Raw genomic sequence first — 139,561 nt, forward strand, 5'->3', positions numbered from 1 at the left:
TGAACAAAAGTAGGTACAGAAACAACTGCTGTGTCACTCAAATAGCAAAAAATATGGTAACTACTGCCCTGAGATCGTCTTTAAACCTTAAACCAAAAATATCCCCTGAAGTCTTCTTAAAACCAAACAACTGTTTAGCTTAACTAGTGAAAAAGGTCTGCCCCGAGCATTATGCTCTTTTAAGAACTGTCTACATCAGATCAAATTGACAACGGCAACTGAAAAATTAGATGGGAACCTCAGGGGGCAGTGAATTTATGTTAATGAGGGAGGAACAACTCAGGAAAGGGGGGTGAGAATGGCTGCACAACTCGAAGAATGTAATCCATGTCCCTAAATTGTACATGTAGAAGTTGTTGAACTGTTGTGTTTGGGTGTGTACATTCTCAACAACAAGAAAACAAAATTCAGAAGAAAAAAATACTGGAAACTGTCTAAATGTCCCCCAGGAGATGACGGGTTCCAGAAATTACTAAATAATTCATATTATTACAGTAGCTGAAGAGGCTGCTAAAGTGAGAGCTAAGGAGGCTGCAGAGAGCGATATGGAAACTTCAGACAGACAACCCTCAAGTCATATACTTTAATTTACAATTTTCACCAATAAAAAGGTTGAATTACAAAAAAGGAAGTTCTCTATACAAAGGAAGAATTTTTTTCATTCACGAAGAGACTCCGCTGCCGCATCTTGTCCTGCCGTGTCAAAACTCAAAGAGCTGGCTTAGCTAAACGACTCCAAAAACAAAGGGCGATCCAGACAAGATCAATAAAATCATCAGCTTCCTAGGCGTGCTGACCAGGAAGAATTTAACCAACATTTCGCCTTAAACCGAAAACTCTGAAGAATGCTTGTAAAGCTTTCGAAGCTACTGCTCTCGGCTGATAAGAGGGTGCACGAGAGGCGCCGGCTCCCTTACCGTTAGAACCCCCTTACACAGACCCAGGTTTCCACCCTGTACAGCGGGTGCACGTACAACATCGGAGGAAGAATGGCTTATAAAATTTTACAAGGAAATTGTATTGTGGCCACGAGACAACTACAGAACGTAAGAGAGTTAACGCTCAGAGGCTCCCCGCCTACCATCTTATACAAATTAAACGTGGAGCGGAGGTACCCACAAACTTTATTAAAAACAAGGAGCCCTTGAAACCCCCGCTTCCTAGCACAACACATACCACTATTTAAGAGTGGGAACAAGAATGGTCACACTGTTAAAGCATGTTCCCTGAAAAGAAACTTATCAAAATTGTTCAAAGCCTTCTCAGCTGACTCAAAGTATGGCAACTGCTAAGCACTCTCCCTAACAGTCTGCTTACAGAATGAATGCATTTAAAACAAAAACAAAAACATGGAAAACACTGTCGCCTTCAAAAAACTTTATTTGGTGATGAGCCTAGCTCTGATGGAAAAAGCCCACTTATGAAAAAGGAGCTGTGGGGTTTTAAGCTGGTCTGATACACGGAACTTGTACATTCATGACTCAAAAAAAACCTCAAATCCAAATGATTCCAAAGCCATCGCAACCCCAAGTTATTTGTAGTTCACTCCACTATGCTTCTGTTAGCTTTATAATCACCTAGGTACAGAGGAGCTGCACCCTCCTCACAGTTAACTGATGCGCTTGGCAAAAAAAAAAAAAAAAAAAGGCCATTTAAATAGGGCAGGAGGTTCTCCCTCTACTCCATGAACGCATGTCCAGAATGAGAAGGAAACAGAATCAGTGCCCAGGTGCCTCTCGGAGAGAGCATCCCCTGTGGCAAGTGTGATCTGGAGCCTCCCAACACAACACAACACCTCTGGGCATGCACCAAACCGGTGTGCCCTACATCTGTACACGGCCACCACGACTTTAAACCAACCCTGCTTAAGATGCAACTCCACAGTAGTTCTGATTACTTAAGTTATGAAAAACAGGCCTAGCAACAAACCCCATACCTCTTCAATTCAAATCTGTGTCCCTGACTGACACAGTAGTACGTTATAAAAATATCTGACGATTTGGCAAACAGTCGCATCTGATGTCAGGTCGCAATTCCAAAAGCTGAGGAAGTTCTTCATCCGCTGCTCCGGTCTCCTCCCCTATTGTTGCAGTTTTGCCACCAAAGGGGGGAAAAATGGTGTGAACAAGTTCTCTGTGACCAAGCCTTGGCAAAAGTCAATAAATAAGAGAGCGGGTCAAAGGCAGAGCCATTTTATGCGCAACCTCTTCTAGTTGCAAATTTGGGGGCTGGGAAACACAGGAGGGAGGTGTGTGTACAAAGACGAGTTAAGAGTCCCTTGGGCAAGGGTTTGGTTATTCAACCCCAGAGGCCCAGCTCGGAGCCTCAGATGAGGGCCTGCTCAAACCCATTATTCAGACCAGAAGGGAAGAAGAGAAGACACCAAAAAACAGTTTTGAAATTCACATGGTTGATATTTGTTCTTCATAGCAGTAAGGGCTTGAACGAGAATCACGGAACTGGAGAAACACTTATATTTTTCTTCAGAATTTAAAAAATTTTGTCTTGTACTGAAAGACTACATTCACTGTGGGTCAGGTCCAACAGCGTTAGCTCGAACTGGTTTGTGAAGCACACCCAGCAGTGGGAGGAAGCCGCATCTGAGCGGAGCGGCTGGTGGGCAGGCCGAGGCCGCTCTTCACTGGTCTCCAAGCCGAAAGCCCTGGCCCCAATTGTGTCTCCCGCCACCGCCGTTCTGATCAGCAGCTCGCCTCATGCTAGCAGGGGGCACGCCAAATCCTGAGACCCCTCCTCTCCTGCTGGGCAGCCATCGGTACCTAGGGCAGAGAGAGGAGCAAACAAATCAAGGGAGAGAGGAGAACAAAGTCACTCCCACAGTCGGCTTACCATGCAGCATGTTTCCCTTTCCTGGTGTTCCCATGCATCTGTCACGCCGAGTTACATTAGTCTGTGACCAATCGAAGACAGGGGACAACGGCTTACTTAACTCTGCCTTTGCAGCGCTTAGCGCAATGCCCTGACCACAGAAGGTGGTCTATACTTTCAACTGCGCGACTAAACGTTGGCCGTTTGAACCACCCAGCAGTACTGTGGAGGACAGGCCCAGCAATTTAATTCTGTTACGATTACAGCCAAGAAAATCGTGTGGGGCAGTTCTAAAGTGACAGAGTCAGGCTTCAAGCCCAGGCTGACTGGCTCCAGAGCTTGTAGCCTACACTACCTGTCCCATGATTCCGCTGGTCACACAACAGTTAGTGACCAGAGTCCTCGTTTGTTTACGCCAGTTCAGATACCAAAAAAGACAATGAGCCTCTCTTAAACAAAAATAACTGTGGAGAAGAAAAGACGATCTATCTACTTTTCTAAATGGACTGTGGATACTGACACACCTCTTAGAATTCTACACCTCACATCTTCCCTTTTAAACAAATACAGCTTAGTCATTAAATCAAAAGGCACTGCCAAGCGCTTGTATCTCAGTATCCATGATTGGTTCTAGTATAATCCTCTTACAAAACATATAATAAAATAGAACATTTTAAAAAGGCAACGCTAGGGCCGTCCTGCTTTGCTATTTACTGTGAGACAATATGGAAACCATCTCCATTTCTTAAACAGATAGTGAAATTAAATGCAAGCAATTAGTGTAAGAAGACACCCAATTACACATAATCAACAAAAATTTATGGTAATTTCAAAGCAGTTACTGCTTTTGCGAGGAGCTACATTTTGTCATCTGATCTTTATGCAAATTTTAACAGAAGGGCCACCACCAACAGAGAAAGCTCAAGAGGTAGGCAGGCTCCAGGGCGCTGATTTTGCCACTAGAACCTTGTATCTGATTGAGAAATATCTCCAAGCCGTTAGTCAGCAAATATGGCCATTTAAAATAAAATTACTGCTGGCTGCCCCCCAAAGCACCACGCTTTTTTTTTAATTGCTGCATCTGCCATCTGACTTGATAAACCTACATCAGAAATCCAAGCCTGCTGTTACTGTGTCCTTTGATAATTAGAAAGCAGATTGGTCATTTGTTTTTCCAGCCTGAGGCAACTCAAGGCTCAGGAGAGAAAAAAGTTTCTTCTACGCTCTCAAAGAAAAAAGTACACAATACACCTCTGTTTACATTATTTCACAATTCAAAAAAAGTCTTTCAAAACTGACCCCCGCAGCCTATAAAAGATGGACAGGCGGGGGGGTGGTGGTCTTGGGGGTCTCCTGGGCTTCACTGCCTCACTGACTCCTTAGAGCAATGACAGAACCGCAAACATTCACAAGAGCAAGATGTGAACACGATTTTGTTTTTTAAGCTTTTAAATGCAAGCTATGACTGCATATCCCCGATACAAGGTTCGGTGTGATTGTCAGGCAGGCTGTGACACCCAGATGGTGCTTTCCCTGGTCCCTTTCACAGCCTCTGCTTCCTGACAGAGCGGTCAGACCACTCACATGCCTGTCAGATTTCCTCCCCACCCCCGACTTTAGGAATATGGCTTCGGGCTTCTACTTCCTGAGCCTCCACTACTGTGTGCTCAACACTGTCCTCACCTCATACAGTCCTGTGAGGCAGGTGTCCCCATCCCCCCAGCTTACAGACTTGTAAATTAAGGCACAGAGGTTTATTAAGCAACTTTCTCAATATCAAACCTGGTGAGAGAAATGGGATGCAAACCCAAGTCTGTCTCGAAATCGAAGCTGTGCCCTTGGCCTCCTTACTTTGCTGTTGCTGTTAGGTGCTATCAAGTCGGTTCCGACCCATGGTAACCCCATGTACAACAGAACAAAACACTGCGGGTCCTGTGCCATCCTCGTGATTGTTGTTATGCTTGACCCCATCGTTGCAGCCACTGTGTCAATCCATCTCATCCAGGGTCGTCTTCTTTTTCGCTGACCCCCTGCATTACTAGGCATGATGTCCTTCTCCAGGGACTGATCCCTCCTGATAACATGTCCTAAGTACATGAGACGAAGTCTCACCATCCTTACTTCCAAGGAATACTCTGGCTGTACTTCTTCCTTTTTTTTTTTAACTTCTTCCAAGACAGATTTGTTCATTCTTTTGGCAGTGCAGGGTATATTCAATATTTACTTCAGCGAGCCCCAAAGCAGGAAAGAATGGAGACGTACTTCCAGGGGGTCCTAGCTACACAAGCGTCAAGTCTCTCATTTTGACTTTGAAAACACCTGTGAGATGTTCTCTTCTATAAGGTGCTCTGGTGGCACAGTGGTTAAAGTGCTCAACTGCTAACTGAAAGGCTGGTGGTTTGAACCCACCAACAGTGGAGAAAGATGTAGCAGTCTGCTTCCATAAAGATTTACAGCCTTGGAAACACTATGGGGCAGTGCTACTCTGTCCTATAGTGTCACTATGAGTTGGAATCAACTCAATGGCAGTGGCTGGGGTTTTATTCTATAATGTTTAACATAAAAGTGTTTAACACTGCTAGCCAATTAACTAACTCATCCCTCCTATCCCCCAACCTCCCCAGCCAAAAGCTGTGGGTGAAACTGATGCTCGAGGAGAATGGACCCCATTATCCTGTTCCCCTGTCCACCCCGGCCCACTGCTGTGCACCTGAAGCCATGTCAGCTGTCCCAGCATCCACAGGACAGTGGACACTTACTGTGATGCCTAGATTCGCTCGTCAGGGGCCCCTGGCTAACAGGGCTCCAGGAAGAAGCCTGAGCCATGCCTTTGATCCCTGGCTTCCCTGTGACTGTGTGACCAGAGTAAGTCACTTGCCAGCTCACATTTCTCCATTAGACAAGGAGATGAAACCTAGTCCTGGTGGAGCTTTAGTAAGAACATATCAGAACGCAGGTAGTAAAATGATTTTCAAATGAGAGAAAAAATAACTGCTTACAAAAACTGAGGTGTGGACAGAAAATTCCTTCCTCCCAAGTCCATTGGGTATCTGAACATTAAGAAGAAATAAAGATGTCCAACAAGATTTCCAATTAGCTCATTGATTACCCTGCAAACAGAGAAGCAAATTAGTTTAAAGACATTCACACAATAAACTGAGACGCAGCAGGTTTGAACGAATGGCAAGGGAAGAAACCCTTCACTGCAGCCAGTGATAGTCTCTGGGAGTCTGTGACAGCTCTAGAATGAGCTCTTTTGTGGGGTGAGTGGCAAATACGTTCTAAGGGAGTCGGGAAAGCAGTCCTGCTCAACCAATGAGGCCCATGCTCCTCAAGGCCAGCAGCTCCTCTGACATCTTTTTCAAGCCCCAGCCATGTCCAAAATATTGTTTTTGCTACTTCCTGCCTCAAGAGTTGGGGAAGCTGCAAAGCAAGCTCATGAAAGCTTTTAGTTATCGATACTGTATTTGAAAACATAGACAAATATGAAGGCTAGCAAGAGAGAAGCATGGAAGTAAAGAAAAGGAGGACAATCAATGCTAGGCCTCGCCCCTGGAGCCATTAGGCACTTCTCTCCTGGCTCTTGTATCCTTGGCTGTAAGACGCCACAGAGACCACTCAGGAAACTGACCTTACCCTGCAATCCTACAATCAACACTGACTGTCTTCAGTTTTCCCGTGGCTTACATGTAGGCCACCTCAAGGTTTTATACACCCACTTTTGCTACTAAGTATTCTTCTTTGTCTTTGCTAGCAACATGATTCCTGTTAGGGATAAATCAACCAACTACTCTCAGACTCTGCCTTTCTGGGCAGGAGCGCAATTCTATCAAGCTCAGAGCTTGGTACACGCTAAACAGGGTTTGTTTGCACAATTCATTCATCTCTTCCTATTGATATGCAGTAGAGGTTAGGACCACCCAGAGTAAATACATCAGACATATGAACAACTAGTACTATTAAAAGAGTAAAAATATTTTATAGGATAACAATGGGAGCTCTTAGGATAGATGCATCTCAGTATCCTCCCTTCAAAATTCTGACCGGATGCGTTACAAGTTTTCCCAATTCTAGACTACAAGACTGGAAATTTGTCCCTGCTTTGCCAAAACTTTTGTTCGACCAAACAACTTACAAAACTCCGCCTCATCTGAGACTCTGCATTTCTGTGACAGGTGAACAGTTTCCAAGGCATTTTGGAAATGCCGTAAAAATACAAGACACAATAAATTTTAGCCAGAGTCCTTTGGGGTGTCAGCTCAGACAAGAACTAGGTCTATGTTTGCTTAATCTGGACAGTGAGTACAGGAATAAATATTTATTCAGAAACACACATACAGAAGCATACTGTGTCTAACAATAAACTAACAAAATAACCATTCAATGCTAAATGTGCTTAAAACCCTGCAATTTAATCAATTATATCAAGTTGAAATTATGTCATAAGTATATGGTTCCAATGGATTGATGCTGAGGTTCTTTAAAGCTTTATAAAGATTAAAGAATATAAAGATTCATGAAAGTTTTCCAAAGAACAGTTTTCAATTAAATAAATCTAATACTACTTACGAGCCTCCGATGATATAGTTGAATCCAAGGATAACCCAGGGTAGATAACAGGCCTAGGAAAGAATACACACAAACATCAAGAGCCACAACTAAAGAAGATACAGCTGCTAGAGGATGGAATGGGTAAATTTATACTGACAGTGGCTTTATATAAACTCTTTGGAAGTTCACTGCAAAATTTCTCAGATCGATTTAGCAACATTCCCATTGTGCTTAAAATTTTCTATCTCAAATTATACCTATTTGTACAACCGTAACTGGAGGGACAGTGTGCCACGCCCAGAGTTCAGAAGCAATACATACCCTGTTGGGTTAATATTAACAAAGAACTTCAGAAAAAGAAATGTCCAATGAAAGAATCACATTAAGACTTCAATGAGTAAACTGGTACAAATGAGCTAAACATAACCCATCTCCTCAGGTTCTTCTTGTACACATATCACAAGATTACTTTGAGTTTTTATCTCATTACACATTAATATTTCAAACTTATACTCTCCCAAATCCGACAGATCTCCAGGTGAATTCAACATTTGAGCCCCTTACCAGATTCAAGACATCATATCAAGAACTAACAGTCATAAGGAACATCACAAATGAGTACAGAGCGGGTTACACATAAATAACAGTAAGGCAAAATGTGTTAAATACTAGGAGGGGAACATAATGTATTATAAAAACCCAAAGGCAAGACTCATTCCAGGCAGGAGCCTCAGGAACTATGGTCCATCCCAAGTCAAATTCAGAACCGGCAAGATTTAGATGAAGAAGAGAATCAAAAAAAATATTACAGGTGAAAAGTGTGAAGAAGGTTCAAGGGGAAAGTGTTTTGGAGCAAAAAATTATTTTAGCTAAAGTGTAAAGTACGTAACAGGGAGTACAATTACAGATTTCAAAAGGGAGTTTCACTTAAATATCTTCCCTCCCCTCTCTCTCTAACTTAGGGGCATAAGCTGGGGTGGCCTGAGGTACAGAGAGAGTGGAGAAGCAACAGTCAGCAAATGACGCAGGGTTGGCTCAAGAAATACAGCTGGGACTGCAAAAGAGAGAAAAATGCTGGCCTAAGGTACACTGCTCTGCAGCGACCTCTTCTGGACAAGTCAGAAAGTGCATCTCTGGGCTGAGGAGAGGGATTTTTGTACTGACAAAGGGAAATTCTTCCAACTAGGGTAAAATACCTTAAATCGTGTTCCAAACCAAAATGACACAATCATGTCTCTGTTCAGCTGGGCCCAGACATAAAGTACTGACATTATCAGAGGAATCATCAGCAACTGCAAAAGAAGTCAAGATGTAAAGACAAGTCTCCAGAGGCACTTAACAAGATGCCATAGCATCGCGACTCTATTGTCCTCTTTACCCCTCCTCTCCAAAAGGCTTCTCACATAGCTATCCGAAAAGCAAAAGGAAATTCAGCTCATGGGAATTATATCTGATCCTACAGTTTAACTGATTACAAAATGACTGCTACAGAATTCTGTAATAAAATAAACACCATGTTATTACAAATGGATTCAGAAATATCAGGGGCAAGCTCTTACTTGAAAACAGTAGGCGACAAAGCTTTATTTATACTCTAATCTCAATTTTTAAAAAATACCCGCCCAAACACACATATAAAAAATACTGGATAAATCATTCTCAATATTCAAACACAATAAAGAAGCCAGCAATGAGAAAGAAGCCAGCAATAGTTTAAATAACTCACGCAAGATCTTCAAAGGCTTAGATGACTTTCTCATGTAAGCTCTTCAAAACAGAACAGCTATAATTCTTTCAAAACACCATAGTATACAGCTAATGCAATTTAAACGTCTGGCAGAGGCCCCTCATATTAAATTTGAAACCTCTAAAAGGGCAAATAGATAGTTTCAAGGGACACTTACCTGCATATCCATTGCTAGACCAGTAATCTTGGTTTGTAAAGTTAAAGATCAAATACAAACAAAGCATTCTGCACCTAGTCAAGACTGAGCTGATTATCTCCCACCACCCCCCACTGAAGTTATTTTCATTCTGGTGTTCTGAACTTATCTCCAGTTCAGATTGTTTAAGACTCCCCAGAACACAGTGGTATACAGTAATTGTCACTATGGACATTCCATTAGGCTGTATGACGAGGAAATGGGAGAAAGGAACCCCTTAGGCTCACTGTGGTCCCCTTCCTTGCCACTGCGTTTTAGCATCTCTCTTTCAAGCAGAGGATGGAGACGCCTGTGGCCTCTGAAACAAATCATGACTCTGCTCACATACAGGGCTCCACAGCATGACTCAAGTCCAAACCAATTTTTTTTTCCTCTGTTAAAGGCGGGGAGAGGGCATCCAACTTGCCAAATTTTCTGGCTCTTGGCCAGGTTTAGAGGGAAGCTGAGCCCAAAGGCAATGTAGGGCTCACCTACTCTGCTCAGCACTTGAGCCATCAGTCCCTTCTGCCGCTCTCACCATCTGCAGGAGTCACAGCTAGAAGGCTGCTGACAATTGTGGTGATGCAAAGCAGAGACTTACTGTGTCCTTTTACAGAGGGACTGAATTACCATTGAGGACCCCAAGACAAGGACAGCAGTGAAATCAGAAAAAGGATGCCAGTTGTACATTAATTTTCCGATGAGGACCACATATTTCAAAAGCTGTCTCATGGCACGAACCCTCTTTGTGCTGCAGTCAACAAGCTGTCACACATGAGAACACAGAGAACTCGAAACAAGAAAAGGGAACAGTAATAAAACTCAACCAAATGTGGAAAAATCCCACAAAGGCAATGAAAGAGAATGTATCACTCAAAGGCTATTTGATCTACTACATAGCCTTTAAGAACTTGGATCATTCTCCATTATTAACTATTGTAAGCAAAGATGCAAATGCTGTAATTTGAAATGCTTTATAGAATACTATTTCCCCAAACCTGAAAAAATCTGGTTTACTTCTGGCCCAAAATAACAGACTGAAGGATACCACGATGCAAATCCAGTTAAAGAGGAGCATGAATAAATAGTCAGCTGGCCTCCCATCAAAAGCTCCTGGAAACAAAAATAAGCCAAATGTCACAGTTCAAAATTTCAGAACAAAGTAACTTCTATGTAGAGAAACACTTCAAAAAAATTCTACAGAAAGCCAAACTAAGAATATTTTTAATCACTTCTCCCAAGTAAAAGAAAAGTTAATTCTCCTAAATATCTAAACCACGTCCTCAATAAAGCCCTAAAGTCACTGAGTAAGGTCCACTATGTTCTCCTAACTAAATTCCAGTAAGTAACATGCTAAATCAGAAGCAAAGTGAGGACGGTCAGCTCCACAGCTACCGAGACCCCCATCCCAAAGACCATGAGGCCCCGATGAGGCACTCAGCCTGCTGCCCTTTCCTTCGTAGCTCTCATTGTGACCTGGTGATACACTTGTAATGTCTTAGTCAATCACCATATCCTCCTGTCAGGGCAAGAACCATACCAGTTCTGCTTACTCTTGTACCTTCCCCAACGTGGTTATGCATGGGTGGTACTTAATAACAACATAATTATTATTATTAGACACATAAACACAACTACTTAGTCCCTTACTGGGCTCACAGACACTAAGAAGGCTCCGTCTCTGTCTTCCAGGAGCTTATATTCTATAATTATATTCTAGCAAGGGAAAATGACTGGGGGTGGACAGTAAGAGGATATCCCCATGCCCCCCCTTTTTTTTTTAACATTTTATTATGCTTTAGGTGAAAGTTTACATAGCTGATTAGTTTTCTAATCGATGTCCATGGCTTCTAACTCTTAGTCCTCATACTGCATCTGTGAGGTAGAATGGAAAGACTTATGACCTCCTTTTTACAGGCGGGGAAATAAAGTTACATAACCAAGGCCACCTGGCTTGCTGGAAGCAGAGTCAAGTTTAATGGCTAGTCTAGTGCTCTTGTCACTACACCACGTACCAGGCTCGACCTTATTAAATAGGCAGATAATCAACAATAGCCCAGCTTTCCCTCCTAAGTCCTGATGGCTCCAGTTGGAAGACAGTAAGAGAGGCCAAACAGGGGAAGAGAAATGACTGTAAGGCCAGTCTAGCTCAAAAAGCTACCTGTCCTCCCCTCTATGTTCCATTCATGATATGCTAGTCAATAAAAAAAAAAAAAAATCCTAAGAAGTATCAGAACAGCAGAAAGAAACCTAACTAAAAGAAAATAGTTTTAGCAAAAGTCTCTCCTACTTTGATTTATTTTTCCCTTATTACCTCAAAGGCACACTTCAGCCATGGTGTCAAGGCTGCTTAATTCCAGAGGATCACTATGATGAATCAGAGCTGAAAGTCTAACAAAATTTCTGAATTTTAATCACAGTTGTGCCTCTTTTGATGTGGTTTGCCTTGTGATTTTTTTAAAGACTCTTTAGAATCAGACTACTTAAAATACTGTAGTCAAACAGACTACAGCACTATATTCTTTGGCAAGTTTGCAACTGGGAATTTATAAAGTCACTGGTTTCAAATGGCAGTCTTCAAGTTCAAATCAGAAACCTCATATACAAGCCAGCACTACTATATACTTAACAATTTGGCCAAGAAGGGAAATACGTTGGCGGCAAACATTTTAAAATGTCAAAATATTATACTGAGGCTGTTGGTAGAAAGAGGCCTGGGAATCAGTAAACCCAGGTTCCAGTCCTAGCTGTGCAAACTAAACAGCTTTGCGGCCTTTGGGACATGTCACGTCTCCATACCATTGTTTCCTGGTCTGTGAAATAAAAGGGTTAAGTTGATCTCAAAAGTTCCTCTCTACCTGAACGCCGGTAGCAACACTACTCCACTACTCTAATAGTCCAAAAGTGGAAACAAGCCAAGTGTCCATCAATTGATGAGTGGATAAACCATATTGCATAATTCCATTTATACGAAATATCCAGATTAGGCAAATCTACAGAGGCAGAAAGTAGATTTGTGGTTGCCTAAGGCTGGAAGACAGGAAACGTGGAAGGACTGTTGATGGGTATGGGGTTTCTTTATGAGGTGATGAAAATGTCCTTGAATTGATTGTGGTAAGGGCTATGCAACTCTGTAAATATACCAAACCACTGAATGGTATACATTAAATGGGAGAACTGGATAGTATGTGAATTTTATTTCAATAAAGCCGTTTAAAGAAATGCCTCTCAGCTCTACCATTTCAAAATGCTCTGTGGAGAGCCATTTGCTCTTGGGGGGAAGGGAATCCGAATGGTCTCCTTATATGCATACAGAACAACTGCTCCGAATAAACCTTATGTTCCAATTTCTTTGAGTTTTGATTATTTTTTTTAACAGTTTTTGGCACCAGAAGCGAGACCCAAAGAAGATCACCAAATGCCCACTTTTGGTGAGGGATCAAATTTGGTACCACACCTGGGAACTTGGTGAACCTCTCCTGGGTTCAAGTTTTACTCCTTTTTTGACTGGAACACCGTCTCTGAGAATGGTGCTCAGAAAATTAGGTCTGACCAGACACTTTAAGCAACTATGATTGACTTTATGGAGCCAACGCTTACAAAACTCTCCCAGGACATCTAGCTTGGTACCTGACTTACAAGGTTCCCAGCCTTACAGGTGAGTGAGAAAGGTCACTGACTTCCTGGAAGGCCCAGAAACCTCACGATATTTTGGAGCCTCGAGAAAAGGGGAACGCCCCTAAACCTGTAGATGCTATAGGTGAGATCTGGTGGCTAATTCTTGGCTTGGCTTCCTGGGCTCAAGAGGCTTTTTTCCCATTTACTCTGAAGTTCCTTAGGAAAACGTCTAGCGGAACAGTTTTAAATGGCTCAGTTAGAAATTACGATTCTTGCTGCACCTGTGTAAATAATACTCGCCAGCCACATTCTAGATCAAGAGAAACTTTGCTTTGAGATCGTCTTTTGATTGGAAGGAAGGTGACTGCAGAGAAAAATCTGATGTTTCAGTAGGATATTACGGCAACCCCTCATGAGCTGTGAAATTCTGGGCTTTGTTAATTGTCTCTGAGAAACCAGACAACTAATGAGTTTTCTACTTGCAGACTGGACTTGTCATATGGTTTAGGTTTTTCTTTGTGTATCTGTACATAAATCTGTACCCAGAAAGAAAACTGGAAGTATGGGATTAAGACTGAAGGCCATCAAACAACTGATTAAACTGCTATCAAATCAGGATCCAATGACAAAGGAAGCATTAACTGGCCGTTCTGTAACAATCAGGAAACCTGTACGTGCTGAAATGGGTTTAAACTGTGTGCGTGCGTGCGTGCGTGCGTGCGTGCGTGCGTGCGTGTTTTAAGGCTACAAGTGAGGTTAGACAAGATGGCTCTGTTAATAAACCAGGTGATGCTACAGCCTCTCTCTGAAATAGCACAGGTAAAGGTAATTACATTATAAAATAGATTCCCAAATCCACTGTGGCTGAATCGACATTATAGCGACTCTTTTTTTATAGCACAGTGAAACTGCCCCATAGGGTTTCCGAGGCTGTAATCTTTACGGAAACAGACTGCTGCATCTGCCTCCTGTGGAGCGGCGGGTGGATTCAAACCACCAACCTTTCAGTTAGCAGCCGGGTGTTTCAACCACCGCACCACCAGGCCTTAAGACAGATTAGCTCTTGATTATTTACCTGCTTCCCAAGGAGGAGTCTGTACTTCGGGAAAAACAAAGCGCTGTGTTTATTAATGACACCTCAGTGGAAGTGTGCTGAGACAGAGTTTTAGCAGAAGTTCATGCTAGAGACACAATGCAGGCTGCAGGTGCTCCTCTTGCACTTCTTGTAATTTGTTTTCATATGGTTAGGAAATCTGGGTTCTTGTGCCAGACAAGCCTTTCAAGCCATTAGCTTATGCATTCTCCTCATTTTGATTCCTTATATTATTTTCAAGCTACTAAGCTGCTTGGCTTCTGGGGTCTCAAAAGATTGTGAGCCACCATCAAAGGTACAACAAATAGCCTCCAACCGACTGAAGGAACAACAAAGAAGCTAAGGAAACAACCAAAATAATGTATGTTTCACTAAAAGTCACCCCATAAAGCAGTACCTACCAGACCCAAAGAAACCTAGATGGTGTCTGGCCAACACTTAATTGATCAAAGATTCTAATTGAATCATGTTTAAGAGTGGAGAGATGTCAAAGAGAAAAAATTAATAACAGACATCTTACTTTGACTTTAAAGTTATTTTAAGGTTATAATAATCTGATATCAGTTGATCTCAGTAAAGGGGTGGGGCAGGGTTCAATCAATCATGTTAAGACTAGCCAATGCTTGATCTTCTGTTCTTCTCCCTCCTCTTTTCTTTATAAGCCTCATTGCAGCTAGCCTACTTCAAGCCATTTGCTTGTTTTTGGAATCAGAATGCCTGCCTATATGAATATAGAATAACTGCTCTGAATAAAACTTTACGTTAAAAAAAAATTCTCTGTGGATGGGAAGTAGGGAATGAGGGGGCACCTTTAAGAATCAGACCAAATGAAAGAGAGCATCCTACAGATAGATGTACCTTAACGGTTATGCAGGTAGGATGATAAGATTACAAGTTAGCTGTACTACCTAATATGTAAGTAGAGATGGGTAAATGGGTTCAAGGACCTTAAGTAAACAAGAGAAGACAATTTACAAGCAAAAAGTGGTCATAGAATTACTATAATTTAGGTCTTTATATTTCAGAGGCAAATAAATACTGAAATACTTATGGACAGAATCACGTCTGGCATTTGTTTCAAATAATCTGGGGTAGGGAGACAGACAGGAATACGGAGAAAATAAAACTGGCCATGAGACAACTGTTGAAGGTGTATGCGGTTAACAAGTTAGGGTTCATACTGGTATAAGTTCACACTTCTACAAGACAGGTGAACCTTGAAAACATCATGCTATGTGAAAGACACCAGTCACAAAAGGCTATTTACATGAAATGTCTGGAATAGGAAAATCCAGAGACAGAAAATAGATTAGTGGTTGCCAGGGACTGGGGGGAGAGGGTGTGGCTGCTCAATGGGTACGGGGTTTCTTTGGGGGATGATGACTACGTTCTGGAATCAGAGAGTGGTGGTGGTTACCCAGCACTGTGGATGTACTTAGTACTGCTGAAATGTACGCTCTAGAACTGTTAAAATGGTAAATTTTTACGTTATGTGGATTTTATCTCAATAAAACAAAAGGGAAAAAGTGTGTTCTTAACCTTTATTTTTGTATATGTTTGAAAACATTCCACAATAAAAATTTTAAAAACTGGTTGTGGGTCATCCATGCTTAACCTAGCATTTACTACCGATATTAAAATTATTATTCCAACAACTTAATCCTCCATTAGATTATACCAGAGGGGTAGAATGCCAAGTGAGACAGTATTATAATAATCCGGCCCAACAGGGACAAGAGAAAATGAAAGCCGTATATTCTGGTAGATTTAAGGAGTCAAACCCCTGACATGGTGGCAAGAGTACTGGTTGTCAGCTTTACCTCAGCCAAGCCACTTCACCTCCCAGAATCTTCTGTTCTTCCACTGTAAAACTGGGGGAATGGGCTACGTTCGTTCCGACAGTAACATCTCAATGACTTTTTTCTTCTTAAAAAGCACCTAGTAGCAAATGCCAATTTAAGGGAAAATTCTATTTGACACCAAACGTCCATCCTGCTACTCCCCTGCGGCTTCGAGCCTGATGCACGGTTCTCACACCTACGGGCGCTGACTTCAGGTTCGAGGTCCTTCAGAATTCTCCATCCTGAGCTAACGGCCCGCAAGCAGGTTTATAATGTCTCTCGAGTCAGCCAACCTTTTCAAAATCATTTAGGCTTAACAGTTGAATTATTTTCACATTTTAATATAGCAATATCAATTGATTGCTTCTTAGTGTAAGCAACTTACAAAAGCATATAAGGTGTTGGAAATAAATTATAATTCAGTAAAAAACGTTAAAGATTTTTAGAGCTTATCTGTAACCCTGTATAGGGTAGCCATATCTGGTAAGCCGCCATATTATTATATCACGGCAATATATTTTAAACTTCAGTGTTTCATTACAGAGACTAAGTATAGGCTTTTTAATTCCGTAAAGTAGTGTTTTTGGGTTTTGATCAAGGAGATTTATACAGTGTAACTCAGTTAAAGGGCAAGGATTTCTCTGGGACAGAAATGAGTGAGACTTCTAATTGAGGGCACACTGCTCAGGCACTAAGAAGATGGAAAAGATTTGTAAACCTCCAATTTAGTTTTTCACCTATAAAATGAGACACTGCTACTTATACCTCATGAGCATGGTGTGAGGATTAAAAATCCAATAGTCTCAGGGTCTAGTACCGTTGTGGCACAGTTACTACTTACTCAGCACTCACTATCATTAAGCCATTTCTATGTATAATCTAACTGCCCTCAAAATTCCTCCAAGTAAGTAAACACACAGATTAGTAAATTAAATAGAAACAATATTTAAAACAACTACAGACGACATACCTGTTTCGAGTCGTGTAGAATACTGATATAAGAAATATAAGTTGACCAAATAAAGAAATCCAGTTCCCGGACCCACAGGGAAGTAAAAGGTGGCAGTGATTGGCCTCCAGATCTGTCCCGATCAAAATAAACAATTATTAGTTTCTCTAAGGTTGGTTCTTTTTTTTTCTTTTAGCTAAAAAAAAAAAAAAAAAACATCACTTACAAAGCATTCTCCCCAAAAATGAGAGCTACTAAATACACACTACTAACATAATTCAAGGCAACTGAGGAAAACTGCATATCAGTTAAACCACACCAATTTATAACCTATGGAATTAGGTGACATAAAATAATCAGTAACTGTTTTTAAACAAATTGAAAAAAATCGATACTATACAAATATATCACTCTTCACTGAGCTGAGGCATACAGTTAAAAGCTTACATCAAAAATGAATTACATAGACTTAATTTCAACAGTGCAGTAATACCTCTATTTACTAAGAGAATACCTTGAAATGACAAACCTTGTCAAAAAAAAAATCATATTCAAAAGGTAGAAGTTAAACGGGAACGTGGTAGTCAAACAAATGTGGTAAACAGGCAATACACGTACATGATTTAAAAACATGCCTTCCCCCTCCAACAAAAAAAAGAATTCCACAAGGGTCTACAGTGAGAAGACTTGCTCCTTACCCTCCATCTCCCAGTTCTCTTCCCAGCAAAAACTGACCAGTTATTTGTACCTCCTTCCAGAATTAATAGTATGTGTACTCCCTCCCTCTTCATCTACCTCATACTGCACTGTTCTATACCTTGTTTCATTCCTGTGACAAAACAGTTTCATTGGCTTTCATAGTATTCTTTCTGAGTGGACCTCCAAACTTCATTCAAACTGTTAAAACAGTGCTGCAACGAATATTCTTGTATAACCTCTCTACGTGTATATATAGGATAAATTCTTATCCGTCAAACTACTAGATCAATAGACACATGCATTTAACTTTGGCAGATAATTGTCAAATGCCTCCAAAAATGCTTTACCAACTTACAAAAACAAACAAACAAACAAAAAAAAACCCAGTGCCGTCGAGTCAACTCCGACTCATAGTGACCCTATAGGACAGAGTAGCACTGCCCCATAGAGTTTCCAAGGAGCACCTGGCGGATTCAAACCGTCGAGCCTTTGGCTAGCAGCTGTAAGCACTTAACCACTACACCAGCAGGGTTTCCTACCAACTTATACCTCCTCCTAAAAGTAGGTTAATGCATGTCTTCTTTCCATACCCTCATCACTTCATGTATTCTGTATTCACCAATTTGAAAATACATTTTGATTTACATTCTGAAAAAAGTAGAGCATCTTCTCATGTTTACATACTAACATTTCTTTCATTTTTCTGCTAGATTTATAGGCCTTTATTAAGAAAATTTCCCCTTCTCACCGTTGCAAATATTTTCTGGACAAACTTATGCTTTTCTGATATTTGTGTCATGCTTTTGGTGCTCAAAAGTTTAATTTACTGTAGGCAAATGTATCCACCATGTATCATGCTTAAGAGATGATAAAAGTGCTCAGTTTTACAGTAGCACTTTCAGTTCATCTAAGGAGTGAGGAAGAGATACAATTTGTTTTTCAAGAGGGTTCCTGGGCTCCCCCAACCTCCTGTACTGAACAATCTATCTTCTCCCTTGATTTGAAAAGCCACTTGTGTCATGTATTTATGCACTTACATATTAAGGCCGACGTTTAGATTGTTCTGCTTGGAATTGATTCCTATACCAATATCAAGCTATTTTAATATCTGGCAAAGTTATATAGTTAAATATCTGGTAAAGTTATATACTTTAATATCTGGTAAAGTTATATAGTTAAATAATCCTCCCATTTTTCTTCCACAAGTGTTACATGGTCTTGGCTAGTGTCAGATAACTTTATTTTTCTAAATGAATTAGGACCAACATTTTTATGATATCAATATGGTATTGATGTAATTCCTAGGCAAGAAGAAATCTTTTTAAGGCTTTTATAGTTTTCTATAGAGCTACTGCTTTCTATCTCTTCTTATACCCAACAACCAAGATGAATTATCTTACTGCTATTAAGATTTGAAAATTGAGCTCTTTGGCCTTTCCAATTGCACAATTGTATCTGTAAATAAAATTCTGTACCTTATTTCATTCATGTCTAATTCTCTGGCTAGTGCCTCCTGAACAACATTAAATAACAGCAGGTAAAGTAGATGGCCTTCCAAACTTCTGGAAATGTCAGCATGATGCTGGCTTCTGGACTGAGTGCTACTGCATTCTACCATGTACTACCAAGCACAACAGACACAGCCCTGGCAGAGTTCACAGTCGTGAGAAAGGCTGTTAAAAGCAGCAAAGAGTAAGCACATGGGAGGGAAATGTGGTCTTAGAAAAATGAGGCCAAAAGGCCCCAAGACTTGCAAAAGCACAATAAATGAAACAAGTACTGCTAATAACTTGGGTGTGGCTGGAATGAAGGACATCAGTGGTAGGGTCCCGGCCAGATACAGATCTGGTGAGTTACATTCACCAAATACAAGATGGTAAACCTCGGAGCTTAACTCCCTGTGGAGGAAAATGTACTCTGCATACTCCACAAGTGACCTCCCAAGAGCCCTGTATTAAACCAGTAAAACAAAACCTGTTAAATATCATTTTGGTTTATTCACAACTTTATCATGGAAACAGTAAAGTCTAACGCAAAGAGCACTGGAGATCACTGGAGAAGACCTGAATTTCCGTCTTAGTTTACAAATTACCATCTCTGAGTCTCAATTTCCATCTGAAAAAGGGGAATGACATAAACTACTACCTGCCCTACTCTTTGGTTAATGGTAGAATGAATGAACAAAATTAGTGAATCCTTACTGGATGTGCTACTCTACTTATTTACATGCATTAGCTCAAAACCGTTGCCATCTGGTGGATTCCGACTCATAGTGACCCTAGAGCAGAACTGCCCCATACGGTTTCCAAGGAGTGGCTGGTAGATTTGAACTGCCGACTTTTTGGGTAGTAGCCACACGCCAACAGGGCTCCATATTAACTCAGGAGGTAGATTTTATAGATGAGAAAACAGTGCTTAGAAAGACTAAGTGATAGCTAGTATTAGTGTTAGAACTAGAATTTTGTCCCAGACGGTCTGACTCCATCCAGAGTTTGGGCTACAAAATCCCTGTTTTTACAATGTCTCTCACAAGTGACATGGTTATTATAAGTTATAATCACAATTAATAAAAATTTTCAGTACTACTATGTGTGTATAATCCTGAAATGAACCGAGAATAAGCCTGCAAATTCATTCTCCCTGCTTATGAAAAGCACTGGGAATAAAGAACAGAACTGAGCCGTTGCCTTGGCTCTTAAATGGCTGTGGGGCCTTGGAACAGTCTGGACGTCTGAGTCTGCTTCCTCGTCCACCCAGTGACACTTATCCTGCAGTGACTCTTACCCTTTCTTACCTCATGGGAGTTGTATAAGGCTGGAATTAAAGTGAATTATAGAGGTGCTTTGTTTAAAAAAAAGTATACACATGGGTGTATTATCATTACTACAATCTTTTACACGATGCACACTGACCTAGTTTTTACAAATTCACACTGTAAACTACTCCCATATTCCTGTAAATTACTCAAGGCCTGATTTTGGACAAGAAACCTCATGTTTTTTCCTGACTACATTTTCACTAGCACTGATGACACGACATTATTTTTAGCCACTCTGTGCACCTGTTCTTTGGAAATCAGCATCTGTCAAATACCTCATTGCTTTTCCCCTCTCATTAAGCTAACCTTTGAGTAATACTTGCTTTCACTGGTCTAAAAGACTTAGTATTATTTCTGTACTACTTGAAAATTATAATTTAAAAACACCAGGAAACACCTCATCTCTTCAGAAGGATATGTGCAATTCATTTCTGAAATCCCCATTGAGGGCACCCAACTAAGTCCTCTCTCTTTTGTCCAGTTGATAATTAAATGGTTAGGATAAGGAAATTGGCTTTATTTTCAGCACTCGGGCTGACAGGTAGGTTCTCAATCCTGGAAAGGCATCTGGATGCCTTAGGAGGTACCTAGGACTTGCCCATAGAGGACTGGGTGCCACATGTTTGCAGAGCATCTCAATTTAACCCCAAAGTGGCAACCATAATCCTCCCAGTTTTTTCACGATGAAAACTGGGCTCTAATTAGAGATTATGTCATCTGCCAGAGGTCCTCATTAACAAGGAGCAAATAGCCTACGTGTTTGGGTAGGTCTATTTACCAGCATATACGTAAAAAAAAAAAAAAACCCTAAGACGTTGTCCTTTAGTTACCAATGCAAAAAGTTCAGCTGAGAGAGTGGGCTGCAGCAATCCTTTAACTAGAAAGTCTCCCAAACTATCTGCTACTGAAATAATCACAAACTCCCCCAAGAGTTTAAGGTGGGGTTTTTAAAGTATGAAAAACAAAGATTTTTCTGAAACAATTAAGGGTCTAGACTTAGGAAGTCTACATCAAATCAACAAGCAAGTAAGAAAGGTGAACATCTGTTAGCAAACTGTGAGTTGTCTTTGGCTTTGGTTTTTTTGTTTCAAGACACATTAGACAAGAAAGAAACGGCCCCTACCATTCATTTAAACAAACAGCACTTGACTGAGGACTTTAAAAGAGCAATTCCACTCCTTGGTATATACTCAACGGGAATCCATACATATGCTCATCAAGAAGTACATATGTTCACCAAGACATGTACTAGAATGTTCACGGCAGCATTATTCAGAATAGCACCAAACTGGAATCTACCCAAAAGGCCCATCAACAGAATGGATAAGTAAAGCATGCTGTATTCACTCACACTGTGGAATAACAAGGATGAGCAACCTACAACCACATGCAAACATACTGCTGAGAAAAAGAGGGTAGATACAAAAAAGTACATACTGTACAATTCCATTTACGCAAAGTACAAAAAGGGGCAAAAACCATCTACATTATCAGGTGAGGACAGTAGTTACCCTGAGAGGGGGAAGTGATCAGAGGAGCAGGAGGAAGCTTTTGGTGGTGCGGTGATGTGTCTTGATCTGGATGCTGGTTATAGAAGTGAGCTGAGCTTCTGAAAATTCAACAAGCTTTAAATTTGTAATATATACATTTCCTGTTTATATACTGTAACTCAATACAAAGTTCGAAACCAAAGCCACGAACTCATGAGCAGCCTCATCTACAGACCACAGCAGAATTGTCTAATGTGGACAGGACCGCTAAGGAAAGATTTCAAAGCTGTTTATACCAAAGTACCAACCACTGAAGTTCTAAATCCAAATCTCAAGGCTACTTCCACGCTCAGCCTCTTCCTGTTATGTGTGTATACCGTCCGTCTTCCTCAACACACTCTTACATCTGCTAAGGTAGCTGTCATCAGGTTAAATGTGGTAATACACGCAAAAGTTTGGCAAATGTAGGCACCTGGCTGATTAACACATTTGGCTGGTGCCATTTCTTATTACTCCTGGAAATAAATTAGGAAACTTGGGTATTCACATCTTTCCATTTCTAGTTGCGATGCTTTCTGGGGGACAAAAAGTAAAATAAGATTACTACTCTAGCAGTAACATTTTTCCATTTCAATTGCAAATTAGAATTTTACTGTCCATGGAGGGAAAGCACTAACGGTAGGAATTGTTGGTTGATTTAAAAAAAAAAAAAAAAAACACTCTATTTGAATAGTCTGTATACCAGGCTACTTACTGGTCACTTTACAAACGTTTTTCTATGTCTTCAATATAATAGAGGCATGAGGCAGATAACGTATTTACTCAATTTGAAAGTACACATTTTTGTGTTTCTAAAAGTAAGATGTGTCTTATAGCCAATGCGCTCATTTAATGTAATTTCTGCCTTCCTTTCCCCTGAAGAGCTGTATTAAACTCATGGAGCATCATATGAATCAATGGAATCTTACAACAGAATTAATATGGTATTTTATCCCCATTTTTCAGGTGAAAAAATTGAGGCTCGGAAAGGATAAATAACTTGCCTTAGGGCACACAAGGAGCCCTGGTGGCGCAGTGGTTAAAGTGCTTGGCTGCTAACCAAAAGGTCAGCAGTTTGAACCCACCAGCCGCTCCAAAGGAGAAAGATGTGGCAGTCTGCTTCCCTAAAGATTTACAGCCTTATAACAGATACATGAGGAAATGCTCACGATCATTAGCCATTAGAGAAATGCAAATCTAAACTGCAATGAGATACCATCTCACCCCAACAAGGCTAGCGTTAATTCAAAAAAACACAAAACAATAAATGTTGGCGAGGTTGTGGAGAGGCTGGAACACTTATACACTGCTGGTGGGAAAGTATAGTGGTACAACCACTTTGGAAATCGATTTGGCACCTCCTTAAAAAAGCTAGAAATAGAACTACCACACGATCCAGCAATCCCACTCCCTGGAATATATCCTAGAGAAATAAGAGCCCTCACATGAATACATATATGCACACCCATGTTCACTGCTGCACTGTCCACAATAGCAAAAAGATGGAAATAACCTATACATCGATCAACAAACAGATAAATTATGGTATAGTCACACAATGGAATACTGCACAATGATGAACAACAACGATGAATCCATGAAACACCTCATAACATGGATGAATTAGGAAGGCATTATGCTGAGTGAAATTAGTCAGTCACAAAAGAACAAATATTATATGAGACCACTATTGTAAGAACTCAAGAAAAGGTTTAAACAACAAAAGAAAACATTCTTTGATGGTCATGAGGGTGGGGAGGGAGGGAGAAGGGCATTCACTAACTAGATAGTAGACAAGAATCACCTTAGGTGAAGGGAAGGACAACACATCATACAGGGGAAGTCAGCAGCACTGGGCTAAATCCAAAGCTAAGAAATTTCCTCAATACAACAAAACACTTAGAGGGACGAGTAGCTGGGGCAGGGGTCTGCAGACTATGGTTTTGGGGGACATTTAGGTCAAATGGCATAACAAAGTTTATTAAGAAAATGTTCTGCATCTCACTTTGGTGAGTGGTGTCTAGCGTCTTAAAAGCTAGCAAGCAGCCATCTAAGATGCATCAATTGGTCCCAATGTACCTGGAGCAATGGAGAATGAAGAAAGCCAAAGACACAAGGAAAATATTAGCCCAAGAGACAAAAGAGGCTACATAAATCAGAGACTCCATGAGCCTGAGACCAGAAGAACTAGATGGTATCTGTCTACCACCAAGGATTACCCTGACAGGGAATACAACAGATAGTCCCTGAAAGAAGAGAAAACTGAGGTGCAGAACTCAAATTCTACTAAAAAGACTAGACTTAATGATCTGACTGAGACTGAAGAACCCCAGAAGACAAGGCCCCCAGACTCTCTGTTAACCCAGAACAAAAACCATTTCTGAAGCCAACTCTTCAAAGAATAGACAGGAGTATAAGACACAAAATGATACTCATAACGAGTGTGCTTCTTAGTTCAAGTAGATACATGAGACTAAATGAGAAGCTCCTGTCTGGAGGTGAGATGTGAAGGCAGAAAGAGATAGGAGCTGGGCAAATGGAGACGGGAAATCCAGGGTGGAAAGGAGGAATGTGCAATCACATTATAGGAATAGCAACCAGGCCTACGTAACAATGTGTGTATAAATTTTTGTATGAGAAACTAACTTCAGCAGTAAACTTTCACCTAAAGCACGATAAGAAAAAGAAAAAGAAAAGATTCACAGCCTTAGAAACTCTATGGGGCAGTTCTACTCTGTCCTACAGGGTCACTATGAATAGGAATCAACTCAACAGCAGTGGGTTTTTGGTTTTTAAGGGCACATAACTAGCTGGAGGCTCAGCCAGGCCTTGAGATCATGGCTCAATTACCTGAAAACTCACAGCCTGTCTAACAGAAAAGGAAAAGTAATTTCCTATGACTGATTTGGAAGAAATCATCTTCAAAACTGTTCTACCGTACACTTAGCTATGTGGTTTGGTATATATTATGCAAATGCGTTAAACAAGATAGCCTAGAACTAGCCTCGTCTCACTGAAATAGAAACTGAAACTGCAGCTGTCTATAAAGTAGGGTAACATCTACCTAGGATGTTTGTGAGAGCTGAATGAGGTAAGACACGGAGAAGCACAATCCAGATGTACAGGGCGACGTTATTTTGTTCAAAGAAATGAAGAAATATTGCCAGGTAGGCAATAACCTGGGAGACATAACTTCAGAAGATAGTAAGTAGCAGGAAACTGCCGCCTTTCTACTAGTTCATCAGGGACCACTATGAAGACATTTCATCACTGTGAACTACTTAACTGATGGGTTTAAGTCTGAGGGATTAGGAAGAGAGAAAAAGAAATTCTGGACAGTGGTGTAGTGAGTCTTAACATACGCCTAGATGTTCTGGCTTATCCAAACTAAGGAAAGCACATTTTAAACTCTGGAGTTCCAAACCAGTAAGTGACTCACAGGGAAGCTATAAATAAGGTGGAAAAATTACATCTGTCACTTCTAACACAAATCTACAATTCTAAATCAACCCAACCATCACAAATTTTTTTTTTTTTTTTAAGTGCAAGAAGGTCTATAAAGATTCCAAGGTCTTTATTAAAGATTCAGCTTCTAAAGAAAAAATAAGCCTCTGGCAGAAATGCTGCTAAAGCCCAACACAGCTTGTCTTTGCCTGTCAGCCTCTCTCAGATACAGTCTTTCCTCAACTGCTTCATTAGCAAAGAGTCCCTTCAGGTGGATCCGAAAGCTAAACGTGTCTGGCATAGGTAAGGGGCCAGAGGAGCAAGAGGAAGACACACGGTATATCAGGGCTTTGAACCCGGTTCGGTTCATTCTGGATAGAACCCCACTGATAATTTGCATTTCTAACAGGTTCCCAGGCTGCTGGTTAGGAACTAACTCCGAGAACCACTAGTACAGCAGAGGTTCCGAAAATTTGTTACAGATAAGAATCACCTAGGGAATCTTAGTATCGATTTTGATTCAGTATATCAGGGATGGAAATGCAAATTCTCAGCAGGGGTTCAAACTGGAAACCCTGGTAAAAGACAGTGTCTTTTCGTACCTAGGCAGTCAGTGCACTGCTCCTGCCTCCTGCCAGCAGCTTCAGTCTCAAGATAACAAGGCCAGAAGAAACAGTGCAAGGAGGGCAGAAAAATCCCGGCGAGGTGACATGAATGATGACTCTTTCTAAAGATAATGAGTCAGTTGACCCCCTTTGACACTACACATCTGCCCCCTATCAGAAAGGCTTTCTTCTGTTACTTATTTTAGTAAATGGACTACACAAGTGAGCAAGATTTTGCAAGGAGGGTCAAACAGCCAAGTTTTGACCAGGTCCTTCTCACAAAACAATTTATCATTGCTCCCCGTGACACACATTACCCAACATGTCACCAGGCGCAAAGTACAAAACTTTCACTCAGTCAACAAGTATTTACTAAAGCAAATCACAGGAGAAAATTCTGCAGTGCGATTCTGGCTGCCACCCAGAATCACGTTCTTATATCCAAGCGCCTACAAGCACCTCAGAGACCAAAGTTTCCTAGTGGTTACTAGGGGTGGGAGGGTGGGGTGGAGGTGGGAGCCACTGCTTACGGGGCACCAAGTTTCTGTTAAGGATGATGGAATAATCTGGGAACAAACAGTGGTGATGGTTCTGTCTACTCTAATTTCCTATGACTGATTTGGAAGAAATCATCTTCAAAAATGTCCTACTGCACACTTAGCTATGTGGTTTGGTAGCTACTACGCAAAGGAGTTAAACAAGATAGCCTAGAACCATCTCTGACGTACCGAAATAGAAACTGAAAGAGCAGCTGTCTATAAAACAGGGTAACACAACATGATGAATGTAATCCATGTCACTGAATTGAACATGGAAAAAAGGTTGAATTGGCGAATGTTTTGTTATATTATTTTTACTACAATAAAACGAACACAACTACATCTCAGAGTTAACACACCTAAAACCTAACTCTTTGTTCACACCTCTCCCCAAACCTAAGGGTCTCTAAACATTCCCAATCTCAGGAAATGGCTACACCATTCACTCAGCTACTTCTGTATAAACACTTAATGACATCTGCGAATCCTGTTTCCTTCACCCTTTTACCCTTCATATCCAATCCAGCGAGCAATCTTGTCCACTCCAACTCCCAAATCTATCCACTTCTCTGGTCCAAACCACCATCTCTCTTGCCTACTAACCTAATTCATCTCTGATTCCATTACCTAGCTGTCCCCCTCACATACAAACCATGGTGGGCTACTATCCCCACTTTCACCCTGTCCCCCTACACACCACATCCATCCCACAGAGTACTCAAGGTCTTGTCAGTCCTTTCTTCAAAAGGCTGCAAAGGCTTCCCAGTGTCCTGAAAATAAAGTTCTAAACCCTTAACACAGCCTCCACCACCCGTGTGTCAGTTTGTGGTACTGTGGTGGCTTGTATGCTGCTATGACACTGGAAGTTAGGCCACCAGTATTTCAAGTACCAGCAGGGTCACCCATGATGGCATGTTTCAGTAGAGCTTCCAGACTGAGACAGACTAGGAAGAGAGGCCTGGTGATCTACTTTTGAATATTAATCAATGAAAACCCTATGGATCACAACAGAATATTGCCAATATAGTGCTGGAAGATGGGCGCTGGAAGGCCCTCAAAATACACAGTGGCCGTAACAATGGACTCGAGCATACCAACCATCATGAAGATGATGCAGGACTCAGTATCCTTTCATTCTCTTGTACTTGAGGTGGAGCCGGCTCCATGGCAACCGACGATAACAACAACAAGGCCGCAAAGCTCCACATGATCTGGCCCCAGACTAACTTTCTGTCTTCACTTCACTGCATTCACCTCTGACTATCTCCCTGTCCTTATCTCCCACTCCTCATTTCTACAGTATCTGCACTGGCTACAGTCTTTCTGTTCATTGTTCCTGCCCCTAAGCCTTTCACAGGCTTCTTCCTGCAAGGTTGTCCCCAGAGCCAAATTTTTCCAAGGCTGCCTCATGTCATTCAAGTTTCAGTTTAAATATCTTCTCTAAGGCCTTTCTGGACCACCCTATTAAATATTACACCCTTTAAGTCACCCCCTATCACATGCCTCACTCTTATTTTCTTCACGGGAGCTGGGACCTTTCCTATCCTAGTCACTATTGTATCCCCAGTGGCCAGCACATAGCAGATGACCAATTATTTCCATGCATTCAACCAGTAGCACCTGCTATGTGCCAGGCACTATTTTAGGTGACAAAGACAGTGGTAAACAAGACAAAGATCTGGCTCGCATGGAGCCTTCTTCTCTTAGGGAAAGCACACCGATAAATACCAATGGTAATATATAGCAAGAAAAATTAAGAGTAAGGTAGATATAGTGAAGGAGGGGTGCTATTTTCTGTAGGACAATCAGAGAAGGCATCACCCATAAGTAACATTTGGAAAGAGACCAGAAGTAAGAAGGTAAATGAGTAAACCATGGTTACCTTTCTTTAGGCAGAGAAACATGTGCAAAGGCCCTGAGGAGGGATGGAGTTGGAGTTGGTGCTGAAGGACCAGCAAGGATGTCATTGTAGAAACTGATGTACAAGGTAGAGAGTAGTGGTAGATGAGGTCAGAGAGGCAGTGGGGGGCCTTACAGGCCACTGAAAGGACCTGGATTTCACTCAGAGTTGAGAAGACACTGGAGGGTTCTGAGCAGAGGCTTGGCAGGACTCGATTTATATTTTTAAAGGCTCACTCTAGCAATTTGGAGAAACAATTGAAAGGAACAAAGCTGGAAGATGATAATGGTTTACAATGCAAAGTGAGAAGAGATTGTATTCTGGATATATGTCCAAGGCAGTCAACAGGATTTCCTGACAGACTGTGGAGTAGAAGGGAAAGAAAAATCAGGGGTGATCCCAAAACTGCTATTAGCTTGAGCTCCCGTAATAATGGAGTTGCTATTTACTTCTAGGGTGACGGGAGTGGGGATTCAGTTTTGGACATGTTAAGTTTGAGATGCCTATCAGACACCCAAGTGGTGATTTCAAACAGACGGTTGGAATGTACAAGTCTAGAAATCAGGAGATAGATCTGGGCTGAAGATACTTGTATTGGTATCCAGCAGTCTTCAGTTTACAGACAGCAGCTAAAGATAAGGCTGAACAAGATCACCTAGGGAGAGCGTGTAGAAAAGAGGTCCTATAACTGATCTTTGGGGCACATCACAACATTTAAAGGTTAGGAAGATGAGGAATCAGAAAAAAAGACTTTAAAATAATAGCCAGTAAAGAGAGGGAAGCCAACAGAGTGTTACCCACAGGCCAAATAATCAGGGCTTCGAACTGGTTAGCTCTGATCGATCCCTTGCTGAGAATTTGCATTTCCACCCCAGAGATACTGAATGAGAATCCATATTTCTTAACAAGATCCCCAGGTGATTCTTATGCACAACTTCCTGGGAACTTGTTAGAAATGCAAATTTTCAGCAGGGGTTCAAACCAGAAGCACCGGTTCAAAGCCCTGCAAATTAATTAATTAATGTCAGATCCTGGTACCTGACCTGCCACTAATTAAAATTTAAACCATAGGACCCAGTGAATATAGATAACGCTCAGGCAATGAGCATTCCTTTGCCAAGTAATCACCTTGGACTCCTTCCTTCATATTCAAAGTAACAACAGTACAGTATCTTCCATTTCTGGGGCAATTTACTCTTTACTCATTCCTTCATGCATTTACCTACTACAGACCAGATACTAGGTTAGTGCCTAGGGGAAAACCGCAAGTAAATAAACTCATTCTCTGCACCTCTGACCTTAAATCCCTCCTACAGGAGAGAAAAAACAAACAAACCTCCATTAACGTCAAAAGAGCGCAGCGCAATGTTCGCTAAATTATTTGACACTCACACGTCACCCACATGGTGGCAGAGGGAGGTCAGAGGGCACCTGCTTCAAGTGGACCCAGGCTGCTAGCCACGGCTCTTAAAGGTTCCAACAACGTCCTATACACTGACAAACATAACTTACTGACTTAACTTGTCACTGCCTCATTCACTGAGCACAGAGGACGGAAACCACAACTTTAATATAAGGGTGAGATCGGCCCCTTCTCACCTGGGCAAAGCTCACGTCGCCAGCTACTCAGGCCCTGGCTGCCGACCCCTATGCCTCCCGACCCCGACCCCCGAGACCCTCCCTAACCCTCTGGAGCCCTACGCACTACATATCCCACTAAGCACCGCGCTCACGCAACACGCCGGCCAACGCTCCGCCAACGTGGGGCCGCCTGGGACGTGTAGTCTTCACTGCCCACCGTCCGGCCGGTCAGTACCTGGAAGCGATAGAGGAAAGCTTCGGGCCAGAGGAAGAGGTAGGCCGGGCTGATGAGGCCGAGTTTGCCGATTAAGGGCACCGCGACGGTGGCGGCGAACCAGTAGCGTGTGATGGCCGGGATGCTCCTGAACCAGTCCCCGATGTCCGACATCTTCGCTTCTCAGGTCGCCAGGATGAGCACAATCGCCCAACTCCCGGCCTCGGCTTCCTCACGACTCGGCCGGCTCCGCGAGTGGAAGGTGTCGAGGCGGAAGCCACCGAAGCCGCCGTGCAGAAGGCGGGGACCGGCGGACGTGGCGCCACCGAATTCGGACGAGCGAGGGAGCGTTCTCAGGCGACACTTCCTCTTCCGGGGGCCGCGGACGACGTGACGAGAAGTCCTACCGCTTAAAGGGCAAGCGCCGCTTTTTCAGACGTGGCCAGGCTCGGCGGTCCTGGGAGCGGGCCGAAGGGGGCGGGCCGAAGGGGGAGGGGCGGGGCCTCGACGCGACTGGTGGGAAACAGTGGTTGCCAGAAGCAACGGCAAATGCTCCAGCCAATGGCGAAGCCCAGTGTCCCTGACAGTTTTCTCGCCTGAGAGTGGAGTCTACTTGGTAGTGATTTAAACGGGAAGGAGTAAAAGGAAGTAGTTTGTCCCTCATTTGTTCACTCTTCAAAAAATATTTGCTGAGGACCTATTAAGTGCCAGGCAAGGTTCTAGACACTGGGATACTGCGGCTATCAGAGCTGTCCTGGTACCTTCTCTCCTGAAGCTTACATTCCAACGGGGATGGACAGATAATAAACAATAATCGAAAAAAGATAATTTCAGAGAGTAATGAGAAAAATAAAATAGGATGATGAGGTAGAGTGACGGGGTGGAGTTGGTGTGGGAAAGATTGCTACTTTAAGGTGAGAATGGTCAGGGCGAACTTCCCTGAGGAGGTGACATTTAGGCTTAGCCAGTCAGGTGAAGATCCTGGCAAAGAGTTTTCCATGCAGATAAAACAGCCAGTCCAGCTAACTTGGAATATTGGGAGAACTGAAAGCAGTAATAATCTTGGCAATTAATCTAGTTTCATCAGGCAAGATTTAAATTAAAACCCAGTGCCATCGAGTCGAATTACAAGCAGATGAATGTCCACCTCATGCTTTAAAAAAACAATCAGTAAAAAGATATTAAAAGGAACTTTTCCTGTTGTTTTCAGATTTGGGGCTTACAGGTGAGAATTCATAAGGCCATCCAATAAAGACTACCAGGAACACGCCTGTAGTCAACAAAGTTAGATTTATTAACTCTCTGCAGCAGAGGAGACACTATACCAAAGGAACCTGGGACGTCTCACCAAAGGACAGTAGGGTTATTATGAGAAAGGGTGGAGTTTAGTGAAATGAAGCAGTGTTTTGATAGGCTCAAAGCAAAGTAGGGCTGTGTGTAAAGGTTTAACATCAGGCTTAGGCCTGAGTTGAGAAGCAGAGGCCAGGTCCTCTTTCCTTGGAAACCTCAAAGTTAAGATAAACTTGGAATGTTGGGTCTGAAAACCCCTTATCTAAAGCTTTTCACCTGAATTGAAAATCCTGTGTCAAAGTGACCCAGCATGGCACAGATCCTCAAGGAAAGAGTGCAGGATGTTCCATTCACACAAATGTAATTTCAAACAGCAAAGTTTCTGACAATCTATTATTTTAGAGAACGTCTCTGAGCACCATGTCCTTCATGTTAGTTAACCAAAGAGGTTTTTACAGAATTAAAAAAAAAGCCCAAACCCCTTGCCATCAAGTCTATTCCAACTCATAGCGACCCTCCAGGACAGAGTAGAACTGCCCCATAGAGTTTCCAAGGAGCACCTGGTGGATTTGAACTGCCAACCTTTTGGTTTGCAGGATGAAAAGGCACTAAATACAATTGAATGAGCATATACAGCATTTAGGGACCTACTGAACATCAAGTATATTGAATATATGATGAAACCCCTCACTCATACATAGATGGTGGGAATGTAAATTGGTACAGCCTTACAGAAGGACAATTTTGGTATAAAAGAAAAACTAGAAGGATGTATAAATAACATAATACTTGGAGATATTTTCTGAGGCTCCTTCTCTGTACCCCACCCTACTCCCACCATTTTCTTGTACCCACTCCTTGTTGTACCCAGAGTACAATAAGGTAAAACAAGGATTATCTAACATAGGTTAATGGCAAAGAAGATTTCTCGGATAAACTCGTAAGTACATGTGCACGGGAAAAAGGCAAAAACAACACACACATCAAATGTCTAGCAGTATTTATTTATAGGTGGTGTGGTTATAAGTGGATTTTTATTTGAATGAGTCTTCCAGAATTCAGCTGCAGGCTTTATAAATACTAAAGTTTAAATCATGACTGCTTACTAGCAATGTGATGTTGGAAAATTAGCCTTTCTGTTCCTTAGTTTCTTCATCTGTAAAATGAGGGAGGGAACTGAAAGGTTGGCAGTTCAAACCCACCAACCACTCCATGAGAGAAAGATGTAGCAGCCTGCTTCCACAAAGATTTACAGTCTTGGAAACCCTATGGGGCAGTTTTACTCTGTCCAAAGGATTGCTAGGAGCCCTGGCGGCGCAGTTGCTAAGAGTTCAGCTGCTAACTAAAAGGGTCACCATGAGTTGGAATTGACTCGACAGCAGTGGGTTTTGTTTGGGCTTTTGTTGTCTGCTTTAATTTTTTTTGTACTATGTATATATGTACTATCCATCACTTGTCTGTCAATTTGTCATACCATGGTAGCTTGTGTGTTGCTATGTGCTGGAAACTGTGCCACCAGTATTTCGAATAGGAGCAAGGTCACCCACAGTGGACAGGTTTCAGTGGAGTTTCTACAGTAAGACTAAGAAGAAAGGACTGGCAATCTACGTCCAAATATTAGCCAACAAAAATCTTGTGGATCAGAACATAATATTGTCTGACTGGACTCAAACATACCAGTGATCATGAAGATGGCACAGGACCGGGCAACATTTCATTATGTTATATGTAAGGTTGCCATGAGTTGGAGCCAACTTGACAGCAACTAACAACAACAACATATGTACTATGTACATTAATTAAAAATTAATTTTAAAGATATGTAAAAAGGAAGTTTGTTCAGAAAGAGGGAGTTCAGTGTCAGAAACTTCAGAAAGATTGAAAAGGAGAAAAGATGATCTTGATCATGTTCTCCTGCTGTAATTAAAATGTATTTCCTGTTGTTTCCCTGAAAAACAGGGTTTAAAATGAATTGGAGGGATCCCAACAGTCAAAAGAACAATATGGTCCCGTGCTGACGCTTGGCAGGGTGGCTGCTGAGTGATGCTGACAGAGAGCCGATGACTCAAGCATCATTCTGTCACTATAGTCAGAGGAACACTGTCCTAATGGGATGCCTGCCATGGAAGGGCATCTTTCTTCAAGAAGTTCAAAGCACACTGCAAATATGTAATGAAGTCTCACGCTAGCTACTAGGCAAGTTCATTAGCCCCATCTTGCAGATGAAGCTATGGCAAGAATAATAACTCATCGCTGTCAAACCCGCCAGAACTAGTGTTGTATTTTTAGCCACAAGCCTGGGAAATTTTTCAAATTTTGACTCACTGGGCTAGGAGAGAGGGGTGTGTACTAAACAGCATATAAAGTATTTTCCATTTGTTACTTTTACTACATGTGCGCTCATGCATGCATGTACTAGATAAAGATACCCTTCTATATAGTAAGGAATCAGTCTGGATTCCAGTCCTTCCTCTGACGGTTGCTAGTTATGGAACCATGGACAAGTCTCTTTCTCTCAGTTGATCATCCAAATGGAAAAATAGTATCACCTGCCCCTCTTACATGAAGGTTGTTTGTTTGTTTTAATTGAGCATCTACTATTTACCAAGCTCTCAGGAGCCCTGGAAATGCTGGTGGTGTAGTGGTTAAGTGCTACAGCTGCTAACTAAAAGGTCGGCAATTCGAATCCACCAGGTGCTCCTTGGAAACTCTATGGGGCAGTTCTACTCAGTCCTGTAGGGTCACTATGAGTCGGAATCGACTCAATGGCAACAAGTTTGGTTTTTTTGGTTTGAAGGAGCCCTGGTGGTGGTGTTGAAAGGATTGACTGCTAACTGAAAAGTCAACTGTTTGAAATGACTGGTGGCTCCGCGGGAGAAAGATGAGGAAGTCTTCTTCCACAGAGATTTACAGCCTTGGAAACCCTATGGGGCTACTGAGTCGGAACCGACTCGATGGCAATGGGTTTGGTTTTTTGGGTGGTTGTGCTTTACATGCATCATCTTGCTTCACTCTCACGCTATTTACACCACAGAATCGCCAAAAGCTACAAATGAGGGCTTGTTTTTTGTTTTTGTTTTTCCAGAGAGCCAGTTGTTAAACATTGATCAGCATACCACTAGTAAGAAGAAATATGGAAGAATAATAAGCTTCCCTTTCTTTTCCGTTGCTGTCCAGTCAGTTCCACTCACAGCAACCCTCTAGGACAGGATAAAATTGTCCCACAGGGCTTCCAAGGCTATAATCTTTACAGAAGCAAGCCCTGGGGCATAGTGGTCAAAGCACTTGACTGATAACCAAAAGGCCGGAAGTAGGAACCCACCAGCTGCTCCACAGAAGAAAGAGGTGCCAGTCTGCTTCCGTAAAGATCAACAGCCTTGAAAACACTATGGGGCAGTTCTTCTCTGTCCTGTAGGGTCACTGAGTTGAATCGACTCGACGGTGGGTTCGGTTTAATCTTTATGGAAGCAGACTGCCACAGCGTTCTCCCATGGAGTGGCTGTTGGGTTTGAACCACCGACCTTTTGGATAGCAGCTCAGTGCTTAACCACTGTACCACCAGGGCTCCTTTAAGCCTCCGTCATCATGCACCTTGTTGGCATCAAGCTGATTCTGACTCATAGCGATCCTATAGGACAGAGTAGAACTGCCCCATGGAGTTTCCAAGGAGCCCCTGGTAGATTCGAACAGCTGACCTTTTGGTTAGCTGCCATAGCACTTAACTACTGCACCACTGTAGAGTGGCTTAAATAATAGTAACAATCAAACCCCAAAAACCAAACCCAGTGCCGTCAAGTCGATTCCGACTCCTAGTGACCTGACCCTATAGGACAGAGTAGAACTGCCCCACAGAGTTTCCAAGGAGCGCCTGGCGAATTCAAATTGCCTTCCCTTTGGTTAGCAGCCATAGCACTAAACTACTACGCCACCAGGGTTTCCTAACAGCTAACATTTATTGAGCACTTCTATGTGGTTGATGCTATTCTAAACTCCTCACAACTCTTCCAAGGCAGCTGCCGTTATTATCCTGATTTTACGGACAAAGAAATAATGGCACAAAAATGTTAAATACTTTGCCCAAGGTTATAGTACTGGTAAGAGGTAGAGCCAATGAACCTAGGCATTCTGGGTCCCCTGCCTTTAAATTATACTGCCCATATTTTCCAAACCACTAGTCAGGGTCCAAGATCTAATAAGTGCAAGCATATTTATGGGGTGAACAGGCAAAACATATGAATATGGGGCTATATGTTCACCATGCCCATAAATTCGAGGTTTCAATTTGATGCAAAATTCAGGTAGGACTTCTATAGGGTTTAAAAGCAAAAGCAAGCAAGACTAAAGAATCAACTGTGTAGTAATCCAGTGAAAGGCAGCTAACATATATCTGGTGCTAACATATACCTGGTTCAGATGTCCCATCAGTGTTGGTTCCATTACTCTGCCCCATCCCACAACAAGTGCACACCTATTTTTTTATATAAGAATTTTCTAAAGAGTTAAGCAGATGGCCCCAGCTTCCAAGTGCTGCTTCACTAACAAAAGAAAACACTCTTCTAAGGTCTATAGGTTAAATAGATAATCCCATTGTACCTACCCTATCTTATCTTTCTCTTTCCTCACGTGGAAAACTCCCTGAAGCATTTTTCAAAGCACCCTATGTAACCAAAACAAAATGCTCGGGAAAGATGGTGTTTTACTGCCACGTAGGAAACGGGAGGGACTAAGAAGCCGGTTGAGATGAGATGAAATTTAGCTGAGAAGGGGTCTGGTAGGCACTGTTTTTGCTGGTCATCTGTGGCCTCTCTCCACACACTGCCCAGATCGGCACCAGAAGGATGCTGCGCTGCTCTAGAATAATGGACAATTAAGCTTAGCTCAGTTTGTCTTCCTCCCTTAAAGCAATTAGAGGCATTTGACCAGCATCCTGTCATGCTTGATTGATAGCCTGTCCTCTGAGCACATAAATGCTATCCCATACCCAAACTCACTGCCATCAAGTCAATTCCAGCTCAGTGACCCTATAGGACGGAGTAAAACTGCTGCATAGGCTTTCCAAGGCTGTATGTAAATCTTTAATGAAGCTGTCTTACGCTGTATTCTCTAGAGAAGCAAAACGAGCAAAGCGTATAAATATATGTAGAGAGAGATTTATATTAAGGAAATGGCTCATGCAGTTGTAGAGGCTGGAGTGTCCCAAGTCCGTGAGCCAGACTGGAGGCTCCTCCTGATTCACGTAGCTGCAGAGGCTGCTGAACCCAAGATCTGCAAGTCAGACAGTAGCGTTCAGGCTGACAGGCTTCGAGGACTGACAAATCCCAAGATCCACAGGCAAGATAGCAGATAAGCTGCTAGCTCAAGTCCCAAGAACTGGAGGTCAGACGAACAGGAGCCAGCTGCAGGATCCAGAGCGAGCAAAAGCCAACAAGCCTTGCCAGAAAGTCCACCTACATTGGATGCAGGCCACACCCTGAAGGAAGCTCCTTTTCAACTGATTGGCTACTCGCAGTAGATCCCATCATGGAGGTGATAACATTATATCAAGTCTTATCATGGAAGCGATCACATCATTATACCACTGCCAAACTACATCCTAAGTGCCAAACCACTGAGAATCATGGCCCAGCCAAGTTGACTCACAACCTTAACTATCACAGAAGCAGACCGCCACATCTTTCTCCCAGGGAGCAGCTGGTGGATTCGAACTGAAGACCTTTGGTTAGCGGCCAAGCCTTAACCACTGTACCACCAGGGTTCCTTAAATGCTATTCCAAAAAACCAAATCCGTTGCTGTCAAGATGATTCCAACTCATAGCAACCCTATAGCCAAAAAAATAAAATCAAACCCTTTGCCTTTGAGTCGATTCCAACTCACAGCAACCTGAAAGACCAGAGTAGACTCGCCCCATAGGGTTTCTAAGGAGCAGCTGGTGGATTCGAACTGCTGACCTTTGGGTTAGCAGCCAATCTCTTAATCACTGTGCCAGCAGGGCTCCGGCGACCCTATAGTAAAAAAAAATAAAATAAAATAATTAGGAGTCTATAAATCAGGAATAATTATTCAGTTCTGTGGAAGATATTCTCAACATCCCATGACCCCACAGCCCCTAGCCCAGGGAGGTCTTTGAAATAGGCCATCTTTACAGGATACAATTTTGAAGGTTTTAGCATCTAAATAGAATCTGCTCAACCTGGCTTATACTGTAGGGCCACTATGAGTTGAAATTGACTTGACGGCAAGGGGTTTGGTTTGGTTTTAGAATAATACAATTAGATATGAATTGCTTTGGCATAATATTTGCAAATAATTTTTTAAAATCTTCCCACAATAGGAAAATTATAAATATTGTAATTATAAAATTATGTTACTTCCGTAAAATGGAACCTCATGTATTCGTGGCTGAGCAGAGGTGGTTCTAGCCCGCCCTTGTTTATTAGGAGAGTTTTACTTGATACCATTGCCACTGAGTCAATGCTGACTCATGGCGACCCCATGTGTGTCAGAGTAGAAGTACACTCCACACGGTTTTCAATGGCTGATGTTTTAGGAATCCATTGCCACTGAGTCAATGCTGACTCATGGCGACCCCATGTGTGTCAGAGTAGAACTACACTCCACACGGTTTTCAATGGCTGATGTTTTAGGAATACGTTGCCAGGATTTTCTTCCAAGACACCTCTGGGAGGACTCAAACCTGTGATCTTTTGGTTAGCATCTTAACTGTTTGCAGCACCCAGGGACTCCTTGGACTTGATTAAAAAAAAAAAAAATCCTTTGCCATCGAGTCTATTCTGAGTCATGGTCACCCCATGTGTTTTAGAGTAGAACTGCTCCATAGGGTTTCTTAGCTGTAATCTTTATGGAAGCAAATCACCAGGCCTTTCTTCCATGGGCCCACTGGGTGAGTATAAACCGCCAACCTTTTAGGTTAGTAGGTGAACACAAACCATCTGTGCCACGTGTGGTTGTTCTTAGGTGCCGCTGAGTCAGTTCCAACTCAAAGCAACCCTATGCGCAACAGAACGAAACACTGCCCAGTCCTGCACAATTCTCAAAATTGTTGTTACGCTTGAGCCAATTGTTGCAGCTATGTCAATCCATCCCATTGAGGGCCTTCCTCTTTTTCACTGAACCTCTACTTTTTTTTTTTTTTCTACTTTACCAAGCATGATGTCCTTCCCAGGGTCTGATCCCTTCTGAAACACGTCCAAAGTAAATGCTATGGCGTCTTGCCATCCTTGCTTCCAGGGAGCATTCTGGTTGTACTTCTTCCAAGACGGATTTGTTTTTTCTTGTGGCAATCCATGGTATATTCATTATTCTTCTCCAGTTCTTCTTTGGTCTTTTTTATTCACTATCCGGCTTTTGCATGCATAGGAGTTAACTGAAAACACCATGGCTTGGTCGGGTACACCTTAGTCCTTAAAGTGAAATCTTTGCTTTTTAACACTTTAAAGAGGTCTTTTGCAGTAGATTTGCCCAATGCAATGTGTCTTTTGATTTCTTGACTGCTGCTTCCATGGGCATTGATAGTGGATCCAAGTAAAATGAAATCCTTGACTTCAGTATTTTCTCCATTTATCATGATGTTGCTTATTGGTCCAGTTGTGAGGATTTTTGTTTTATGTTAAGGAATAATCCATTCTGAAGACTGTAGTCTTTGTTCTTCATCAGTAAGTGCTTCAAGCCCTCTTTACTTTCACGGAGCAAGATTGTGTCATCTGCATATCGCATGGTGTTAATGAGTTTTCCTCCAATCCTGATACCCCATTCTTCTTCATATGGTGCAGCTTCCTGGATTATTTGCTTAGCATACAGATTGAAAAAGTATGGTGAAAGGATACAACCCTGACATACACCTTTCCTGATTTAAAACCATGCAGTATCCCCTTGTTCTGTTCAAATGACTGCCTCTTGATCTATGTACAGGTTCCGCACAAGCACACTTAAGTGTTCTGGAATTCTCATTCTCCACAATGTTAGCCATAATTTGTAATGATCCACACAGTTGAATGCCTTTGCATAGTCAATAAAACACAGGTAAATATCTTTCTGGTATTCTCTGCTTTTAGCCAAGGTCTACCTAACATCAGCAAGATATCCTTGGTTCCACATCCTCTTTTCTGAATCTGGCTTGAATTTTTGGCAGTTCTCTGGTGACAGACTGCTGCAACCACTTTTGAATGATCTTCGGCAAAATTTTACCTGCAGGTGATATTACTGATATGATAATTTCCGTATCCTGTTGGATCACCTTTCTTTGCAGTGGGCACAAATATGGATCTTTTCCAGTCGATTGGCCAGGTAGCTGTCTTTGAATTTCTTGGCATAGACAAGTGAGCACTTCCAACATTGCATCTGTTTGTTGAAACATCTCTATTGGTACTCTGTCAATTCCTAGAGCCTTGTTTTTCGCCAGTCCCTTCAGTGCAGCTTGGACTTCTTCCTTCGGTACCATCAGTTCTTGATCATATGCTACCTCCTGAAATGGTTGAACATCAACCAATTCTTTTTGGTACAGTGGCTCTGTGTATTCCTTCCATCTTCTTTTGATTATTCCCATGTCATTTAGTATTTTCTCCATAGAATCTTTCAATATTGAAAGGCTTGAATTTTCTCTTCAGTTCTTTCTGCTTGAGAAATGCCAAGTGTGTTCTTCCGTTTTGGTTTCCTAAGTCTAGATCTTTGCACATTGCATTATATAAGTTTACTTTGTCTTCTCCAGTCGCCCTTTGAAATCTTCTGTTCAGCTCTTTTTTTTTTTTAATATGACTATATGTATTTGTTGTCCTTAGAAAATTTTATTTTTGACTGGATTCAGACTTAGAGGTAGAAGCTCTCAGAGAGGACAGCCTCCGTCTCTTAGCGATCTGCTCCTGTCGTTTTTCTTTGGCCTTCTTCATTCTCTTGGCCAGAAGCTTGGAATATTCCACGGCCGCCTCCTTATTTTTCTTAGTGCGCTGCTTCTTCAGAGCGATATGCCGTCGCTTCTGTTGCAGGACACGTGCAGTAACAAGACGCTGAATCTTGGGTGCTTTGGTCCTGGGTTTCTTGCCTTCTTTGTTCAAGGGCTTTCTCACGACATACTGGCGGACATCGTCTTCTTTGGAGAGATTGAAAAGTCTGCGAATTCTGCTAGCTCTTTTGGGCCCCAGGCGACGGGGCACAGTAGTATCAGTCAACTCCGGAATATCCTTCTCCCCTTTTTTTACAATAACCAAGTTGAGAACACTCAGATTGGCATCCACAATGCAACCCCGGACAGATTTGCGCTTTCTTTCTCCAGTTCTCCTTGGTCTGTAACAGGAATGCCCCTTACTCAGCAGCGGGCGGACGCGGCCGTGAGTCAAGACACCCTGCTTCATGCGAAAACCTTGCTTGTCGTTCCCACCACTGATTCGGACAACATATCCCTTCCATTCATCACCCAGAGAGTCAGCAGCAACTTCTGTGGCCATTCCCTTCTCATAAAATGTACGAAGTTTGCGTTCATCGTCCACTTCAATGAGCTTCTGGCAGCCAGTGTCTGGGAAGGAGATGTTCAGCTTCATGGTGAAGCAGCCGATCGCTTCCGCGGCGCCAGGAAAAGCTGTTCAGCTCTTTTACTTCATCATTTCTTCCTTTCGCTTTAGCTACTTTAAAGTTCAAGAGCAAGTTTCAGAGTCTCTTCTAACATTCATTTTGGTCTTTTCTCTGTTTCCTGTCTTTTTAATGACCTCTTGTTTCTTCATATATGATGTCCTTGATGTCATTCCACAACTTGTCTGGTCTTCTGTCATTCGTATTTAATGAGTCAAATCTGTTCTTGCAATGGTCTCTAAATTAAGGTGGAACATACTGAAGGTCATACTTTGGCTCTTGTGGACTTGTTCCAATTTTCTGCAGTTTCAAACTGAACTTGCATATGAGCAGTTGATGGTCTGTTCCACAGTCATCCCCTGGCCTTGTTCTGACTGATGATATTGAGCTTTTCCATTGTCTTCTTCCACAAATGTAGTCAATTTGGTTCCTGTGTACTCTATCTGGTGAGGTCCACATGTATAGTCTCCATTTATGTTGATGAAAAAAGGTATTTGCAATGAAGAAGTCATTGGTCTTAAGCAAAATTTTAGCATGCAGTCTCCGGCATTGTTTCTATCCCCAAAGTCGTGTTTTCCAACTGTTTCCTCTTCTTTGTTTCCAACTTTTGCATTTCAATCACCAGTAATTATCAATGCATCTTGATTGCAAGTTTGATCAATTTCAGACTGCAGAAGTTGGTAAAAATCTTCAATTTCCTCATCTTTGGCATTAGTGGTTGGTGCATAAATTTGAATAATAGTCATATTAATTGGTCTTCCTTGTAGGCGTATGGATATTATCCTATCACTGACAGCATTGTACTTCAGGATGGATCTTGAAATGTTCTTTTTGATAATGAATGCAATGCCATTCTTCTTCAGTTTGTCATTCCTGGCATAGGAAACCATATGATTATCTGATTCAAAATGGCTATTTCAGTCCATTTCAGCTCACTAATGCTTAGGATATTGATATTTACGTGTTCCATTTCATTTTTGATGACTTCCGATTTTCCTAGAATCATACTTCATACATTCCACGTTCTGATTATTAGTGGATGTTTGAAGCTGTTTCTTCTCATTTTGAGTCATGCCACATCAGCAGATGAAGGCCCCAAAAGCTTGACTCCATCCACGTCATTAAGGTCGACTATTTTGAGGAGGCAGCTCTTCCCCAGTTGTATTTTGAGTGTCTTACAACCTAAGGGGCTCATCTTCTGGCACTATATCAGACAATGTTCCACAGCTTTTTATAAGGTTTTCACTGGCTAATTTTTTCAGAAGTAGACCTTCCTAGTCTGTCTTAGTCTGAAAGTGCAGCTGAAACCTGACCACCATGGGTGACCCTGCTGGTACTTGAGATAGTGGGATACATTCCAGCATCACAGCAATACGCAAGCCACCAAGGTACGACAGACTGACAGATGTGTGAGGCTGTATCACCTAGATCTCAATAATTCCTGGCCATGTGGAAAGTTGCAGGCACTGCCCGTTCTGTCATCCAATAGGGAGCCTCAGTCTCTGGTATCCTCCTTCCTTTATTCTCCAGGAGGCTTTTTAGAAGCCCTCATCCATGCCAGCAGTTGTCTCACTGTACACGGGAAGGATCTTACTGCCTGTCAAGATGAACACCACTTTCCCCCTTCTCTTCCAATACTTTACTATTTCATCCGTAGGTGCCAGAATCCTTTTGATTATACATGAAACACTGCCCTTGGTTGCTTTCTTGTATATTTTATGAGAACACCTAGGCAGGAATATTTAAGCAGCTCAGAGCACGTCTCTTTGATTTTCTTTTTTAATACTGATGTTTAAAAGGATAGAGGGGAAGGTGTACTATGTCTTGGTTCACCTGTAACGGCTTCTGCCTCCTCCCTCCTCCTCCTAAGGCTGAGTAGCTGAGTCGTCTAGGAATGGAAAACGTGCCTGGGTTTGCATGCAGTATGATGCATATTTCTGTTTTACTGATGAAACAGAACTGTTGCCTTTGTAATGCCAGCTTCCCTACACGGTATGTCAATAAATCCTTGTCATCTAACTGTTGCCTCTTCAAATTCCTTCCACTGTCACTGACTTGGTCAACCCCTTGTCACCATTTGTCTCAATTAGAACAGCTTCCACCCTCTTTCTGCCACAAGCCTCGAACTGTTTAAAGCAATCTTCCCACTACAGTCAAAGGGATGTATCTAAAAACCAGGGTAAGTTTCCCTAGAGCCCTTCAGGATAAGATCCAAACTCCTTAGAATGGTGGCAGACCAGGTCTTTTTATAGTCTGACTTTTGTATATTTCTTAGTTTTATTTCCTACCATTCACCTATGTAGTAGTAACAATAATTTAATTATATTGTCATCATACTACTTTCATATTATATATTATTATAATGTATTGTTTTATTATTTTATAATAATTATCATCATTGTCACCATTATTGAGGGCTTTTTAGGAGTGAAACATTTTACATGAATAACGACTTCTTGTACATCAAGAGCTTTAACTTCACTGAGCTCTTCCATTTTCTGGAAGGCACCATGCTTCACAAATCCCCTTGCCTTTCTACAGAGGCTATTTTCTCCCCTAACTTCTCTTCCACCTTGTTAACTCCTATACATCCTTCCAGACTCAGCTCTTGTATCACCACCTCCTGAAACTTCCCTAACTCTTTTTCTTTCAGTTTCATCTACTTTAGAAATAAACGACAATGCTTTAGCTCAAGTAAAGGCAGGAAACCAGTTGAATTTCTGTGAGGGGCAGATTAATCAGTAAACATGGTATGTACCACCTTGCTTTGAGCAAGGTATGAACTGGCTTAATTTTATTTACTTACTAATTTGTGGTGAACAATTTCACATGGCTTTTACCACATTTTTGACCTGGTGGGGACGGGTGAAATTGTATACTGCAGATTGGTGGTAAGGTACAATTGGGCCTGTGTGTACCTTGCCAATCATGTGAGCAGAAGTGGGCCAGAGTGCTGAGTAGGCAAGACTATCCCTGTCTATAATCCTACCATATCCTCTCCCAGCTCCGCCTCCTTTGTGCTTTTTTTTTTAAATTTTTCTCAATATTGAGAGCATCTCTGTTTATCAACACTTCCTTTAATGTATGAATAAGCCCTTTTTTACAAAGAGGATGGAGCAGAATCTTCTTATACAGGTTCCCAGAGATTTGAAATCCAGGCTGATGGTAAATTCTTTTCTGGTCTAGGCAATCAATCTTTTGAAAGAATTACATAATCCCACACCAATCTGGGGCATTAATTAGGCAGAAAAGCAAAGGAAAGGCAGAGTGAGATAATGGAGCCAGACAGGTCTACATTTGAATCTTAGCTTAATAGTTATAAGAGCTTGGGTGAGTTACTTGAGCACTCCAAGCCTTAGTTTCCTCATCTGTAAAACAGGCATGAAATGACTGTCTTATTCAGGACAGGCTACTTCGTGCTATGGTAATACCTACCTCCAAAGCTCATTCTTTCTTCTGTGTGCAGTACTGTTCTGGTTATGCAACTCCTAGTAACGGGGAAAAGACCCAAAGATGGAGAAGTCGAAGTTGACCTACATAATAAGGAGGAGACAGGTGAGAACCCTGGTGCCTCCTGGACTCCAAGGGAGGTTCTAGAAGAGAAAAAGAGGAAGAGTCCTGAGGGTTGTGAAGGTGTATTTTAGAGAATGAGAAAGAGGGATGGTATGGGATTTGTTAATGCTGTTCACTAAATATATTGGGACCTCCCCTCTCCCAGGCACATAGTAGGTGTTGTAGATTGTATACTCCCATTCTCCACTCCTACCTGGATCCACTCCCTCCTTGGAAGTTTGCAGTGCTCTCTCGCCATGGGCAGAGTGAAATTCTCTGTCCCTGGGTTCAGCTGCATGATTCGCTTTGGCCAACAGGATGAGAAAGTTATGGTGTGCCAACTCCCAGCCTCGAGGGATTGTGTGTTTGCTTGCTCACTTGCACCACTGCCATTGTCATGAGAACATGCCCTGGCTAGCCTGCGGGAGGATGAAGGACACGTGAAAAGACTTGAGTTGCACCAGTTGCCCTGGGGCAGGCCAGCTTTGATCAGCTGATGGCCAGCCAACCCCCAAACACGTCAGGGAGCCCAGCAAAGATCAGTGGAGCTGCCTGGCCGATCTCAGATGCATGAGCAATAAATGCATATCCCTGAATGCCATGGGGGTTTGTTGTTTTTGCTGGTTTGTTAGTTGTAGCATTATTGCAACCATGAAAACAACCAAACCAAACCAAATCCATTGCCATCGAGTCAATTCCAACTCATAGTGACACTATAAGACAGAGTAGAACTGCCCCCTGATAGAGTTTCCAAGGAGCGCCTGGTGGATTCCAACTGCCGACCTTTTGGTTAGCAGACGTAGCTCTAAACCACCACATCACCAGGGTTTCCATTACAACCATAGATACCTGATTTAGTAGGATTGCTACTTACCGTGTGACCCAGCAATTGCACTCTATTTTCATTTTCTGTGGCTGCTGTAACAAATTACCACACAGTTAGTGGGTTAAAAGCAAGTTATTCTCTTACAGTTCTGGAGGCCAGAAGTCTGAAATCAATTTCACTGGGTTGAAATCAAGGTGTTGGCTTGGCCATACTTCCTCCAGAGACTCTAGGGAAGAATCTGTTCCTCATCTTTCCCAGCTTCTGGTGGCCACCAACATTCCAGGATTGCATCAGTCCAATCTCTGCCTCTGGGGTTGCATTGCCTTCTCCTTTCCAGTCTGTGTCAAATCTCCTTCTGCCTTTCTCTTATAAGGACGCTGGTATTTAGTGTCCACCCAGACAATTCAGGATCATCTCCCCATCTGAAGATCCTTAGCTTAATCACATCTGCAAAATCTTTGCCATATGAGGGAACATGTACAAGTTTCAGAGCTGAGGACCGGATATCTTTCAGGGCCTTCTTCAGTCTACTGTACACTCTAAGGTATTTACCCAAGAAAAACAACCCAAATGTCCGTTACCAAATAAATGGATAAACAAATTGTGATATAATGATTCATGGATACTACTCAGCAATGGAAAAGAATGTGTTATTGATACACCCTATGACATAAATGGATCTCCAAATAATTCTGCTGTTGGTGGGAATGTAAAATGGTACAACCACTTTGGAAGTCGACTTGACGCTTCCTTTAAAAACTAGAAATAAAATTACCATACGATCCAGCAATCCCACTCCATGGAATATATAGCCTAGAGAAATAAGAGCCTTTACACGAACAGATATATGCACACCCATGTTCCCTGCAGCACTGTTTACAATAGCAAAAAGATGGAAGCAACCAAGGTGCCCATCAGCAGATGAATGGATAAATAAATTATAGTATATTCACACAATAGAATACTATGCATCGATAAAGAACAATGATGAATCCGTGAAACATTTCATAACATGGAGGAATCTGGAAGGCATTATGCTGAGTGAAATTAGTCAGTTGCAAAAGGACAAATATTGTATAAGATCACTATTATAAGAACTGGAGAAATAGTTTAAACAGAGAAGAAAATATTCTTTGATGGTTACGAGAAGGAGGAGGTGGGGGGGGGCCTTCACTAATTAAATAGTAGATAAGAATTATTCTAGGTGAAGGGAAAGACAACACAATACAGGCGAGGTCAGCACAACTGGACTAAACCAAAAGCAAAGAAGTTTCCTGAAGAAACTGAACGCTTCAAAGGCCAGTGTAGCAGGGCGGGGGTTTGGGGACCATGGTTCCAGGGTACATCTAAGTCAATTGGCATAATAAAATCTATTAACAAAACATTCTGCATCCCACTTTGGAGAGTGGCTTCTGGGGTCTTAAATGCTAGCAAGCGGCCATCTAAGATGCATCAATGGGTCTCAACCCACCTGGAGCAAAGGAGAATGAAGAACACCAAAGACACAAGGTAATTATGAGCCCAAGAGACAGAAAGGGCCACATAGACCAGAGACTACATCATCCTGAGACCAGAAGAACTAGATGGTGCCTGGCTACAACAAACAACTGCCCTGACAGGGAACACAACAGAGAACCCCTGAGGGAGCAGGAGAGCAGTGGGATGCAGACCCCAAATTCTCATAGAAAGGCCAGACTTAATGGTCTGACTGAGACTGGAAGGACCCCAGAGGTCATGGTTCCCAGACCTTCTATTAGCCCAAGACAGGAACCATACCCAAAGCCAACTCTTCAGACAGGGATTTGACTGGACTATGGGATAGAAAATGATACTGGTGAAGAGTGAGCTTCTTGGATCAAGTAGACACATGAGACTATGTTGGCATCTCCTGTCTGGAGGGGAGATGAGCAAGCAGAGGGGGTCAGAAGCTGGCTGAATGGACAGGAAAATATAGAGTGGAGGGAAGGAGTGTGCTGCCTCATTAATGGGAGAGCCATTAGGAGTATATAGAAAGGTGTATATAAATTTTTGTATGAGAGACTGACTCAATTTGTAAACTTTCACTTAAAGCCCAATAAAAATTAAAAAAACAAAAGAAAGATAAGAAAAAAAAGAGAACAAAGCAATAATAATAATAATAATTCTGCTGAATGAAAGAAGCCAGACTGTGATGGTTAATACTGCGTGTCAACTTGGCTGGACCATGATTGTCAGTTTCTATGTGATCACTCCCATGATCGGATCTGCTGTGAGTAGCCAATCAGTTGAAAGGGAGCTTCCTTGGACGTGTGATCTGCATCTGAATATAAGCAGATGTTCTGGCTTTTTGCTTGTTTGGATCTTACAGCTGGCTTCTGGTCGTCTGACCTCCAGTTCTTGGGACTTGAGCTAGCAGCTTACCTGCTGAACTTGGGATTTGTCAATATTCACAGCCTGTGAGCAAGAGCCCTGCTCTCCGACCTGCTGATCTTGGGTTCATCAGTCCCTATAGCTATGTGAATCAGGAGAAGCCTGTATCCTGATCCACAGACTTGGGATATTCCAGACTCTACAGCCTCATGAGCCATTTCTTTGACATATACGTTTGTGTGTGTGTGTGTGTGTGTGTGTGTGTGTGTATACATGCAGTTTACTGGTTTAGCTTCTCTAGAGAACCCAGTCTAAGACACAGCCAGAAAAGAATGCATGTTTATGAATCCATTAATACAAATTTGTAGAAAATTTTAACTAATCTAAGGGATGGAAAACAGACCAGTGGTTGCCTATAGGCAGAGTGGGGTGGAGTAGAAAACCCAAAAAACCCAGTGCCTTCGAGTCAGTGGGGTACAGCGGACTATAAAAAGCATGACAAAACTTTTGGGGGTGATGGATATGTTTACTTTCTTGATTTTCTTTGGTGTAAACTTATGTCCAAAATTATGAATTGTGTACTGTAAATGTGTGCAGTTTTTTTTAATGCCAATCTCACTTCAATAAAGCTGCTTTTAAAAAATGAAAAATATAGTATGTACCTATTATTGACCAAGAAATGATCGGGAAGGAACTGGAGCACAAGGACCTACCAGTCTGAGTTATCAAAATTTGGAGATAACATGAATAGAAGGTTGGCAGCCGCTCTTCAGTTGTCAGCCTGACATTGAGCTCTGGCCTAAGTAAATCCAGAGATAAGGAGCAGATCACCACACACCTTTCTCCCCTGGAGCCACATCAGTGTTCACAAAATTTTTGAGAGTTTTGCTTTTCTGTTAGAGAACTTGAGATTTTCAAATACCATGGCTTTTTAAAAGTCATTTTTCTGTCATTGAAAAAACATGGAGACCAGGAATGGAAAGACTAGGGTTCTAATCTTGGCTCTCGTACTAACTCAATTTTCTCATCTGTAAAGTGACAATAATGTTAGTACCCACAAAGAACCTGGGTGGAGCAAGCATAGGCTGCCAACCTAAAGGTTGGTGGTTGGAACCCACCCTGAAGCTCTGTGGAAGAAAGGCCTGATGAACTGCTTTTGTAAAGATTCCAAAGCAAAACCAAACTCATAGTCCAAAACTCATTGCCATCAAGTTGATTCCAATTCTTAGTGACCATGTAGGAAAGAGTAGAACTGTCCCATAGCGTTTCCAAGACTGTAATTTTTGCAGAAGCAGACTGCCACATCTTTCTCCCATGGAGCAGTTGGTGGGTTCAAACCACCAACCTTTCAGTTAGCAGCCAAGCACTTAACCTCTGCACCACCAGGGTTCCTTTACAGCCAAGAAAACCCTATGGAGCAGTTCTACTGTCACGAGGTCCCTACATTGTAGGTGTCGAAAACCTAAATTATTTACAGAAACACCAAAAATTAGTGTAACTGAATATATTTATTGTGAGTAGATTTGATTCAAGTCAGGCAGCATCATGGGAACATGTCAAGAAGGTGCTCAAAAGAGGGAACAGTGAAAGTGAGTTATATAGGTCATTGTTATGTTAATTACTCAAGACAAAGCATGAAAGGACATACCATTCATCCTAAAACACCCTGTAGTCAGACCCCAGAGTTCCTGCTTCTAGAAGCAGCTGCTGCACATAATTTTCCAAAAAGAACTGATTGCCTAAGGCAAAATGCTCTTCGCTAAGCTACTTGATAAGCTATTGTTTGACCTGAAGGTGACTCCAGAGAACCAGTTCCTTCAAAATTCAAAAGGACACCTAAGGGTGGATGGCCTGGGTGGGTCACTCTAATTCCATAAACCATAAATCTGGATCTCAGGATAATCAAAACAATTTTGTCATAGGTTTGCTACCATAATTAAATGAGGTAATATGTGTAAAGCACTTAAAAGAGTAATACATAACAAGCACTGTAGAAGTGCTAAATACGCTTTTACAAAAAGGACTCTCTGACGTCAGTGTAACTGGTGGTGATGACATTATTTCCTTTCTGGATCAGAACTGGTGAACTGGACACCGTACTCTCATGTGTGGCTTTACTTTCACAATATGTTCTGTGAAATAGGACATTATGTGATTTGGACGTTGTGAGAGCACCATATTATTTTCTTATGGCAACTTTGAGATAGCAAAAGTGTTTCTTACCAAGGGACAGGGAAGGCCCTGGAGATCTCCTCACTGCTGTCCAGTCCTGGGTTAGTGGCTGTGTCCTGGGGGAGCAAGGGTACGGCAAGGCGCACTGAGCTAGTGGAGTCTGGGGACTGGGCCTTTAGGCAAGTCTTTGGGGCACTGAGGAAGGCAGTGAACCCTTTGGAGGCCCAGACAGCCCTGCAAGTCCAGTTCACTGAGGATGAGGTCTAGGGGCACAGCGCAACCCTAATATAGGTTCCCCAAGCCCAAGGGGCAAAGGTGGTGGCTCCCTCCTGGCTACATCTACTGTATGTCCCATTCTCCAATCCGGATTTCTGAACCTGTGGGACCACAAACTTCTATGTTGTTAGACGTTGCCCAAACAGACGTTATGCAGTATATGACTGTATTACTGAAGCTTCTTACAGGTTCCTGAATTAAAAAATCATCATGACAATCGTAAAACAAATCAAGAAGTTCTATGAAATGAATGCTTCAGTTCTCATGCATTTGGCTCCTTGCTGATCTTTTTTTCTCCTGTTAAAACAAAAGTTCTATTAAGCTAATAGTAGAAATCGATGGAAGTTTATTGAATATAAACGTCCCTTTGAAGACTAAGTTGTGCGTGACCCGAGCCACAGTATTTTCAATCACCTCATATGCATGCAAAAAGCTGGACAATGAATAAGGAAGACCAAAGAAATTGATGCCTTTGAATTATGGTGTTGGCGAAGACTATTAAATATACCATGGACTGCCAGAAGAACCAACAAGTATGGCTTGGAAGAAGTACAGCCAGAGTACTCCTTGGAAGCAAGGATGGCAAGACTTGGTCTCATGTACTTTGGACATATTACCAGGAGGGACCAGTCCCTGGAGAAGGACATCATGCTTGGTAAAGTAGATGGTCATTGAAAAAGAGGAAGGAAGACCCTCGGTGAGATGGATTGACATAGTGGCTGCAACAATGGGCTCAAGCGTACAATGATTGTGAGTATGTTGCAGGACCAGGTAGTTTCATTCTGTTGTACATGGGGGTCACTACGAGTCGGAACTGACTCAACGGCACCTAACGATAAAAGAAATTGATGGAAGTTTATTGAATACATGATTTGCAAATTGGGGTAACATTTCGACGAGGGAGTCAAAAATGCTCTGAAGATGAAAGGAACTTCCAAAATTCTTACACCACATCTTATTGTAATTGCCAGGGAAACAGGGCCAGAAGAGTGTTGATGTAACAATTTACCCTAAAATACAGCTTCTAGTCTGATTTTGGAGTTTCTGTACATAGATAATTCCTCAAAAGAGCCCAGTTTTTACTGTTTTATCTAGACCGTTGTTTGACTTAAAGGTGCTTCTTAAGAGACCGTGTTCCTCAAGACTGACGTTCCAAAAGGACACCAAGGGGGCCTAGGTAGGTTACTCCAAATCCACGGACCCCAGAAATCTAGATTCTAGAGTCGGAATCGACTCGACAGCACTGGGTTGGGTTTTTTTTAAGAGAATTAAAACTGTTTCTTACACTAGATGGACACAGGGACCTTAGGAGAAAATCACTTTCATTGCCTCAGTTGGGAGCCTGAGATCCCGCAGGGATCCCAGGGTGCAGCACTCAGACGCATGTTCCTAGCCCCACTCTCCGCTCGCAGAAAACTACGATTCCCAGCAGGCCTTGGGTACCGGGGAACGACTCGGAAAAGGGGCGGAGTTGGACGATTCCATAGTCTAGAGAGGGAGGGGGTGCCTGGGCGGAGTTAGGGAACCTCAGCTTCCGATTGGTTGTAAGTAGACAGGCCAGTGCCTGCGCGCGGTTGGTACGATCCGCGGACACTAGCTGTGGGGCGGGCACTCAAATTTCCCGGGCCCGGAGCGCGGGGCGTCCCGGGAAGGTCAGGACGGTTACCCAGCCTCCCGTGGCGGCCGCAGCGGATCCTGAGTCCGCTGTCGCGCGTGGGCTTAGATATGCAGAGCACAGACCTGGGCAACAAGGAGAGCGGCAAGATATGGCACCGCAAGCCAAACCCTGCTGCTCGGGACGGGTAAAGGCCGCGGCGGAAGGGCCCGGGCTGTGGATCGGGAAGGTGCTGGGGTGCAGTCCTGGGCACACGGTGTCCCTGTCCTCACCGAGCGCACCTTCGGGTGTTACGGTAGCTGTGTTGGAAATGGAAATAAAACCCATTTACACCTAATTCCCTTTAGACCATTCTTGTATCACAAACTCTCACTAAGACAACTTGAAGTTAGGATATCAAGTTGAAATTTTTCTTAATAATGGTAGCTTGTGATTTACAAAACTACTTTTCGGTAATTACATCATTAATTTGTGCAGATGTGTGTGTTTAATAAAGCAGTTGAACTGCTCGGTCTAATATGTCCTCTCTCTCATCACGCCGTTTTTCCTCAATCACAACTTGTTTCTATGTGAGTTTATTTGCAGAATGTCTGTCTTCCCACTAAACTGTAAGCACTATGAGGGCAAAGACCATGTCACATTATTCCTAGCTCCTGGCTTGCTAAGTGACTGACACATAGTTCTGAACTGGTTTTCGGAAATGATTGTAAAGATCGATCCGGGGGGAGGGGTGGGAGGGAGAGCAGCAGTAGGAGAGGAAAGAATGAGTAGGCAAAAAATCTTCAAAATTAATATAAAGGCCGAATTTTTCATAATATCCAGTAATGCTCCACATAGAATTTAATGCGTGTTGTTTTGTTTTTGACAGAATTATAGTGAACATCATTCACAGCACTTCTGATTATCTTCCAAAAGTTTCGCGGTTTTTGAATGTGGCTTTTGATAGCTCAGGTGATTGCTTAATTGCTGGGGACCATCAAGGAAATATCTATGTTTTTGACTTGTATACAAACAGGTAAGCAGATACTTCTGATATTTACCTTATTTAGCAATTTACTGATTGTTTTAGGACCTGTATTCATTTTTTACTCAGGAATATTTATTCTAACCGTATCAAGAGTTTAACTACTAACCAAAAGGTCTGCAGTTCGAATCCACCAGCTTGGAAACCCAACGGGGCAGATCTGCTCTGTCCTGTAGGGTTGCTATGAGTCCGAATTCACTCAGCCCCAACGGGTTTGGCTTGGTATTTTGGTATGTTCCATGTACTGTGCTACCTTGCAGGATGCTGTCCTAAGTGCCGAAGGAAGAAAGTGATAGATAGCATGGTTAGATTTCTTGCCAAATTAGAATGCTGGTTTTAGCAGTATCTCTTGTAGCTTGTTTTTCTGTAAATTTAAAAATTCATTACGGCTGATGTATCAGTTAATTTCTAGTAGTTCATTAGGCAAATTAGAAAGAACACAATGTCCTTTGCATTATTGTTTCAGTGAATTAGGTCTAATGATTAAAAAGAATACATCCTTACTCTTCTTCCTCTTCTCTTCCCTTACTAAACAATTTAGTCCAAAGCAATTAGATGGGACCAGTCAAGGTAGATATCCAAGCAGTGGGGGTGGGTAGGAGGGAGAATTATATTAGCCCAGCAAGGGAGTAAGAAGGTGTATGTGGGGGGGAGGGGCAGTGATGGAGAATCCGTTTATTACAGAGGGCTTTGATCACATATGTAAATGCATTGAGGATAATAGAGGCCAGGTTACTCACTATTGGAAAAGAGAATTATAAATGTGGAAAAGTAGAAAACAAAATGAACTCTGTAGTATTAGATTGGAATATATCAGTGTGCACTCATGGTTTTGAACATACAGATAGATAAATAGACCTAGAAATAAATAAAGGTGTGTGTGTATATGTGAATATATGCACATATGGTCCTTATGATCAGTGGAGAAAAGATTCAAGGTGTCAAGGATTTCATTTTACTTGAGTCCACAGTCAGCACCCATGGAAGCAGCAATCAAGAAATCAGATGATGTATTGCATTGAGCAAATCTGCTGGAAAAGACTTCTTTTAAAGTATTAAAAAGCAAAGATATCACTTTAAGGACTAGGATGCGCCTGACCCAAGCCATGGTATGTTTAATTGTCTCATATGCATGCGAAAGCTGGATAATGAATAAGGAAGACCAAAGAAGAATTGACCCCTTTAAATTATGGTGTTGGTGAAGAATACTGAATATACCATGGACTGACAGAAGAATGAACAAATCTGCCTTGGAAGAAGTACAGCCAGAGTGTTCCTTGGCAACACAGATGGTGAGACGTTGTCTCACATACTTTGGATATATTATCCAGAGGGACCAGTCCCTGGAGAAGGGCATCGTGCTTGGTAAAGTAGAGAGTCATTGAAAAAAGAGGAAGACTGTCAACAAGATGGATTGATACAGTGACTGCAACAATGGGGCTCAAGCGTCACAACAATCGTGAGGATGGCACAGGACCAGGCATTGTTTTGTTCTGTTGTACATAGGGTCGCTATGAGTCAAAACTGGCTCAATGGCACCTAACGACAACATGCTCCTTGGCTTTGTCCACTGAATGGGCCTAGGACCAACAACACCCAATAAAATGAGTACACCTAGTGTCCAGTCCTTGGTTTCTAATTACCACTCTCCACTAAAACTAACCAGGGATCCTTGGCGAAATGGCCAGTTTCAGGACTAGGACACTGGAGTATCTTGTAGAAAGAAAAAAGGAATTATTCAAAGAATGATGGGAATTTTCAGAAGGACATAGACACAGCTTGAAGGAACTCCCTGTGGCCAAATCAGACAGTTTGAATATCAAAAATAATAATAATAATAGTAATGGTTAATAACACATTGAATAAAATAGAAATCCTTGAGTTCATGCTGCAATAAACAAATAATTTGTTTATTTGCATAGTCACAAAGTACCTCCCCATGAAATACTTATTAATTACAGAGGGGGAAAGAGTGATTTTGCAGTATGGGAGCCTGGTAGATGCCAGTGGAATGAAATGAAGAACATAGCCAGTAATGGTCCAAATCAAAACTTTGTGCCATCCTTAGAGGATGCAATGAAAAGAACATTGCATGACGTCTGTAATATTCTGCTAAAGACATATAACTGAATCTAATCGGATAGAAACATCAGACAAAGTTAAATTTAAAGCATTCTGTAACAAAACTGGCCTATAATCTTCAAAAGCATCCAGGCATGGAAGCTGAGAAAAGACTGAAGAGGTATTATTTCAGCTGAGGGAGATTAAAGAAACATGACAAGTAAAAGGCATAAATATGGACTGATCTTTTTGCTGTAAAGACTTTATTGGGACAACTGGCAAAATTTGAATGGGGCCTGAGGATTAGATGGTAGTAATATATCAGTGGAGCCCTGGCGGTGCAGGGGTTAAGAGCTCAGCTGCTAACTAAAGGGTCAGCAGTTAGAATCCACCAGCCGCTCCTTGGAGCAGCTCTACTCTATCCTGTAGGGTTGCTATGAGTCGGAATTGACTGTACAGCAACAGGTTTTTGAGTTTAATATATCAGTAGGAACCCTGGTGGTGCATTGGTTAAGTGCTTGGCTGCTAACTGAAAGGTCCACATTTCGAACCCACCAGCCACTCCTCAGGAGAAAGACGTGGCAGTCTGCTTGCATAAAGATTACAGACTCAGAAACCACCGGGAACCATTCTACTCTGTCCTGTGGGGCGGCTATGAGTCTGGATCGACTGGATAGCAATCTATATATGTGTATTTTAATATATCAGTGTTATTTCCTGACTTTGGTGGTTGTACTGTGATTATGTAGAAGAATTTCCTTGCTTGTAGGAAACACGTGATCTTGGCGACTTACTCTGCTAGTTCAGGAAAAGAAGAGGTGATCCTTCATACATGCTTCATTTTTCTGTGATTTATCAAGCAGACATGTGTTAGCCATTGTTTCTGCTCTTTGCCAAAAAGGTGATGCACAGAATTCTCCCACTCTTTTACTCATGCCTGACCTACCTTGCCATTTCCCAATCTTAAATCAGTACAACTATCTCTTCTTTGGTCCTATTACTGGACTAAGTAAAAGTATTTGTTGATCGACCCGTTTACGTAAGAGTGAACTTCAACATCCGTGATGCTTAGCAATTCACTTGCTTACCTATTGCTATTTAAAATTCAACTATACTTACTTCTTTCCTGCCTTATTCATGAAATTAGATGATCGCAGTTTTTCTGGTGCTAATCCCTATAACTGGGTCTTTAATCCTGTCTTCTTCTGTGGCCTTCCTGGGGACTTTGCGCCACGAGTTTTCCTCTCTTTCATTTTGCTCACTGCCCCTTTTCTCTGTCTATAAACATACACAGCTAGTAAATGGCAGACCTCAGACTTGACATCAGGTCTGTCTGATTCTGAAGCTCTCTACACTGGGTTCCCTCAAAGTGTCATGGTCTCTTTTCAGTTCTCATCTTTCTAAAGCACTAAATGTTCTTGTCTTCCCCTCTCCCCTGAAATTTCTTTCTTTAGACTTCGTGTTAAGACTATTTCCTGGTTTTTCTACCTTTCTGATCATTTTTCCCCTGGTGTTTTTGCTGATTCTTCCAGTGTCTATCCCTTTAATGTTTTACTACCCAGTCCTTGGTCCTTGGCCTGCGTCCTTCCATATTCCAGGTATTCTCTTTGACTATGTCATCACCACCATGCCTCAGGCTTTAGCTGCCATGTTAACACTGCCATGTGTGAAAATTCAGATTTACTTCTATCCACCAGCCCCGCCCTGGGAGAAAAGAGCTGGCCATTTGTTCCCATAAAGATTTCTACCTAGGAATCCCCGTGGGGCAGTTCTACTCTGTCATATGGGATCACTATGAGTTGGAACACAACAACAACAAACCAAAGAGAAAGATACTTCTAGATTGGGCTGTCCAATATGGTAGCCATTAGCCATAGGTGGCTGTTGAATCCTTGAATGTGTCTAGTCCAAATCAAGATATGCCGTTAAGTGTAAAATACTCGTGGACTTTGAAGACTTAGTATTAGAAAAGAATGTAAAATGTATCAATAGTTTTTATATTGATTACATGTTGAAATGATAATATTTTAGGTACTTTGTTTAAATAAAATATATGATTTTAAAAATAATCTGTAAAACATTAAGTAAAATATATTTAAATGAATCAAATATATTGTTAAAATTTGTTTTACATCTTTTTACTTTTTAAATGTGGCATCTAGAAAACTAAATGATATATGTGACTTACTTTATATTTCTTTGGACGGTGCTGCTCTAAATATTTTTCGAGGGCCTTAAACTCAACATGTTTAATATCAGACTTATTATTTTTTATCCCCAAACTTGCTTCTCCTTTGTCCAAACTCAAAAGCTTAATTTTGTATAAATTAAGCTCTAGCTATGTGCCAAGTACTCTGCTAAACACGTTACGTATATTATTTCATTTAATTATCAAAACAACCTGATATCAGCTTTTATCTTCATTTTATACACGAGGGATTCCAGCTTCCTCTGTCTTCACCCCACGCTTAATGCACCACCAAGTCCCTAAAATTCTATGATGACTTGAAGAATTTCTGATACTAATACAGTCATCTTTCGATAGGTTTAACATTGTTCAGCGAACAGCGCAAGCTTGCACAGCTCTGGCCTTTAACCTTCGTAGGAGGTCTGAATTCCTTGTGGCATTAGCTGATTATTCTATTAAATGTTTTGATACAGGTAAGAAGTCCTTCTATTTGTCTTTTTGAAACAGTGAAATACTGAGGTACAAAAATAAAATACAGATACTTTTTTTTAAATAACCTATGTACTTTACACCACATTGTATTTTTAAATAGGATATTAGAGTTCTGTAGACTGAACCTCTTACACTTATTAAAAGAGCGATCTCAACTTTGTTTTTTAATTCTTAATCCTTGTGTTTTAAAATTTAGAAAGAGGGATAAATAATAATAGTGATAGCTAGCACTTAAAAAAAAAAAAAAGCACTTATATGGTGTTTATTCTTTGCCAGGTACTGTTCTTTGTCTTTATACCTATTAATTCATTTTAATCATCATAATAACCCAAGGAGATGGATGCTATTATTATCTCCATCTTGCAGGTGAGGAAACTGAGGCACAGAGGTAACTTGAGGTCGTCCCACAGCTTGTAAGTGGGAAATCCTAAGCCAGGATTCCGGCTTAGGTGGTCTGGCAGCAGGGTCTCTGCTCTGAATTTTGATTCTAAGATGCTACGTCTTTATACTCACCTCTGATGGTTCTGGAAACCCTGGTGGCATAGTGGTTAAGTGCCACGGCTGCAAACCAAAGGGTCGGCAGTTCAGATCCACCAGGTGCTCCTTGGAAACTCTATGGGGCAGTTCTACTCTTTCCTATAGGGTTGCTATGAGTCGGAATCAACTTGGCGGCACTGGGTTTGGTTTTTTTGTTTTTTGGTTCTGATGCTTCCCTTGGATTCCACCCATTCTCCACTCTGTATCACATTCCTTTCCCCATTTTGATTCCCCATCCCAGCAAAGCCTCTTCCTTAGAAGCCGCTTCAGCCTTCATAACTCCTTATCTCCTCAGCTACTACTCTCTCTCTTTCCTTCACTACCAAACCCCACTTTCTTACTGCTTCTGTCCATGTATTCCGATTCTGGCTCCCCCGCCCATGTTATGGGGACTTACATCTTGAAGGACATTGATAACTTCTGATTGAATCCTCTGTACTTGTCACCCTCCTTCTCAGTAGCGTTAGATACTTTTGATTACTCTAAGTCTTTACTTAGTTTTCATACTGTTACCTCTCCTGTTCTCCTACCTGGAAAACTCTGGTGGTGTAGTGGTTAAGGGTTTGTCTGCTAACCAAAGGGTCAGCAGTTTGAATCCACCAGGCGCTCCTTGGAAACCCTTTGTTTTGTACTCTGTTCTGTAGGGTCGCTATGAGTCGGGCTCGACTTAATGGCAACGGGTTTGGTCTTTTTTTTTTGGTTCTCCTGCCTTTCTAATTGTTTCTTAGTAGTCTCTCCCCCAGATTGTTTTAGTGGTTTCTAGACTTGGGTTTTGATCCAAATAAAAAAAAAGTAGAGGAACCCACATAAGCTATCAACTTTTAATTTTTCTCATTGACATTGGAAGGAATGATATAATTTTATTTCATAAATAAGGGGTTTTTTAAAACATGAAATTTGGAGGAGCATAATGCTAGATTAAAAGACAGTACTTTAAATTTAGCCTTATGAAAAACTCATTTTGTTGTCCTTATTTTTCACATTTCACTAAGACCAATGAAAAATGGATCCTGGACTAACACCGGACTTTAGACGGCGGTTTAGGAGTCACTATTCTCTCCCTAAAGCGATTATCTCTTCTTCTGTCCTCAGATTTGACCTACTTTGTATCTTAATGTTTTCCAGATTTCTATCTTGGCTCCTGACTGTTCTCTTCCCTTCCGTCTTTCCGGGGGGGGAAAAAATTCTGATCATAAAAATAATACATATCAACTGTAGCAAGCTTGGAAATATACAGAAAAGTGTAAAGAGAGAATGAAAGTCATTTGTATTTTACTACCCAATGATAAGGAGTCCTGGCAGCACAGTGGTAAAGAGCCACGGCTGCCAACCCAAAGGTTGGCAGTTCAAGTCCACCAGCCGCTCCTGGAAAACTCTATGGAACAGTTCTACCCTGTCCTGTGGGTAGCTCTGAGTCAGAATTGACTTGATGGCAATGGGTTTTTTTGGTTTTCTCAATGATGATTATCATGAACAATTTTTTTAATTGTGTAAATATATGTGTAACAAAACATTTGCCATTTAAACGGTTTTCATATGTACACTTCAGTGACATTAATTATGTCCATCATGTCCAACTATCACCCTTAACGATGGCCAAATTTATCATGAATCATTTTTGTTGTTTTTTTCCTACCAGACTGTTTTCGCTGCTTGTGCACACACACATATCTCAGAATCAATTTTTAAAAATGCATTATCTTTTCACACTGCTAAATCAGGGCTTCCTCATGTATATCACCATGCACTTATTTAACTAAACTAGAACCACCGGGGGTCCTGGTGGTGCAGTGATTAAGAGCTTAGTTGCTAACCAAAGGTCAGCAGTTTGAATCCACCAGCTGCTCCCTGGAAACCCTACGGGGCAGTTCTGCTCTGTCCTGTAGGGTTGCTATGAGTCAGAATCTATGGCATCGGGTTTGGTTTGGTTTTGGTTTAGAACCATTGGAATTTTAACTCCTTTGTCTCAACACACCCATAAGTCCTTTGATTTTCTCCTTAATTTTCTTGAATTTATTCCTTTCTTCATTGCAACTTTCTTAGTTTAAGGGCTCCTTATCTCTTGCCTGTACAGCAAAATACAAATTATTCTTTTTATCTAGTCTCTTCCATACTTCCAGTACATCCACCATATATCCTCCAGTGTGCTCTTTCTAAAATACAGCCCAGAACTGGTATTTTCTATATAAAACTAATACCTGCAAGAGAGCCCAAACTCCTGAGCATCGTATTTGAAGCATTTCTTAATCAAACTCTTTATCGACCTCATCTGCTGATACCTCCATGATATACTTCTTACTAACATGTTCTGTAATACACTGTTATCAACTAGCCACAGCCTTCCATTTTTGTAGATGTTGATGGAGGTGTCTCATGTAATACGTAGCCATCAGTTGACTCAGTTCACAGATAATATATAGTAACCTTATTTTTTCCCACAGTTACCAAGGAGCTAGTTAGCTGGATGAGAGGACATGAGTCGTCAGTATTTGCAATCTCCGTGCATGCATCTGGGAGGTATGCCATCACTACTTCTTCTGATACCGCACAGCTCTGGGACTTGGATACCTTTCAGAGAAAAAGAAAGCTGAATATTCGCCAATCAGTGGGTATACAAAAGGTCAGTGAGGAGGGACATCTTGGCCTGTTGTGATCCTCAGGCAGTTCTGTGACTCAAAATCAACTGCTCAACACACAACAGCGACAACATAGCCTAAGTTACTAGCAAACATTCTTTTAAAGACCAGATAGTGAATATTTTAGGCATTGTAGGCCAAGAGGCAAAATAGAAGCTGCTATGGTTGTACTTTTGTAACCATTTAAGATATAACCATTTAAAAAATGTAAAATCTGTTCTTAGCTCTTATACAAAAACTGGCAGTGAGCCAGATGTTTGCCACTCCTGGCTTTTATTGTAAGAAACAGAAAATAAATAACCTAATCTTAAAGTAAAACTTTGATTCTTATAAAATTTTAGTGTAGTTTGCTAAACCTATAATTTGATTCCAGTTTCTGATTCTGTATTTTAAGTCGATCTTCTATGACTCTTTTTTTTTTTTTTTGATAACTCATGAAAATAGTAGTAGTACGTACATCAGGGTTAGTTTCAGGACTGAATGAGATAATCTGTGCAAAACACTTCTTATAATGCTGTTGTATGTTCAGTGCTTAGTGAAAGTAGCTGCAGCAGCTGCTGTTTGTATTGTTGTTGTTATTATGTACATTATTACGGGATTACCTCACTCAGTGCAGTTAGACATGTTCTTAAAAAGCTGAAAGGTAAATAAATTTATTATCTTTCTTTTGAACTACATTATATAGGTACACAACCTCTTATTGGTAATTAAAAAATCCAGAAGTAATTCCAAAACCCGAAAGTGTTTTAATAATATTTGGTGGAAAAATGTGATCTGATCTGAACTCATTTGGCAGCCGTACCTGAACTATGGACATGAGGCTGAAATATTAATATGTTTTAGTGTGGGGTGTTGCCCAGGTCCATTGGAGGTTCTACATAATAGTACACCGTATGCATTGTATTACCTTTCTATTACCGGAAATAATTCAGAATTCTGAAGCACATTTGGCCCTGAGGGTTTCAGATAAGGAACTGTGGACTTTTGATTTCACAGTGTTTCAAAGACCCTTCCACTCCTAGCTCTTTTCACTAATTTTTGTGCATAGCAATAGCAGTAATTAATACTAATAGTAATATGTACCAATTGTCAAGTATACCTTCTATTTCTATGTGCTTACCACTTTCTATAATTACTATTAAGTAATTATACATGGTATAGTAATTCTAAATAATTCTAAATGGTAGATATCCACATTTGTAAACTGAAGCCCAGAATCATTAAGTAACTTGCCAGTTTCACATAGCTTATAAATTGTAGAGTTTAAGTTTACATCCAAGCCTGTCTTAGTCAAAAGCCATTCCATTATACCATCCTGGAGTACTGTTATACTCAGGTGCACCAGTCACTTCTTCAAGTCAGTAAATTCCGATTCTTCCGTTGATTCTTGGAGATAAGATATTCAGCTCTTCAGTTAGTAAGTTTGGGATAAATAATTCTGAGGGTTTTAATGACGGTGTTCAGTATGTATCTGAAAAGGCTTTGTGATGAATATTAGAAAGTATTTCATAGGATTGTTTTACTGAACTTAATTCAAATGATCTCTATACGAAATTATTGCTGAGCTGTACATTTGACGGTAACGAGCTAATATTACTATGCTTAGCTCTAAATTTTTGAAAAGCTAATGTATGACTGAAAAATGAATTAGGGAGCTTAACGCATATTCTATAAGGAAAAACGGGAGCCCCAGCATTGACGCCAGCCCCCACAAAAGTACATCTTGTTAATGCTTTTGATGTTTTTCCTAAGCTCTTTATATTTGTCAGGAGATGACACTATCTAAATAATAATGATATGATTCATTAGGAACAATTTTATAATCATTAAGATCTAGCAATTAAAATCACAGATATAGTAATGAATAATCATGTAGGCAATAATCTATCACAGTTCTTTCCCTAAAATAGCAGTCGATGCTCATTAACTTTTAAGGGTTTGCTTCTCCCCTTAGGAATAAACTTTATTACTTTTCTAGAAAAATGACAGCTAATTATAATAAAAATTTTTCTTAAGTCACTTTTTTTTGTCATCAGCTTAGAAACAATGTTGTAATGCATTCATTATAAATTTTAATGTATTCATTGCAAATTGTTTCTATAAGGTCTTGGTGTTATGAATCTTTCTAACTTCACAAATCTATTAACCAAAGCCCTACTGGAGATTATCTTTGGCAAAGTGAGCCAAGGACAAAAGCAAGGAACATTTGATGTGGTTGCCAGCAATTTTTGTGTCTTAATTATCATCGAATTCTGAATAGATTGTTTAATTAGCCGGTATATTCCATAGTCCATTATATATATGTATGTCTTACACAGATGACACATACAATTATATCTGAGGCAATTGAAGATCTTATGAGAAAATATTAGTCAATTTTGATTACAATTTTGTATCTTAAAAAACAAGCAGTATTTAGCAAGCAGCCATCTAAGATGCATCACTTGGTCTCAACCCACCTGGATCAAAGGAGAACAAAGAACACCAAGGACACAAGGCAATTTCGAGCCCAAGGGACAGAAAGGGCCACATGAACCAGTGACTACATCATCCTGAGACCAGAAGAACTAGATGGTGCCCCGCTACAACTGATGATTGCCCTGACAGGGAACACAACAGAGAACCCCTGAGGGAGCAGGAGAGCAGTGGGATGCAGACCCCAAATTCTCATAAGACTAGACTTAATGGTCTGACTGAGACTAGAAGGACCCCAATGGTCATGGCCCCCAGACCTTCTGTTGGCCCAGGACAGGAACCATTCCCGAAGCCAACTCTTCAGACATGGATTAGACTAGACAATGGGTTAGAAAGGGATGCTGGTGAGGAGTGAGCTTCTTGGATCAGGTGGACACTTGAGACTATGTTGGCATCTCCTGCATGGAGGGGAGATGAGAGGGGTTGGAAGCTGGCGAAATGGACATGAAAAGAGAGAGTAGAGGGAGAGAGCAGGCTGCCTCATGAGGGGGAGAGTAATTGGGAGTGTGTAGCAAGGTGTATATGGGTTTTTGTGTGAAAGACTGACTTGATTTGTAAACTTTCACTTAAAGCACAATAAAAATTATTAAAAAAAAAAAAGGAAGCAGTATTTAGGGCTTATGCAAGAGAAAAATGAAAACTAGGAGAATAAAATGTTATTTTCTGCTTTGCTATCAATTTAAATCTCAGTTGTCCATTGAATAAATTCAGTTTGTAATTAAATATGATCATATATTTTCAACTTTTTACTGTTATAAATAATGTTTAACATTTATACCTTTATCTTAAGTATCTTTTTATTTATTTGTGCTTTAGGTGAAAGTTTACAGATTTTTTTTTTACAGCTCAAGTTAATTTCTTATACAAAAATTTATACACATACTGTTTTATGACATTAGTTGCAGTCCTCACAATGTGACAGCACACTCCCCTTTCCACCACAGGTTCCCTCTGTCCATTTGACCCGTTCTGTCCCTTCCTGCCTTCTCATCCTGCTTTTGGACAGGAGCTGCCCATTTAGCCTCATGTATCTGATTGAACTAAGAAACACATTCCTCGTGTGTATTTTTTGTTTTATTTTTTATTTTATTTTGTTTTATTAAAAGAAAAAAAAAAAAAAAACCTGTTGCCATTGAGTCAATCCTGACTCATAGCGACCCTGTAGGACAGAGTAGAACTGCCCCATAGGGTTTCCAGGGAGCCCCTAGTGGATTTGAAATGCCAACCTTTTGGTTAGCAGCCAAACTCTTAACCACTATGCCACCAGAGTTTCCTTTTGTTTTATAGTCCTATATAATCTTTGAAGAGTGGGTTTCGGGAATGGCTTCAGTTTTGGGTTAACGGTATGTCTCAGGGCCATAGTTTTGGAGGTCCCTCCAGTCTGTATCAGACCAGTAAGTCTGGTCTTTTTACTTTGGGCCTTTGTCAAATATCAGCCATTCATAGGTGGATGAATTTATGTCTGGGTTCTCAGTTCTGTTCCATTGGTGTATGTATCTGTTGTTGTACCAGTACCAGGCTGTTTTGACTACTGTGGCAGTATAAAACCAAAAACCAAACCTTCTGCCATCGAGTCAATTCTGACTCACAGCGACCCTGTAGGACAGAGTAGAGCTGTCTCAGAATTTCTAAGGAGCACCTGGTAGATTCAAACTGCTGAGCTTTTGGTTAACAAGCCAACTCTTAACCAGCACGCCACCAAGGTCTTCCCATGGCAGTATAATAGATTTTAAAATCAGGTAGTGTGAGGCCTCCCACTTTGTTCTTCTTCTTCGGTAATGCTTTATTTATCTGGGGCCTCTTCCCTTTCCATATGAAGTTGATGATTTATTTCTCCATCTATTTAAAAAATGCTGTTGGAATTTGGATTGGAATTGCATTGTATCTGTAGATCACTTTGGGTAGAATTGACATTTCCACCGTGTTGAGTCTTCCTATCCGTGAGCATGGTGTGTTTTTCCACTTAGTTAGGTCTCTTTTGGTTTCTTGCAGTAGTGTCTTGTAGTTTTCTTTGTATAGGTCTTTTATGTCTCTGGGTAGATTTATTCCCAAGTACTTTATCTTCTTGGGGGCTATTGTAAACGGTGCACTTTGTTGATTACTTCCAAAGAATTAACTCTTAGTAGTAGATTGGCTAAGGCAGAAGAGATACACATTTTTAGGACTTTTGAGATATGTTGTACATTCTCTAACCAATTTTTACTCCTAGCAACAGTGTATGGTAGTACCATGTCCCCATACTTCCATCAGCATCTAGTATTTTTAACATTTATCCATATTCGGCATTTACTATAGTTCTTATATTAGTATATTAATATAATTGATAAATACTGTATTATGCATTTGTATATGTATAGTCTGTATGTATACACTTTATGTGTGTGCATTATTTTTTTGAACAAATTAGATATACATAAAATGTTATCTTATAACTTTCATTTGAGTCTTTTATTATAAGGTTAAATCTTTTTAAAATTGTTACTTAGTATTTTATAAATTACCTTATTATAGTCACCTATTTTTTATTTAAAGAGATTTACTATTTGTTTTCAGTTTAAGTAGTTCATGAATAATCAGTATCTTGTCATACATTGCAAATGGATTTTTTCTCTAGTTTAAGAAATGATCATTTTAAAAAAGAAAAATTGACTACTTGTATAATTTTAAGTTTAAACCCACCAACTGCTCTGTGGGAGAAGATGAGGCTGTCTGCTGCCATAAAGATTACAGTCTTGGAAACCCTGTGAGGCAGTTCTACTCTGTCCTTTAGGGTCTCTGTGAGTCAGAATTGACTCAGTGGCACACAACAACATACAATCCTTATGTGAATAGTAACTTTTTTTTTTTCTCCTTCTTTAGGTTTTCTTTCTACCATTAAGTAATACCATCCTCAGCTGTTTTAAAGATAATTCCATCTTTGCCTGGGAATGTGATACTCTCTTTTGCAAATATCAATTGCCAGCTCCACCTGAAAGCTCTAGTGTGTTATACAAAGTGTTTGCTGTGACCAGGTAACGTGCATTTTAAAACACTGAGAATTTTTAAGGACTTTAACTTCTGTTAAAATTTTACCAATTTTCATTCATTATCTTATTGTCGGAAACCCTGGTGGCGTAGTGGTTAGGTGCTACGGCTGCTAACCAAGAGATTGGCAGTTCAAATCTGCCAGGCACTCCTTGGAAACTCTATAAGGCAGTTCTACTCTGTCCTATAGGGTCGCTATGAGTCGGGATTGACTCGATGGCAGTGGGTTTGGGTTTTTTTTGGTTGGTGTCTTATTGTCATGTGAGAAAAAGCTTCCTTCAAATTTAGATGTGGTCTGCAGAACCTTTTTTTTGTTTTTCAATTTTATTGTGGATGAACACACAAATAGAACAATGTGTGTGTGTTTGTCCATTGTCATTGCTATCACCCTAGTCCAAACTCTCTTTTGGTCTATTGTAATAGCCTTCTCTTTGGTTTCTTTTTTTTTTGAATTGCACTTTAGATGAAGATTTACAAAACACACTAGTTTCTCACTAAACAGTACACATCTTGTTTTCTGACATTGGTTAACAACCCCACGACATGTCAACATTCTCCCTTCTTGTCCTTGGGTTCCCCATTATCAGCTTTCCTGTCCCCTCCTGCCTTCTAGTCCTTGCCCCTGGCCTGTTGTACCCCTTTAGTTTCATTTTGTTTTACAGGCCTGTCTAATCTTTGGCTGAAGGGTGAATTCAGGAGTGACTTCATTACTGAGCTAAACGAGTGTTTGGGGACCATACTCTCAGGGTTTGCCCAGTCTCTGTCAGGCCAGTAAGTCTGGTCTTTTTTTGTGAGTTAGAGTTTCGTTCTACAGTTTTCTCCAGCTCTGTCCAGAACCCTCTATTGTGATCCCTGTCAGAGCAGTCAGTGGTGCTCGCCAGGCACCATTTAGTTGCACTGGACTCAGTCCGATGGAGGCCATCGTAGATGTGGTCCATTAGTCCTTTGGACTAATCTTTCTCTTGTATCTTTAGTTTTCTTCATTTTTCCTTCCTCCTGAAGGGGTGAGAACGTGGAGTATCTTAGATGCCCGCTCACTGGCTTTTAAGCCCCCAGACGCTACTCACCAAAGTAGAGTGTAGAACATTTTCATTATAAACTATGTTATGCCAGTTGAGTTAGATGTTCCCAGAAACTATGGACCCCACAGCCCTCAGCCCAGCAATTTGGTCCCTCAGGGTGGTTTCCTGTCCTTAATCTCATTTCCTAAAGTCAGTCTCTACACAGCAGATAGAGCGGTCTTCTTATATCATTTAGTTAGAGCATGTCACTCCCTTATTTGAAACCCTTCAAAGGCTTTCCTTTGCACTTAGAATAAAATCCAGACTCCCAACCACATCCTGTGAGGCCCTCTTACTGCTTTTGTACTGTCTAGTCAGGGCATTGACCAGCATGGAATCCTTCGGACCATCCCAGGACTGGCGCATTCATGTCATTCAGAGCACAGATCTTCCTCCTTTCCCAGCTTTCTAACATCACCACCTTCTATAATTGTTTATAGAACTCATTTCCAGCTGAGATCAAGTTCACCTTTGTTTGCCTTCCTCTAGAATGAAATTGCACAGGAGCAAGATCTTAACCCGTCTTTTTCATTACTGTGTCCCTGGTATCTGGAATGATATGATACCTGGCTAATAGTAGATACTTTACAATACCTTGTTGAATAAATGAGCAGCAACCTTGCAAGTCAATACAACTTTATTCATTTAGCTATTCTTTTTGCACCTTGCAAACATGATTTAGCTTTCTTTGAGCAGGAAAAGAAGTTTGGGCTTTTTTGGTTTTTTCATGTAGCAAATACAGTGCCAATTCAGTAGAGCTGTGTGCGAAATATAGAAGGTTGAGATGCTTTGAAACATAAATGTTACTCAGGAAACCCCCAATTAAGTAATCAAACAGAAATGTTTGTTAACCTGGTGCCTTAGTGCAGTAGGTGAAAAGTATACACTGTAAACCTGACCTGTCCAGTATGGTAGCCACAAGCCACATGTGACTATTTAAATTAAAGTTAATAAAAATCAAATAAATTAAAAATTAATCTTAGTAGCACCAACCACATTTCGAGTATTCAGTAATCACATGTGGCTCATGGCTACCTTTTTGGACAGCATAGAGATATAAACATCTCCATCAGCACAGAAAGTTCTATTGGACAGCACTGCTAATAAATAGTGCAACTAGTCTTATTTCCCACCTTTTTGTTATCTAGAGATGGTCGAATCCTAGCTGCTGGCGGCAAATCAAATCATCTTCATTTGTGGTGCTTGGAAGCTAAACAACTGTTTAGAATCATCCAGATGCCTGCTAAAGTCCGAGCCATTCGCCATCTAGAATTTCTTCCTGATAGTTTTGATGCTGGTTCTCATCAGGTTAGTGATGTAAATGTAGGAATTTGTACCTTTTGATAAGGATCACATCCATTTCTAGACTTCCCTAGCTCATATTTATTTAACTTATACCCTGGCTTTTACAAGGATTTGAAATTACTTATAATAGCTTATTTTCATGAAGAGTCTGGAATTGAAAAAATGTCAAAATATTTTGTTGTGTTTATTACTGACAGTTTACCCTTTTATAAAATCAGTATACCTTAAATCTATGTCATACTTTATGTTATTTTTCTTTTGAGCCTGAGAAGAACTTTTTGGAGATAGGCAGAGCAGTTATCCTCCCCATTTTACAAATTATAACACTGAAGCTTAAAAACATGAAGTGATTCGTCAACATCCCTGTTAATTGTAAGGAATCAAGGTGGAACAGGAACTAAAGTTTTCTCACTTTTTTATATTGTGCTTTTACTACCATTCCTATGAAAAATTATTTATTTGTATCTTAGCTTATAAAAAAGGAGCCCCGGTGGAGCAGTGGTTAAGCACTTGGCTGCTAACTGAAAGGTTGGCGGTTTGATCCCACCAGCTGCTCCATGGGAGGAAGATGTGGCAGTCTGCTTGCATAAAGATTACAGCCTTGAAAACCCTGTGGTTCTACTCTGTCCTATAGGATCTCAATGGGTCAGAATTGACTTGAAGGCGACAGGTTTGGTGGTGTGTTTTTTTTTTTTTTGGTTTAGTTTGCAAAGTACTTCCTTTTCCGAACACCCCCCCAGCCTCCTTCCTCAATTCTTTTTTTTTTTCTTTCTGAGTCAAGTACAGTCAAATCTTAACTTTCTTATTTTAAATTGTTGTTGTTGTTAGGTGCCGTCAAGTCGGCTCCAACTCATGTGACCCCATGTACAACAGAATGAAACGTTGCCTGGTCCCGCACCATCCTCACAGTCGTTGCTGTGTTTTAGCCCATTGATGCAGCCACTGTGTCAATCCATCTCATTGAAGGTCTTCATCTTTTTTTAAATTGACTCTCATGGATCTCAACTTTAACAAAGTATCATATATGTGTTATGTATATTTGTATAATTTTGTTCTGTATCATATCTATTTAAAGTTTTTTGAACAGGTAACATTCAAAAACAAAATGTATATATATATATATTTGAAAACGAAAAATATATCTATATAAAAACATAGTGAAAAGCCACTCCTGTCTCCATTTGCCCAGTTACCTCCCCCATAACCACTTATTATATGTGGTTTTATACAGCTTTGCACCTTACTTTCTTCACTTAATTTCTCTTGAAGATTCTTCCATATCAGTATAGAACTCTGTTGCTTTCTACAGTTGCTTGATGTTTTGTAGTTTTTTTTTAAACCAGCCCTCTGTTATCGAGCACTTAACCTGGTTTTAGTCCTCTTCTGGTACGATCTGTGAGGATAGTATCCCAGAACTGAAGGAGTGGCATAAGCATAGTTGTGTGTGCCAGTAATTCTGAGAGATTTTGCCAAATTGCCCGTCAGAAGGATCGCACCAACTGCAAATGAGAGAGTTTGTTCCCTACAGCCTCACCAAAAGAAAAACTTGCTTTACAGACGTTCCCCTCCAAACAAGTGACATGAGTGTCTTAAGCAGTCACATAGTGGCACTGCTTACCAGCCACCAGTGCTAGAAAAAGAACCTTTGTGTAGAGACAGCAAAGGGTTTTATTTGCTTAAACTTTGTTTTAATTTTTCAAATTATATGAGTTAAAACATAAAAAGTTTTCCCTTAAAATACCCGCTTCCCCTTTTGCCCCTCCACTATCTTTGTGGCTTCCAAACTTTCTCTCTCCACTCCCCAAATGTTAGTTCCTGAAAACATGCCCAGTGGGGAACCTCACCAGCGGTCACTAACTTCTGTGGGTGTCAGGCTGATGAAGCTGGGTGGATGGTAAAGGAACACAAACCCTCCACCCTCCTTGTCATGACCACCATTAGGAGCTGTCTAATCACATGCGTCCCCTCTGTAGAAGGTCAGTGGAGATGTGGCCTGCCTAAAGCAGGGAAGATTTTTAGGTCACCTTTCCATACTCCCACAGGGTGGGCTCCTTAATAAAACCCATTGCTGTCAAGTTAATTCCGACTCATAGGACAGAGTAGAACTACCCCATAGAGCTTCCAGGTAGTGACTGGTGGATTCAAACTGCCAACCTTTTGGTTAGCAGCCGTAGTTCTTAACCACTGCGCCACCAAGGCTGGGCTCCTGGTTTATTGACATGTGGTGTCAAGTCGATTCTGACTCATAGCGACCCCATGTGACAGAGTAGAACTTCCCCATAGGGTTTTCTTGGCTGTAAGTTTAAATTTTTTTTTTTTTTTAAGTTTTAGGGAAGCAGATTGCCAAGTGTTTCTCCCACAGAGCTGCTGGGTGAGTTAGAGCCACCAATCTTTCAGTTTTAGAGCCAGGCTTATCTAGGCCCGAGCAAGGCAAATCTACAAGAGCCATAATGTTTTAAAATATAGCTCTATGAGAATCCTCTGACTTCCTCCCTCAAAAAAAAAACAAACAAACAAAAAGCAAAACGTATATGTATATGTGTATATGTATGTGTTTGTGTATAGTTTGACTTACAGACATTTACCTTTCACATTTGTTTTTATATATTGTTTCTACTCGTAGGTTCTTGGAGTGCTAAGTCAAGATGGTATTATGAGGTTTATCAATATACAGACTTGTAAACTTCTCTTTGAAATTGGGAGCCTTGACGAGGGAATTAGCTCATCAGTAATTAGCCCACATGGACGATACGTTGCATCAATTATGGAAAATGGAAGTCTGAACATATATTCAGTTCAGGCTCTAACCCAAGAAATAAATAAGGTATGTTATCAAGTAAATAGCATCAATTCTAAAAAACACTCAAATATTGTATCATCAATAATAAAATCTTTGTTTCTGTTACTTGCTTGGAACTTTTCTGGATGGATTTTTTTTTTTTTTTTTTTTTTGCTCTTATTCCAAGATCCACATCTCCAGGCTTGATTTCTCACCTTTGATTACATAGCTGCCATCCTAAAGGACGCCTCTGTTTGGTGTCCTTATCCCTTTAATGATTTCCTCCCCAAAAGAGGCTTCAACCATGGTTTCTTCATTTCTGTCACACATTGTCCGTCCAAGTAGTAGTCTAGAAACCTCGACGCTCCGGGACTGGTTCTCTTCCTTTATTCCCTAAATCAGCCCTGTAGTTTATTAAATTTGAAATATCTATCTGTGTGCTGTCTGTTCTCCACCCCCATGTTTGCCACCCTTGGATTGGCTGTCAATAACTACTCTGGATAACAGTAATTTAAACAAAATCTCCAGACTCTGAGCCTTCTGCCTGCCCCGGCCCATCAATTCATCTTCTAGTTGATATTTTTTCTAAAATAATGCTGCTTCAGTGGCTTCCTTCCTTTTGCGTTAAGTCCAGATTCCTCTACATGGCTCTGAAAGTCCCCTCTGATCTTGTCTGCTCTACCCATCCACCTCATGTCCCCACACTTGTAACCTCCCTCACTGTCATCTGTAGATGCCGTCGTTCTCATTTCTATATCCGTTAGCCACATGCTTCATTTCACCAAAAATGCACTCACCGCTCCTCTTCTATGGTTATCTGAAGCTCCGCCAGCTCGTTGCCAAGTCTGGTCGTCAGTATGCAGCCTTCCCAGTCTGGGACTGTACCATGGTAACACTGGGAGGAGGGACTTGGTCCTCACCTGGTCTAACCTCAGCCTAATCACAGCTACGCATTAGCAGGCCCAGGTGTTCTGATTCTTAATACAGTTTGTTGTTGTTGTTATATGCCACCTCCTTTTTGTCCTTTTAATCATTTTTATTATTTTACAAGTAATACATTTCATGCAGACAAACAGAAATCACTCACAGTCTCACCATTCTCAGATGGTTTTGAAATACATATTTTCCCAGTCTTTTTTCTATGTGTGTAAACATGTGTTTGTATCCATTTATATGTATACGTGCATGTTGTTGTTAGGTGCCACTGAGTCTGTTCCGACTCATAGCTTCCTTATGCATAACAGAAGGAAATGTTGCCCAGTCCTGCGCTAGCCTCATAGTCATTGATGTGTTTCAACCCACTGCTGCAGTAAAATCAGAAAAGGTGTCAGTCTCATTGAGGGTCTTGCGCTTTTTTGTGACTCTCTACTTTACCAAACATGATAGCCTTCTTCAGGCATTGGCCCCTTCTGATAACATGTCCAAAGGTAAGTCTTGCCACCCTTGCTTCTAAGGAACGTTCCGGCTGTACTTCTAAGACAGATTTATTCATTCTTCTGGCAGTCTGTGGTATATTCGATATTCTTTGCCAACACCATAATTTGAAGGCATCAATTCTTATTCCCTCTTCTTTATTCATCGTCCAGTTTTCTCATGCATATGAGGCAATTGAAAATACTATGTCTTGGGTCAGGCACACCTTAGTCCTTAAAATGACATCTTTGCTTTTTAACACTTTAAAGCGGTCTTTTGCTGTAGATTTGCCCAGTGCAATACTTGTTTGATTTCCTGACTGCAGCTTCCATGGGCATTGATTGTGAATACAAGTAAAATGAAATCCTTGACAACTTCACTCTTTTCTCCATTTATCATAATGTTGCTTATTGGTCCAGTTGTGAGAATTTTTGTTTCCTCTGTTTTGAGGTATAATCCATACTGAAGGCTGTAGTCTTTGATTTTCATCAGCAAGTGCTTTAAGTCCTCTTCACTTTCAGCAAGCAATACGGTGTCATCTGCATATCACAGGGTGTTAATGAGTCTTCCTCCAGTCCTGATGCCATGTTTTTCATATAGTCCAACTCTCGGATTATTTGCTGAGCATACAGATTGAATAAGTATGGTGAAAGGATACAACCCTCATGCATACCTTTTCTGATTTTAAACCACACAGTATCCCCTTGGAAACCCTGGTGGTGTAGTGGTTAAGTACTATGGCTGCTAACCAAGAGGTTGGCAGTTCGAATCCACCAGGCCCTCCTTAGAAACTCTATGGGGCAGTTCTACTCTCTGTCCTGTAGGGTCTCTATGAGTCGGAATCGACTTAACGGTAGTGGGTTTGGTTTTTTTTTTTTTTTTTAGTATCCCCTTGTTCTGTTTGAAAGACTGCCTCTTGGTCTATGTATAGTTTCTGCATTAATACAATTAAGTGTTCTGGATCTCTCATTCTTCGCAATGTTATCCATAATTTATTATGATCCACACAGTCAGATGCCTTTGCATAGTCAATAAAACACAGGTAAACTTCTTTCTGGTATTCTCTGCTTTCAGCCAAGATCCATCTGACATCAGCAATGATATCCCTCCTTCAGAATTTTCTTTAAACATATGGGACTATACTCTTACAAATTTTTTAAAAAAATTTAATACTATATTGCTATTTGCTCTGACTGAGAGAGTTTTCGCTCTGACTCAGAGAGTTTTCAGTCTGACTAAACTAGTCCATTTTACAGAACTAGCTAAACCTCATTAATAGAGGGGAGAAGGATCTGAGAAAAGCTAAGGTAAAGTGAGTCATTGACTTCCTCTCTGCTGTTATTCATTAAGCAATTAAGATCATATTGTCGTATTGACCAGAAAAGCTCACAAGTAGTCTCTTTTTTTGGACACATTACCAGCACTACTGGTATTTTTATTACTGTTCTAGGCCACCCAGGTGACCAGGTTCATATACCCTGAAACTAAACCTACCTGTGTCCCATTCCTTCCAAGTCCTGTTTCTTGCCACCGGATAATTTCTAGCATTATGCTGATAGAAAGTAAAGGAATTCTTGTGTGTTGGCGTTTTAACGTTACGAAGGTATGGCAAATCAGGTCATATCTCAGGTTCTAACTTTTGGGAGACTGTCCCACCCTTTGTGGTAGAGCATGGTGCTCAAGCAGGAAAGATGTGGCATTAGAATAGAATTTTTTTTTTTTTTAGAGTTTTAGCCATGTAGGTATATTGATACATGTAAGCTGGGCTCACAAAAAATGTTTCTGTTGTTATAACTAGCTACAGGGATATTTTTATAGATGGTCATTTTGATGTCACCCCCCTCTGACAGTGTCACCCAATGCAGTCCACAGCCCCCCGCACCTCTCTAGTGACACCACTGGAGATTGGTAAGAGCCTCCGGAGGTCTTTCCAAGAGTTGCTCCTGCAGAATGGGAAGTCAGGAGAGATTAGGTTGGTAGGGCTGGCTAGAGTAGAAATGTTAATAAAAATTTACAAGAATGGGTTGAGGTTGGAGAGAAGACAGTTCAAGGCTATTAAAGATGGATAATATTCAGAAGTCTGGCCACTTAATTCCATCTCATAAATGAAGAATTGAAGACTTGAATCACAGAATAAGCAATCATTGTAGTTTAATGGTATTTAGAACTCAGAAAGCCTGAGTTACCTTATCCATTGTTTTCCTTTGAACAAGGATCTTATGATTTCAAAGAGTATTATTCATGGAGAAAATGTTTTAGTGTATTATTTTACCTTAAGTAAATTCAAGTTGAATTTTTATTTTCTGTTTGAGAGGCCCCATAAAGATGAGGATTTGGATTCTAATCTTGCTCTCTGAACTGCCTCCTTAGATATTGATACAATAGTGGGTTCACGGAGCCAAATCTATGCAGACTGAAAAACCTTAACCAAGGACAGCAAGGCAGGAATTCCATGCTTTGAAGTGGAGAAGTCATTTGATAGTTTCTTCCCTCTGGGAGAAATTTCACCTGACCCTGAAGAATATTAGGGTGCTTCCCTCAGCTTCTAGGGGGCAGATGCTGCCTTCTCCACTGCAGATTATCTACATATTTCTAAGATTATCATACAAGTGTGAAAAATGATCTGGTTTTCTATGATTTAAGGCCAGCTTTAAAGGACTAATTAAATTCTGTTTATTGCTGTTATTTAATCATGCTTCTTTATTATGTTCTCCAAAAGTAATTTGGCAGAAATTTGCCTAAATTTTTTAGTCAACAAGGAAGCATTCTTAGCCATTTTGCTTACACTTTTTGCCTGAAGAATAACAGTATGTATTAAGACATGTTACTAAGTTAAGGCAAAGTTTTAAAAAATCTTACACTAACAGGCCTGTTTTCCCATGACATCCACTGGAGGTTTTTTTGTTTTTTCCTTTTAGCCACCTCCTCCCTTAGTGAAAGTGATTGAAGATTTACCCAAGAGCAAACTGAACTCCAGTGATCTTAAGATGAAAGTAACGTCAGGAAGGGTACGGCGGCCAACAAAATCAAGGGAGAGCAAAACACAAACAAGGATATTAAAACAAGACCTGACTGGTAATTTTGAAAATAAAGAGGTAAGAATATATTACAATTACATTTTTGTTTATCACGGCTCTGCTGTAGACAAGTCTCATTGGTTTGTATGCCATCATCACCCTTCCCCCTCTTGGGTAATTCATTCAAGAAAAAATCTTTCTTGATTTACACTTTCATTTTGTGGAAATACATTCTCCAGTAGCTCTTGAGAAAAGGTGCAGGAGGTACAAGGTAACATTGTTTAAACTTCGCAGGTCTAAAGATGTCCTTAGTATACTATCCACCTTACTTTAATGATAGTTTGGGTGTAAAATTCTAGATTAGAGATAATTTTCTATCAGAATTTTAAAGGTCTTTCTCCATTATTGTTTTCAGTGTGGCTGTTGAGAAGTTAGACATTATTTTTATTCCTTTGCTTCTGAGATCTTCTCTTTGTCTGCAGTCATCTGGAGCTTCACAATGATGTGCTTTGGTGTGAGCCTGTTTTCATTTACTGAGCTAAGCAACTCATGTCTTTCAGTTCTCAGGAATTTTTCTTGAATTATTTCATTGATTTCCTCCCCTCCTTAATCTTTCTATGCTGCTTCCTGGGAGATTTTCTTAGTTTAATTCATTTCTGCTCTCATGTTTATCAATTTCAAGACCTTTTTAATTTTTGAATGTTCCTTTTTTATGACACCCTATTCTTGTTTCATGGTATCTTGCTGAGGATATTGATGATGTTTTCTTTGTTCAGCAAAGTCTGTATTCTCTAAGTTGCTTTTTTTAGTTTGTTTTAGAAGCTTTCCTCAAATGCCTGGTAATTTTTATTCTGTCCAATAATGATTAAGAGTAAAGGACTATTCTTGGATCAGATGGACACTTGAGACTATGTTGGCATCTCCTGCCTGGAGGGGAGATGAGAGGGTGGAGGGGGTTAGAAGCTGGCGAAAAGGACACGAAAAGAGAGAGTGGAGGGAGAGAGCAGGCTGTCTCATTAGGGGGAGAGTAATTGGGAGTGTGTAGCAAGGTGTATATGGGTTTTTGTGCGAGAGACTGACTCAATTTGTAAACTTTCACTTAAAGCACAATGAAAATTATTTAAAAAAAAAGTAAAGGACTAAAAGGTGATTAGAAGCTCTGAAAACATGAGTGGGCCAGTTGGCATTGAGCTTCACTTGGACTGTTTTGAGTTTGTTGGGAAACCCTCCTTATCAGTGTCTTAGGTCTTTCTTCTTGGGCTACTGAACCCCACCCCAGGAAGAGTCCTGTTCTATCTGGAGAGTAATTGGCATAACTGCCAAGATTCTCAGGGCCATGTGGGAACAATGGAGGGAGGGTAGAGGATGGTGCTATCTCAGCCACACCAGCTAAGAGTGGTTTTTACATTTTTAAATGGTTACATAAAAATCTACATGATGTCCCTGATTTTGCCTCTTGGCCTATAAAACCTGAGATACTTAGTATATGGTCCTTTATAGAAAAAGTCTAGGTAAGTAATGTATCATGAAACTTTGTAGGCTATATATGCACACTGGGGGAATGTGTGTGTGTGTGTGTGTGTGTGTGTGTGTGTGTTTGAGTTTCAGGGAGTGAGCATGTGTAGGTCCCATGATGTAAAATACTTCTTGCATTCAAAAGTTGGAACACCGCTGTCATTTTTTTCAGTTTTGTGGTTATGTTACTTATTGATACTGTCTTCCTGTTTATAGAATGAATTGTCAGATGGATTAAACAAAAAGCGCCTACAAATCTTATTGAAGGGCTACGGTGAATATCCAACGAAATATAGGTAAAAATTTTTAGCTCTTACACGTTAAATCAATTTCACCAAAAAATTTTTTCTGGCTAAAATTGCATTTTAATTTCAGAATGTTCATTTGGCGTTCTCTGCTACAACTGCCTGAAAATCATACTGCGTTTAGTAGCCTGGTAGATAAGGGCGTTCATGTGGCCTTTCTCAACCTGCAGAAGAAATACCCTATCAAAAGTAGAAAACTACTCAGAGTATTACAGAGGTATGTTCAGCATATTGCAGCAATTTGTATGAAATCTGTAACTAATGATTGCAGTGTTCTGAAATCCACTGGAGCCCTGGTATTTGGTCATCTTTGATCATCCATGCTGTATGTTGGTTTGTTTAATTAAAAAAAAAAACACTTGTGTATATATTACATTTGAATATTAGCCTCTTTTATGTTCTAGAAAATAGGAATCTTTCAGACAAGCTAGAGGAACAGAGAGGCCTAGTAGAAAGAGCTTTGAATTTGAAGTAAAGGACCTCCAAAAATTTTGAATCCTCATTCTCCCACTTAATAAATGTGATATAGGACATGTCACCTAACTTTTCGCAGCCTTAATTTCTTCATCTAAAAATGGAAGTAATAACATCAACATCATAATAGTATTGGGGAAGTAAGAATTAGAATCTTTTTTAGAATGCTTATACCAGCATCTGATACCTAGTAAGCACCGGATAAATATTAATAATGATAATAATAACTAACACTTTACAGTACTTTCATGTGTCAGGTATTATTTCTGTTTTTCAGATTTAAAAACTAAGGCATAAAGAAGTCAGATAAGGGGTCAAGTGCAGGTCCCAGAATCTGAGACTTTTTTTTTTTAAGTAAAGTTTTTATTATGAAAAATTTCAAGCATAAATAAAAGTAGAGAGAATAATATTAATGAATAGCCTCATACCCATCACCCAGCTTCAACAATTACCAACTCATGGCCAATCTTGTTTTGTCAACATCCCCTCTCACTCCGTACCCCCAGCCCCATCCCATTCCAGCCTGAACACACTTCCTCCACTAAACATTTTCTTACGTACCTCTGAAGGATAAGGACTATTTTTTTTTTCCCTTAACACATTACCATTATCACACCAAAAGAAGAATTAACAATAATTCTTTAATGTCATATATCCAATCAGCATTCCTATTAACCCTGGTTGTCTTATCATTTTTTTTATGATAAACTAGCTTCAATCAGGGTCCAACAAGGTGCACACATAACATCTGGTTGATGTGTCTTATAAATCTCTTAATCCAAAGCAGCCATCCCTTTAAGTGAGCACTGTTTTTGTCAAGGAAAAATTTGGCTATTGAAATTACAAATGCACGTATCCTTTGACTCAGCAGTTCTACTCCTAGAAATTTATTCAAACATATAGAATGATGTAAATCCAATGGCATTAAGTGCAGTATTTATAAAAGATTGGAAACAACTTCAGTGTCCGCAGTGGGGGCCAAGTTAAATAAAGACGTGTCTATAGAGAGCTGTCTTATTCTTCTGTAAAGTATCATGAGAAAGTTCTATGGATGCTGATATGAGCTATTTCCAAGATACAATTAATTGAAAAATGCAAGGTGCAGTACAGTGTTTATAATATACCGCTATCTGTGAGGTTTCTAAAAAGGGCTTATACTTTTCGCAGTGGTTGCCTCTAGAGAGGTGAGCTAGATGATAGGAGTAGGAGGGAAAATTCAGCAAATATACCTTCTGTGTTGAATGTTTCATCATGTGAATGTATTATTTATTCAAATAAATTTTAATAATGAATTGTTTTCTGGTCTCTATTTTCTTATTCTGTTCACAGAACGCTATCTGCATTAGCTCACTGGTCTGCCATCTTTAGTGACACGCCGTATCTTCCACTCTTGGCATTTCCGTTTGTAAAATTATTCCAGAACAATCAACTCATCTGCTTTGAAGTTGTTGCTACTCTCATAAGTACGTAAAAAATTATTAAATGATGAACACAGGAGTAGATCCCTAGATGTTTGCCTTTGGTACCTTTGCAACTTTTAACAAATGACATTGTAATTGTTTTCATAAATTTTTTACCAATAATTGAAGATCTTTTGAAAAATACAGGAAAACGTACAAAAAAAATTCTCCAATGTTTTTTCCCCAGAGATAATCTTTGATAATATACTGATGACTTTCTTGTGAGCATTTCCCCCAAATTATTAAATACAATTTAATATATAAAAACATAATTTATTGCCTTTATAATATAGTATTTCATCTGTTGAGTGTACCTTAATTTATCTACTTCCCTATTGTAGGACTTTTAGATGTTTGTTTCTTTGTTTTCCTAATTGTTCTACCTTTTTAAAACATTTTTTTTAAATCATTATAATCCTATTGCCTTTATCTAATATGTTACATACGTTTCCTTTATTTTTGTAAACTTCGTAAACACTTTATTGACTGTGTAATATTCCATAGTGTGTATGCACTAGTTTCATCTGTTGTTGGACATTAGATTGTTTCTAATGATTACCTATTAAAAGAAACAATGTTATAAGCACCTTCGTATATAAATATTTATAATTTATTTGGATAGATTCTCAGAATTGGAATTGTTAGGTCATAAAATATGAGTATTCTAATTAATTCCCCAGAAGGGCTATCATAAGATATGAGTATTCTAATTAATTCCCCAGAAGGGCTACACTAGTGTGCTCGGCCAGCAGCTCGGCCAGCAGCACTGATTAGACTCTTAACTGTTTTAAAAGAAAAAGAAACAGATTAACTTAGAGAGTCACCCAAAACTCTATTTTTTATTTGCAGTAAAATCTCATTATATAGCTGAAGTATGATTATACACTAAGAAATTTATTTTTCTCTTCTAAGCAAACATCCCTGAAATCTAAATTTAAGGGCTCATTGTTCCCTTGACAACGGTCAACCTGAATAGCTTTGGCTTTCTACCAAAGGTTCAAACTAGCTTTGTTCAGTAAACATTTACTGAGCTTCAACTTCCCACTGCTTGGGATAAGCCATGTTTCTGGCTTTCTTGTGTTGTTTATAGTCTAGTTGGGACCTAAAAGAAATTTTGGAGGAAAACAGTTACTTCTTTGTATACATTGGGACATATTTATAGAAGTTATTTTCAGATACTTTTTAGAGTCTCTTACAACCGGAAGGAATTCTTAACTTTGGGTTTAGTAAAGGATCTCCACACAATTACTATTTGTCTTTATTCTGCAATCAGTCAATTCTGTCTCTAAATCCTCTACCCATACTTTTGTTATGGTGACACTGAATCAGAATAAAAATACTTAAGAGAAGGTAAATGGTTACTCTCTAAGGTGGGGTTTTCCTCTTGACTAACGGAAAACAATGTTCTATTGATGAAGATTAAATTAGAATAAAAGGTTTTTGAGTATGTGTGGAACTTTTTTTAATTCTTAGAACTAGCAATGTCATACTAGTAAGACATAATAAGGGTCACTCAGTGTTACCGAACCAAATTTTCCTTTTAAAGAGTAGCCATTTAAAGAAGTTGAAATGTTACTTTCAACGTTTAGCGTTTGCAAGCTTTTATGTATGATTTAATTATTAACTTGCATTAAAATACTCACTAATAAATGAAATGGCACAATGATTAAGCAATCAGCCACTAACCAAAAGGTCGGCAGTTCGAATCCACCAGTCGCTCCTTGGAAACCCTGTGGGGCAGTTCTAATCTGTCCTATAGGGTCACTATAAGTCAAAATTAACTTGACAACAACAGGTTAATAAATGAAATCATGGATTTCTAGGTTTGAAAGGACCTTATAAACTGTATGTAATCCAGTATTCTGCTAAAAGCCTTCTTTGCTGACTTAACAAAAGAAAATTAATGTCAAAGGATGAAGCCAATTTTAGCATCAGAGGATGAAGCCACCATTCAATATTTGAAACCAAAAAGCTGAATTTATTAATTACTCAAGTAAGGGAACGCGGTGGTGGTTAGACACAGGCTCACTGCGCATCACACACCGATGGTCTTCTGTCGGGTTTTGAGGAGAAGTGGTTTTGGATGTTGGACTGGCTACAGAGTGCAAGTGAGTTGAAGCCTATTCATGGAATGATCCTACTTTCTAATTTTCAGAGAATGTCACAGCCACTGATTGGTTGGTTTTCAAAGCCAAGTTTACTGAAACCAGTCGTCATTGACAGATTTAAAACCATTCTGGTGGTTACTTGTTAGTGTCTATAAAGCAGTCTTTTCTTAGTAATGGGACTTTTTTATTCTCATTATATTTCATAGGTCCCTTATATTTAAGGGATATACCTGTTTATTTTTATGTATTGCTGTCAATATGTAACTTTTTTCCAAATGTTTCTAATTTTGAATTAGGTATGAATTTTTAGTATAGATTGGCATGTGTCATGGATTGAATTCTGTCCCCCAAAAATATGTGTCAACTTGGTTAGGCCATGATTCCTGGTATTGTGTGATTGTCCCCCATTTTGCGATGGTAATTTTCCTATGTGTTGTAAGTCCTAATCTCTGCCTGTGGTTAATGAGGCCAGATTAGGTTATGTTAAAGAGGATCAGGTCACATCCCTGATCCAATGTAAAGAGAGTTTCTGTGGAGTGTGGCCCGCACTACCTTTTATCTTACAAGAGATAAAAGGGAAGGGAAGCGAACAGAGAGTTGGTGTCCCTGCACCTGAAAAGCTCCTGGGGGGGTGGTGGTGGTGGTGGTGGTGGTGGTGGGATTGATGACAAGGACCTTCTTCCAGAGCCCACAAAGAAAGAAAGCCTTCCCTTGGAACTGGCACCCTGAATTTGGACTCGTAGCCTACTAGACTGTAAGAGAATGAATTTCTGTTTGTTAAAACCATCCACTTATGGTATTTCTGTAAGAGCAGCACTGGATACCTGAGACAGAATTTTAACATTGATCACATTTAATGAAGGCTAAATAGGAACCTTTTTAAAAGGAATTATTTTGTTAACCAGGAAAATCTAAATGGATGTAACGCAGGAGCCAGGAAGAACTAGAATACCCCAGTGACCAGGATCAGTATACTTTTGCAGGTCTCTTCTTTTTTAGTAAACACTCTCTTGTTGACTGCTATGAGGAAGTTTGCAAAATTTCTGCACACCTAAGATAACTTTTTTTTTAAGATAACTATGTTAACGTGATGGATTTTTAAAAATCTATTGTCTTAGAATTTAAAAAGTTATCATGTGTGATTTACTTTATTCATGAGCATGTTGAAGACATAAAGAGTAGGTACATTTAAGAATGTGAAGTCCTTTGATAATACAGAAAGCTATTTAAAGATAAATTTTCCATTTTTTTCTTCATAGTCAATTGGTGTCAACACTGGTTTGAATATTTTCCTAATCCTCCTATCAATATTCTTAGTATGATAGAAAATGTTTTGGCTTTTCATGACAAAGAGCTGCTACAGCACTTCGTGGACCATGATATAACTTCCCAGGTATGAAGTGGAAGGTTTTTATAGTATCTAGTTTATTTTGGAAGCTATCATTGGTTCTGGTATAAGTAAAACAGTATTTTCTTGAAAATGTATAGTAGAGAGCATACTACGTTTTATATTTTTAACAGTATTACATTCATTTTCTTCATTAAACTGCTTTCCTGAACATCTATAAGTAGTGAAAGGTCCAAATTAAGGTAGTTCTCTTCATAATTATGTTTTTAATAGCTTAGAAAGCCTGGTGGTGTAGTGATTCAGTGCTGTGGGTATTAACCACAAGATTGGCAGTTCGAATCCACCAGCTGCTCCTTGGAAACTCTATGGGGCAGTTCTACTCTGTCCTGTAGGGTTGCTATGAGTCAGAATCAACTCAGTGGCAACAGGTTAATAGCTTAAAAAAACTTAGGAGAATGTTTTAGCAATGACTCTATTATAACTTTCCCTAGAAAGCTATTACAATTTTTTTATAATTTTATTTATTTTGTTGTTGTTGAGAATATATGCAGCAAAACATGTGCCAGTTCAGCAGTTTCTAAATGTACAATTTAGTGATATTGATTACATTCTTCGAGATTTGCAACCATTCTCATCCTCTTTTTCTGAGTTGTTCCTCCTCCATTAACATAAACCCACTGCCCCGAGGTTCCTGTCTTAACCTTTTGAGTTGCTGTTGTCAATTTGATCCCATATAGATAGTTCTTAAAAGAGCACAGTACTCAAGGCAGACCTTTTTTTATCATTTAAGCTAAATTATTTTTTGGTTTTAAGAAGACTTCAGAGGGTATTTTTGGTTTAAGGTTTAAAGATTATCTCAGGGCAATAGTTTTAGGGTTTATCTACTTCCACCCTCTAGAAAGTCTGGAGTCCATGAGAATTTGAAATTCTATTCTGTATTTTCCTCCTTTTGATCAAGATTCTTCTATGGAATCTTTGATCAAAACGTTCAGTAATGGTAGCCAGGCACCACCCAATTCTTCTGGTCTCACGGCAAAGGAGGCATTTGTTCCCGGAGACAATTGGCCACACATTCCCTATCCTCCTCCTGTTCCTAACTCTCCTTCCTCTGTTGCTCCAGGTGAATAGAGACCAGTTGTGCCTTGGATGGCTACTTGCAAGCTTTTAAGGCCCCAGGCACACACAAAGAACAACGAGGTAGAACAGAAGCACAAAACACGTTAGTAGGCCAGTTAACTGGGCCATGAAACGGTGACCCTAAACCTCCAAACCAAGAAACCAAATCCCGTGACATGTTTGTTTTACATAAGCAGCCTCAGCAGCTACTCTTTGTTGTTGTTGCTATTGTTGTTCGAAATATACCTATCACACAATTTGGCCAGTTCAGCTTTTTACAAGTGTACAACTTACTGACAGCAATTACAGTAATCAGCTGTGCAGCACTAAATGCAATTTCCCATCACCATTAACCCCCATTTCCTCCTCCGCCCGCAGTAACCACTAATAAACTTTGATCTCTATACATTTGCCTTTTCTTGTGTTTTTATATAAGTGAAGTCATATAATATTTGTCCTTTTATGTAGTAAACTTTAAAATTTATTTTAGCTATATGCATGGCCACTTCTTGAAACCGTGTTCTCAGAAGTACTGACAAGAGAGGAGTGGCTGAAATTATTCGATAATGTCTTTTCCAACCATCCTTCATTCCTCCTGATGGCTGTTGTCGCCTACAACATATGTTCCAGAGCGCCTTTGCTCAACTGTAATCTCAAAGATGATTTCGAGGTAAACATCCTTGTTCTTAAGTGGAGTTTCTCAAATTTCAGTTATTTCAATGGATGAAAAAGCCATTTATTTACTGAGTACCTATTGTATGCCAGCCACTGGTGCTAGGTGCTAGGAATATGGTAGAGAATGAAGTAGACCAGGTTCCTGCCCAGACATAGTTTATAGAGAGTTAAACAGGCAATTATAGCAGTCTCCTTTGTTCTTACAGCTTCAGAAAAGGATTGTGATAATATTGCAGTTTTGTGCTAAACCCTTTATAAAGGACGTTGAACAGTTGGGTAGTTGTTTGTTCTGCGCGATCTTATTAGTGACCCCTGTGGTCTGTCATAGTCTGGATGCGTGGTGCCACGCAAAATGGTAGCTGAGAGTTTTGACGCTTGGCAAGAAGGTGACTGAAAGAGAGCGTTAGAGGTGATTTCAGAAAGGAGAGGCTTTTTTGGTAGAATGGATGAATTGATTGATTTTTTTAAATGATATTGTAGTTCCCATCAAACTGAAATTTTTTACTTCATGATCACATGATAATATATATTTTATAATTCTGATGTGCCAGCACAACGAGATAATGTGGAAATATTTCAGATACATTTAAAGAGTCAAGCTAATTTATCTTCTAATTTATTTATTTTAGATTTTGGAAAAAAAAAACAAGCCGAAGTTATTCTACTGTTGGAACATTTGTGTCTCTACTGTAAAGGAAGATTTCATTTTGACAGTTAAAACTTTAAAAGCTTGACTCCAAAAGTTAACAATACGATTTTGAAGTTTTATTATATTTTGAAAAATATAAAATTGAATCTTCATTTTTAAAGTTGGGTTAAGAAAAGCTTCAGTGAATTTGCAAAAAAAAAAAAAAATTCCCTCTTAAGCACAAATTGACGTTTATATTTTTTTTTAACTTTTGTTTTTATTCTACCACATAATTGTTACAAACCCTGACTTAAACATATAATTTTTTACAGTATTTTTTTCACCATCGGAACAACCTGGATATAACTGTTGTCATTCGAGAAGTTTACCACCTAGCAGATACCACTCCTGCTGATATTCACCCAGAGAGCATGCTTGACGTTTTTGTCGCGCTGACAAAAGGGCAGTATCCAGTATTTAATCAATATCCCAAGTTTATTGTGGATTATCAGACACAGGAACGAGAAAGAATAAGGAATGATGAATTGGATTACCTAAGAGAGAGGTAATAATGGAATAGTTGTTCTTTGTTTGATGGAAACAGAATATGACAAAGGTTTTTTTTATGAATAATACAGTTAAATTATTAAGTGTTGATGTAAAATCAGAGTTTGGAGACTAGAAATACCTTTAAAAATATTTAATGTTTGCATATAGAAGTAAACTCAATTATACATTAATCAGATATACATTTCATACTTTAGTTCTTTGACTTACATTTCTTAGGGTTTTGGGAATAATAAATTATATTATTTACTTAAGGCAGACAGTTGAAGATATGCAAGCTGAAGTAGACCAGCAAAAAGCTGAAGATGAAGCTTGGTACCAAAAGCAAGAACTGCTTCGTAAAGCTGAAGAAACAAGAAGAGAAATTCTCTTTCGAGAAGAAGAGAAGATGCTGGAACAAAGACAGAGGTATGTTTTATCACTTTAAAAAAAACCTGGATATATGAGTTAGTTCAATGATTTCTTTTTCTTTCGCTTTTTAAAATGATAGGAACAATTACAGGAACAACACTAAATGCAGCATTATCCTGCTATAGTAGTTCCATTAAGCAAATATTTAAGTTAATAAAAAAGAAATCTACGTATACCACTTTTCCAAAAATTGGGACGGAGTAAATGTAGTTAACTCTAATGCCACACTAAATATGATAGAACTTTGCACTGGTTATTCAGAAGTAACACAGGATCTTAAGGCACTTTGAAGGACATTATTAGAAACATTTGTTATTCATGGTGGGTAGAAATAGGTCATAATCGAGTACTAGATAAATCACCTTTAATAAACATAGTTTTTTAAAATTGTTTTAAACTCTATTTGTGTGACTTGATAATCGGCAATAAAATGATTGTCTCTTATATCATGCAATTTATACTTTGGAGAACTGGGAAGAGTACTAAATGCTAATTGAAAAATAGGTTAATGAGGTAAGAATTTTAAATTAATTAAAATTATGGGACGAATATTGAGACTAAGCTAACTGTTGAAAAACTGTCACTTCTATAGCTGTTTATTGAGTCTTAATCTTGAATAGGAGTTTATGAAACAGATGTCTAGTGTGGATTAAAGAGACTCACTGAACTAAGCCACTGGCCTCAAATTCTAGATGAGTAAGTTTGCATCATCCTTGGTAACACTGGGGCATTTTTTACACCATTCCTTCAAATAAAAGGTGTCAGTTGTATTGAAATAATCCAAGTAGCAGGCCTGTAGACCAGCTTTCGAGTGCGAATAGGATAGCCAGTTGCCAGTGGACCATTTGTCATCTTCATGAACACAGACTTGTTTGTAACTGAACATCTTTCTTTTATATATTATAAGTACAGCTGTGTTACAGAGGCACCAGGTAGATTGGAAAAGTGGATCAAACTAGATGGCTAGCAGCTATTGTTGTGAAACTTAATTTTTTCCAACTTAAATCTATATTGGGAAATGCTTTATTTATTCCTCTTGATTTATTTTGTATTTGAAGACTAGCTGCTGTGAAGAGGGAGCTGAAAAGAAAAGAGATACACTTACAAGATGCTGCCAGAAGGCGTTTTCAGAAGCAACAGCAAGACCAACGTGAAATGGAACTAAGAAGACTGGATGATGAAATTGAAAGAAAGGTTTGTTATTTTTGTCTTAGTACTTATACTTTATTTCCATTTACTCTCATATAAATGTAAAGAACACCTTCAAATTAAATATTATTCCTAGAGTTCACAGTGAATACTCAGTAGCCCCTTTAATTTTATTTGCTTTTCCCCTTAGATAGCTATGCGTACTCTCTTTTGTATTTCATTAATGGTTAAGTAATTTAGAAATGCCAGGAAAAATTAGTCAAGTTGACTAGTATCCTTGATGACTGTGATGGTTAAGGTTGTGTGTCAACTTGGCTATATTCTCAATGGTTCGGCACTTAAGTAATGACGTAGTTTGGCAGTTATGTAATGATGTAGTTTGGCAGTTGTGTAATGATATAATCATCCTCTATGATGTGATCAGCCAGTCAGTTGTAAGGAGTTTCCTTGAGGGTCTGGCCTGCATCCAGTATATGTGGACATTCTGGCTAAGCTCTCTTTCTTGCTGTATATCCTGCATCCGGCTTGTCATCATCTGATCTCCTGTTTCTTGGAACTTGAGCCAGCAGCCTGCTGTATTGCCTGTCTATCTTGGCATTAGTCAGCCTCCACAGCCTGTGAGCCAGCAGCCTGCCATCGTACCTGTTAACCTTGGATTCATCAGCCTTTGCAGCTACATGAGTCAGGAGAAGCTTCTCTCTTTCCGTATATATGTATATATATATGCTTCACTGGCTTTGCTTCTCTAGAGAACTCAGCCTAAGATAGTGACTATGTCCTTAGAAATATCAGCAAGTATCAGTTAACCATTAAGTTAATTGTGAAGTGGAAATGTTCTTTTGTAATATAAAATTCACGCACAGGCAGTGTAAAAACATTTCCAAAGCAAAATACATGAAGTAAAAAAACGACCTTCTACACTCTTCCCTCAGTTTATTCCTAGAGATAAAGTGTTAAAAATGGCTAAATAAATAGGCTTTCAGCTGTTTTTCTATAAAGGAATAATTAGATTCCTATTTTCTTATATTTATACAAGAATGGGATTATTCTTTACACATTCTATTTTTGCAACCTGCTTTTTTTAATGGTACATATTGCATATTTTTTCATGTCAGTATACATGGATCTATTTCTATTTTTATGGCTGCACTGTTCCATTGTATGTATCTGCCATGGTTTATTTAATGAATCTTTTTTATTGGAACACAGTCACACACATTTGTTTACATATTGTTTATGGCTGCTTTTGTACTACAATGATAGAGATAAGTAGTTATGACAGAAAGGATGACCCACAAAGCTTAAAATATTTGCAATCTGGCCTTTTTCAAAGAAAGTTCACCAACCTCTGATTTGTCTGAAAATTAAAGGTAAGGAATGAGTTAGGGACCAGGCTTGCTTCTTTCCAAAAGGTAAGTCAGTTGTCCCAACACAATTTATTGGATATTGACAAAGCCATTTGCCAACTGATTATTATTAAATATTAAATTCCTTTATATTCTTGATCTCCTCCTTTGTTCTATTCCTATGCCAGTACCACACTGTTTTAATGACAGTGTCTTTGTAATATTTTCTAGCTAGTAGGCCTAATTTCTACTTATTAGTCTTTCTTTTCAGAGTTTTCCTTAGTATTCTACAATATTTACTTTTCCAAATAGATTTTGAGAATTTATCATTCTCTGAATCCTCTCCTCCCCACAACTTATTCAGATTGCCTTGAATTTATGAATTAATTCAGGGCAACATTGGCAAATGGAAATAGTCTGTTTCAGGGAACAGACCAAAACCAGATCAAAAACTAAGTTTTGATAAAATACTAAATTTTTTTTTCAGTCTTTTAATGTATTTTTAATTCATCTGTATTAGAAATATCTTCTTTTTATAGCATGAGATAATACTCCCTATTTTGTTTAAAACCAGCTAATTTTAAATTGGTTTTTAAAATCTGTAATTCTATTTAATTATCTCATCTAGTGAATGATATTTCATTATTCTAAAAAGATGTATGTTCTTCCCTAAAATTAATGCAGGCTCAGAACTCTGGCTTCTTTATTTGAAACCCCTTTGATTTAGGGGAAGGCAATTTTTTGGTCAAAGATTCCTGCAGAGTCCTTTCAGTGGCATGATCTGCCCTGTGCCTGCCCTTCCAGCCCCGTGTTCTTCCATCTCCTTGTTCTGATATTGTCTGTCCTTCCATCTCCCCATCCTGATATTGTCTAGGACCCCACCAAACTGCAGAAGCTCCTTGACTCAGAGCTTAGGCTCCAGCATGAAAGCGACACACAGAAGTGATTGTGGACATCTGTTAGCAGCAAGCAGAGTTGATCTGTTTTTCCCTCAACAGCTCCTTTTATTGAAATTCCAGAAAAGCATTTTGGGCTGTGCCAAACCTCTCCTCCACCTCTTGCTATTATTACTACTCTTCCTTCATAAACTCAAGCATGACCGCCTTGGAGCTCTTTCTCCCTGTATTCTTGTTTTTATCTATTTCACGTACTGTACATATTTGATAGCAAGTCATTTGTCTTTATCTGCACTACCTAACACCACACCTTATGAATACAGGTAGGAATGTGGTCAGTAATTGTTTGCTGGATAAATGAACAAGGTTAGATGGCTGATCAGTTACAGTGTGTTTGTTTTTTCTTAATTTTGAAACAAATATCATGTACTTAATTCTTACTAAAAAACTGGGTCTTAAATGCTAGCAAGCAGCCATCTAAGATGCTTCAATTGGTCTCAACCCACCTGGATCAAAGGAGAATGAAGAACACAAGGCAATTACGAGCCCAAGAGACCAAAAGGGCCACATGAACCAAAGACTACATCATCCTGAGACCAGAAGAACTAGATGGTGCCTGGCTATAGCCAGTGACTGCCCTGACAGGGAACACAACAGAGAACCCCTGAGGGAGCAGGAGAGCAGTGGGATGCAGACCCCAAATTCTCATAAGACCAGACTTAATGGTCTGACTGAGACTAGAAGGACCCCAATGGTCATGACCCCCAGACCTTCTGTTGGCCCAGGACAGGAACCATTCCCAAAGCCAACTCTTCAGACATGGATTGGATTGGACAATGGGTTGGAGAGGGATGCTGGTGAGGAGTGAGCTTGTTGGATCAGGTGGACACTTGAGACTATGTTGGCATCTCGTGCCTGGAGGGGAGATGAGAGGGTGAAGGGGGTTAGAAGCTGGTGAAATGGACACGAAAAGAGAGAGTGGAGGGAGAGAGCGGGCTGTCTCATGAGGGGGAGAGTAATTGGGAGTGTGTAGCAAGGTGTATATGGGTTTTTGTGTGAGAGACTGACTTGATTTGTAAACTTTCACTTAAAGCACAATAAAAATTGTTTTGAAAAAAATGGGTACTTTAGTCAGACAGGTATTTAAGACAGTTCTTAAGATTCTGTAGTTGAGAGAGTGTCTTATCAATACCCTCTAATATATAGGAATGAAAGGTGAACTCTAAGTAAGCCCCAAGCAGAGCACACACAGGTTGGATAGTCCACAATAACTGTAAACCTAGCAAAAATTGACACTGTTCAGGTTTTTCTAACTTGTACCATTGGTTGCTATAATATGGTAAGGTCTACCATCTGTTCTCACGGTCTGCACAGATGAGCGTATGGTTAGTTGTGCTTGGTTTTTTTTTTTTTTTCAAAATTAAGTGTAACTTTAACTCAGATTATTCCTAGGTTCCACATGTCAATATATTGTTAGTACACGCCAGTGTTAATGTGTTGTCAATTGTTCTGGTTTCAGAAACCCAATTCTTCTTATTTTTAATACTGTAATACTTTCAGTGCATTGTTCAAATTATAAGAGTACTAAATCTCTTCAGCAGAAATTATTTTGCAAATTCTCCTCCGTATTCACAGTTTGTTGCTTGGCCATAGGTCTGTATGAGAGATCAAGAAATGGCTACCACAGCCCAAGACCTAGAAATGAGAAACCTGGAACTCGAATCACAAAAGAGACTTTTTGAGAAGGTATAAATCAGCTACTTCCAACATGAGAAAAGCATGGATTGTACGAAGCCTTTTTAGACTGTAATTACTCATGGTTTTTGTATGTTCGGTTTGTTTTTTAAGCAGAATATAGCATCATCCAGGGCTGTAAGGTAGTCAGAATGTTTGAATACATGGAGTTGGTTGTAATCCTTTAATTCATGTTTCTGTCGGCAACATAGGCTAGTGTCTGATACGCCAGATGTAATAGTGACCGCAAAACTCTCCCAGTAATTCACAGAGGTCTCGTACTGTAAAACAGGCCGTAGCTGTAAAATACTTTGAATTTGAAACTTCGGAAATCAAATCAACAAATATTTGCCTAGTACCTACAGTTTAGTTTACAAGACACTGGAAAAGGAGCTTTGTTAGTGTAAATATTTATTATTTGGGAAAAGCATTATTTACTTTAAAAAGTATCAGAGTAGCAAAAGAATATTTAAATTTATTCATTTTTGCTGCTCATTTACGCTTATAAATTAATGTTGAAACTGTAAGCTTGCATTTCCTTCAACCCTCTTAAACTTAGACCCTTTTTGAAATTAATGATAACTTGAAATTCATAACAGGTAACATACATATGAATGCCTAGTGGTGCGGTGGTTAAGTGCGGCCGCTAACCGAAAGGTGGGCAGTTCAAACTCACCAGCTGCTCTGCGGGGAGAAAGATGTGGCAGTCTGCTTCCATAAAGGTCACAGCCTCGGAAACCTTGTGGGGCAGTTCTACTCTGTCCTGTAGGGTCGCTGTGAGTCTGAATCAACTTTGTGGCAATGGGTTTAGTTTGGGTTAACATTAAATAACATTAAATTAAGATTTAAAACATAGTGTATCCATTCACGTCTACAATTCTTTTAAAATTTTCACACTGAATTTCTTTTAGAACTCAGCCAGGAATTTACAGTTTGGTTAAGTCTCCTTTGATTTTGAATTAGACCAAGCTAAAGTTTACTTTTTACCATCTTTGTTGGGAGGAGGCAAGAGACAGGGGGCATAATTTTAGACTTAACAAAAAATTTGCAAGGAGAATACCAAGGATTTCCAAATATTTTTCTCTCAGATTCTTCAGTTGTTTACATTTTGCTGCATTTGTTTTATCCTTCTCTCTGTCTTTCTATCTGTACACATATACACACACATTTCTTTTCTGAACTGTTTAATTGCAGACATGATCCTCCTTTATCTCCAAACACTTCAGTGTGTATTTCTGAAAAGCAAGGAATCCTCTTAAAACACCACTGTACAGTTGTCAAAATCAGGAAATCAACGTTGACGTAATATTATCTGATGTAGAAGCCTTATCCAGATTTTACCAATTGTTCCAATAATGTCCTTCAGAGCAAAAGAAAATCTCAGACCATTTTCTCACTTGTTATGTCTCTTTAGTCTCCACTAAACTGGAATTGTTCCTGAGTCTTTGTATTTCATGACTGGTAATTTTGAAGCGTGTAGGCCAGATATTTTTGTAGAATGTCCTCAGTTAGCATTTGTCTCTTGTTTCTTCACGATAAAATTCAAGTTATGACTGTTTGCAGGAGCACCACAGAAGTGAGCCTGAGTTTCTCTCCACATATCATGTCGGGAGGCAAATGTGGATTACCCCCCTTTTGCTGTCTTTTAAAGAGAATGTTTGTTTAAGCCAACTTATAGGGTTAGAGAAGGGATAACCTACTCAGGAGAGCTACTGTACAAAATCCTGAACTTTATCTGGTCAGTTAGATGCCAGTCTGCCACTGCTGCCTCTTTCCAGTTGGCTTTAGTGATGAACACTTTACCTGACAAACTTTGCTTACATGAGGCTGATGAAATATGCCTATTTCTAAACAACTTATGTCCTAGAAAACACACAGTGTTGTGATTACCTCCATTAGAAATATGAGTATATAATTTGAGTAAACTTATTCTTAAAAAAAAAAACTAAACGAATAAGCAAAAACTGATCTGTGCTCTAGATCCCATCCCTTTTTCACCTTCTAGGACCTTGTTTCATCAAGTCCATTTTCTCTCTCTCCCTCTTCCTCTCACACGTCTTCTCCTTGGAGTAATACCAGCCTTGCCAAGGTTGCTACAAGGATTAAATGAGATAATTTATATATGTCCATGTTGGGGGTCCCTAAGACCACCTGTGGGTTGAATGATTGGCTAAAAGGACCCACAGAACTCAGCAAAGCTGTTACACTGATGTTTACAGTTTGACACTGAACGGAGACAGATGAAAATCAGCAGAGGTAAAAGCCACATAGAGAGACGAGGCGCACACTTCCAGCTCTCCTCTTCCGAGGGAGTCGTACAGACAGTGCTTCATTCTCCCGGCGGCGCAATGTGACAGCACAGACAATGGCCAGCCAGGGCAGCTCACCTGGGCCTTCGATTTGTCTCCAGAGTTTGACAAAGTTGATCTGACAGTTTTTCCCAGTGTTCTCAGTGCCTTCTCGGGTGATAGAATTTATATTGCCGTTTCCTCTGACATCACTGCGTTTGCTTTTTACTTTGAAAATTAGATGCTTGCATTTTTCTCTTTGCGTGCACATTAGTGTTCTGAAAAAAGAGAAGTTATTTCCGTGTTCTACATTATTATATAGATCAGTGACTTTCTTTTTTTTTACAAATGATTTTTGTTTTAACAGAAACTTACTAGAAATCAAGAAGCTGCTGCCAAAGAAATGAGAGAAGATACAGATGCCTACAGACGAAAAGTAGAGCTTGAAGAACACACGTTTCATAAACTCTTGGAAACCAACCAAGCTCAGAGCCTGAAAGCTCAGAAGGTAAAAATATGGTAAATTTAGTGTACATACAGAGGGGGGATTTCCATCTGTCATCCCTTCAGGAGAGTTCTACTGATTGCTTTAGTTATCACAGTTCTAGAATCTCCCATTCCTTTATCTGAGGACCAAAAAACCAAACCCCATGCCGTCAAGTGGATTTCAACTCATAGTGACCTTATAGGACAGAGTAGAACTGCCCCATAGGTTTCCAAGGAGCAGGTGGTATCCAACGACCCACCTTTTAGTTAGCAGCCAAATTCTTAACCACTGTGCCACCAGGATGCTCAGTTCAAGGAGAGTCATGTACTTACAGGAAAATACAAAGGGGGCAGTTACTTTACCGATTGTACCGTTCCGCAGTGTTCTGTCTCAGAAACTGCCCGAGTAGATTCAGTTCAAAATATCAGGTCCCCGCCTAATATGCACGCCAGCACTTACAGAGCGTATTCTGTGGAATATACTATTCAGGGTAACTATTACTCAGTTAAATAGGGGCTGGTCAAATAAGTCTTGGAAATGCTGGCTTAGATTTCTTTCAGGCCAAATTTGAGGATTTTTCATACATTAAAAAAAAAATTTTTTTTTTTTTTTAATACATTGTGAATCACTAAGAAAATTTCTTAAACTTATTTTATAGAATTTCTCACGGAGTTCCCTTGGGAAATGCCAGCATAAGTGAATTAAAAGAGAACTTGAGACCTTCAAGAAAGAATTTTTTTGTAACCTTGTATCAAAATGTTAAGTGAGAATGTAACAGGGCCTGGCCCTGATCCGAAAGCCAGGTGTGGTGTCAGCTTTCCCTCCCTACCACTCTACAACAACCCCAGAACAGCCCTTCGTTTCTTTTCTTACAGGTTTTGTCCGGCCTGTAAGAATAGGCTCTTCTGCCTCCTTTTTCAAAATGTTGAAAGCACGGAAACTGTTGAACCCTCCCCATCCCCTAGCCTAGAAGTTCTCAACCTCAGCTATACATTGAAATCACTTGAGGAGCATTTTAAAGTTACCAGAGATTGATTTCATTGATTTATGGTGGCGCCTGGACATCAGTATTTTTTAAAAGTTCCCAGGTGATTCTATTATGCAGCCAGGGTTGAAGACAACTCTCCTAGATACTTGGATACATTTGGATGGATATTCCATAATTTTATACAGTCTGACCTTGTTTCGGTCACTTACAACCTTTTTTAGTTAATTGAAGAGAATTTGGCAAATGCTGAACAAGCATGCATAGATGCTGACTGGCGATTTCAAGCTTTACATAAACAAAGATGTGATGCTTTCCAACGAAACGAATGTTACCAGGAAGTAGCCAGACTCCTTCGGAATAACAGAAGGAAAGAAATAGAGGTATTAAATGCAATGATGGGGGCGGAAGCTGAAAAGGTAAGAAAAGTGTTGTAAACTTCTTATTGTATCAAACATTAAATTTTGAAATGGTACCTAATGAAACGATAAAATCATCAAACCAAGTAATTTTTGCTGACAAAGATCTTAAAGATAACCTCAGTTTAATAGGTATTGCCCAGAGAGGAAGCCCAAATAAAAAATTACTAAGCGTGTTTCTCGTTCACATGAATGTGGCTCAACTTCTCAGCTTCTTGGATTTGTTCTGGCTGATTGGATAATAAAATAAATTCATCCAATTCTTTATACTTACAATGTAAAAGATTTTGAATAGTTAGGAATTGTGTGTAGCTGTCAGTAACAAAACCCGCAATAGTAGTGACTGTCAACAAAATAGAAGTGTTTTTCTTTTTTTCATTAAAGCAGTTTGGGGGGAAGCAGCAGTCCACGATTGGTATCCTGGCTCCAAGGTCATCAGGGAAATGGCCTTCTTGTCCTTTTGCACTACTTCCTGGTGCCTGGCTTTCGTTCTCAAGAATATCATATATATTATAATAATTATATATAATATCATATATAATTCAGGCAGCAGGAAGAAGGTAGAGTGGAAGTACAAGAAGTTTCAGGTCTTAGCTGAGCCAGCTTCTTGTTAACTCCTTTCGAGAAGTCCCACATCGTTTTTCTAGCTATATTTGGCTGCAAAGGATGCTGGGAAATGAAGTATTTTTAGCAGGGTGCATTACCATCCCAAATCAAATTGAGGTGCTATTCCTACAGAAGAGAAGCAATGGATTTTCAGGAGGCCACTAAGAGTGCATGTCACACATATGTATTTGGGTGATCCTTCAACGACTCTAGGGCCTAGGCTCTGCAGATGTTGTCATAGACACAGTGGGTAAGTGACTTCCCTAAGGACCCAAAAGAGTTTAGGGAGCGAGCAGGGACTAGTTCATTTCTCTTTCTGCTAATATATCAGAATGTCTATACTGGAAGTTTTTTACAATATGTTTTTTCAAATCACTGTTCCAGACTCATTTTCTTGCTACCTCATCCCAGTGTTATATGGGGCCCTATCTTACAGCCCTTTCCTTCAAAGCCAGGGAAGCAGGGCTTGGGGGAAGGTGGAGGTGACACCCAGATCAGCGAGGCTGCTCTCCTAGAGGCGTTGTGGAGGAAGCCCACATCTTCAGGCAGGGATTGCTGACCCTGGGGCTAGACTAGGAAAAGGTGCGAGTGGACTCTGGGGGAAAGTACATGTGAGAGAAGACTGAGAATCCTTTAAGGACATTTCATGTGCGTCTAATGTCCTGGTTTCTAAAGCTAATTAACTACTGGGTGACCTAAGGAGATCACCCAGCCTCGGTCTCCTCATCAGTCAAATGAAAGAGATGGAGTTCTGTGCCCTGCCTGGCCCTAGTATTCTTCAAAATGGTGCTTATAGCATGAGTTTTTCTATAACATCTAAAAATGATATGTGTGCTTGCATGTAAAAGAGGTACCATTTCTAGAACACTGGTCAATCTTTAGGAGTTGCATAGTATTTTAAATTAATTTTTTTAGTTATCCTTTGAGCTAATTTTAAGATTATTTTCTCATTTTATGGAGAGAAAGTAGGGGCTAATAGAGATTATTTGACTTCCCTATGGTCATTTTGGAGCCCTGGTGGCACAGTGGTTAAGAGCTCAGCTGCTAACCAAAAGGTCGGCAGTTTGAATCCACCAGCCACTCCTTGGAACCCCTATGGGGCAGTTCTACTCTGTCCTGTAGGGTCGCTATGAGTCAGAACCGACTCAAGAGCAATGGGTTTGGTTTTTTGGTTTATGGTCATTGTATGTACCAGAACTGGACAAAAGATTCACTCTGAATTCTGTAGGCTGTATTTTTGAGGCATAGCATTCAAATTAAATAAAAGACAGTTGCCATTAATAAAAAAGTTAGCTTAATCTCATGATTGTTATTTCAACAACTGTTGGTTGGGATCTCTATGTGTGCTAAGTGGCACCTGGAGGTATGGAGTGATACAGAAAACATGCCTCTGCTTTCCAGTTCTTTGGCAGCCTGGGGCGAAGACCCAGATGACCACAATACCTAGGAGATCATAAGTCCGTGGGAATATGGAGGGAAGTGGGGTAGAGGAAGCCACTGTAGGAGCTGGCATTATCACAAGCTCTGTGTAATCTTTTTTTTTTTTTTTTTAAACTTATTTGCACTTAGCGGGAGGAAGCTGAAGAAAAAGAGTTTCGTTTGAGATCAGAAAAGAGAGCTTCTGCTCTTTCAGATGCGTCTAGAAAGTGGTTTTTAGAACAGGAGCTAAGTGACGCTTTGGATCATGCCAAAAATCCGCATTGTGAAGGTGAGTGTCCGTGAATGCCTTCCTCTCTCTTCGTGGTACCACAGATTCATTCTTTTACTATGGCGTACCATCATGAGTAAAGTTCTCCTTGAGGTGTATTTGGGCACTTGTATTTAAATTATTGCTCAGCTAAAAGGTAATCACTAGTCACCATGTATTTTTACTGTCTATTTTGGCTAGAAGGGGTGTGCTGAAGAGGTGGAACTGTTAAAAAACAGAACTCCCATTTAAAAAAATTTTATAAGTCTCAACCATCCTGTAGTTCCGTGGTCCATAGTTCCATGGTCTTTGGCACCCTATTACTCAACGAGAAAGTGATTTGCAACCGAAATGCTAATTATAGTTTATTATAGTAAAAAATACGTGCTTCGCCAAGAGCCGATCCTGAGAACAACAGTTTATTCAAGTAGCACAAGGAAGCCTCTTAGAGGATCTGATCAAACAATTGGGTTTTGATGCGTGGCACACAATGGCATCAACTTAAAAATCAAAATTATATTTTAAAACTTTAAAATAGAGTACAGATACAGGGAACTTTTATTTTACTTTATTTTATATTGCTTCTGAGGTAGATAAGTTATCTGGCACCATTCGTTCTCCCACTCAACAAATAAAACTTGGCTTGTAAAGGGCACCAAGTAATATGTTAGGCTTTTTGTTCGAGAAGTTTGGTTTGTCAAGTATTTATTTCGTTATTGACATTTGTAACACATTTACCTTTAAAATAAATGCTACAGCCTTGCTAACCTCAGAAAATTAAATAATTGTGAATTGTTCATTTTAAATTTTATTTTCAAGTTTCTTTAAATCGAAGAAAACTAGACTGGGACACCACAGAACAAGATCTTACGGAGAAAGTGAGAAATCTTCGCCAGAGACTCACCGCTCAGGCTCGTAGCAGATGTCAGACCCCTCATCTCCTGACCACATAGGAGGTGTGTCACCCCAAGACAGTGAGAGAGACCCACTTTGCAATCACTGATGCTGATTTTTAGATTATTTATTTTAAAAACCTATTAAGATTAGCTTTTATATAGGAAAAAAAATGTGTCCATAACAATTATGTATCCTATTTAATTCTGATGCTTTTTTGGCTTGTAAATAGCTTCTTGTACTTTTCACTATAAAATTTTTTTTGAAATATTAAAACTCGTGTAAGCTCTTCCAAGTGGCAAGGACCAGTATACACATCAGTAATTTTCGTAGACGAAGGTTTATTTAAAAGATAAACGGAGAAATAACCATCTCAACAGCTGCATAACCTGGACTGAGAGAACTCTGGGCACCAACAACGTGGATTGGCCTAAACTCCAGTCTGTCTGTCCTAGCAGCAGGCACTGCCCTGAATGATCCCACTGCCCTACCATCGGCATCTCTGCCACTGCTTCTCCAGCTTCTCCTATCCGTCTGCCTGCTTCTCCGGACACGCTGCCTTTCCACGCGTCTTAGCTCCACCAGCGCTGCTCAGGACTTCAGCACCTTAGGCAGATACCTTACTCTCGCCACTTCTGCGAGTAGGATAGAGATCGCTCTTGGACGTGTACAAAGTTCCTGGTCCAGTGTTTGGCATATAGTAAGTATGCAAGACATAGTGGCAGTGATTCTTTTTGGGGATGACAAAGCATTACAGTGAACCAGATACTTTGAGTAAGCAAAGTGCTCACTTTAGTCCGATAAGCAAAGTCCTAAAATGCCAGTCCGTCAGCCAAATTTTCTGTATGTTCTCAGGAGGTTACCAACATATGCGTTCAGGGGCCAGGCAGGTGTGTATTTGGTAACAGGGAATCACAGGAGATAAAATACTTAGGATGGGATGGGAGCTTTGGTGAACTAGAAATTGTTCACCTAAAAGCATCCAAATTCTAGAATGCTGTGACTCTGCCAGCCACAATCAGCTGTATGTTGCCAGTTCTTGACCTCCTTAGGGTTTTTACTAGAATGTATACCTACTCAGATGGGTTTTGCAACATCTCCCACACACAAATAATAACAGTTTATAGCATTGCAACAGCTCATTTTTTAAAAAGGGAAAAGCAAGCTATTAATAAACTAAATGAAAAAAAAAATTTTTTTTTTTTTAAATCACTTTCTTCCAGTTTTCTCTGCGCCTACAGTTCTCCCAATAAAAATCTTGGTAAGGTCACCTCCTCAGCAGATTTCAGATCCTCGGCTGAATCTCTCCTTGGTTGGCATTCCAAAGATAATCACATTTAATGAACTAAATAAAATACATTCTAATGATCTCTTCTTGCCTCTTGACATTATGTCCTCAACCCCACCCCAGTTTCTTTATAAATATGAATTCTCTGGGACTGAATAAGAATTGAGCTTGATAAAATTCTTCCCCACACTGGCTGTATTCAAAAAGCTTCATGTTTCCCTTGAGTATGTTAAGGAAGGAAACCCTGGTGGCACAGCGGTTAAGAGCTATGGCTGCTAACCAAAAGGTCAGCAGTTCAAATCCACTGGGCGCTCCTTAGAAACAGTTCAACTCTGTCTTACAGGGTCAGAATTGACTCAGCGGCAGCGGGTTTGGGGTTTTTTTGGTTGTTAAAGAAGGGTGATCCCTAAAGGCTTCTTCATATGTATTATATCCACAGGGTTTCTCTCCAGTGGTGAGTAAGTGTTGGCCTTCGTCTGAGCCTTTCTCTACACTTCACAGAGCTTCTGTCCAGGATGAATTCGAAGATGTTGAATAAGTTATTAAGCTTGGCTAAAGGCCTCTTCACATTCATTACATTTATGGGTTTTTTCTTCAGTGTTTAGTCTCCAATGTCAAGACTTGAGCATTTGATAATGGCCTTCCCATAGTGATTACACATTGATCATTATGCCAGTAATGGTGACTATACCCAAAAGAACTCCCGACTCACCTGCTACAGAACAGAACTGCTCCATAGGGTTTTTTTGGTTATAATCTTTATGGAAGCTAAGTGCCCAGACCTTTCTTCCGTGGTACTGCTGGGTGGGTTCCAATAGCCAACTTTAGCTTAGCTGTTAGGCGCCAAGTCCATTTCTGCTCATAGCAACCCCATGTGACAGAGCTAGTAGTTGAGCACCACCCAGGGACCTAATGATGACTACAAGGACTAGATAAGGCTTCATTATTGATATGGGTACACTTATCAGAGATTCTAAATTTAATGTGTAACCTTTTATCAGTCTGGGACCAATCTGGAGACAAACCACACAATAATTTGAATAGAGAAAGTTTAATATAAAGAGTTATTAAACTATAATAAGGGAGTAACTACAAAGCTGTAAAGAGATTGCTGAAGGATACCTAGGGCTAAGGAAGAGTACCCAAGGAAGGACAAACTTGGAAGTGAAGCCCCTCCCAAAGCTTAGGCTCAGACCATGTCAAGGAGGTGTGGTTGCAGACCACTGGATAGTGGCAAAGTTCTCCAGGTTGCCCAGACCAGAGCTGGTCCACAGTCCCCGGGCAGCAGGAGACAACTCTCTGGAGATAGGTCAGGTCTCAGGGACCCTGCCACACTATAAACCACCGAGATCTTGAACATCCTTTCCCCCACAGCACTACATCAATGATGATGTGCTGATCGAATCTGATAAGTAGGAAGTAGCAAATACTTCAGATGCTTAGAAATACGTGTTTGAACAAGAGGATGAAAGATAAACCCCACAAAAATTCAGAGTCCTTCCATTTCATTTGTTTCTGGGGGTTCAATGGTCTGGATGGAGTATGCAGAGATACCACCTTCGACGAAAGACACGTTGCTACACCTTGTACCACCTACCACTAAAGAAAGAGGCACACCCCTTGATGGGCCTTTTTGGATTTGGAGGCAACATACTCTACACCCGAGTGTGCTACTTTGACCCACTTAACTAAAGATTCCTAAGTCTGCCAGTTTTGAGTGGGGATCAGAACCAGAGAAGCCGCCTCAGAAAATCCAGGCTGCAAAGCAAGATGCTCTTCCGCTTAGGCCTGGTGAGCACTAACGGGAGAATCACAGCGCAGACGTTTACGCTTTGGGAGCAAATCCATGTCCTCATCAGGTAACTGTTCTCCTTTTAAGAAATAGCTCCAGGCTTGCTATTAGCCCTTTGTAGACACTGAACACTTATCCATGGAATGTCAAGTAGCTGTGTGACCTGAGCTTCCTCTCAGGAATTGGGAGTATCTGACACACCTAGCCAGCCATAACGCTGGGGACACACAGCACCAGTCTATTGTCAGTTGGAAATGGCATATGAGATTGGGCTTAAGTACGTCCTGAAGGCACAACAACTAAATTGCATGAGCTGATTGCTGCTATATCTCCTCTTCCCTCTGAGTGCACACCTGTGGCCTCTCTGAGGCCGTGCACATGGCTGGTTGACTGAGGAGGAAAAACTGAGGCCTGGTGTACGTATGCTCCACATGATGTGCCGGCACTAACCACATAAATGGGTGCCGTTATACCTAAAGTATGTGTCCCACTTGGCTAAGCCATGATTCCCAGTATTGTGTGGTTGGCCTTCATTTTGTGATCTGATGTAACTTTCCTTTGTGTTGTAAATCCTAATCTCTGCCTGTGGTTAATGAGACAAGATTAGGTTATGTTAAATGGGATTAGGGTGGGATAGGACACCCTTACTCAGGCCACAGCCCTCATCCGATATAAGGGGAGTTTCCCTGGTGAGCGGCCTGCATCACCTTTTCGCTTACAAGAGGCAAAAGGAGAGAGAGGCAAGTAAAGAGAAGGGACTTCATACCACCAGGAAAGAAGTGCCCAGAGCAGAGCGCTTCCTTTGGACCTCGGGTTCCTGCAGAGAGAGAGAGAAACCAGAACCCAGAGAGAGAAAGCATTCCCTAGAAGCTGGCCCCCTGAATTCAGACTTCTATCTTCCTATATATGAGAGAATAAATTTGTTTTTTAAAGCCATCCACTTGTATTATTTCTGTTATAGCAGCCCTAGATAACTAAGACAGATGGCAACGGCCTTGCACTCCCACTCAGGGGTAGGTAGGTCTGCAGAACAGCAAAGAAAGGAAATCCTCCCCGTGGGCAGAACGTAGAGATGCATTTGCTTGACCAATCCGTCCTGAAGAAGAGATGGCCAGAAGTATGGAGCTATCCTTGTTCATAGGCGGTTACTGTTGGTTTGGCTGGGTGGTCATGAACTTGGAAAAAAACAGGATTGGAAATTTTGTGACAAGGAAATCTGGGGGAACGCTATGCAGATGAACCTCACAGAATGGGCATAGAGGGTGAAGATATTAGTGTTTCATCTGATTGCTCACCAAAGAGTACCCATTGCACAGCTGGCTGGCAATAATCAGATGCATAAATCATTCTGTGGATGTTAGTCTGCCCCTTTTCCCAATTACCTCAGTGCTTGCTCAATGGCCTCACATACAAAGTGGCCACAGTAACATGATGGAACAGTAGAGGTAGCCAGGTCTGCTGCTGAATGTCCAACCTGCCAACAGCAGAGACAACACTGAGCCGCTATTTGGCACCATTCTCTGGAGGGGAACCGCCAGCCCTCTGGTGGCAGGTTGAGTACACTGGACCCCTGGACGCCTTCCATCAAGGACAAAAAAAAAAAAAACCCGGAAACCAAACCCCTTGCCCTCGAGTTGATTCTCATAGTGACCCTACAGGACAAGGTAGGTCTGCCCCATAAGGCTTCCAAAGAGCGCTTGGGGTATTCAAACTGTTGACTTTTTGTCTAGCAGGCATAACTCTTAATCACTGTGCCAACAGGGTTTCTATCATGAAAACAGCAGAGATTTATCCCACTGGAACAGACCGGTATTCCAGACACGGGTCAGGCTTCTCCGTTCATAATACTTTTGCCAGTCCCACCGTCCATGGATTTACAGAATACCTTATTCACTCTGTATTTCAGCATTGCTTCTGATCTTGGGACTCACTCATCTCACAGTAAAATCTGTGCAGTAGGCTCCCGGCCATGGGATTAACTACTTCTCCCATAAGCTCCATCATGCAAAAGCAGTTGGCCTTTTCTTCAGTTCCCGGGTGCTCTACAATAAACGCCCCCTCCCCTATTTTATTTTTTATATTTTTAGCTAAAAAAAAAAAAAAAAAAAAAAAACGAGATTCAATTGTTTAGGCATTGAATGAGCGCCTGCTGTGTGCCAGACCTGGTGAGCTGCTCTGAAGATGGAGCGGGGAACAAGGCAGGCTCACAGACATGGTGAGGGAGGCAAAGAAGAAGTGGACGGTGGGTAATTCCAAGGGCAGGTCAGCCGCTGAACCAGTGCACCGCGGGCCAGAAGGCCCGGAGCCGGCCGCGTAGCCCTTACAGACTTGAGAGATTTCATTCCAGTGGAGCTCCCCTACCCAGATCCTTCCGCGGAGACGGAAGACTCGGTGAACCCAAGGGAAATATACTCGGACACTGGGCCCCCCGCGTCCACAAACCTTAGTTAGACAAGCAGAGCAAAACCAGTATCTTAGCAGGCAGGGAGGGAGCTAACAAAAGTATTGTGCCCCGTGTGAGGGTCGAACTCACGACCTTCAGATTATGAGACTGACGCGCTACCTACTGCGCTAACGAGGCACCTACAGGTTCTTTCCGCCTATAAAGTAATGAAGCTGTTGCGGCGGACAGAGCGCATGCTCAGGACACTACAGTTGTATTTCCATCTCAGGAGGGATCCTCCGGCTAATTAAGCGGAGTTCCGGCCCGGTGTCCGCCCACCCCGTTGTCATCCTTCTCCTGCCGGTCCATTTGTCAATCAACAAACCCGGCCGCCTGTTTGCCCGCTGCTAACTCAACTGTTCTGGGTACGGGGGACGCGGAGGAGGTCCCGCTGTTGTTGTGAACCCTTATTTTTGTAAGCTTTGGTTTTAAAAAATAATTCATATATTTTATTTAATCTAATACATAAAACATTTCAACATATAATCAATATAAAAATATTAAATGAGATATTTTACTTTTTTTTTTTAATTCTTCAAATTGGACTAGTCAATTTCAAAATGTTCAGTAGCCACATACGGCTGGTGAAAAGCACAGGTGTTAATTCATTTGGCATTTTCCTTGATACTAAATTTTTTTTATTTTTTGTTTTTGCGTTGCATGCTTTTCACAAAGCATTTGCACACTTAGGATAGCGTGAGACATTTATGGGGCACCTACTATGTTCGGGTACTGTGCTGGGGCTGTGTTCACAGGGACGTACACACACACACACACACACACACACGAATTCCGCACGGTTGTCTGGAACTCGCCCAGTAAAGCCACTCTTGCTAGAGGCGTCCACAGCTCGAGACACACTCCTCCAGTCACAGCCTCTGCATGTGGGAGCCCCCTTCCCCTTCCTCTCTCCTCCCCGCAGCCCTGTACATCAGCTCCTTTAAACGCACTATTGTTTGACGACACTTGATGTCACGGTCGTAAACGGAAAACAGGTACTTTCCCCTAATCCGTGTAAAAATAAACCCGTAACTGATTAAAGTAAAAACCACCCTTCCAGAACAAACTGACAACAGCAATTCAAAAGGTTAGATAGGAAGCTTGGGGGCGGTGGGTTTGTGTTGATGGGAGAGGAACAACTGGGAAAAGGAGGGTCAGAATGGTTGCACAACTTGAAGAATGTAATCAATGTCTTTGAATTGTACATGTAGAAACTGTTGAATTGGTGTATGTTCTGCAAAATTTTCGTAATAAAATGTTAGGGAGGAGTTTTTTAACCTAGAATTTGGGAGACAAGCTGAGTGTTAAGGAGGCAAATGGCAGTGTGAGTGTAAGGTGGAGAACATGATATCTCAGCAGCAGGCACCTGCCTGGGTGGGGGACTCCTGGAGTGGGGTGGCAGAGGGCCAAGGACTGGGTGCTCCTGGGCAGGTGGAGGTCAGGGAGGAGCTGAAGGGGGAATGGGGACCAGGTTGCCAGGACCCCAAATTTTGCCCAAGACACTTATTCATCCACTCCCATGATCCCTGGTGGGACTCCCATGACCCCCAATCCTCAGGGAATCTCCTGCATTTCCCCCCAGCTAGAATCCAGTGGAGGAGCCCTGTTCCGGGTGAGATTGCTGAGACCCCAGGACAGAGACGCTGGTGCAGGAGGGTGGAGGCCCTGGCAGAGGGGCCGGTGGGGGGATCCAAACACATGAACCCTTGCAGGAATCTTTGCGGGGGCTCTGGACCCCTGCGGACTGCTGATTTGGGGTGTCACGGCAGTTTCACCCAGATCTCCTGGCAGGGAGGCACTGATTGACACGAGGATTAAAGAAGTGTGATGGGGTATACCTCCCAACCGCCCTGTATACCACAACTACGAAGTGACCCACTCACCAGCCCAGCAATTCCACGAGTGAGAACCTACCCAACAGATAAACTCACCCACGGCCACGGTAGTCACCGAAGTTGTGTTTCAGTAACAGCAGTTTGGAAACAGCGCAAGTGTCCATCAGCAGGACTTGGCCACAGGAATGACGATGGTCCAGGCAGGCTGTACACAAGAACAATAGACGCTCTGTGTTCTGTTAAGAAATAAGTGAAGAAATCAAGGGCAGAGCTGTGTGTGCAGTGTGCCAGCCCCTCTGTAGAAGCAGGGGATATATTTATATTTGTGAGTAAATGTGCACTAAACCTCTGAAGGATACACAAAAAACTTAGATCAATGATGGACAGCAGAGGGTAGAAACTGCAAGGCTGGGGGCAGGGGTGGGATGGAGGCTTTAAAAAATAAAAAAATCCTAAAAAACTATTTTAGACTTACAGAAAATTGGGGAAGATGGTAGAGAGTTCCCATATACCAACACCCAATTTCTCCTATTACTAACAATTTATGTTAGTGTGGTACATTTGTTACGTTTAATGAACCAGGGTTGATACACTCCACCACCTATCAGTTCGTCCTACTGTGGTGGCTTGTGTGTTGCTGTGATGCTGAAAGCTATGTCACCGGTATTTCAAATACCAGCAGGGTCACCCATGGTGAACAGGTTTCAGCAGAGCTTCTGTACAAAGACTAGGAAGAAAGGCCTGGAGATTTACTTCAAAAATTAGCCAGTGAAAACAGTATGGGTCACCATAGAATACCGTCCAACTCAGCGCTGGAAGATGAGCATCCTAGGTTGGAAGGCACTCAAAATACACAGTGGCGGCAAAAGTGGCCTCGAGCATAGCAGCGATGGTAACACGGTGCAGGACTGCACAGTGTTTTACAGGGGGCAGCCAGGAACCACACCACCGCAACTATCAACAACATTGATACATAATTCACAGATGTCCTTAGTTTTACCTCATGTTCTTTTTCTGCACCAGAATCTCATCCGGGATGGCAGGACATTCAGTTCTCAGGCCTCCTTAGGCGCCTCTTGGGTCTGGCCGTTTCTCAGGCTTCCCTTGTTTTTGATGACCTTGACACTTTTGAGGAGGACTGGTCAGATATTTTGTAGGATGTCTTTCCATGTTGGGATTTGTCTGATATTTTTCCGGAATAAAGACTTTTCGCCGTATATTTTTGAGTAGTTTTGTTTTTTAATATCTGAGTTATGTGAATCTATTACCTGTTTGAAATTTTTAATAAATTAAAAGGCTTTTTAACTGCAGGGATTAGGAAAAAGGAGGAGGATAAAGGTGGGAGAAGGGAAGGGAGAGGAGGAGGAAGAGGAAGGGAGAAAGGGTAGAGGCGGAGGAGGAGGAGGGAGAAGAAAGAGAAAGGAGGAGGAGGAGGAGGAAGTAGGAGGAGGAGGGGGAGGAAGAAGGAGGAGGAGGAAGAAGAGGAGGAGGAGGAGGTACCCGCCAGGGGCGGCCCCGCAGTGGGCTCCGTCTCCACCCAGCGCCTTCCCTGCTCGCGATCCTGGCAGAGCTGAGCGGCCGCGAGGGGGCGCTCTGCAGCGGCGTCTCCGCTGCAATCCCGCGTCTCACGTCCGGAGCGCCCTTCCCACTGCCCCGGGCTCCAGTTTCTTCCCTCACGCCCGGATTTGGTTTGTTCGGGACTAGGGTGGCGGAATCCATCTAGTGCTGGTGTTTCCTACAAACCGAAGCCCATGCCGCAGCCCTGGGTTAGGGGCAGGTGGGTGCTGGTGGGGGCGGACAGGTGAGAGAGTGCCCACTCGGGTCAGATTCGGGACAATGGCTGTGCTACGACCGCATGCTGGGCCCCAGGCTGGGCCCCAGGCAAGGGGTTGCCACCCTCACCCAGACCTGTTTATGTGACGTAGAAAGAACATGGGGAGTGGGAGAGGGGTGCAAATATTCCACTAAATAAAATGACTCATTTTAAAAATATTTGTGCCACTAATTTTCAAAGACTTCTCTGAGCATTTCAGTATAATGAAACACACACCTGCTTCTTTACTGTTTAGACTCCGTGGACGGGCAGAATCTGGGCAGGTTCTAAGGCCTACATTGGAATCCACCCAGAGGCACCTCAGAAGAAAGGCCTGGCAATCTGCTTCTGAAAAAACCAGCATTTGGAAACTCTGTGGAGCACAGTTCTGCTTTGACACACATGGGGTCTCCATGAGTCAGTACGGACTCAATGGCAACTTATTATTTGAGATGCTGAGGATTTTCCTTCCCTGGATGCCCCAGAGTAGTAAGATCCTGCCCAGTGGGAGGTGTGACTGCCTTTCCTAACGTGGGGGAAGGGCAGGTGTGAAAGGAAGAAGGGAAAAGAGCGGTGGCTGACCCTCTACAGCAGCTCTCTCTCCAGCTGGTCTATTTCAGGAAAGTTCTGCCTAGGACATCGTCACATCTCCCTGGGGGACCATGTATCACAGTTAAAGGACTTGCAGTAGTCCACACTTCCTCTCCAGGAGGCATTTAATGGGCTTTAGATAGGACCTGACAGGCAGTAGAGCCTGCTGTAAGCCAGTGTTACAGAGTGGAAAGTGTGTGTGCGGGTGTGTGGGGGTGTGTGTGTACGCAGGACTGGCTGAGCAGGGTAACTTAATGCAAACATGTTGAGAGCTACTCCTCTCCCATGGCGCCGGATAGGCAGGGAGACCACCTGCAAGGACCCAGGCCCAGGGTGATGGAAACACCCTCTGGGAGGCGGCTGCTAAGACCAAGAGAAGGGAGCCAAGTGGAGACAGTCTACAGGAATGCCAGGATTCGGGTCTGGTTAGCTTCCAAGGATAGAGAAAGGAGCAAGGAACCAAGGATAGAGAAAGGAGCAAGGAGTCACTCCAAATTAGGACTAGCAATGCCCAGAGACGTCCTAGTGCCACCACCAGGGAAGGAAACAGGAAGAGGGGCTTGTTCCGGAGAACTCAAATTCTGGTTTTGCACATTTTCTACTACACAAATAATATGTGCTCATTATAAAATGAAGCCCTGGTGGAAAAGTGCTAAGAGCTCAGGCTGCCAACCAAACGGCCAGCAGCTCCAATCCACCAGCCGCTCCTCGGAAACCCTATGGGGCAGTTCTACTCTGTCCTATAGGGTCACTATGAGTCAGAATCAAATCGATGCACACAACAACATTATAAAATATATAAATATATCTGTATTAACAATAGCTGTATTGCTGCAATAGTGCTGCTTAACAAACCACCCTAAACTCAAAGGCTTACACAATAAGCATTTATTTTTCTTGCTCCATGGTCTGTGGGCCAGCTGGGCTCAGCTCCAGGCTGAGTTTGGGCTCAGGTCTGTTCTTAATGGCTCCACATTCTCCTTGGACCTGCCATTCCCTGGGGCATAATCTTCTCACAAAGGGTCCCAGCAGTCCAAAAGACCAAGCCGTGCCAAGCAAGCACCCTTAAGACTCTGCTCTGCATATATCCACCAATATTTCATTGACCAAAGCAAGTCACATGGCCAAGTTCAACATAAGTTGGAAGGGAAAACACTTGGCCCACTGTGGGAGAGGCTGCAAAGTCCCCAGGCAAGGGCAGGAAGTGAAGAATTGACCAATAATCCAATCTGCCATACATATGTGCATATAAACAACAACAAAAAAACCAAACCCACTGCTGTCAAGTTGATTACAACTGCCCCATAAGGTTTCCAAAGAACAGCTGGTGGATTGGAACTGCCAACCTTTTGGTTAGCAGCCAAGCTCTTAATCACTATGCCAGCAGGGCTCCATACATGTATATACATACAAGTAAATAAAGTCCCTCTCACTCGGAGTCCTATTCCCTCCCCAGAGGGAACTACTGGTATCAATAGGGTGAGTAGCCCTTCCAACCACAAATATAAAAACACAGCTGGGTTTTAGGTACATAAATGGGATCATACTACGCTTATTATTCTGTGACTTTTTCCACTTAACAATAAGCTTAGAACCCTTTCCCTGTCAATACGTGTCGTTCTTCACTATTCTTCATAACTGCAACGGAGTAACACGGTGTGCACTTCCAGACTGTATTTAACCATGCCCCTATTGATGCACAGGTCACGAGGTGGTACAAAAGGTTAACGTGTTTGGCTGCTAACCAAAAGGTTGGAGGTTCAAGTCCACCCAGAGGTGAAAGACTTGAAGAAAGAGTTGGTGATCTCCTTCTGAAAAATCGGCCCCTGAAAACCCTTTGGAGTACAGTTCTACTCGGACACGTGGGGACACCATGAGTCGGCGCTGGCTAGAAGGCAACTGGTTTTTCATTGATGGACATCTAGGCTGCTTCCAATTCTCCCCAGTTATTAACACATACTACAATGAACATTTTTGTGCATGTATTTGACAACAGCTGTCTGAGGAGCTTGTGGGCAGCCAAAAAACATGCTCTAGTCCCAAATTCTGGCAGGTTTGCCGTTTCACCCCCAAGGGAGCACATGGGGAATTCTGAAGATGAAGGCCAGAGCTCAGAGATCTGTTTGTGTGAGGGCTTTCCCACTGGTACAAGCCAGGGCTTCTCTTTTCACCCCTGACCTCTCCCTGGACGTCCATTCTGTCCACGATCACTCTCTCTGTCTGTCTTTGCAAGAATCACAACCAGTTTGAGGACCGCGTGAGAGGGTGGCATCTGACCTGGCCACATCCCACAGCCTGTCTTTTCTCAAACTGCCTCAGCTGGTGGGAGGTCAGGGTGAGTTCATTCCAGAATTTACTTGCGTTGTGACTCCTGTCTCCTTTCTAGTTCTCTTTGCTAGAAAAAAGAAGAAAGCGTCAGGGGAGCCTAGAGGCTGGGAAAGGGGGAAGATTATCGGGAAAAGAAGGAGGCTGAGGAGAAGGGCCCTTTTGGGGGATTACATTCTCCTACGGCACTTTGAAGGAGCCCCGGTGGCACAATCGTTAAGCTCTTGGCTGCTAACCAAAAGGTTGGTAGTTCGAATCCACACAGCAGCTCCAAGGGAGAAATGACCTGGCAATCTGATCCCATAAAGACTACAGCCTAGGAAACCCTATGAGGCAGTTTTACTCTGTGTTATAGGGTTGCACGAGTCGGAATCGGCTCCCAGCACCCAACAACAACATGGCACTTTGGGAGGAGACCCTGGGTGGTACAAATGGTTAATGTGCTTGGCTGCTGACCAAAAGATTGGAGGTTTGAGTCCACCCAGAGGTGCCTCGGAAGAAAGGCCTGGTGACCTACTTCAGAAAAATCAGCCACTGGAATCCCTGTAGAGCACAGTTCTCCAACACAAATAGGGTTGTCATGAGTCGGAGTTGACTCGATGGCAACTTTTTTTTTTTTTTTTTTACCTTGGGACGCTGCCAAGCTTTCCGAGGCTCAGCCCCTTTCCTAACCAAAGAGACAGGCAGTGTGGCAGTGTCTGTTGCAGGGCCCAAATATTTCATCTGTGGCTGTGAAGCCAGGGCTGAGGGAGCAGCCAGCTGGGTTGTATGAGGGGGATTTTCTTCAGAGCCCCCTTTGAGCTGCACTGGGTGCAGGAAACAACCACCATTTGTCACCTGTCTAGGGCGGTGAAATGCTCTGATTTTTGACTCAGCAGACAGTGCTGGTGTGTGTCAGGCTGTAGCTGGAAGCATCCGAGAGCCATTCCTCTGTCCCATGAGCAAGGAGAAGGACAAGCCCTCACCCCTGGGATGCCAGATGTTCCCTCAGGGCTTCCACTTCCTTTCCACACCGTGACCACAGGGAGCAGCCGCAACTGCTAAACTGACCATGTCTGCGTTCTGCTTAACAGCCTCCATGGCTCCCAGTGCCCTTGAGGTAAAGGCCAAAGTCCTCGTGTGGCTCCTAAGGTCCTGCGCATCTAGACGCTGCCGGCCTCTAGAGCACATCCCTTTTCACCCCCAGCACCGCCACAACCCCCACACACCTCCCAACACCCTATTCCATCCCTCCCAATCCCCCAGCTAATACCTAGTGTCCTGCTGGTCTCCACCTACGTCCATGACCTCAGAGAGGCCTCCTGACCCCTAGGCTAGGTCAAGCCTTCCTGCTGTAAGCTCCCATGCCCCCTGTACTCACATGACTTCAACACTTGTCACAGTGCAATGTCAAGACTTCTAAGTGTCTGTCTTTCCCACTGGGTTGGCGGGGCCATGTTGTATCTGTGTGCCAAGCCCACGGTGGGCCTCGAGTATTTGATGAAGGAAAGAAAACTTTTCTCACATGAGACTCCAATTGCTGTCTTTCCTTGAGGGCAGGGACTGTAGTTTATCCATCTCCATATTCCCAAGATTTAGTCTGACCAAAGACGTATTTTCTAGTTCCAAAGTATGCAACCTCTGACTTCTGTAACTGTTGTCGTTTGGTACCATAGAGTCAGCCCCTACTCACGGTGACCCCATGCAAAATGGAACAAACCACTTCCCGGCCCTGCGACATCCCTGTACCTGAGGTGCATTGGCCAGGAATCGAACCCAGGTCTCCAGCATAGAAGATGAGAATTCTACCACTGAGCCATCAACACTCCCTTTCTGTAACTGAGTGAATTTTACGTGGGTGGCAAGGAATGCGCTCTAAAGCCATCGCCCACCCTCCACATGCTGGGTGAGGAGGCAGGCTAGGTTTCCTAGCCCGGGAGAGGAAAGGGTTACAGTGCTTCCCTGTCAGGACCCTCCCACTCCACCCCTTTGACAGGTTAGACAGGTGGTGGGTGTGGTCCCAGCAGGCCTCGCTCCCCCTAGCTCCCCACCCCACCCCCCCACCCCACCCCACCAACTCAGGATCTGGGTCTGCCCCTTCCAGTCTCAAACCTGGAACAAGACAGTTTTGTCAGCAGTTCCAACAGGTGTAACGGCAATGGCAGGGGTCACAGTGCAGGTCCTGTCGCCCCTGGGTTTGTTGGGCCTCATCTTTCACAGAGCTAGTGGGTGTCATGGTTCTTACCCAGACCAGCGTCACATACAGGGGCTGGGCTGCCCAAGTGCCAGTCCCTTCAAATCATATCGCTAAGATCTCCTCCTGAGCTTATATTTTAAACATAGCATTTGCACAACTGCATTATGGCAAAGTTCCATTACCTGGCTCACAACTTAGGGCTTAGCGGCTTCAACTAATTTAGGAGACAATCTGATGGCCAAAGGGAGAAAGCCTGATTTCAAAGGGCCGAGGAAGGGGAAGATACAGCTACCCATAGTTCTTTATACTCATGGGTAAGTCAAAGGTAGCGAGTGTTGGTAGAATGTGTGTGTACCCAGAAATGAAACAATAACAGCTGAATTAGGGGGGCACTGAGTTTTGTTAAGAGAGATAGAAAAGTTTGGAAATGGACAGTGGTGATGGTTGTCTGACACGATGAACGTAATTAACGTCACTGAATTGTACATGTGAAAAATGCTGAAATGGCAAATGTGTTGTTATATATACATTTACCACAATTTCATTAAAAAAAAAAGTTGTGTTAATTTTGTATAGTGTTTCTACTGTTCTGATAAGAAGGAAATATATACGCCCATACAAATGGAATATGAATTGCGTAATTTCACTGATTCTGCATACAAGTTAAATGCTCTCATATTTACCTTTAAAATAGCATTGCACAATATAAGGATGAATGGCAGAATTCATGCTAGTAATTTTAAATTTCAATTTTCTTTATTTAAAGTGACATTAAATAGGAAAAGAAAAAAAAAAAAAAAAACACCATGACAAATTGAGAGAAAGACCACGGAACAAAGGAAAAAGCTATATATCTTTGTATCTTTAATGGCACTTTTTATACTTTGTTTTAACAAGGAATCCTGCATTTTCATTTTGCACTGGGCCCTGCAAATTATGTAGCTGGCTCTCTTGTCACCAGCAGCGAATATTATCATTTTTAAAAGGTGTATGTACTGGCAAAGAAACATTGCTGGTGGGAATGAGAAATGGTACAGGCACTTTGGAAAACAGTTTGGCAATTTCTTATAAAGCTAAATATATATTTACCTTAAAATATATATATATATATAGTTGCTGTCAAGTCAATTCCAATTCAAGCCGCCACATGTGTGTCAGAGTAGAACTACGCTCCACAAGGTTTCAGTAGCTGTGCTCCTTTAAGGGCTGGTCACTAGGTCTTTTTTCTGAAGCACCTATTGGTGAATTCAAACCACCAACCTTTTGGTTAGCACCCAAGCTCTTAACCATCTGCATCACCCAGGTATTCCTTACACCTATGATCAGACCCAGCAGTCTCACTCCTACTTACCTGAGTATTATGGATAGAATTGTGTCCCCCAGAAAGGTGTGTCAACTTGGCTAGGCTATGATTCCCCGTACTGGGTGATTGTCCACTATTTATCATCTGATGTGATTTTCCCACGTGTTATAAATCCTACCTCTATGATATTAATAAGGTGGGATAGGCGACAGTTATGTTAATGAGGTGGCAGGACTCAATCTACAAGATTGGGTTGTATCTCGAGTCCATCTCTTTCGAGATATAAAATAGAGAAGCGAGCAGAGAGACAGGGGGACCTCCTATGACCAAGAAAGCAGAGGTGGGAGCAGAGCGCATCCTTTGGACCTGGGATCCCTGTGCTGAGAAGCTTCTAGACCAGGAGAAGATTGATGACAAGCATCTTCCCAGGACCAAAAGAAAGAGAAAGCCTTCCCCTGGAGCTGGAACCCTGAATTCGGACTGCTAGCCTCCTAGACTATGAGAGAATAAATTTCTGTTTTTTAAAGCCATCCATTTGTGATATTTCTGTTATAGCAACACTAGATAACTAAGACACTAAGTGAAATGAAAACTTGTGTTCACACAAAAACCTGTATATGAATATTTATGGTGTTTTTTTTATTCATACACACTCCAAACTAGCAGCAACCCAAAAGGCCTTCAACCGGAGAAGGGGTAAACAAACTTCGGTACACCCATGCAATGAAATATACTCGGCAATAAAAAGTGACTAACTGCCAGCACACAGCACGACATGGATGAATCTCAACCGCCTTCTGTTCAGTGAAAGAAGCCAGACTCCAAAGTCTCACACTGTATGATTCTGTTTAAACGGACTGTCTATTCCGGACGAGGCAAAACTTCAGGAGCGGATAACCCGTTGGTGGCTACCAAGGGCCAGGGGTGGGGGAATCATTTGACTACAGAAGACACAGGAAAATTTTTGCAGTGACGGAGATGTTCTGTTTTGATTATGGTAGTGGCTATACAACTGCATGCATCTCTCAAAACTCATGGAGCTATACACCAACAAGGGTAAATTTTACTGCGTATAAATTATTATAGCTCAATTTTTTAAAGTTGATGCAAATTTACCAACAAAAAAAGGGGAGCTTCCTCGGCTTTAACATATGTCAGGAATCCTGAGCAATGGAGCAGAGAGCTTGGAGTTTTGCAGCTAAGGGGCCCTGGGAATTAAGTGGTGGTCTAAAAGAAAAAAAAAATTTTTTTTTCCTGTGTACTGAGGATGAAATCACGGAGGACTGCCCGGGAGAGGCAGCCTGTGACCATGGGAGTGAGCAGCCCAGCCCCAAGCATAGGGCTGAAAAAGGTTGGCCTCCACCTGAGACCCTGGCTTCCTGCTCCCAAGTGTAAGGACCTGGGAATGCAGTTAGTTAGGGTCCCTGGCTGGACACCCAGGCCTGTTCCCGTTCCCACCCCGTCCCTCCCCTGCCAGCAAAAGCAGCAGCTGCAAGAGCTCCTTGGCCTGCCTCTGCGGTGCTGATTTCATGCAAAATGGATTGATTGGTGTTGACAGGGAGCTATTTACCCGTCTAATTAATTATGCCAACTAATTTTCAACATAATTGCACTTCTCGGGTCACTGGGTAATGACTGTGCAATTTCCATGCTGCTTGGGGCCTTGATGGGAAATGGGGGGGCGGGGGTGGAGGGGCGAGGGCGGGGGCTACTGCTCTTTAAGGTTAAGCAAACATCCTGCTTCTCCAGGTTCCGGGGCCCACAGCCCAGGCTCCCAGCCCCTGGCTGCCCAGAGACAAGTCAGAATCTGGAATTCTGTGTGTATACATTCTGTCTCTGTAAACTGGCCTCTCTCTGCCTCGGAGCTCGTAGCCATTTTCATCTAACACGCATAGGTTGAGAGCATAGACTGCCACTTGATAACTGTGTGAGGCACCAGGGAGTGTCAAGATGCTAAATCATGCACTGATTGTCCCTCACCTCCCAAATTGCTCACAGTCTAAAGGAGTAGATTCTCGCTTAAACCATCAATAAAAGAACCTGGCACTGGTTAGGAGCCAGGGCTTTAAGAGACAAGCCCAAGCTGGGCTCTGCAGCTGGGCCTGTAAGGAATTTACTTAACTTCCCTGTGCCTTGGCAAAAGCACCACAGGGCTATGGTAGGCTGCGGTGTCTATGTAACGAGCGTCCACTTGCCTCCATCCCCCGGGATGGCCCCACCTAGTTGTCTTGTAGAATGCCTCCTGTTCTGGATTTGATTGTTTTTCTCATGGGGTCACTTAAAAAGCATTTAAAACAAAAAATAATCAAAAGCTTATTGAACCGTTGCAAACACAGCACAAAGAACTTTCTTCTGAACCATGGAGAATATACTGTGAACCCACTGGCATCACCCTTGAACATTTTTAGTGTGTGTTCCTACAAGCAAGGACAAACCGAAAAGCAACCACCAAAATCGGGAAATTAGCAGTGATAAATGACCACCATTTAATCTTCAGACCCCGTGCAAGTTTCGCCAACTGTCCCAATATGTTGTCGTTTGAGTGCGGGGGTAAATAAATACTACTGGCTGTGTCCTCCCCCACAAGGCACCCTCACAAGCGCCGCCATGTCAATCCTCTTCAAAAACTAGCTTACGGGGCCTATGATAATATGGGTGGGGAGCGTCGCCGGCAAACAAACGCAGAAGGTGTGCGTTATTTACCTAAAATACGGCATGTAACAAAATATTTGATTCCACAGTCTTCACGTGTACACCTCAGCAGCCCCCAATATGTCTTTTATAACAAAAGAATCCAGTTCAGAGTCACGTGTTGTGTTTATTTATCAGTTCTCTTTAGTCAGTTGCCTGCGGTCTGGACAGTTCCAGAGACGTTCCTCAATTTTCATGACCTTAGTACTTTTGAGATTATAGGGCAGTTACTTTGTAGAAAGGAGCCCTAGTGATGCAGTGATTAAGCACTCAGCTACTAACTGAAGGATGGGCCGTTGGAACCCAGCAGCTGCTCTGCGGGAGAAAGATGTGGCGGTCTGCTTCTGTAGAGATTACAGCCTTGGAAACCCTATGGGACAGCTCTACCAGGTCCTGTAGGGTCACTATGAGTCACAATTGGCTCACTGGCAGTGGGTTTTTGGTTTTATCTTGTAGAATGTCTGATGCTTCCCGGTAATTAGGTTCAGGTTATGTGTTTTTTAGCAGAAATATCATAGAAATGATCTGTCTGTGGTCTTCTCATTGCTCCTATCAGGTGGCTCAAGACTTCACTTTGTCCCATTACTGATGATTAAGGTGGCCTTCTCCGTTGTGACGTTTCTTGTTTCCTGCTTTGTAATTATTACTTCGTGGAGACTTTCTCCAAAACTATGTAAATATCCTGTTCCTCCTCGAACTTTCAATATATTCATTTATTTATATCCGCATGAACTCATGGTTTCTCATTTTATTTAATGCCTTATAATCCTTTACTATCATCATTTTGATGCTCAGTTTATTCCAAGCTTGGTCAGTGGAAACGCTGTCAAGCTGGCTTCTGTGTCTGTTTGACATGTCCTAATATTCTGTGAGCACTTTCTTGCTTTCTGGCTACAAGTGTTCCAGGGTCATCCTGTACTTTTCCTGCCCCAGACCTGAAGGCGCCATTTCTCCAAGGAGCCCCGCGTGTGCACCCGGCTGTTGGGACGTTGCTGTTAGTGGACAGAACTAGAGAATGGATATGGATATAGGTATAGACATAGATACACATAGAGTCTCTGACTTACAACAGGGCTCTGTTCTGACCACTCCGTCTTAAGTCAGCTCTGAGTAAGTCAGATACCTCATTTTTTAAATTAGTTTTCATTATTATTGCCTTTTATTATCAGTATCTTTATAAATCCAATCTTTATCTTTCTTTGGGAGTTGGAAACATTATAAATAAACTTAAAGATATATTTTTGATACATACATAAAAAATACACAAATCATAAAACTTGGATCTGACAATGAAGCAGAGTTAGATGACTTTGGTGTTTTGTCAGTTTCGGTAATAAGTCCACCTGTGGAAGGTTCTGGATCACCTGGATTGTCCCTGGGACTGGGGATGGTGTTTCTAATAAAAAAAATGAATGAGAGTTCTCTGTGTGGTCTCTTTCTTGTTTTCTTCATATAGTTCTCGGTAACATCTGTTTCCCAAATCTGACTATTGACTTTAGCAAAGCAATCAGCATTTGGGTCCACGTTTTCAAGCAACCGACGCCCCTGGTTTAGTTTAGAAAACTAAATCTATATGGCACTGTTTTGAACAGTAAATCATAAAATTGGACATCTGTGCGTGAACATGGGTGGTAGACGCAGTTCATCATATCTCAAATACATTACAAGTCAGGGACTACCTGTGTGTGTATGTATATATATAAACCCACTGCAGCTGGAAGTGTGTTCTTCATATATTTGAAAATTTGACCTCTGCTGTCCTCCCCTCCTCCCAATCCCTATTCTTCCTGACAATTCACTCCTAAAGCCACTGAGTGGAGCAGAGGAAGGTAGGCATCTGTGTGTGTGGGTCGGGGAGGGAGCCGGGGAGGGGTGGTGGCACCACAGGGCTTCCAAGACTGTAATCTTTACAGAAGCAGACTGCCACATCTTTCTCCCATGGAGCAGCTGGTGGGCTCAAACCACCAACCTTTCAGGTAACAGCTGAACTCTTAACTTCTGCACCACCCGGGCTTTCTCTCTCTCTCTCTCTACATACATATATAGGGAGAGATACACATATACATATATATTTTTTCACCTTGGTCTGAAATGTTATTCAAAAATTATTTGTGATGTCTGAAAGCTAAAATAAATATGAGAAGAGTCAAATATTAAAAGAAAGAAGCACATATATACTTTCAATTTCTAAATTCATCTGTCTATAATGAAAACTGAAGGAGCCCCAGTAGCGCTATGGTTAAGTGCTGAGCTGCTAATCAAAAGGTTGATGGTTCAAACCCACTCAACGGGTCCGTGGGAGAAAGACTTGGTGATCTGCTCCCATAAACGTTGTTGTTATTGTTAGGTGCCATCAGGTAGGTGCTGACGCACAGTGACTCTATATACAACAGGACAAAACACCACCCGGGCCATCCTCACAATCTTTGCTATGCTTGAGTCCATTGTTGCAGCCATTGCGTCAGTCCATCTTGTTGAGGGTCTTTTTCACTGACCCTCTACCAAGCATGATGTCCTTCTCCAGGGACTGGGCCCTCCTAATAACATGTCCAAAGTATGTGAGACGAAATCTCGCCATCCTTGCTTCTAAGAAGCATTCTGGCTGTACTTCTCCCAAGACAGATTTGTTCGTTTTTCTGGCAGTTCGTGGTATATTCAATATTCTTTGCCAACACCATAATTACAGCCTAGAAAACCCTATGAAGCAGTTCTACTGTGTTATGTAGGCTCGCTATGAGTGGAAAATGACTCAAGGACACCTAACAACAACAAGGAAATCTGTCAGTTCACACTGATCCCTCAAATTCATATTCAATGCAAAAGCGTTCACTCTGGTTTCCCCCTGTCATGGATTGAATTGTGTTCCCCCAAAATATGTGTATCAACTTGGCTAGGCCGTGATTCCCAGTATTGTGTAATTGTCCAGATTTGTCATCTGACTGATTTTCTTATGTGTTATAAATCCTACCTCTATGATGTTAATGAGGTGGGACCTCATACCACCAAGAAGCAAGAGCCAGGAGAAGAGCCCATCCTTTGGACCAGGGGTCCCTGAGCTAAGAAGCTCCTAGTCCAGGGGGAGACTGATGACAAGGACCTTCTTCTAGAGCCAACAGAGAGAGAAAACCTTCCCCTGGAGCTGACGCCCTGAGTATGGACTTGTAGCCTACTAGGCTGTGAGAGCATAAACTTCTGTTTGTTAAAGCCATCGACTTGTGGTATCTCTGTTATAGTAGCACTAGATGACTAAGTCACCCCCCTTCCTGTATTTGTTACTCCCTGCTGTGATGGTGAGAAGCCTGGTTTCCATTATCCTTAATATATTTACTTATTCAATTGATACCCCTGTACGTAACCAGTCTCTCATCTTTGCCGCCACCTCTCCTCACTGCAGCTTTGGCACCCAGTACAGGCTACCCCCTGCCCTGCAAGGACACTCTCCTTACCCTGCTCAGGTGCTGACACCCCCATCCATTGCCTTGGATTTCCTCTTCACCCCACTTGGGCTCTGACACCCATGCCGGGCTGCCTTGCTGTGGGGATGCCTTCTCATGCCACTCAGACCCCTGAGGTACCTCCTTACTTCGCTTGGGCTCTGACACCTACTCTGAGCTACCCCCTGCCACACACACACAGATGCCTACCTTGCTCTGCTCCACTCAATGGCTTTAGGACTGAATTGTCAGGAAAAATAGAATGGGGAGGAGGGGAGGGGAGGGGGAAGGGGAATGAGGGAGAAGGGGGGTGATAGAGGGCACATTTTTAATCATATGAAAAATGTACTTCCTAATGTTGCTAAGTTAAAAAAATGAAAAAAAAAACGATATAAATTTTCATGTATATTATAATGGCAATCATGTAAAAAGCTCAGAAAAAATATTGGCACTGGCTTAAAAAAAACCTGTTGCTATTGAGTCAATTCCGACTCATGGCAACCCCAGGTATTACAGAGAACTGTTCCGTAGGGTTTTCTTGACTGTACTCCTACAGAAGCAGATTGCCAGCCCTTTTTTCTGTGATGCCACTGGATGGTTTCAAACCACCAACCTTTAGGTTAGTAGTTGAGCACAGACCGTTTGCACTGCCCAGGGATTGTAGGCTGAAGGAATTTTCAGCGTTTGCTCTCTTACTACACAGGCCATCCCCCTTCCATCTCGAGCCTTTGAGATTAGTATCATTCTGAGAACAGAGAGCAAGGACTCAGGCCAGACCATCTGTGTCTAATTCCTGGCACAGCCACTTCCTGGCTGAGTGTCCCTGGGCAAGTTAGTAACGTAACCTCTGAGCCTCAGTAGTCTTCATCCATGGACACTCATAGGGTTGTTATGAGGATTACATGAGTCAATACACAGAAGACAGAATTGTGTCTGGCATGTAGTCGATGTTCTAAAAATGTTAGTCATCATTAAGTGGATGAGAAAATGAAGTTCAGTGAGGTCCTGTAAGTTACCTACCCAAGGGCACATATTACCATAGGCACCATCTGAACCCAGTTGTGTCTGACTCCAAAGCTCAAAGAGTTAAAAACTGTTAGGGGGAGAGAAGGCAGTACACCCATAACTACTACAAGACAGACTGGGTGAAGTTTTCTGAGCATCTTGGGGCCTTGGAAGAGGAACAAGTACAGCTGCTTGGGAATTGTTAGGAAAATCTCCCTAACATATGATCTTTAAGATAGACCTTGAATGCCAAGAAAGGCCTGAGTAAGTTTGGATGATGGTGGTGGGGACCTGAGGGACAAGGCAGAGTACTGAACCTCCCACGTCTCCCTTATCATGATGAGGGATGGCTGTACTCAGCCTGGGCTCTCGACCAGGGTTTCTCAATCTCAGCACTATTTTGGGTCAGATAATTCTTTGCTGTGGGGGATGACTGTGAATTGTAGCATGTTTAACAAAATTCCTGGCCTCCACTCACTTAACGCCAGTAGCACCCCCCAGTTATGACAACCAAAAATGTCTCTAGACATTGCCAAATGATCCCTAAACCAAAACCAAACCCCTGTCATCGAGCTGATTCCGACTCCTAGTGACCCTATAGGACAGAGTAGAACTACCCTACAGGGTTTCCAAGGCTGAAGATCTTTACGGAAGCAGAATGTCATATCTTTCTGTCAGAGAGAGGCTGGTAGGTTTGAACCACTGACCTTTCGGTTACCGGCCAAGCACTTGAACCACTGCACCACCAGGGCTCCTTTAACCCTAGCTAACTCCAAGCTGAGAACCATTGCCTTAGATAAACGGAATTTTCAGGAAGGCCCAACACTACCCAGTTGCTAATAGGAGCCCAGGTTCTCATTCTTAACCTCACTGAGCAGGAGACAACCAGACAACACTTCAGAGAACCACAGGAAATAAGAAGGGAAGTAAAGTCCTCCAAAAGTCACAGTGCCTGTAACTGAGGGCTTTTTGATAAGGACTTCTCAAGATATGAGTATGTGGCTTAATAGCTGGCCAGACTTCCTGGCCCAGAAGTGCAGTCCCAGGTGGGGAAACTCGTTATTACAACCAGTGGACCTATCAATAATGATGACATTTCACAGACTAGAGTCACAGAGGAGAGGAGATGAGGGACAAGCTGATGATACTCACTGACCAGCTGTGTGACAACAAAATCAGTCACTTTCCCTTTCTGGGCCACAGTTTTCTCATCAGTTAACTGTAGGAGTTGTGGTGCATCCAAGATTCCTCCAGGTGAGAACTTCCCTTTGAGCCCTATAAAGAGTGATGAGAAGATGGTTCTCAGCTCATTGGAAAAAAGTTCTGTGATCAATTAGTAATGTCTGCTAAGAGTGCAGTGATGGGAGGGGGAGGACTGCCAACACACTGTATAGTGTGTGTGCTGACTGCACTGAAGGGTACACCTAGAATCCCGGGGGTCTGTGTGAGGACAAGGAGCTGGGGACAAGAGAAGCAGGGCTCTTCTTCCCCCAGCAGCTTTATAGGGAAAAGTTCTGCTCAGATTCTTTTTCTTCCTTCTTTCTTTTTTTCCTTCCTTCCTTCTTTTCTTCTTTCTTTTTTCCCTTCTCTCTCTCTTGCTTTTTTCCTATGAAAGTTGCTCTACAGGTGGACAGGTCCGGATAGCCCAGGGAGATTTACCTCTGAAGCATGAAGCTAGGTTCCTATCCTTATGTTAGGCCAAGTCTCCTGTCCCTTTCTGAACCTCTGTTTCTTCATCTATAGCAATGAGAGGACCAGAATGGCTCCAACTCCATAAATCTCAATCCCTCTCTGAGAGTAGGGCCAGAAGGGAGTGGGAGCATGGGGGTAGCCAAGAAAAATACCTTCTTGCTTGGGTCGCTTATTTGTAATTCGTTGACTTGTGGGAGAAAAAAAAATTCGTCATTATAAACTTACATTGTGCGTTCTGGAATAACTAGAATATATAGAGAAAATCAAAGAAGGTGGGAAAAATTCACCAAAGACAACCATTGTTAACATCCTGGTGCACATTGTTTTGGTTTTTGATTCTGGGTAGCTTCGAAATTTGTAAGAGAATTGCATTGCTATTTTAGCCATAGTGTAGAATTTAAGGCCATCAAAAGCAAATCCTTGTTCATTTTAGGCCCTGGTCAAAAAGCTTATCAGGAAATTAATAATAAATTCTGAAAACTAGGAGGCCATATAGACCATCTGGTCACTGGCCTGGTGCCCAGACAAGGCCAAATTGGTATGGATCGGGTCTCCCTACAACTCTGAAGTAGGAGCGGGCAGTGTCTAGGAGTATGTGTGTTAGGTACATACACGCACACACATCACAGGAAAAGGGGGGAAGGGGTGTGGTTGACCTGAGCCTCATTACCCCTCTCTGTGTATCTTGGCACTTGAATAGACTCCTGACCCTCAGAAAAAGGGCTGGATCTACTTTAGCACTTGGCATATTTTGTAGAGAATTAGGCTTAGGTGAGAGGAAGACCCCAGAATATCCACCTACTTGTTTCATTCTCCCCTACGTACATTCTGGAACTTGTAATAGGGTTTGTGATATTTTGAGAGTAGAAAGGGAAGAGGGAGTAGGAAAAGAGTGAAGCTTGGCACAATGGAAAGTACATGAGCTTGGAAATTAGTGTCTGGTTCTACCACTTACTAGCTTGTGATCTTGGACAAGTTACTCAACCTCTCTGAGCCTTGGTTTCTTCATCTATAAAATGAGGCCTAGTAATCCCTCCCTCCTTCAGCACAGAGTCAACACACCGTGAGCACTTAATGACGCCCAAGTGTAGGAGAGGTCAGACTGGAATGTTCACAGGGGTATTTTTCGCAGTGCCTCACATTCTGGCTCAGGTCTTGGTACTTAATTTGGCAGGGAGTGGGAGCCACTGAAAGTTTCTCAGTAGTGGAATGAACCAGAGAAAATCCTGCAGATTATTCCTCCCTTCTCCCTAACCTGTCTCACCAGATGGGACTAGACTGATGTGGTTTGGAATCAGAGAGTGGGCTGAGGAGAACGCATACTAGACCAGAGAGGAGGGAAGATCAGATGGAACGGGGAAAGAGATTAAGCCAATCTACATAAGCAAGAGTTGGCAGAAGATATAAAGGAAAGGGCACGGAGCCAAAAGGGCAATACAGAGTTTGTTGGTTTTGTCCCCTGAGAGGTTTCAGGGATTGTAGGGATGGGACGAAATGAAGCAAAGGAGTGTTGTCAGGGTCATGACTTGGATTCCCTCAATGTTCTTCAAGAGAGAAGAAGAAATTCCTTTTAAATTGCTTTTCTCCTCTTTGAGCTGAGCCACTTGGGCTACAACTTCAGTGGGGTTACAGGTGCTTATAGCTGTTTTCCTCCAGAGAGGAGATATGCCAGAGAGAGATATCCAGCTCTTAAATATATTAGCTGTTTGAAGACCCCACAATCCTGGTTTCCTGGCATAGTTCTCGGAAGGGCCTCGGTTTTATCCCTTCAATACCCACCACTCCCACGAGAGTCTCTTACTATAAGTGCTTGTGACTCTGCTGAAGGCTTTCTCTGGCTTCAGGGGTGTACTAGGTGAACATGCAGGACAGGCAGCCTCAACCAGTGATTAGTGGGGATTGGCGGAAAAAACTCCTGCTTTCTCATCGTCAGGTGGGAAAACTCAGACATAGTCTCTACCATCTCCCAGAGGTCCCAGCAGACTGAATCTCAGATGCCCACCGCAGTAACCTACTCACTAACACAGCTTGCATGGGCTTCCTCTCCTTTCCATCTCACTTCCTTACCCCCTTACCAGTGCTTCTGGGGGTCACCTTCCAAATTAACTTCAAAAAAAAAAAAGTTGCTGTGGAGTTGACTCCGACTCATAGTGACCCCATGTTTGTGTCAAAGTAGAACTGTGCTCCATAGAGTTTTCAGCAGCTCATTTTTCAGCAGTAGATTGCCAGGCCTTTCTTCCAAGGCACCTCTGGGTGGACTGAGATTCCAGCCTTTCGGTTAGCAGCTGAGCGCCTTAGCCATTTGCATCACGAGGGACTCCTTCCAAATTAACTACTTGTACTCAAATGCTAATCTCATAGCCTGTTTCTGGCAGAACCCAAAGACAATCAGGATTCCAGATAGTATTCTATTCCCTTTCTAGACCATGACCTGATCTGGAAGGAAAACGAGGCTGCTGCCTTCACTGTTCCTGTACTTTAAACAACGTGCTGCCATCTCTCCCTCCAGCATGGGGACAGGCTGACCCCATGAGGTCATGGGTCTAGACACAGCTGCAGCTTCTGCTCAGGACAGTATCCCAAGCAGCCACTTCCAACAGATCAGCGTTGGCCTGAGAGCTGGGATCTCTTTGTGGACTCTGTTCAAACATGACAATGACAAGCATAACATAGGAGAGAGATAGGCGAGAAGAGCTTTTTCAGAGGGCAGGGAGTGGTGGGAACTCGGGGTGTGACCCCGAGAAAGGAGGAGCACCTGGTGAGCACTGGCCTGCCTCCAGCTTCCCTCCTTCACAAGGCAGGCCTCAGGGACAGTATTTTTGCCTACAGGGAAAGGCTGGTGTTTGAACCCATCAGCTTGTGAATGGGGACTGCAGGAGGGGACCACTGGCATAGTCCTTTTCCAGGCCCATCCACCTGCCTGGGTGATGGCCTGGGAGAGTCTCCCAGCTTTGTCACAAGGCCTGAGGGTCTCCGGGCTCTGGGAGAGTTGTGCAACCGAGCGGGAATGCAGGCTCACCTTGGCCTCCCCCTGTGCTGGGAGGGGAGGAAATCACTGGTGGCTGACTGTGCCAGGGTGGAGTGTGAGCCAGTGCTCCCGCCTGCGGGCAGGGCGGGTGGCCCTCAGAGATAAGCCAGTCCTTGGCTGCTACCAAGTTTTCCTGTAAGGCTTTGTTCAGGACAGTAGTAAATCACTTCCTTTGAGTGCAGTGAAGGGCGCAAGGCGCCCTGCTCACCAGTCCTGGGAGCTGGTGCTTCCCAGAGGCAGGTGCTCCGTTCCTCTGTGCCTGGTGGCAGCTCCTTACATCAGGAAGAGCTCTAGCACCAGCCTCCTCTCCACAAGGCAGCGACAGAGCAGCATGAGCCGGTCAAGGCATGTGGGCAAGATCCGGAAACGCCTGGAAGATGTCATGAACCAATGGATCCGGCCAGCCAGGGCTGACTTCAGCGACAACGAGAGTGCCCGCCTGGCCACGGATGCCCTCTTGGATGGGGGTCCTGAGGCCTACTGGCTGGCACTCAGCCAGGAAGGCGAGGTGGATTTCCTGTCCTCAGAGGAGGCCCACTACGTCCAGGCCAAGGCCAAGGAGCCCCCCTGCACCCCAGAGCCCACCGGAGGGGCCGAGGCAGGCCTCAGAGGACACGACTCAGCCTCCCTGCAGTCAGGTACCTACTTCCCAGTGGCCTCAGAGAGCAGTGAGCCCGCCCTACTGCACACCTGGGCCTCGGCCGAGAAGCCCTACCTGAAGGAGAAGTCCACCGCCACCGTGTACTTGCAGACGGACAAGCACAGCAACATCAGAGACCTGGTGCGCCGCTGCATCGCCCGGACCAGTCAGGTAGCCATGGCGGAGCCTGGGTCTCCTTGGCCACCAGCTGGGGAGGGATGGGACTGGTGGAGCAGAAAGAGGGGGACACATGCTGCTTTAAAGGTGAGGGTCCAGGTGATTGGGGCTTAGGATGGAGTCTAAGATGTTGTCCTCTGCCTTTCCGGGATCCCTGACTTCCTGACCCCACCTGTCACCACCTGGATCCAAGCCACCACCATCCATCACCAGACCTCCTGCAATCGCTTTCTGCCTGGCTCTCCCTTCATCTCCATCCCCTACCTCCCGGTGGTCTCTACGCTGCAGCTTCTACGCTATGCACCTAAGTTGACCCCTTCCCTGCTAAGGGCCTTTGCTGGCTCTCAATTGTCTGTGGTACCAAACCCATTGCCAGCGACTAGATTTCGACTCCCAGCAGCCCTATAGGACAGAGCAGAACTGCCCCATAGGGTTTCCAAGAGGGAAGAGCAAACCCCTAGCAGGGATCTCAGCCTCTCCAGCATGTCTCCCACTTCCTTCCTGTAGACCCTTGAACCCACCATGTTCTGTCTTAATGTGTTTGCATGCGCTGTCCCCTCTGCCTGGGATTCCCTCACCTGCCCTGCTTTTCACATGAGTAGTTCCTACTCGGGGACACTGGTGGGCCCAGGTTTGATTCCTACCCAATACAACTCTTGCACAGCCACCACCCAGCTGTCAGTGGAGGCTCTGTGTTGTCACGACGCTGAACAGGTTTCAGTGGAGCTGCCAGATTAAGATGGACTAGGGACAAGGCTCTGAAGATTTACTTCCGAAAATCAGCCAGTGAAAATCGTAGAGATCACAACGGGCCAATCTCGCGCATGGGGTTCCCGTGAGTGGGGGTAGGTGGCAAAGTAACAGCAGCTAACAACAATCACAAATGCCTACTAGTTCCTCAGGCCCGGCATGAAGTCTTTTGCTTGGGAAGCCTCTCCTGAGTCCCCAGGCTGGGTTAGGCGCTCCACCTCTGTGTTTCCAAATGAAGGCGAGCCACTCCATTGGGGAGCATGCCCTTGTCCCCTCAGACTCAGCTTAGACCCGTCTGCCGGAGATGACCCTTCAGTGACTAATGCAGCCGGGGGTCAGGCAGAAGATGGGGAGGCAGCTGAGAAGGTCCCTCCCTCCCCACAGTGTTTACATTGTAACAGGTGACTTTGGAAGAGGAAAATGCCTTGAAGACCAAAACCCAAACCCAAAGCTTGGCTAATAGAATTCCAGGCTCAGTGACAGGCACTTGGATCCCTTCTTCCAGTTAAGGCACATGGACAAGCTCTGGAAACACCCGTCTTAAGTGGGCCTTAAGTGGCAGCTTGCTCTCAGCTGGGGAGTGGGTAGAAGGGCCCCAGCTCTGGGGCCTCATTCTTTCCAGGTGCCAAAATGACTACTTAACCCTGGTGTAGGGGTGCTCACTCCTCGCTCCCAAAGCTGAAGAGGTGCAGGGGGGAATGGGCCCCAAGAAATTTGTCATCTGTGAAAAGGCTCTCTCTCTCTCACTCTCCTCACTAAAATTATTTTATTACATTTAAAACAGCTCATAAAAGAGCATGCTGATATTTAAACTCATTTTTTTACTAGAGTCCCAGTTGTCTGACAAAATCCCCTCCTGGGTTCAATACTGTCTGAAATTTTAAACCAAACCAAGCTGCTGTCGAGTTGACTCCAGCTCACAGCAACCTCATGTGTCCGCGTAGAATCACCCTCCACAGGGTTCTCAATGGCTGAGTTTTCAGAAGTAAATCACCAGGCTTTTCTTCTGAGGCACCTCGGGGTGGACTTGAACCTCCAACTTTTTGATTAGCAGCCAAGCGTGTTACTGTTTGCACCACCCAGGGATTCCATGTGAAATCTTAAGGTTCTGGGAAAAGCCAGCAGGATTAGGTAGGCTGTGTGTGGAGGGGGAGGGAGGGAGTGGAGTTCTGGAAAATTAAATGGAAGGTAGCAGTGGGTGGAACATGGTTTTTCATGTCTCTGAGCAGCTTTAGGGAAACCCTGGTGGACTCATGGTTAAGAGCTGCGGCTGCTAACCAAAAGGTTGGCAGTTTGAATCCACCAGGTGCTCCTTGGAAACTCTATGAGGCAGTTCTACTCTGTCCTATAGGGTCGCTATGAGCCAGAATTGACTCAACAGCAGTGGTTTTTTGTTGTTGTTGTGCTGCTTTCAAGCAGTATCTCGTGTTACCACGGCGGGCGGCAGTAGAGACTGACAGATGCCCAACAGGCAGCCACCAGCACTGGCTGTCCAACCTCAGTGAGCCCCCGACCTCCCGGGCCTCAGGTTCCCTCTGGAGTTAAGGATCCTTCCAGCTCCAAAAGGCTTGTTCGTAACCACACTCGCTCCGCTCTCTCACTCTCTGTGTGTGCAATGTTCTCCCAGGGGGTGGGAATCAGTGGTGTCTGGGAGATTCTCAGCCACAGCTGCCACTGCAAGGGTGAGTGAGACACCCTGGAAAGAAGCCAGGTTGAGGCTTGCGAAACGCAGTCCCCCAGCTGAGCCCTCCCTTGCCCCCAACTCCCCACCCAGCAAAGCTTCCTACTCCCCAAGTCTGAGGCCGCTACAGTCCTTTGTTCAACTAGCAGAGCATTTATGAATTTGAGACAACATTTACAAATCTGAAGATTTCACCTAAAAGTAAGAATTTCTAGCGCCTCTTAGCAGATAGGAAGACCTGGTTCTGCAGGTACGGGGTGGTGGTCACCCCTGAGGTCTGTCCCGTTTGTTGCAGTCCCCACAACTTTTTGTTGTCCCAAGTCACCAGGGACTCCACCCATTTTGTTTCCTGCCAGCTCCCCGAAGGCAGAGAGTTTGTGATATCCCCCATGCACACACAACACCTGTGCACACACATCTCTGCATACACAATGCCTCTGCACACACAACGCCTCTGCACACACAACACCCATGCACACACCACACCCATGCACAGATAACACCCATGCACACACAACACCCACGCACACAACACACACACACAACACCCATGCACACACCACACCCGTGCACACACAACACTCATGCACACACAACACCCATGCACACACACAACACCCATGCACACACAACACCCACGCACATAACACACACACACAACACCCATGCACACCCAACACCCATGCACACATGAGTCATGCACACACCACACCCATGCACACACCACACCCATGCACACACAACACCCATGCACACCCAACACCCATGGACACACTTCTGCACACACAACACCCATGCACACAGAACACCCATGCACACACACCTCCGCACACACAACACCCATGCACACACAACTCCTCTGCACACACGACACCCATGTACACAGAACACCCATGCACACAGAACACCCATGCACATAGAACACCCATGCACACACAACACTCATGCACACACAACACCCATGCACACACAACTCTGCACACACAACACCCATGCACACACAACACCTCTGTACACACAACACCCATGCACATACAATGCCTCTGCACACACAACACTCATGCACACACAACACCTCTGCACACACACCCCTGCATGCGTGTACCCACACATGCACATGAGGGCTCAGGATGTCCCACAGAGTTGCCAGGCGGGCTGGATCCTATCCACAGTCCATGGATGTCAGCTGTGTCCTCCCCACCACACAGAGATGGAGAGACGAGAGAGGAGATAAGGGATGAATCGTCCCTCTTCTATGGCCTCTGCCTCTGAGACAGACCTCTGGGAGGACTCGAACCTCCAACCCTTCAGTTAGTAGCCAAGTGCATTAACCGTTTGAGCCAGCCAGGGGCTTCAAGAGGGAGAATAAACAAATAAACCAACCCAGTTGGCAACCAGTAGATTCCAAATCATGGCAACCCCGTGCCTGTCAGAGTAGAACTGCGCTCCAAAGGGTTTCCAATGGCTGTAATCTTTCAGAAGTAGATTGCCAGGCCAACCAAAAGGTTAGTGGTAAGAGTCTACCCAGAGGCACCTCAGAAGAAAGGCCTGGTGACCTACTTCCAAAAAATCAGCCACTGAAAACCCTGTGGAGCACAGTTCTACTCTGACACGCATGAAGTTGCTATGAGTTGGAATGGACTTCACAGCAACTGGCTTTATTCAACTCACTACACCCTCAAAGATGTCACTTTGAGGGCTACAGTGCACCTAACCCAAGCGATGATATTTTCAATCACCTCATATGCATGTGAAAGCTGAACAAGGAATAAGGAAGACTGAAGAAGAATTGATGCCTTTGAATTACGGTGTTGGTGAAGAATATTGAATATATCATGGACTGCCAGAAGAACAAACAAACCTGTCTTCGAAGAAGTACAGCCAGAATGCTCCTTGAAAGCGAGGATGGAAGACATGTTATCAGGAGGGACCAGTCCCCGGAGAAGGACCTCATTCTTGGTAAAATAGAGGGTGAGTGAAAAAGAGGAAGACCCTCGATAAGATGGATTGGCACAGTGGCTGCAACAATGGGCTCATAGCAACAATTGTGAGGATGGTGCAGGACCTGGCAGTGTTTCCTTATGTTGTACATAGGGTCACTATGAGTTGGAACCAACTTGACAGCACCTACCAACAACGACACACCCTCTAAGGCAGCACACCCAGGCCACTGAAGAAGAGTCGTCCAAAGCAGTTATTGGCCTGGAATTGATCCAGCTGGGAGACAGGCCCAACAGGAAGCCAACAAGATAAACCTAGACATCATGAGCTTTATTTCCAAGCATTCCTTCCATCAGGATGCTGGCCTACTGCCAAACCTGCCCCTTCGCTGTTCAACAGACCACTTGCTCAGCAGCCCCATCTCAGGGAAACGGGACTCACTGAAACAGAACCAGAAGGATTTACTGCCTTAGCAGAGAGAGAGGGAATTGTCTCTTTTGTCCAGTACTGGGGATAGGAGGCGTTTATCTTTCAGCCAAAAGAGAGCCTCAGCTGGTATTGGTGCCGTAAGCTTAAGTGTGTGTGAAAACTTAATCGTGCAATAACGTGGTCATGGTTCTAATGAATCATGTGTGTACTGGGTTAAATAGGGGTCCTCCGAAAATCATGCCCACCCAGAACCTCAGAATGTGACTTTATTTGGAAAGAGGGTCTTTGTAGATGTAATTAGTTAAAATATTGGAGCAGAGAGCGTAGTACAGTGAGTAGGGTGGGCCCTAATCCAACAGAACTGATGCCTTTATAAGAAGAGAAGATATACAGCAGCCCTCCCCTTATCTGCGGCTTTGCTTTCTGTGGTTGGAAAATGTTAGATGAGTATGTACTATGACGAAATCACACGCCATCCTGCTCCACCGTTCACACAAACTTTATTACAATATATTGTTAAAATCGTTCTCTTTTATTATTAGTTATTGTTGTTCATCTCTTACTGTGTCTAATTTATAAATTAAACTTTATCATAGGCTTGTATGAATAGGATGAATCATAATATATATAGGGTTTGGTACTATCCAAGGTTTCAGGCGTCCATGCCCCTGCAGATAAGGTGGGACTATTGTACAGAGACAGAGAGACACAGAGAAGGCCATGTGAAGATGGAGACAGGGATTGGAGTGGTGCTTCTATAAGACAAGGGGACAGTGTCCGTGTTCCTGCCTGCCAAGCATTCAATTGTCGTTTCTCTGTCAACAGCACCCCAATCTGACTTCAAGGAATCACCAGTCCTCCACTCTCAATGTGGTTTGGGTGGGCTTCTGCCATCCCTGGGTTGGAATTGGGGAGAGTACATGACCCAGGCCAGGCCAGTAAGAGTTCTGCCACAGACACTGATCCATGAGTGGCCACAGGTCTCAGTTATTCTAATGAGAGTCAGCCCCAGGCCTTTTGCTGAGGTTCTTGGGAAAATAAGGCCTTCTTTCTTCGGGGTTATTTAGCTGGTAGGAGCTAAGCTGGCAGCCATCTCGTCACCTATTGTGGAGACCCGCCTGAGAAATTTATTCCTCTCCACCTGAGCCTCCCCAAGTGCCTCTGCTTGTTCTTCTTTTCTCCTCTCTCCTCTCCTTCTCTTTCTAGCTTTTCTCCTCTTCCTCCTCTGTTCTCCCCACTCCGTAGGCATAGTTGTTGGTAGTTGCTGTCTAATTGGTTCCAACTCATGGAGACCTTATGTACAACAGAACAAAACATTGCCTGGTCCCACGCCATCCTCACAATTGTTCGTATGTTTGAAACCATTGTTGCAGCCACCGTATCAATCTATCTCATAGAGGGCCTCCTCCATTTTTGCTGATTCTCCACTTTACCAAACATGATGTCATTTTCTAGTGATTTCTTAGGTCTAGAGACCAAAGGATACGTGATGAGGCCAGAGAGGTGGGGTCAGGACGGGGTCAGGCCTCCATTCAGCCCTTCTTTTCTTTTCCTTGAACCTGCCCAAGCAGATCCCTACCGCCATCCTCTCCTCCTCTGCCTCCATCACAGCAGCAACGGGAACAGCTCTCCCCACCCCCAAATGCCCAGGCCCACTGGGCCTCAGGAAGTTTGGCTGAAACCCGTTAGCACCTGGCCCTAACTCTTCTGGTCACCAGCCTTTCTGCCCTGGCCCAGGTCCTGGCCATACTGATGGATGTGTTCACGGATGTGGAGATCTTCTGTGACATTCTAGAGGCGGCCAACAAGCGTGGGGTGTTCGTCTGTGTGCTCCTGGACCAGGGAGGTGTGAAGCTCTTCCAGGAGATGTGTGACAAAGTGCAAATCTCTGACAGTCACCTCAAGGTAGGGGCCCTGAAAGTACTTTGTATTAGTGAGGATAGAATAGGCTATGCTGTGGTAACAAATACCCTCCCCCTCAATGGCTTAACACAATTGAGGTTTACTTCTTGCTCAAAGTTCTCTGTAGAGCAAATGGCCCTCTTCCATCTTGTAGCAACATCATAAGGGATACGTGGCCTCCAAATTGCAGTGACAGGGAAGAGTAAGCTGGAGGATTGCACAGGGTGTTTTTAGGGCCTGACCCGGAAGGGGTTCTCATCACTTCCTCCCATCTCCCATTGACCAGAAGTAAGTGCTCACCTGGATGCATAAGGGGTGGGAAGTATAAAGGAGCCTGTGGGTACATGGTGAGCAATCATCTTGGCCACATTCTCCTTTTCTCGTTTTAGCAGAGAAGACCCAGTTGATACATTTCAATGGGCAAGACAACACCGGGGCCTGTCTGATATGTGTTAAGAACCCTTTGGCCCAAACATGAAGGTCTTCTTGGACTTAATTGAACCCCACACCTCCCTCTCCTGGCAGGGAGAAAAGAAATCCAGAGATAAGGGTTCATTTAGTCACATTAAATTCAGGATGTGGCACCTAATTCAAGGTCAAATATAAAACCACTCAGAGCTCTTACGAGTGGACCCAGCCGAAAAGCTAGGGGCAGTCCTCAGGGTTCCTTTGAAGACTCCTGCACCTCAGGCTGGAGGGACCCCTCCTTCTCCATCCTCCCAGACTAGGATGAAGGCTCCTACATATCTATCTCTCCCTCCACATGGAGGATGCAACTGAGTTCAGGGCTCCCTCCAGGTGCCTAGGCCTCAGGACCTGGGGTCTGCTTGATATTACCTGGATCATCCTTCTTGACATGAGGCCATTGAAACAGGTCATGGGAGTTGGCACTGGAGTTGCCTTTATGGGCCACACAGTCCACAAAACTGAGAGTCCTCTGCCCAGCAAGGAAAGACGGGTCACGCCTTCCAAGATCTCACAGAGCTCATGGAGAGGCCAGGAAGGAGCAGGTGGAGGCGTTGCAGTTCGGTGTGCCCATCAGAGAGCCAGCCCAGCCACTAGCAGGCATTTGTGGGATGCAGGCAGTATTCCACCACCTTCCTCTGCCTGGCTGTTGCAGAGACATTCACACAGTTCATCAGCTCTGTCATTTCTCCAGGCTTCCAAGGGCTCCAGCCCCAGGCTGGGGCACCAGGAGCTGCTGGGGAGGAAAGGGACAAATGGAGACATGATTTGGTTGTGAACCCACCTTCTCTTAGAACAATTCAGAGTCCACTGGTGCCTCCATGGAGCTGCCTCCTCGGCTACAACAAGCTTTCCTGCTGACCACCTTGGGGCCAGGGACTTCCCCCAAGTAACTGTCAGACCTCTTGTGCCCCATGGTGGCCCAGCTGAGGGCTCCATGGCATCAGCCCACTCTTGTTTTTATTTGCTGCCTTGTTTGAATTCTAACCCCTGTCCCTTTTTTTTTTTTTTTTCCATTACCCAAATAATGCCAAGACAGTGAAGAAAATCTAGAAAATTCAGCAAATGAAAACAGTGGTGTCACTAGGGTTGGTGTCACCCAGTGCAGTAACTCATGATGTCACCTCCCCCTACCATGGCCCTCCTCCTGTACTGGACCATACAGAATCCTTAGCAACGTTTTTTGTACTAATGATTTTAAATTGGTGACTATAAAAACACTGGCATCAAGGAAAACAGCACGTGCTTGTAGGGTGTACACACAAAACCACGATTCAAAGCGTCATTGTAATTGGATAATAACGACAGCTCTGACACATTACAAAGTTCAGAAAGTAAGTTGGCATAGAGTTTTAGCCTTGCAGGTATATTCATACATGTAAGTTGGGCTTGGAGCCCTGGTGGCACAGTGGTGAAGGACTTTGCTGCTAACCAAAAGGTGGGCAGTTCAAACCTACCAGCTGCTCCTCGGAAAGCCTATGGAGCAGTTATACTCTGTCCTACAGAGTCACTATGAGTCAGCGTCCACTCATCAACGAGTTTTTCAGCTGGGCTGAAGAAAAATGTCTTTGTCATTATAAATAACTACAGGGATATTTGCATGAAAAATAATAAATTTCTGCTGAAACACTTCACAAAAATTTTATAGACAGTCATGTTGGTGTCACCCCCTCTGACAATGTCACTCAGTGCAGTTTGCACCCCTGCACCCCCCTTGGTGACACCACTGAAGAAAACCATGTCAATGACCCATAATCCCGCCAATCAGAGATAACCCCTGTTTAAGTCTTGGTGAACATCGTTCCAGACTTTTTCCTATACAAATGTATATCTGTAAATACATAATTAGTGAATGACAGCTTGACTTTCCATCCATAGAACATTTCCATCCGGAGTGTGGAAGGAGAGGTGTACTGTGCCAAATCAGGCAGGAAATTCGCCGGCCAAATCCGGGAGAAATTCATCATCTCGGACTGGAGATACGTCCTGTCTGGATCGTACAGGTGAGCACTGGGTTTCACATCCTCTTCCGTCTTCTGAGAGGTCCAGGGTTGAGTGTGGGTCAGATCAGCTCCCAGCCACCCACACCCACCCACCAGATGCTCCACTCCCCAGAGCAGGAGGGTCACCACCAGGGACTGATTACCCAATAAGCAAGGCACACTCAGGCTTAATTGTGTTCACTTACTAATCTGTAGTGCACAGTTTCACATGGACGTGGTGAAACCCAGTGAAATTGGGCACTGTAGATTAGTAAGTAAACGTAGTCAAGCCCGGGCATACCTTGCTTACTGTAAGCCGATGAGTTCTGTGCTTACTGGTTAATCCACCTCTGATTCTGAGAATAGGACCAGTCTGGGCCAAAGGAGGAAATCTGGGCCCTTCCTGGGAACTTCTAGGTGGAGGTGTACTTCCAAATGCCTCAGTTTCCCTCAGAAATCACAATAGGACATAGGATCATCGGTTTCCCTTCTCCGATCTCCTAGGTGTGATTACAGAGTCACAGGATTTGTTTTGTTTGTGAGCGTGCATATGCTCCATTTTATTTTTGTTCTTTTAATATAACAGCTTTATTGAGATATAATTCACCTACTGTGTAATTCACCCATTTAAAGTCTACAATTCAGTGGTTTTAACATATTCACAGAGTTGCGCAAACACCACCACAATCAATTTGAGAACATTTTCATCATCTCTAAAAAGTAAGAATTAGCAGTCACTCTCCATTTTCCCCCCCACCATCCCTAGCCCCGGCAGCCATTAATCTACTTTCTATCTCTGTCGATTCACCTACTCTGTACATTTCATATAAATGGACTCATACAAGATGTGGTCTAATCTTTCACTTAGCACAGTGTTTTCAAGCTTCATCCACGTCATGGCATGTATCAGTATGCCACTCCTTTTTCTTGTTGAGTAGTAAGTAATTCCATTTTATGGATATGCCACATTTTATTTATCCATTCATCAGTTGATCAACATTTGGGCTGTTCCCACTTTGGGGCTATTATGGATAACGTTGCTATGAATATTTGTATACAAGTTTTTTTGTGGACATATATATTCAGTTCTCTTAGATACATGCCTAGGTGTGGAATTGCTGGCTGGACTACTAACCAAAAAGTTGACAGTTCAAACCAACCCAGAGGCACTTGTGATGGTTAAGATCGTGTGTCAACTTGGCTGGGCCATGATTCTCAGTGTTTTGGCAGTTGTATAATGTTGTGACCACTTCCCTGTGGAACTTTGATATGTGATCACCCCCATGATGGAATCTGCTGAGTGGTACCAGCCTGGGCGGGGCCTGTGGCTGCTCAGTGCCCCCTCGGCCTTCACCTCTCCACCCTTTGCAGCCTACTTCCTTTCTGCTTATTCTGGATCCAGCAGCTGTCTCTTGTCATCTGACCTCCGGTTCTTGGGACTTGAGCTAGCAGCTTACCTGTCAATCTCCACAGCCTGCGAGCAAGAGTCCTGCTCCCTGACCTGCCGATCTTGGGTTTGCCAGCCCCTGCAGCTACATGAATCAGGAGAAATCCTATGGTCTTGCCTGCTGATCGTGGGATTCATCGACGTTCACAGCCTGTGAGCTGGAGCCCTGCTCTCTGACTTGCCGATCTTGGGTTCGCCAGCTCCTACAGCTGCGTGAATTGGGAAAAGCCTCTATCCTGATCCATGGACTTGGGATGTTCCAGCCTCGACAATCGCATGGGCTGTTTCCTTGATATAAATCTCTCTCTCTATATATATTTATACACTTTACTGGTTTAGCTTCTCTAGAGAACCCAGCCTAAGACAGGCACCTTGGAAGTAAAGCCTGGAGATCTGCTCCTGAAAGGTCACAGCCTTGAAAACCCTATGGAGCAGTTCTACTCTACACACATGGGGTCACCATGAGATGGAAATGACTCAATGGCAACTAACAGCAACAACATGGTAACTCTGTGTTTAACCTTTTGAGGAATTGCCAAAAAAATTTTTTTTTCCAAAGTGGCTGCACCATTTTACATTCTTACCAGCAGTGTGGGAGCAGTGGTGGTTCAGTGGTAGAATTCTCACCTTCCATGCCAGAGACACATGTTCAAATCCCAGCCAAGGTACCTCATGCTCAGTCACCACCATCTGTCAGTGGAGGCTTGAATGTTGCTATGGTGCTGAACAGATTTCAGCAGAGCTCCCAGACCAAGATGGACTAGGAAGAAAGGCCTGGCAATCTACTTCTGAAAATCAACCAATGAAAGTCCTAAGGGTCAGAACTGCAACCGATCATGGGAATGGCACAGGACAAGGCAAACTTTCGTTCCATTGTGCAATGGGGTCGCCATGAGCTGGGGCCAACTTGATGGCAGCTAACAACAACACTAGACACTAGGCCCATTATAGGACTGGGGGTGCCTCCTGGAACCCTACTAAGTTGGGGAGATAAACAATAGCAAGGTAAACGGAAAAGGACAGTGGGAAGAAATCAACAGAACAAGTGCCATCTCTGCCCACCCCCCAACCTAATAGTCCCCAAACATGATCCTATTTAAAATTATCTGAATATTCAAACTTTGGGAGTTTAAAAAACAGAATCTCTTATCAAAAAGGTCCAGCCCCCAAAACAGAGATTAGGACAATTCTCTCTAGCACATTTTACCCTCCCAGAACCCACCAGCTGTACTTTGCATGACAGTAGGCGTGGTTATCTCATTGGAAAGAACCAGGAGGAGGTCTGAGAACACAGTCACTTAGAAAGTCTGAGAATGATGGAGAGATAAAAGTGGGGCAGACTAGCTCCTATCATCTGTGCACATAATGAAAGCCAATGAAGGAGCTTCATGGACAGGAAGGATTCTGAGCTGAAGGAGCATTTCAGGGACATCAGGACCAGGCCTGCAAGCCCCGGGCAGGTTCAACTCAACCCAAAACTCCTTCCCGAGATCAATAACCCCTTTCGTTTGAGCACCTTAAGGAAAACACATTCCCTATGTTTATCTTAAATTTCTCAAAATGCGGATCGTCCCACCCTTTTGTTGTTATGTGCAGTAGAGTCAATTCTGACTCATAGCGACCCTAAATGACAGTAGAACTGTCCCATAGGTCTCCTTAGGCTGAAATCTTTATGGGAGCAGATCACCAGGTCTTTTCTCCCCTGGAGCTGCTGGTGGGCTCTAACTGATGACCTTTCAGTTAGCAGCCAAGCACTTAACCATTGCGCCACCAGGGCTGTTTAGTCCCACCCTATAATCCTCAAAAAGGTGTGTTTTTCACCTTTGAACAAA

The 139,561-nt window shown here is 42.3% G+C and overlaps 4 protein-coding genes and 1 non-coding gene across 16 annotated transcripts in view; 2 read left to right on the forward strand and 3 right to left on the reverse strand.

The window, feature by feature from the left end:
* Positions 1-571: 571 nt before the first annotated feature.
* On the reverse strand, positions 572-30,490 carry DERL1 (derlin 1). Of its 2 annotated transcripts, XM_003408171.4 has the most exons (8): positions 30,151-30,490; positions 16,822-16,933; positions 10,348-10,412; positions 9,282-9,308; positions 8,574-8,669; positions 7,396-7,448; positions 5,826-5,936; positions 572-2,777 (listed from the first exon to the last, which is right to left on the reverse strand). In XM_003408171.4, the coding sequence occupies exons 1-8, from the start codon at positions 30,301-30,303 to the stop codon at positions 2,639-2,641; spliced, it is 756 nt and encodes a 251-aa protein (XP_003408219.1). In that variant the 5' UTR covers positions 30,304-30,490; the 3' UTR covers positions 572-2,638. The 2 variants fall into 2 exon arrangements, with proteins under 2 accessions (XP_003408219.1, XP_023401731.1); XM_023545963.2 differs by lacking the exons at positions 16,822-16,933; positions 30,151-30,490 and adding an exon at positions 15,831-15,918.
* A 9,711-nt stretch (positions 30,491-40,201) lies between these two features.
* LOC100662561 (small ribosomal subunit protein eS6-like) lies at positions 40,202-41,008 on the reverse strand. The gene has a single exon (XM_064268035.1). It carries the CDS (start codon positions 40,969-40,971, stop codon positions 40,222-40,224), a length of 750 nt encoding a protein of 249 aa, XP_064124105.1. The 5' UTR covers positions 40,972-41,008; the 3' UTR covers positions 40,202-40,221.
* Positions 41,009-51,754: 10,746 nt separating this feature from the next.
* TBC1D31 (TBC1 domain family member 31) lies at positions 51,755-102,316 on the forward strand. Of its 11 annotated transcripts, none has more exons than XM_023545964.2 (22): positions 51,755-51,976; positions 52,658-52,804; positions 57,420-57,535; positions 60,533-60,711; positions 66,062-66,213; positions 68,436-68,595; positions 71,216-71,416; positions 75,703-75,879; positions 77,533-77,612; positions 77,692-77,838; positions 79,425-79,558; positions 82,923-83,056; positions 84,618-84,797; positions 85,763-85,995; positions 86,253-86,405; positions 87,467-87,602; positions 91,453-91,545; positions 94,189-94,329; positions 95,518-95,712; positions 97,888-98,026; positions 98,825-98,961; positions 99,358-100,393. In XM_023545964.2, the coding sequence occupies exons 1-21, from the start codon at positions 51,900-51,902 to the stop codon at positions 98,956-98,958; spliced, it is 3,108 nt and encodes a 1,035-aa protein (XP_023401732.2). In that variant the 5' UTR covers positions 51,755-51,899; the 3' UTR covers positions 98,959-98,961; positions 99,358-100,393. The 11 variants fall into 11 exon arrangements, 9 of the variants coding, with proteins under 9 accessions (XP_023401732.2, XP_064124106.1, XP_010586779.2 ...); XR_002785221.2 differs by adding an exon at positions 100,627-102,316 and having other exon boundaries at positions 51,756-51,976; positions 98,825-99,599; XR_002785222.2 differs by having other exon boundaries at positions 51,756-51,976; positions 98,825-99,599; positions 100,123-100,390.
* A 2,171-nt stretch (positions 102,317-104,487) lies between these two features.
* TRNAM-CAU (transfer RNA methionine (anticodon CAU)) lies at positions 104,488-104,560 on the reverse strand. Its single transcript has one exon. It is a non-coding gene; the product is annotated as a tRNA-Met (tRNA).
* A 22,086-nt stretch (positions 104,561-126,646) lies between these two features.
* FAM83A (family with sequence similarity 83 member A) overlaps positions 126,647-139,561 on the forward strand; it is a 23,819-nt gene continuing 10,904 nt past the window's right edge. The window contains exons 1-3 of the mRNA XM_064268042.1: positions 126,647-127,126; positions 133,671-133,838; positions 136,179-136,303. Coding sequence (XP_064124112.1) covers positions 126,647-127,126; positions 133,671-133,838; positions 136,179-136,303 — 773 coding nt within the window. The remainder of the gene's footprint in view (positions 127,127-133,670; positions 133,839-136,178; positions 136,304-139,561) is intronic.

The sequence above is a fragment of the Loxodonta africana genome, chromosome 14 (genome assembly GCF_030014295.1).
Source record: "Loxodonta africana isolate mLoxAfr1 chromosome 14, mLoxAfr1.hap2, whole genome shotgun sequence".
NCBI lineage: Eukaryota > Metazoa > Chordata > Mammalia > Proboscidea > Elephantidae > Loxodonta > Loxodonta africana.

Excerpts from the sequence above, each read along its gene's own strand:
- DERL1 (XM_003408171.4), bottom strand. The coding sequence starts at position 30,303 with ATGTCGGACATCGGGGACTGGTTCAGGAGCATCCCGGCCATCACACGC. Across the intron at positions 9,309-10,347 it reads TTAACTGGATTTGCATCGTG|ATTACTGGTCTAGCAATGGA; the intron begins GTATCCTTCAGT and ends TTACAAACCAAG. Across the intron at positions 2,778-5,825 it reads CTGTCCACACCTCAGTTTTT|GTACCGATGGCTGCCCAGCA; the intron begins GTAAGCAGTTAT and ends TCTCTGCCCTAG.
- LOC100662561 (XM_064268035.1), bottom strand. The coding sequence starts at position 40,971 with ATGAAGCTGAACATCTCCTTCCCAGACACTGGCTGCCAGAAGCTCATT.
- TBC1D31 (XM_023545964.2), top strand. The coding sequence starts at position 51,900 with ATGCAGAGCACAGACCTGGGCAACAAGGAGAGCGGCAAGATATGGCAC. Across the intron at positions 71,417-75,702 it reads TAACCCAAGAAATAAATAAG|CCACCTCCTCCCTTAGTGAA; the intron begins GTATGTTATCAA and ends TTTTCCTTTTAG. Across the intron at positions 77,839-79,424 it reads CTACTCAGAGTATTACAGAG|AACGCTATCTGCATTAGCTC; the intron begins GTATGTTCAGCA and ends TTCTGTTCACAG.